Source organism: Notolepis coatsorum, assembly GCF_963971535.1.
Source record: "Notolepis coatsorum genome assembly, chromosome: 16".
Lineage (NCBI taxonomy): Eukaryota > Metazoa > Chordata > Actinopteri > Aulopiformes > Paralepididae > Notolepis > Notolepis coatsorum.
This window is the reverse complement of record NC_140180.1, coordinates 106,154,737-106,298,915: the sequence shown is the minus strand read 5'-3', so window position 1 is coordinate 106,298,915 and position 144,179 is coordinate 106,154,737. Positions and strand designations below refer to the sequence as shown.

The following is a 144,179-nucleotide window of genomic DNA, read 5'->3' as shown; positions in this document are numbered from 1 at the left end:
CAGAGGGTTAACCCTTTCACTACCACACTACAGAGGGTTAACCCTTCCACTACCACACTACAGAAGGTTAACCCTTTCACTGCCACACTACAGACGGTTAACCCTTTCACTACCACACAACAGAAGGTTAACCCTTTCACTACCACTACAGAAGGTTAACCATTTCACTAGCACATTACAGAAGGTTAACCTTTCACTAGCACATTACAGAAGGTTAACCATTTCACTACCACATTACAGAAGGTTAACCTTTCACTACCACATTACAGAAGGTTAACCTTTCACTACCACATTACAGAAGGTTAACCCTTTCACTACCACACTACAGAAGGTTAACCTTTCACTACCACACTACAGACGGTTATTGAAATGGGTAACACTTTGTCATGTGGCAGTGAAAGGGTTAACCTTCTGTGGTGTGGTAGTGAAAGGGTTAACCTTCTATAGTGTGGTAGCGAAAGGGTTAACCTTCTGTAGTGTGGTGGTGAAAGGGTTAACCGTATGTAGTGTGATAGTGAAAGGGTTAACTGTCTGTAGTGTCGTAGTGAAAGGGTTAACCTTCTGTAGTGTGGTAGTGCAAGGGTTAACCGTCTGTAGTGTGGTAGTGAAAGGGTTAACACTTTGTCGTGTGGCAGTGAAATGGTTAACCTTCTATAGTGTGGTAGTGAAAGGGTTAACACTTTGTCGCGTGGTAGTGCAAGGGTTAACCCTTCTGTAGTGTGGCAGTGAAAGGGTTAAAGCCCAACTTGCAGGTTAAACCCTACTGATCAATTATGGGTAGTTTACATCATTGGTATATAATTTCACTATTTATTTTTTTCCATTTGACGCCGGAAATGCCACTCAGAAAGGGTTAAAAAAAGTCCACGCACGAATAACATGCACGAGCAAATTAAAAAGCTTATCAGAGCTATCAGGACCATGACGTCACGTGGGGTATCTTTCCCCTACTTCTGATCCACTACAAGGAGTTTTGACGAGTGCAGAAAGCTATTTCCTTGATCCAAATGGACGCCTTACAAGACGCAAATGGGTTTAATCGTCGGAGACTTTGATGGACCAGCTACAACTGGTTGAAACAAGATAGTTATAATGTTTTTAATGTCGTAAAAAAAGAACTACATGGCCCACTAGGCAGCCTGTTGTTCAGTACAGCAGCGCTACTGGTCTGTGGGCTGTCGCCTGATCCCCGGGTCATAGTATCAAGCTGGCTATATGGCTCTGGCTAACGTTACCCCGCTAACGTTAGCATTATGTCTACTGTCGTGAACCATTTTAAATCGGGGCATGTAAAAGAGTTTTGGGAACGAGTAAAATGTGCAGGTCCTCTTCTCAGACCTGTGGGGCAAAGCACTGCACACGCATCATGCAAGCTACGTTAGCTACACGTCGCGGCATGTTGATACGATAGCCCCTTTAGCTGCACTCGGTGCATATGTACAACGACACAATGATCAAACACCTTATAACTACTGTAACTGAGGGGTTACAAAACCCTGACTGTATTAAAGATTGTGATAGATTAAACCACTACTACATATTATTATTACTTGCCAGACAGTACAGTTAAATATGGCAGACACTCAATAGACGGCACAGTGACAAAGAGATAACGTTTACAGTATTTTATTATCAATGTCAAATATACAACTGAGAATTATTTGGTCGCTCTTTTATGGCGAATGATATTAGAATGTCAGAGTATCAAAGTCAGTGGGAATGATTAATTCCTAGGCTAATAATACTAGACCGGAACGCTGCATGGCGTGAGATGGCGATATAGGGGCAAACGAGGGTATAGCTGGAGACTGGTGATTTCCCCCACGGAGTGGTAAGCTCCAGAGGATTGAAGAATAGGCGGATACTCCGGCTTGTCACTGAAGAAAGGGGGTCTCATACGGATCCGGTCCTTGTAATCCAAGTGCTCGATAGCAGGGTAATAGCTCTTAATCCAATGCCCGACGGCAGTGATGATAGCTAGCTAGCTTCGTCCTCGAAGCTAGCCCGATGCAGATCTTCAGGTGTAGTTAAATCCAAACGACAATGGTATTAACGATGCTCTTCTCCACGGTACTACGTTTGCACAATTCACTATAATCCACCAACAATGGTTCTACAATATCAAGGTCGTATCTAAGGAGCTACTAGTTATCCGTAACGATACACCGCGGTAGGTTCCACTGCTCACATGTCCAATAGTTCTGCTGCTAGGTTCACCTCGTGTTCTGATACTAATTAGGTTAAGTCCGCACACACTTGCTAAGGTTCACACTAGTTACTAGGTTCACGCTTCACTTCACGTTACTGTTGCACACCGAACTTCGAACGAACTGCTGCTGCACACTACATTAGGTCGAACACTTCACTCTGCTACTAGACGAACTGCTGCTGCTTGCGCCTTCCACAATATATACTTAGAGTGCTTTCTAGGGCGCAACCGAATCTCTTGTCCGGAATCAATGCGCTGGCCAAGGGCATGTCTCAACTTGTCCAGACTCGTCTTTGAACTTGTCTAGGGGGCGCGACTGTTGGCGCCGCCAGTGCCAAGGGCGTTGTCCAATGAGGAAAGCGAACAATGCTATGATTCAAACGGAGGCTTAAAGGTATATAGCTTATATATATAAATAATATACAAGTTATATAAAATAATAAACGTAGATTCTCAGTGTTAATCTGGCCCTTCACAACAGCCGCCTCCTAATTAGTCCGCACCTAATTAGTAAATAAATGGGCACAGATTAATATTAGTGTCCAGTCAACTTCTCCATACTTTGTTATGAGGAGTTGGAACAATCTACAAAGTCAGTGGGTCATGGTCGTCGTCAGGGGAGTCAGGGATCTCCGGCAGCTCTATCAACTTAGCTACAGGTCGGGTGTAAGTCCGCCCTTGGACGATGACTTCTGCCGCTCTGACCTTCCCATCGGAACCAGTAATCACTCTGCTCACACGGCCGACCGGCCACGTAGCTCGGGGTAGTGACTGGTCTATTATCATTACGACTGTATCCACTTTCAAGTTGTCCCTGTCTTTAACCCACTTCTGACGGGCTGGAAGGGATGGTAGGTAGCGTAGGAGGAAGCGGGTCCAAGATTGGTCGGCCAGTACTTGGCTGTGTCTCCACATCCCCCTTGCTTTCATCTCGTCCTGTCTGTACACCGTCTGAGCAAGGGCCGGGTCCGGCCGCCCCATCAAGAGGTAGTTTGGGGTGATGGGTTCGATGTCAGCTACGTCGCTTGGAGCGTAGCTGAGGGGCGTGGAGTTCAGAACTCCCTCTTCTTGAGCCCTCAGGTAGGCCACTATTCCGTACGCCACCTCTGAGGCGTCGCTGAAGACGTGCAGGTCTGTCTGACCCTTCTCCAGTCGCACGGTGGGGGGGGAGTGACTCCGCGGGATGGCCACCTCGCGGAGTGAGATAAGTTCACCCTCCCACTCTCTCCATGGGGTAGCTAGGTACTCGGGTATGGGGTCTTCCCAGCCCTGCTCCTTGGCCCACGGTTCTCTCACAGGCATCTTCGTCCGCTTCAAGAGTGGGGTTGCGTGTCTGAACACTCCGTCGACCTTGACTCTCGTAGTCTTCTGATCTAGTAGAGCGATGGCGTACTTGTCCTCTTTGGGCCGAACCATCTTGCGTTCGGTCCTGAATGGCATCGCGTCTAATGTCCATAGCCTCTCAACGGGCTGTAAGAGAGTGTGGTCTGTGTCGCTCACCTTGGTGTAAAGGCAGCGTGTGGTCGTTGGTTGGCTGGCAGGTCCGTAGAGGGGGCCCTGGAGCGTCCACCCCAGTCAGGTCTTAACCGCGGCTGGGCATCCTTTGGGTCCGATGTGGGCCGCCTTGATTGGGACAATGAGGTCCGCGTGGTCGGAGCCAATGAGTAGGGTCGGTGTAGCTCCGCTGATGAGCGGTATGGGCAGTAGGCGTAGGTGGTCGTACTTCTCCATCAGCTGTGGGATGGGGTAATCGTAGCTTGACAGACCTATGTCGTCGCTCATGAGCGCCTTGCTGATGCTGTACCGCTTCTCAGGGTGGTCGATCGCTGCTATGGTGAACGAGACGTTTTCACCTTTTATTGTCTTTAAGTCTCGACTAATGGTACGGAGGGTCATCGTCTCCTCTGGGCCCCGCAGGTCCAACTGGGTCGCGGCGGAGGCGAGGAGGAGTGTCTTCTCCGACCCGTCGTCGAGGACGGCGTAGGTGTCGAGTACCTTGTCTCCGTGGCTGAGGAGTACTCGTACTACCTTGATGAGCACTCTGGGGCTCCCACTATACGCGGGGTCGATGTGGAGCACTTCTGTTGGTGAGTTGCCTTGTAGAGCTAATCTTTGCTTGTGGACCTTGCGCAGTGATTCGCAGTAAGCGGCGTCATGCGTGTTAGCCTTAAGCCGCTGATCCATTTCGGCGGGGGTCAGTTTCTTGTGGTCGTCGCACTGTGACAGCCAGTGTCCGCCGTGGCAGTAAAAACATGTGATCTTCCATTCCTCTTTGGCGGGAGGGTTGTGACTCGTCTGTGGTGACACCGACTCGGCCTGGTACATCACTGTGATGGGCCTACTTTGGTCTCCTGGTGGGCGCTTGTTGGACTCGTGCAGTACTTCGAGGTGGGCGCCGTCACACTTGCCGCACCTTTTCTTGAGGCGGCACTCAGCTGCCATGTGGCCGCGCGCGCAGCGGAAGCAGCGGCGGTTATCTTTAAGCCACTGACTTATTTCGGCTGTAGTCAGTCCTTTGAAGGCGTCGCACTGTGACAGCCAGTGTTCACTGTCGCAGTATTGGCAGGCAGCCTTCCATTTCTCCTTGGCGTGGGGGTTGTGACTCGTCTGCCGTGACACCGCCTCGGCCTGGTGCATCACGGTTATGGGCCGGCTTTGGTCTTTAAACCTTCTCGGTCCCTCTTTAGTGTTAGAGCCGCCCCACGCGAAGATGTCGATCCGTAGACTGCTGACCTCTCTGGCTAGGAAGTCAGCAAGGTCTAGGAGTGATTGTTCTGGGCAGTTGGGGTCACGGTGATCTCTTTGCCGCCGAAAACGTTCTTGGGGGATGGGGGGAGCTTCTCTAATATCCGCTCCACGTTGGAGTTGGCGTACAACTCGTACATCCCCTTCTCCTTTTGTGACCCGAGCATCCCTACCAGGGATTGTACTTTAATGGATAGGTCATCCAGGGCTCGATTGTCTTTAGCTGGGGGGAGACGTTCAATCTCCTGTATCTCCTGAATGACATAGTCCCATGTACGTCCGTAACGCGCGTCGAGGGCCACCAGGGCATCAGAGTAGGGAGTCTGTGAGTTAGAGTATGCCAGCCCTATGTTGTGCGCTCTGGTTACTTTGAGGTGCTTGAGGAGGATGGCATATTTGTAGGACTCGTCCTGTACTCCGGACATAATGGTCTCTAAACACATGCGCAGTTCGGTATACTGCGCTCTGTCTTCACGCGTAAAGTCTGGGAATGTGGGTGTCCCAATGTAGGATGCCATGGATGGCTGTGACACTGATGCGCGTAGGGGGAGAGGCCTCCTTGGCGAGTCTCCCCGTACGTGGGGTCGTGGGTTCGTGCTGGGTGGGAACCAGAGGCCGGGCCCCCAGGTACTGCTCCTCGGTGCTGTCTGTTGCTCAAACTCACCCCTGGGACGGGTTGGGGGTTCGTAACGCAGCGTGTCGGGGCTGAGATCGGGGCTGCACTGTTCCTCCTGGTCTGAGATGGGTTCGTGCGTGTGGGCTTTATGTCCTCCCTCGTCCTCCGCTAGGCTTTGTAGTCGCTTGGTTAGTTTCTCGGCGACGTAAGCAGGTTCTTCCCGTTGGCTGGGTCCCGTGTAGATTGGTCGGGGAGGGGAAGGTGCCCTCGACCCTTGTCGTGATGATCTCCGGGAGCTCCGGGTGGAGGAGTGGGGAGTCACCCTCTGGAGCGCTTGCTCCATCATTTGCGCCTGCAGACGGTCTCGTTCCGCCTCGCGCTGGGCATTGGCTGCGTCGCGCTGTGCCTCGCGTTGCGCATTGGCGCGGTCTCGCTGGATGTTTTCTTCAGCCTGGAGGCGCCTCTCTTCCAGTCTAGAATGTTCACGCTCACTCTGTAGGCGGTTACGCTCACTCTCTTGTTGCGCTTGGAGACGTTCTCTTTCCAGTCTAGAATGTTCACGCTCACTCTGTTGTTGCGCCTGGAGGCGGTCACGCTCACCCTGGAGGCGGTCTCTTTCGGTTGAAGCTGTCAGCGTGGCGATCAGGACTTGCGCTAGCCTCTGGTCGGCCTCGCTTGGGGATGACGCTGATGATGGTGATCTGGAGTTGACAGGGCTTGGCGTTGACCTATTCTCTTTACGCGCTCCGAGGTCCATCTCGGGGGCGCTGTATTTTATCTTCTCCCGCGCTCCGAGGTCCATCTCGGAGGCGCGGTACTCTTTGCTCTGGTGCGCGCCGAGGTCCATCTCGGGGGCGCGTTCTTTATCCTCTGGCGCTCCGAGGTCCATCTCGGGGGCGCGTTCTCTATCTTCTGGCGCTCCGAGGTCCATCTCGGTGGCGCGTGGTCATTGGGCATAGTCAAGTCATGTCCCGCTTGTCCCCCCCCGTGAGCTAAGTCAGTTTCGCTTAAACCAGCTTGGGTCTCTACCAGTGGGGCCGACAGGTCGATAAGGTTGGGCATACTTAAGCTACTAATTTTATCCGTGCTTAACGTCTTTTTAGATAAGCTAGGAGGTAGATCTACAGCGTAGTCCTCCAAGTGTGGAGGGGGCTGACGCTGGCGCCTAGGGCGCTCTAGTTTGGGAGAGCCGTTTGGAGAGTGTCCGCCGCTGGCCATATTATTATTAATATGATTAGTATTACTGATACCATCCGGCTCGAAGGACCAATTGTAACTGAGGGGTTACAAAACCCTGACTGTATTAAAGATTGTGATAGATTAAACCACTACTACATATTATTATTACTTGCCAGACAGTACAGTTAAATATGGCAGACACTCAATAGACGGCACGTGACAAAGAGATAACGTTTACAGTATTTTATTATCAATGTCAAATATACAACTGAGAATTATATGGTCTTTTATGGCGAATGATATTAGAATGTCAGAGTATCAAAGTCAGTGGGAATGATTAATTCCTAGGCTAATAATACTAGACCGGAACGCTGCATGGCGTGAGATGGCGATATAGGGGCAAACGAGGGTATAGCTGGAGACTGGTGATTTCCCCCACGGAGTGGTAAGCTCCAGAGGATTGAAGAATAGGCGGATACTCCGGCTTGTCACTGAAGAAAGGGGGTCTCATACGGATCCGGTCCTTGTAATCCAAGTGCTCGATAGCAGGGTAATAGCTCTTAATCCAATGCCCGACGGCAGTGATGATAGCTAGCTAGCTTCGTCCTCGAAGCTAGCCCGATGCAGATCTTCAGGTGTAGTTAAATCCAAACGACAATGGTATTAACGATGCTCTTCTCCACGGTACTACGTTTGCACAATTCACTATAATCCACCAACAATGGTTCTACAATATCAAGGTTGTATCTAAGGAGCTACTAGTTATCCGTAACGATACACCGCGGTAGGTTCCACTGCTCACATGTCCAATAGTTCTGCTGCTAGGTTCACCTCGTGTTCTGATACTAATTACGTTAAGTCCACACACACTTGCTAAGGTTCACACTAGTTACTAGGTTCACGCTTCACTTCACGTTACTGTTGCACACCGAACTTCGAACGAACTGCTGCTGCACACTACATTAGGTCGAACACTTCACTCTGCTACTAGACGAACTGCTGCTGCTTGCGCCTTCCACAATATATACTTAGAGTGCTTTCTAGGGCGCAACCGACTCTCTTGTCCGGAATCAATGCGCTGGCCAAGGGCATGTTTCAACTTGTCCAGACTCGTCTTTGAACTTGTCTGGGGGGCGCGACTGTTGGCGCCGCCAGTGCCAAGGGCGTTGTCCAATGAGGAAAGCGAACAATGCTATGATTCAAACGGAGGCTTAAAGGTATATAGCTTATATATATAAATAATATACAAGTTATATAAAATAATAAACATAGATTCTCAGTGTTAATCTGGCCCTTCACAACAACTACTATTGTCGTGTCCATAAGTTCCCTGGCAGAATACTTGTGAGGACAAAGGTATACAAAGAGGAGAGAACCATTTTAATTCAGGCTTTGTTAGGAGTTTCAAGTTGTAATAATGTAAATCATTGTGTCATTGTACATATTGTGTATACAATGTTAGCTGCTAACGTTGTATACACAATATGTACAACGACACAATGATTTACATTATTACAAATATGGTAACGTGGTTGTGGCTGTTACAAATAGTGGTTAACTTTAGAGATGAATGGCTATGATCACGGAGCAATAGTGTTAGGTGAAACAGAGACTAGCTCCTCGGCTAGTAGTAGGCTCTCTGCTTCCTGCCACTACCTGCCTGTGACTCTCAGAGCCCCTCGCTGCCCTGCACCTGACATGACGTCAGCATTAAGATGCCACACGCACGCTATGAAACATGCAATTAAAATATGCATGTGTGTGGAGCTTGTGGTTTGGTCAACAAAATGTTTGATAAAAACGCTAAAACTAGGTCAATTTCGATAAATTTTTTTCCCCTCTTCATGAAAGTCAGCATTGGCCTAGTCACATTGTTTATTGAACAAAAATACAACCTGCAAGTTGGCCTTTAACCCTTCTGTAGTGTGGTAGTGAAAGGGTTATGGACCATTTGATACGATTCTGTCCCACGGAGCCCATCTGTGAAGATATTTATTTACATTTAGTGAAGTCAGCAAGAGGGGAATACAGGTTACATACGACTTCATCCAGAACTCCATAATAGAGGAGAGAGAGCGGAATAGTCATTTGTACACATTCTTTCACTGCAGTGAAGAAAATATTAGTCAAATTAAACTCTTCCCCATGTTTCTGGGGCCCCCCTGGACCCCTGTAAGGCCTGCTGAGGGCCCTGAACCCCACTCTGACCCCCTGTAAGGCTGAGGCCCTGAACCCCACTCTGACCCCTGTAAGGCTGAGGCCCTGAACCCCACTCTGACCCCCTGTAAGGCTGAGGGCCCTGAACCCCACTCTGACCCCCTGTAAGGCTGAGGCCCTGAACCCCACTCTGACCCCCTGTAAGGCTGAGGCCCCTGAACCCCACTCTGACCCCCTGTAAGGCTGAGGGCCCTGAACCCCACTCTGACCCCTGTAAGGCTGAGGCCCCTGAACCCCACTCTGACCCCCTGTAAGGCTGAGGGCCCTGAACCCCACTCTGACCCCTGTAAAGCTGAGGGCCCTGAACCCCACTCTGACCCCTGTAAGGCTGAGGCCCTGAACCCCACTCTGACCCCTGTAAGGCTGAGGCCCTGAACCCCACTCTGACCCCCTGTAAGGCTGAGGGCCCTGAACCCCACTCTGACCCCCTGTAAGGCTGAGGGCCCTGAACCCCACTCTGACCCCTGTAAGGCCTGCTGAGGCCCTGAACCCCACTCTGACCCCTGTAAGGCTGAGGCCCCTGAACCCCACTCTGACCCCCTGTAAGGCTGAGGGCCCTGAACCCCACTCTGACCCCTGTAAGGCTGAGGGCCCTGAACCCCACTCTGACCCCTGTAAGACTGAGGGCCCTGAACCCCACTCTGACCCCTGTAAGGCTGAGGCCCCTGAACCCCACTCTGACCCCCTGTAAGGCTGAGGGCCCTGAACCCCACTCTGACCCCTGTAAGGCTGAGGGCCCTGAACCCCACTCTGACCCCCTGTAAGGCTGAGGGCCCTGAACCCCACTCTGACCCCCTGTAAGACTGAGGGCCCTGAACCCCACTCTAACCCCCTGTAAGGCTGAGGCCCTGAACCCCACTCTGACCCCCTGTAAGGCTGAGGGCCCTGAACCCCACTCTGACCCCTGTAAGGCTGAGGCCCTGAACCCCACTCTGACCCCTGTAAGGCTGAGGCCCTGAACCCCACTCTGACCCCTGTAAGGCTGAGGCCCTGAACCCCACTCTGACCCCTGTAAGGCTGAGGCCCTGAACCCCACTCTGACCCCTGTAAGGCTGAGGGCCCTGAACCCCACTCTGACCCCTGTAAGGCTGAGGGCCCTGAACCCCACTCTGACCCCCTGTAAGGCTGAGGGCCCTGAACCCCACGCTGACCCCCTGTAAGGCTGAGGGCCCTGAACCCCACTCTGACCCCCTGTAAGGCTGAGGGCCCTGAACCCCACTCTGACCCCTGTAAGGCTGAGGGCCCTGAACCCCACTCTGACCCCCTGTAAGGCTGAGGGCCCTGAACCCCACTCTGACCCCTGTAAGGCTGAGGGCCCTGAACCCCACTCTGACCCCCTGTAAGGCTGAGGCCCTGAACCCCACTCTGACCCCCTGTAAGGCTGAGGCCCTGAACCCCACTCTGACCCCCTGTAAGGCTGAGGGCCCTGAACCCCACTCTGACCCCCTGTAAGGCTGAGGGCCCTGAACCCCACTCTGACCCCCTGTAAGGCTGAGGGCCCTGAACCCCACTCTGACCCCCTGTAAGGCTGAGGGCCCTGAACCCCACTCTGACCCCCTGTAAGGCTGAGGCCCCTGAACCCCACTCTGACCCCTGTAAGGCTGAGGCCCTGAACCCCACTCTGACCCCTGTAAGGCTGAGGGCCCTGAACCCCACGCTGACCCCCTGTAAGGCTGAGGGCCCTGAACCCCACTCTGACCCCCTGTAAGGCTGAGGCCCCTGAACCCCACTCTGACCCCTGTAAGGCTGAGGCCCCTGAACCCCACTCTGACCCCTGTAAGGCTGAGGGCCCTGAACCCCACTCTGACCCCCTGTAAGGCTGAGGGCCCTGAACCCCACTCTGACCCCCTGTAAGGCTGAGGGCCCTGAACCCCACTCTGACCCCTGTAAGGCTGAGGGCCCTGAACCCCACTCTGACCCCCTGTAAGGCTGAGGGCCCTGAACCCCACTCTGACCCCCTGTAAGGCTGAGGGCCCTGAACCCCACTCTGACCCCTGTAAGGCTGAGGGCCCTGAACCCCACTCTGACCCCTGTAAGGCTGAGGCCCTGAACCCCACTCTGACCCCTGTAAGGCTGAGGCCCTGAACCCCACTCTGACCCCCTGTAAGGCTGAGGGCCCTGAACCCCACTCTGACCCCTGTAAGGCTGAGGGCCCTGAACCCCACTCTGACCCCCTGTAAGGCTGAGGGCCCTGAACCCCACTCTGACCCCCTGTAAGGCTGAGGCCCTGAACCCCACTCTGACCCCTGTAAGGCTGAGGCCCCTGAACCCCACTCTGACCCCCTGTAAGGCTGAGGGCCCCTGAACCCCACTCTGACCCCCTGTAAGGCTGAGGCCCTGAACCCCACTCTGACCCCTGTAAGGCTGAGGGCCCTGAACCCCACTCTGACCCCCTGTAAGGCTGAGGGCCCCTGAACCCCACTCTGACCCCTGTAAGGCTGAGGGCCCTGAACCCCACTCTGACCCCCTGTAAGGCTGAGGGTCCTGAACCCCACTCTGACCCCCTGTAAGGCTGAGGGTCCTGAACCCCACTCTGACCCCCTGTAAGGCTGAGGCCCTGAACCCCACTCTGACCCCTGTAAGGCTGAGGCCCTGAACCCCACTCTGACCCCTGTAAGGCTGAGGGCCTGAACCCCACTCTGACCCCTGTAAGGCTGAGGCCCTGAACCCCAGGCTGAGAACCACTGGTGTAAATTAATTGAATACTTTATTGCCATAAAAAGACAAACAGCAGCAGAAACAGTTTTCTCCTCCTGTTTGGCCAAAGGTGCTTAACCCTTTCACTACCACACTACCAAAGGGTTAACCCTTTCACGGCGACAACACCGAAGGTTAACCCTTTCACTGCCACACAACAAAGGGTTAACCCTTTCACAACCACACTACAGAAGGTTAACCCTTTCACTACCACACTACAAACGGTTAACCCTTTCACTACCACACTACAGATGGTTAACTTCTGTAGTTCTGTAGTTAACCATCTGTAGTGTGGTAGTGAAAGGGTTGAATGAATGAATGAATGAATGAATAAATGAATGAATGAATGAACGAATGAATGAATGAATGAATGAATGAATGAATGAATGAATGAATGAATGAATGAATGAATGAATGAATGAATGAATGAATGAATGAAAACTTTATTTAACAGATTGCAGAATGGGTACAATACAGTACGGCTCAATACATACAATTGTTAAGGGGATGCAGACCTGAGAAAGACGTTTGTCTTGTTTCCATCAGGGTCCCCCATTTTCAATTCATATAGACATTTATGACATACACAACATACATGACATTTATGGCATAGGGACATATAGGTATTTACCTTCTGTAGTGTGGTGGGGAACTACCATAGAGACTGAAGGATCCTGAATGGGGAACTCACAACCACACTACATTTACATTTACATTTAGTCATTTAGCTGACGCTTTTATCCAAAGCGACTTACAAGTTCTGTACGACAAGTCATCAGGAAGGGCACAACTCTATCAGCTGAGTAACAATGTTCATCAAAGTGTTGAGTGCTACAGTGTAGGTTAGTATATTAGGACAAGTGCATGACAATAAGGTTAGTTAGGGTTAGACATTTATTATTATTATTTTTTTAAGATAATGGTTGAAGAAGTGTGTCTTTAGTCGACGGCGAAAGATTGGACGGGTTTCGGCTGTCCTAACTGGGGTGGGCAGTTCGTTCCACCATTGTGGGGCAAGGACTGAGAATAGGCGACTTCTCTTTGATGACCCTCCCGGAGCTCGGATAGGAGTAGGTCTGAGGTGGCCAGAAGATGCAGAGCGTAGGGGTCTTGAGGGTGTGTAGTTAGAGACCATTGACCGGAGGTAGGCGGGAGTGGTTCCCTTTGCTGCATGGTATGCCAGGTCGAGGGCCTTGAAGCGGATTCGTGCAGCAATGGGGAGCCAGTGCAGGTCCCTAAGAAGTGGGGTGACATGGGCCGACTTCGGTAGGTTTGAGATCAGGCGGGCAGCTGCGTTCTGGATGAGTTGAAGAGGCTTGGTGGCAGTGGCCGGGAGGCCAGCGAGCAGTGCGTTGCAGTAGTCGAGGCGGGAGATGACTGTTGATTGGATGAGGAGTTGGGTGGCTTCTTTTGTCAGGAAGGGGCGGATCCTTCTGACGTTGCTCAGGAGGAATATGCAGGTTCTGGTTGTCGCTGCGATGTGAGCAGAGCAGTTCAACTGGTCGTCGAGGACAACACCAAGGTTCTTGGCGGTCGGGGACACGGTCACAGCTGCATTCTCGACTGTGATGGAAAGGTCGGTCAAGGGAGAGGATTTGGCCGGCAATTGGAGCAATTCTGTTTTGCTTAGGTTCAGTTTGAGGTGGTTGGTCGTTATCCAGGCGGAGATGTCGGACAGACAGGCCGAGATCCGCTCAGAGACGTGGATATCTGAGGGAGGGAAGGAGAGGAAGAGTTGAGTATCATCGGCATAACAATGATACGAGAAGCCATGAGACGTGATAATGTTACCCAGTGATTTAGTGTAGAGGGAGCAGAGAAGGGGTCCTAGGACCGAGCCCTGGGGGACACCCGTCCGCAGGGGGCGGGTGGCCGACAGGGTTCCTCTCCATGACACTTGGTAGGAGCGGTCATTGAGGTATGATGTCAGCCATGTCAGCGCAGAGCCAGCCACTCCCATTCCTGTGACGGCCGCGAGGAGGATCTGATGGTTGACTGTGTCGAAGGCTGCAGCTAGATCTAGGAGAATCAGGACAGAGGAGAGGCCTTTCGCTTTTGCTAAGTGAAGTGCCTCTGTGACCACTATGAGGGCCGTTTCTGTGGAGTGGCCAGTCCGGAAGCCAGACTGATTAGGGTCTAGGAGGTCATTCTGTAAGAGATAAGCAGTAAGTTGGTTGGATACAGCACGTTCAAGTGTTTTACTACAGAAGGTTAACCCTTTCACTACCACACTACAAACGCTTAACCCTTTCACTACCACACTACAGATACAGTTAACCGTCTGTAGTGTGGTAGTCAAGTCAAGTCAAGTCAGTTTTATTTATATAGCACATTTACAAATGACTAACAGCCAAACCAAAGTGCTTCACAACATGGTAAAAAAAAACACATACAATGCAATAAAATACACTAGAATTACAAAAAAGGTAGAGTACAGTACATATAAGAAAGCAAGGGCAAAGTGTAAATAAAAGAGACAAGAAAATTAGATAAAAGTGCAGAGTGACAGCGGACATCATGTATAGATGCTAGGCTAACTCTGGTCAAAGGCCAGGGAGAAGAGGTGTGTTTTGAGCAAGGATTTAAAAACCTCTAGGCTCTGGGCAGATCTAATGTGGGGGGGGGGGGGCTGTTCCAGAGCCGAGGGGCAGCAGCAGCGAAGGCTCTGTCCCCCCTGGTTTTGAGCCTGGTCCTGGGCACCTCCAGCAGCAGCTGGTCAGCAGACCTTAGGGCTCTGGATGGGGTGTGGTGGTGCAGGAGCTCAACAAGGTACAGTGGAGCCAGCCCGTCAGTAAAAGTTTAAAGTCAATACGGAAACGGACGGGGAACCAGTGGAGAGAAGCCAGAACTAGTAAAAGGGTTAACCTTCTGTAGTGTGGTAGTGAACGGGTTAATGGGGAACTACCATAGAGACTGAAGGAGCCTGAGTGAGGAACTACCATAGAGACTGAAGGAGCCTGACTGAGGAACTACCATAGAGACTGAAGGAGGCTGACTGAAGAACTACCATAGAGACTGAAGGAGCCTGAGTGAGGAACTACCATAGAGACTGAAGGAGCCTGAATGAGGAACTACCATAGAGACTGAAGGAGCCTGAGTGAGGAACTATCATAGAGACTGAAGGAGCCTGAGTGAGGAACTACCATAGAGACTGAAGGAGCCTGACTGAGGAACTACCATAGAGACTGAAGGAGCCTGAGTGAGGAACTACCATAGAGACTGAAGGAGCCTGAATGAGGAACTACCATAGAGACTGAAGGAGCCTGAGTGAGGAACTACCATAGAGACTGAAGGAGCCTGAGTGAGGAACTACCATAGAGACTGAAGGAGCCTGAGTGAGGAACTACCATAGAGACTGAAGGAGCCTGAGTGAGGAACTACCATAGATACTGAAGGAGCCTGAATGAGGAACTACCATAGAGACTGAAGGCGCCTGAAGGAGGAACTACCATAGAGACTGAAGGAGCCTGAGTGAGGAACTACCATAGATACTGAAGGAGCCTGAAGGAGGAACTACCATAGAGACTGAAGGAGCCTGAGTGAGGAACTACCATAGATACTGAAGGAGCCTGAATGAGGAACTACCATAGAGACTGAAGGAGCCTGAAGGAGGAACTACCATAGAGACTGAATGAGCCTGAAGGAGGAACTACCATAGAGACTGAAGGAGCCTGAAGGAGGAACTACCATAGAGACTGAAGGAGCCTGAGTGAGGAACTACCATAGAGACTGAAGGAGCCTGAAGGAGGAACTACCATAGAGACTGAAGGAGCCTGAGTGAGGAACTACCATAGAGACTGAAGGAGCCTGAGTGAGGAACTACCATAGAGACTGAAGGAGCCTCAGTGAGGAACTACCATAGAGACTGAAGGAGCCTGAGTGAGGAACTACCATAGAGACTGAAGGAGCCTCAGTGAGGAACTACCATAGAGACTGAAGGAGCCTCAGTGAGGAACTACCATAGAGACTGAAGGAGCCTGAAGGAGGAACTACCATAGAGACTGAAGGAGCCTGAGTGAGGAACTACCATAGAGACTGAAGGAGCCTGAGTGAGGAACTACCATAGAGACTGAAGGAGCCTCAGTGAGGAACTACCATAGAGACTGAAGGAGCCTCAGTGAGGAACTACCATAGATACTGAAGGAGCCTGAAGGAGGAACTACCATAGAGACTGAAGGAGCCTGAGTGAGGAACTACCATAGAGACTGAAGGAGCCTCAGTGAGGAACTACCATAGAGACTGAAGGAGCCTCAGTGAGGAACTACCATAGAGACTGAAGGAGCCTGAAGGAGGAACTACCATAGAGACTGAAGGAGCCTCAGTGAGGAACTACCATAGAGACTGAAGGAGCCTGAAGGAGGAACTACCATAGAGACTGAAGGAGGTATACAGAGCAGTACTGACCTGAGGTTTATTTCGCAGGGTGCAGAGAAGATACTGGGTATGAATGAATCAGGAGAGCTTCAAGACCTTCTGACAAAAATCGAGGTACGTTGACTAATCTATAATTTCATCTATAATCTATAATTGATAACAAACGCCAAGGGATCATTTAGCTATACGAGTCATGTTGAGTTATCTGCTTGCTTTAAAACACGTTTATTTTATTTTGTTTAAGTTTGATTTTTAGATAGAAAATATGCTATTTTGAACTTCCTTAACCTACTATAAATCAGAATATAGATCTGTTTCACTCCAGTGTTTACCAACAACATAAAGAAATAATTATACAGCCACAAAAACAGTGAATACTGTTTAAAAATGTAAACGCATACAGTACCTGTTGTCTAGTGCTAGTGCTAGTATATGTCAGTCAACTAGAGAATGAAAACAATAATTTCCATTCATAAATCTTTGGTGGTGGGGCAACCCGTTTGGATCACAGACTGGGTCTTTAAAGCATGAATATGTTTAGTGTTGGATGTCTTGAATGATCTGCAATACTAATGTTATTCACGCTGGAATAATATAATTGGAAAATGACGAGTTATTCATCCTTTTTCTTTATCCAAACGGCGCAATAATAACAAAATGAAAACGTTCAGTCATTTTCATCATCAGCGATGCCTCAGTGAAGCGTGTGTTGAAAAGGTGCATCAATACATGACCATCAATAATGGAGGACCTGTTATTGATTCTGTTATTGATGGCAACACATGTGTTCAAACACACCAGCGCTGACTGATCACATCCCTCTGTGGGGCGAACGGAGGCGGTGTGAGCTGATCACATCCCTCTGACCTCTCGACCTCTCTGAGACACGGTCACGTAACTATGATACTGATGACCTGGCAATAATCTGGAGGTTACAAAACAAAAACAATAACAAAACAAACAAAAGAAAAAGCTTTAGAAAATCAGTGAGTCGTTGAAGTCATGCATCCCGACTCCTCTCTTGGCTATAAAAAAGCGCATGACCCCCAAAAAAGGTTGTAATAATAATAATAATAATAATAATAAACTTTATTTGTATTTTACATTTACATTTACATTTAGTCATTTAGCTGACGCTTTTATCCAAAGCGACTTACAAGTTCTGTACGACAAGCCATCAGGAAGGGCACAACTCTATCAGCTGAGTAACAATGTTCATCAAAGTGTTGAGTGCTACAGTGTAGGTTAGTTTATTAGGACAAGTGCATGACAGTATGGTTAGTTAGGGTTAGATTTTTTATTTTGTATAGCACTTTTCATAGAGAAATTGCAGTTCAAAGTGCTTCACAGCAGTAAAACATACAGGCATAAGCGAGCATAAAAAAGATAAAGAGGTAGTAAGGTAAATCACAGTTTTCCCTCTCTGTTCACGGTTTACGGTCATGCATGATGATTTAGCCTAGGGTTTGACTGGTGGCATGTGTTTAGTATGTATCCATGCATGCGTTCTAACGACACGCTTGTCTCCCCCTGGTGGGCCCAGAGGGTGCAGCACCCCCACACGTGCCAGACCTGTGGGGGCTTCGCCTTCATCCCGTGCCCCATGTGCCATGGCAGCAAGATGTCCGTGTTCCGGAACTGCTTCACGGACTCCTTCAAGGCCCTGAAGTGCACGTCGTGCAACGAGAACGGCCTGCAGCAATGTCTGACCTGCAGCCAATGAGGATGTCAAGTGCCTGACCCCTGACCCCGCCCCCTTTATGGACTGCAACAGAGTCAGTGAGATGTGACTCCGCGTGCACACACACACGCACACGCCAGGGCTTTTCTCCCATGGGCATTGTCAATAAAAAACAGCATTTGTAATAAAATCAATGAACAAGGTTTTTGTACGGGTACTATTTCTAAAGGTACACAGGGCCTCTGTAACGGGAGCCTGTGATTAGCATAAATCAGGCCACAGGCTGTCAGCGTCTCCAGTTAATCACGGTAGGAATGTGTCATCTAGCTCTGCTAGCAGGCCATTAAAATGCAGGACAAATCCTCATCTTAGATGAAGACGAGGCAGGAACGGTCCATGCAGAGACATTAAGTCTCTTTGTCTGTCCACTGAGAGGTGACTCTAAGATAAGATAAGATATTCCTTTATTGATCCCCTTGGGGAGATTCAGGCATCATAGCAGCGTGGGGGAGGGGGGAGGGGGGGTACAGGTAGTAGAAGACATGGTCCAGGTCACAGAATTATAGTACAGTGGGGAAGTACAAATAAGAAATTTAATAAAAAGGCAGTGTAAACAATATACAATATAATTAACTCTGGACACAAGGTGCGAGATGAGGGTATGTATGACCTCTCAGTTATATTTGCCCTACAATAAATATAGTTACAATATATAATCGAATCATCTAAATCTAATCTAATATATAATCTAAAAAAAACAAATGGTAAAATGCTAAATATATGCAATATATAATCTAATAATCCTATAGTCTAAATCTAATCTAATATAGAATCTAAAAATGCTAAAAGCTAAATATATGCTCTGATGAAGTACAGTATTCACATAAGGTGCGGTATGCATAAGGTAAGTATATTGTCCTTTTAGGTGCAGGGAGTCAGCTACTAGGTTCCTAGTAGTTCGATGTCTGGCAGCAGTCCCTGCCCACTGTTGTGGAGCCTGATGGCCGCTGGTATGAAGGACGGGGGGGGGGGGAAGAGTCTGTGACTGAACGTGCTTCTCATCTTGACTAGCTCCTCATAGAGGGGGTGGGAGGGATTCTCCAGGATGGCAGCCAGCTTCCTTCTCATCCCCCTCTCTGCCATCACCTCTAGTCTGACCAGCTCGACTCCCACCACGGAGCTAGCCTTCCTCACCAGCTTGTTCAGTTTGTTGGTGTCCCTCGAGTTGATGTAGCCCCCCCCAGCATGCCACAGCATAGAAGAGGACGCTGGCCACTACAGACTGGTAGAACGACTGCAGCAGTCTATTGCACACGTTGAAGCTGGACGAAGAAGCTACAGCTCGTTAATTAGCAGGAAGGACACTCCCTCATCAGCCAGGCTCTCATCATTAAATCAACAGAGAGGGAGAGTTGTGTCGTAATGCAACGTGAAACTATGCGTGCCGGTAATGTAGCCTCTGTCTGCGACACGCAGTACTACACTGTGGAGGCGGGGTGGCCTAGTTAGAACTAACTGGGAATTCAAAAGGTTCGATTCCCCCCGCGATTCCCTTAACCCTTTCACCACCAAAGGGTTAACCCTTTCATGGCGACAATACAGAAGGTTAACCCTTTCACTGCCACACTACAGACGGTTAACGGTAGTGAAAGGGTTAACTGTCTGTAGTGTGGTAGTGAAAGGGTTAACCTTCTGTAGTGTGGTAGTGAAAGGTTAACCTTCTGTAGTGTGGTAGTGAAAGGTTAACCTTCTGTAGTGTGGTAGTGAAAGGTTAACCTTCTGTACTGTGGTAGTGAAAGGTTAACCTTCTGTAGTGTGGTAGTGAAAGGGTTCTGTAGTGTGGTAGTGAAAGTGTTAACCTTCTGTAGTGTGGTAGTGAAAGGGTTAACCTTCTGTAGTGTGGTAGTGAAAGGTTAACCTTCTGTAGTGTGGTAGTGAAAGGTTAACCTTCTGTAGTGTGGTAGTGAAAGGGTTAACCTTCTGTAGTGTGGTAGTGAAAGTGTTAACCTTCTGTAGTGTGGTAGTGAAAGGGTTAACCTTCTGTAGTGTGGTAGTAAAAGGTTAACCTTCTGTAGTGTGGTAGTGAAAGGGTTAACCTTCTGTATTGTGGTAGTGGAAGGGTTAACCTTCTGTATTGTGGTAGTGAAAGGTTAACCTTCTGTACTGTGGTAGTGAAAGGTTAACCTTCTGTAGTGTGGTAGTGAAAGGGTTAACCTTCTGTAGTGTGGTAGTGAAAGGGTTAACTTTCTGTAGTGTGGTAGTGAAAGGTTAACCTTCTGTAGTGTGGTAGTGAAAGGGTTAACCTTCTGTAGTGTGGTAGTGAAAGGGTTAACCTTCTGTAGTGTGGTAGTGAAAGGTTAACCTTCTGTAGTGTGGTAGTGAAAGGGTTAACCTTCTGTAGTGTGGTAGTGAAAGGTTAACCTTCTGTAGTGTGGTAGTGAAAGGTTAACCTTCTGTAGTGTGGTAGTGAAAGGGTTAACCTTCTGTAGTGTGGTAGTGAAAGAGTTCACCTTCTGTAGTGTGGTAGTGAAAGAGTTCACCTTCTGTAGTGTGGTAGTGAAAGGTTAACCTTCTGTAGTGTGGTAGTGAAAGGTTAACCTTCTGTAGTGTGGTAGTGAAAGGTTAACCTGTAGTGTGGTAGTGAAAGGTTAACCGTCTGTAGTGTGGTAGTGAAAGGTTAACCTTCTGTAGTGTGGTAGTGAAAGGTTAACCTTCTGTAGTGTGGTAGTGAAAGGTTAACCTTCTGTAGTGTGGTAGTGAAAGGGTTAACCTTCTGTAGTGTGGTAGTGAAAGGTTAACCTTCTGTAGTGTGGTAGTGAAAGGTTAACCTTCTGTAGTGTGGTAGTGAAAGGTTAACCTTCTGTAGTGTGGTAGTGAAAGGTTAACCTTCTGTAGTGTGATAGTGAAAGGTTAACCTTCTGTAGTGTGGTAGTGAAAGGGTTAACCTTCTGTAGTGTGGTAGTGAAAGGGCTCAAATCCAAATAAATTTCAATGAAATAGTGAAGCTCACAAATAATATTATGGGACAGTGAGACAAACAGATACGTCTTAAAATAAAGCAATAAAGCATGAGCACAGAGTAAACCGTGGTGAGTTTAAAAGGAACACAGCGACATTAGGGGAAACGTCTTCCCAAAGGTTAGACAAGAAGATAGATACTAATCTCCTTTTAACACAAATGAATGAAAGTGGATACGGACCACTAGCCTAACTGTTGGGCCAAAAACACCTCTGCCAATGTTTTAAGGCAGGCTAGTGGTCCCTATCCACTTCCCTTCATTTGTGCTGCTAAGCTAGGCTAGTTTACAGCCGGATAGCTTTCTACTGAACACACAGAGAGGGAATTGGTATCCATCTTCTTGTCCGACTCTGGAGAAGACGGTAAGTGCCTTTCCCATAATGTTGGTGTGTTCCTTCAGTATAGTGCTGTTCTTTGAGAAAATGGACATACAGGACATCAAATGTTCTATACATTATACAGAGTGATTAATCCACTGCTGAGGGATCTACAGTGTATAGGTTTCCACTTAATAATTCAAACCAGAGAACTCATCTCTCACAGACTCGAATAAGAGGAATAGAGCCTATAGCCTGTATACTGTCTCCCTTTCTGTCGTATTTCAACTCATACTGTCTCCCTTTCATCTCATATACTGTCTACTTTCTGTTGTCTTTCATCTCATATACTGTCTCCCTTTCTGTTGTCTTTCATCTCATATACTGTCTCCCTTTCTGTTGTCTTTCATCTCATATACTGTCTCCCTTTGGGCAGCTAGGTGGCACAGTGGGCAAGGCACTCGCCACCAACGCAGGATATGCTGGGTTCGAGCCCAGCTCTCTGCGTTGCTACCAGCTTGGCTGGTTGTTCATACTAATACAATTGGCAGTATTAGGGGGTGGGAAGCTGGTGGGTGGGGATCGGACGTTGTGGACAGCGACTCCTACAGGTCGGTTGGTGCGCCTGCACAGTAGAATCAGGAAGCGACGGGGGCGGCGTGTCCCTCCCACGCAGACCCTCGCCGCTGAGAGATCGCGCTGTGCAGGTGAAAAGATGCGACGGATGTCTCCTCGTGTACCGGAGGGGACACGTGATACAAGGCTTCGTTCACATTGCAGCCGGCTTGTGGGAGGCATGGCCTAACAACGCTCGAGACAGGGGAGGGTAGAATTGGACGATACGAAATTGGGGAAGGGAGAAAAATAGAAAAAAGTAGATACAAAAATATATACTGTCTCCCTTTCTGTTGTCTTTCATCTCATATACTGTCTCCCTTTCTGTTCTTTCATCTCATATACTGTCTCCCTTTCTGTTGTTTTTCAACTCATAGTTACAACAATGCTTTTCACACTTTACCACACACACACACATTTGAATACTTTATTTGGTTCCACAAATTATATTACATAAACAGGGAATCAAATATATCGGGGCCAAGCAGCACTGAACACTTAAGGGTCCACATAGCACCTCCTTCTCCACGCGCCTAAGCTGCCAATAATAGCGGAGACAGAGCAATATTTGGTCATTTGTTTGGCTTTTCTTTTTGACATTGCAGCAATTCTCAGACCGGTCATGGTGCATTTGTGTACATGGCCAAGACTTCCGAATACAAGTACACTATACCTACACCTGTACCCAAGGTCGGCCATCACATTGAGCAGTGGTTGGTATTTTATATACTTGTCCCGGAAGGCCTGGTCCATGTACAGATCATAGGCACAGCCTACTTCTATGACCAGCACCTCCCTGTGGCTGGTGTCAACAAAAACATCCGGTGTATTTGGGATGTTAGCGAAGACCTCATTGGTAAAAACCAAACCATTGTACCGCATCAGACACAATGTCCACAATACGGTCAGGACGAGCTATGTACAGGTGTTTGTATGCATTACATCCATTTGTTATGTGTGCAATGGATTCTAGGTGTTGTTGTGAATCCTGATGGTTTAAACAGAATGGACTGTAGTGTGAATGTGAGGATACCAGGTGGACAGATTGTACTTAGTAGGTAATACCTGCAGTCTTGCTTCGATGGTACATTTCAAAACATCCTCACCAACAGCGGCGTTCTAAGACACTGAGTGTGAGACTGAGTGGTCAGCAAACTCCGAACAGGCTAGCTTTCCCTGTAATCTGAGTCCCCACCAGTGCTGCCTGATCTCAGACTGCTTCATGCTAAGCAGAACCTCCTTGCAGAGTCTCTGTGCTGTCCGACAGTCTCTTCCTGCGGTGTTGTGATGTTGGCCTTCACAACCACACAGGGGTCTGCGATAACACACACACACAGTTCAGAATGCCAGATTCCACTGGAATTCTCACTGTAGACCGACCCCAAGCCAGAGCCATTTATCAATATTAAACGCAGTGACACGTTATCAAAAATGGCTCGGACTGTTGCACACTATCTTTCCAATAGATGTCATTTCGTGGCGGCCGCCATCGCTGGATACACAAGGCAGGTGGTCTCTATGCCGTCATAGCCCTGTACAATGCTGCTTGAGCTGGATACACAAGGCTTGATTGATTGAAAATGTTATTAGCAGATTGCAGAATGGGTACAATACAGTACGGCTCAATGAACACAATTGTTAAGGGGATGTATCCAGACATTTATGATATACAAGATATACAAATATACAGTACTGTTTATTTACAGACAGTTTCTAAAAGAGAATATTAAACATTTGAGGGGGAGGAAACTGTACATTGGGGGGGGGGGGGGGGGGGGGGGGGTTGGGGTGGACATTTACCGGGGTCCGTTTCGAATTGCGGCCTCCCGTAGGTGCTTCTTTAGAGCGGTTTTGAAGGTGGGTAGGGATTCACATTATTTTACGGCTGTGGGCAAGACGTTCCACATTGATGTACACAAGGCAGGTGCCGGTGGTCTCTACGCCGTCATAGCCCTGTACAATGCTGCTTGAGCTGGATAGACAACAAGGCAGCACCGTAAAGAGGCTAAAGGCGCAGAGCAGAGCGACGCTTCACTGGCTCCTCGTCGCCGTCGTCGAGAGGAGACCTCCAGCCAGCGAACTCCCCCCCCGGCGTCGCTCCCTCTCTCCTGGTATGTTCTTGTAGCTTTCAGAGAAATTGCAACCTTACTGACTGTGAGGAGAGAGAAAAACAATAGGCTACGAGGTTAGGTTTGCTTGCATTATGGCTGTGCGGAAGGTCGTTCTAGTGTTGCGCAAATCCCATGGAATAAGGATTATTTTTTGTAACCAAGGAGTTCAAGTGATGGGGGGCTGCAGAATCATTTGAGGAACCGTGGTCTATTGCGCCCCCATCTGTGGGCTATTGGAACACAACAAATGGGGGAGGGGGGGGGGTCGAGATGGGATACACCGAAATAATAATCTTGAGGTGAAAAAATACAAGTAGATCATTGCCAATGGTGATGCAATTACAGTAGATTATGATTTTTAACCCAACGGTGTAGTAGATGTATGCAGAATAATGAAAAACGTCGCGTTTGGTCAGATGGTGACAGACAGGCGAGTCTTGACGCATGATTCTATAATAACCTTCATCAACAATCAGGGTTATTATGGCTGTTTTATGATCAAGCGCAAAATCGACCTGTTTAAACTGTGAGGAGAGGAAAGGACACGACAGACAGGGCGGGCAGCGGCTCGGGGGGGATGATGGGATGACGACTGACGAGAGACATCACATAGAGATGCGTGCTTAATTAACAGCCACAAAATGTCAAGACAACATTTAATGGTTAAAAACCTGAAAACGTAGGTGTGTCCCTTTTCTGCGTTCTCCCGGTGGGCACGGTGGATCATTATTCATGTCGATAAGAGGTCTATACAGCGAATAATATGCTCCAGCGCCGCGATGCCGTGCGTAGTGTTTTCAACGGTCGGTCAGTGTGCAGACTGGTTGGAGATGACGTCAGCGCTGCCCCCACGCCCCCGCCTCGTATGCGTGATTACCAAACCTAGCCGCATTTCTGGCAGACGCTCTCTGATTGGCCGACGCCAGCTTCTACACTGGTTAAGCTTAGGCACTCTTCGAAGTTGGTTACGGTTAGAGTTTATCTTAGAGCGTGACGGCAAGTTCTTTCGACGGTTAAGCTTAGGCACTATTTCGAAGTTGGTTAACACCAGTGGTGCAGTGGCAAATTGACAGTAGGTCAAACGCTCCACGCGCGTGCGCGCGCGCGCATGTGCACGCGCGTGCGCATGCACAGTTTTTTTTTGCACAGATTTTTTTTTATTATTTTTTTTGCCTTGAAATAGAGAAGCTGAAAAAGGTAGCAGCGTATGAAACTTTTGTATCACAAACAGTACTGTATTTGCAAATCTGGTATGTCATAAATGTATAGATGTAGCAGTACTGTCTATCTGTATGTCGTGTATGTCATATATGTTATGATGAATTGAAAATGGGGGACCCTGATGTAAACAAGACGAAAGTCTTTCTCTGGTCTGCATCCCCTTAACAATTGTATGTATTTAGCTGTACTGTACCCATTCTGCAATCTGTTAATAAAGTTTTCAATCAATCAATCAATCAATCAATCAATCAATCAATCAATCAATCCCGCAGTGCAATACTCCAATTCAGCCATTGGGTGGGACGGTCATGTGACCCAAATCAGCCAATGGAAGCGAGGGTCCTTAAAGTGTGGGTCCTTAAAGTGTTGCGGTCCTGAGAGTGTTGGTGCTCTCGTCCTGCAGCTGGATACTATTGCCGCACAGCGCGGAAGTCAGCGCCCGGCCCAGAGAGCGCCGCTGGCTCTGCAGCTCCATGCTTCTCCGGGAGTCCGGTTGGATAATGCCATGTAAAAAGTCGCATGCCTGACATATCGGCATGTAACTCGAGAACCGAGGCACGGATTTTGGCGATCCAGATGGCATTCGAACGGCAACGAATAGCGCTTTTGTTCTGAAGGATCAGATTAAACCGAATATATATATTTATTTATATATATATATTTAATTGTATTTGTATATCCCCTGATATCCCTTGTATATTCCTTGTACAATATGCATTGAATATCCCTTCTAGTCTACTGAACATCCCATAATAGTCTCCATTCTACCATTGGACGAGACCTTGGTGCCAGGTCGCCATACCCCTCAGACCAGGTTCAATCGTACCGCTCAACATGTATGGACAAGTCCTAGTTCCGCGTAGGAATATGTCTACCGCACCACTAATGGTACTATTTGTTCATAGTGCGTATATATACTGCGCTATTAAAGTAGAGCTTTCTTTTAGTCCAGTTCCTTACCCTCCAACAGAGTGACAGACGCAAAAGCCTCCCCGCGAACCACGTGTGGGCAGTAAGGCCAATTCGGCCCAGTATCGGCATTGAGACATCGTGTATATTAATATTTGAATAGTCATATTTGGCACTATATCGTCGAGTTGGACGTATTCTATTAAGCTAATAATAGTCTATTCATATGTAGTGCCTCGTGCGGTAAGAGTTCTATAGTAATCAGCACCCCCATCGTTTCGGGCATCAGCTGGACGCTTATCCAGGGTGGTTGACCCCACGTGAAGCTGCACCCGAGGAGCTCCAGGCCAAAGAGCGAGTGGACCTGTATATTGGATTATTCTACCGACGACGGCTAGCCTTCCCCGGCTTGGATTATGCTTTGAGTACTTTGATTATTCTATGGATAAAGGCCAACACTGCGGTGTGTTGGAAATACCCCCCCCGGAGAGGACGACAGGTGAGAAGACGCTCTACACGACGAGGTCGCCTCACGTCTCTCCATCGTGGACCGGAGGACGCCGGCCACAGAGAGTCCAACTGCTTTCATCTGTGGATCGAGGATCGCTGGGCACCGGGTCGCACGACTGTGGGCTCTCCCAGGATACCCTCGGCCAGACGGGATACAGCCAGACTCTACCCCCCCCCCTCCAGCTGTCCTACAAGCAGTCGGAACCTTCCCCTAGTGTATCCAGCTATATAATCATTCAAGTATCATTGCTATTGTTCCCTAAATATTCCAGGTTGTATATTTGCTTCCTGCGCAATCAGAGATTGGACATTCGATATTGATCTACCTACGAATACTCATTTGCCATAAAAGTGCATACTATTTCAAATCATAAATGTAATTAAGTGATCGTTGTACATACCTTTTGCTATGTATTATTATTAAACGCAGACTTTCGACTTGGTACATTTGTGTTGGATCCGTTTCATCAGGTGGGAGTGTTTATCATAATTATTTATACCTAGTACTGGGTGGCCAGAGTCTAAAGTACAAGAGGTAGTGGTAGTAAGTATCATATCTAACCATACAGTCAGGGAATTGTACCCCTCAGTTACAATTGGTCCTTCGAGCCGGAGGGTAATCAGTGTAATATTAATATAGTGTTATTAATATTAAAATGGCCTATGATGAACACTCCACGAAACGATCCTCCTAACCAACAACGCCCGCGGCGCAAACGACAGCTCCCTCAGTACCTAGAGGCTTACGCTGTCAGTCAACAACCTAGTCTTCTACCAACAGTAAACGCGGTAAAACTAGAAAGTAAAATTATGTCTAACCCTAACGACCAGGCTACCCCGACCATAGAGGCCCCTATGGGTTCTAACGTAACTGACCCAGCTCACGGTGGGGACCAGGGGGAACCAGACATGACTTTACACCCCGCCAATACCGAAGAAGTAGTCCCCGACGAGTCCCGGGAGGAAGACAACACTACCGAGAGAGAACTCGGCACGGAAGAAGATGAGGAGAGCACCGTGGAGATAGAGCTCCAAGACTCCGCACGGAGTACCCCAAGGGACGGCTCCCCTATACAACCGTCTTCTCCCAGCGAGGCAGAGAGGACACTACAGCAGGCATTCCTCGTCAGCCTGAAAGCCTCTACTGAACGCGATAGACTCCAGGGTGAACGCGATCGATTGCAGATACAGCAACGGAGCAAAGAAGAGCACATACGCCTGGAAATAAGACGCATTCAGATGGAAGAGAATATGGCAAGAGACCGGGCCGACGCCCAGCGCGCCGCCACCGGTGCCCAGAGAGAATCGGATCTCACCAAGCGCGAAGCCGAGCGCGACAGAGCACAAGCGCAACTAATAGAACAGCTGATCAGAAGGACAACACCCCCTCCCTCCACCAGAGGCTCCAGGAACTCGTCTAGACATCACTCCAGGGCGGCATCCCCTAGCCGAGTAAGCGACCCTGAACTACCCCCCGCAGACCCCCTTCCCCAACCGGTCCAAGCGAGACCCAGCCACCGGGAAGGAGCAGCATACACTGCGGAGAGGCTAAATCAGAGACTACAAGCCCTGGATGACCTAACGGAAGACGAAGAGGAAGAGGAGGAGAACCACGCCCGACGACAGCACAGTACTCTACCGGACCAGGAGGTCCAGTACAGCCCAGGCTATACCCCCGCGGAGCTGCGCTACAGACCCCCGACGCTATTCACGGGTGAGCACGACGCACGACCCGCACCGAGGAACAGCACCTGGACCAGCGGGCCATGGTACACAGCCGGTACCAGCCCACGCCAAGGAGCAGGAGGAGACTCGCCTAGGAGGCCTCTCCCCCAACGCTCGCCGATGTATCAACAATCCGCGTCATACATTGGCACACCTATGGTACCAGACTTCACCCAGGAGAACCGGGCCCAGTATACGGAGCTCCGCATGTGTCTGGAGACAATGTTGGTGGATGTCATTGATGAACGCCATAAATACGCGATACTACTAAAGCATTTAAAGGTACCCCGCGCGCACAACATAGCGCTCGCCTACGCCACTTCCACGACCCCATACACCGCAGCGCTAGTAGCGTTGGACCAGAGATATGGACGTATATGGGATTACGTGATCCAGGAGATCAGGCACATCGACCGCCTACCCCCAGCAACAGACAATCGAGCACTGGACGACCTGTCCATCAGAGTGCAGTCCCTGGTAGGGATGCTGGGAGCGCAGAGGGAAAAGGGTAGGCACGAACTATACGCCAACTCAAATGTAGAGAGGATCTTGGAGAAGCTACCGCCCGCCCGACAGGAGCGCTTTAGGCGGCAGAGAGACCACCGAGACCCTAATGGCCCCGAACCGAACCTCCTCGATCTAGCCGACTTCCTGGCGAGAGAAGTCAGCAGCTTACGGCTAGATACATTCGGACGGAGCACCCCTGGCTCCAGAGAAGGAACCAGGAGACTAAATGATGGAAGAAGATCGGTGACTGTCATGCACCAATCGGAGTCAGTGCCAAGCAGTAGGAGCCACAGTACCCCCTCAAGAAAGGAGAAGTGGAAGATAGTGTGCCCCTACTGTGAGAAAGAACACTGGCTGTCACAATGTGACTCATTCCCCAAGATGAATGCGGAGGAAGCGAGTCAATGGATAAAGTCCAACAGACGCTGTTTTCGCTGTGTGCGTTCACACATGGCAGCCGAATGCCGCTTAAAGAAAAAGTGCAGTCGGTGCGATGGAGCCCATCTGGACATACTCCACGACAGTAACAGACGGCGGCCTCCACCCGCACCATCAAGCAGCAAAGCAAGCGTCATGTACATCGACCCCGCCAGCAGCAGCGGAGCCAGAGTGCTCTTAAAGGTAGTCCGTGTGACATTGAGCTACCAGAATAAAGTCATGGACACTTACGCCGTCCTTGATGACGGGTCAGAGAAGACCCTTCTGCTCGCGTCCGCTGCGGCCCAGCTAGGGCTGCGGGGGAGCGAAAACCAAATGACAATTCGGACAATAAGAAGAGATTTGAAAACGATAAAGGGCGAGAATGTCTCATTCTCTATCGCAGCAAGCGGCCAGCCCGAGCGACGGTACAGGATTACAGACGCTTTCACCAGCCAAGAAATAGGACTGTCGCGGTACACATACCCCGTAGCCAAGCTGATGGAGAGATATGTACATCTACGCAAGCTACCGATCCCACTCATAGACGGTGCTACCCCGACACTGTTGATAGGCTCCGACCATGCAGACCTCATCGTCCCGATAGACCGGGTTCATACCGGACCCAGAGGCTGTCCTGCAGCAGTCGAGACCCGCCTAGGATGGACTCTCCAAGGCCCACTCGCCAAATCTCTCAACCGAACCACAGCCACTAGCTGTCTCCACTCCCGAGTCACAGAGGGAGACACCGCACTCCTGCAGCATGTAGAGAGGCTATGGACCTTAGAACAAATGCCCTTTAAGAACGAAAAGAAAGACATTCGCTCTAAAGACGACATCTACGCCATTAACCTCCTCGAGACGGGAACAAAGAGAGTCCCAGTCAGCGGCGTGTTGAGATACGCCACGCCACTCCTGCGGCGGGAAGGGATGCCTACCTTTCACGCAAAGAAAGACGCCACCGAGCGGTACCTACTAAACACAGAGCGGCGCTTAGCCAAGGACCCCGCCCAAGAAAGTGTATACCGCGCTGAGATTGAGAAGCTCATCACAGCGGGACACGTCACAAAGATTGACATTAAAGAGGCCGACCAGACGACTGAATCGTGGTACGTGCCCCACCACAAGGTTCATCACAACGGCAAAGACCGCATCGTGTTTAACTGCAGCTACCAGATCGGATCCCAAAATCTGAATAAAGAGCTATTGCCCGGTCCTACACTCGGCCCCTCCCTACTAGGCGTACTACTCCGCTTCCGCCAGGACAAGGTGGCTATCAGCGGGGATATGAATGAATGAATGAAAACTTTATTTAACAGATTGCAGAATGGGTACAATACAGTACGGCTCAATACATACAATTGTTAAGGGGATGCAGACCTGAGAAAGACGTTTGTCTTGTTTCCATCAGGGTCCCCCATTTTCAATTCATATAGACATATATGACATACATGACATACAGATAGTCAGTACTGCTACATCTATACATTTATGACATACCAGATTTGCAAATACAGTACTGTTTGTGATACAGAAGGAGTCAAGAAAAGGGAGTATATACATTTGACGTAGAAACTGTACATTGGAGGAGGTTGGGTGGGGGGGGTTGGGTACATTGGGATATTGACAACCATACTGGGTAATTTACATTGGAGGTGGTTGGGGGGGGGGGGGGGGGCGGGGGGCACACTGTATAAACAAGTAACACTGTACATTGAGGGGGGGGGGGGAGGAGACACTGTACAAACAAACACAATTGTACATTGAACTATTGACAAAACCATACTAGGTAAATGACTGTACATTGGAGGGGGTTGGGTTAGGATATTTACAGGGGCCAGTGTTGAATTGCAGTCTCCCGTAGGTGTCCCTTGAGAGAGGTTTTGAAAGTGGGTAGTGATCCACATTCCTTTACAGCTTTGGGTAGGGCGTTCCACATTGATGTGGCATAATTGTGAAACGTGTTTAGTCCCTTATTTGAGCCGAATCTGGGTTTAACATGATTTGTGGAGCTCCCTCTGGTGTTGTGATCGTGGTATTCACTGACCTTTGGGAAGTATTTTGACATGTACATGGGTACCTTGGTCGTGTAGTGTATCTTGTAGACCAGGCCCATTGCAAGTTGTTGTACTCTGTCGTCTACTCTAAGCCATCCTAGGTTGTCAAAGTGGGCAGGGGTGAGGTGGGTTCTAGGAGTAAGGTCAAGCAGTAGTCTGACCAGTTTGTTTTGAGATGTTTGTAATTTTGTTTTTAGCAAAGGGATGTTCCTGCAGGTGAGATTAGTAGAGGAGGACAAGCCCCTGTTGCGGTTCCTATGGAGAGAGAGGCCAGGAGATGAGCACCCAGCCATCTACCAATGGGAAGTCCTCCCTTTCGGAACTACATGCAGCCCATGCTGTGCTACATTTGCACTACAGAGACATGTCGCAGAGGACCCAGCAGCGGACGAAGAGGTCCGACACAGTGTGAAGAACAGCTTCTACGTAGATAACTGTCTACAAAGCGTTTCGACCCAGGAAGAAGCCGAGGCTCTCCTACTTAAACTCCGCGCCTCTCTGATCAAAGGCGGCTTTGATCTCAGGCAGTGGGCCAGCAGCGATCCGCACGTACTGCGCAGCCTCTCCTCCGAGGACAAGGCAGCGAGCAGCGAGACCTGGATGGCCACAATCCCAGGAGAAGCCCAAGAGATGACACTAGGACTAGTGTGGCGCTTCAAAACAGATTCGCTCCACTATAGACACAAACCCCTGACCACGGAGCAGGGAAGGTCGACGGCAATACCGACCACCAGACGGAGTGTGTACAGAACACTCGCCCGACAATATGACCCGTTAGGATGTATACTACCGTACACCACCAGGGCAAAGATGATTGTACGAGCATTGTGGGACAAGGACCAGGGCTGGGACGACCCCATTCCCGCACAACTTGCATCCACCTGGAGAGAGTGGGAGATGGAACTCCACTCACTCCCAGGCGTTAATATACGCCGAAGCTACTTCCCACCCACGGTGAGGCCAGAGACATGTAAAATGGATCTACACGTCTTCAGTGACGCCTCGGAGGTCGCCTACGGATCAGTAGCCTACTTGCGGGCCCAAGAAGAGGGGGGAGAGATCTACACAGCATTCATCCTCGCCCGCTCGAGAATAGCCCCACGCAAGCAACAGTCTACCCCACGTCTAGAGCTCTGCGCAGCCCTCGCAGGAGCGCATCTAGCCACGCTCATCCAACGTGAGCTCACCATTCCGGTGCATAGAACAATCCTGTGGTCAGATTCCACGACAGTACTCGCCTGGATCAAATCGGATTCATGCAAATACAAAGTCTTCGTGGGAGTCAGAGTCACTGAGATTCAAGAGTTAACCGGAGAGTTAACCGGAGAAGCAAACTGGCGCTATGTTGATACAAAACACAACCCAGCTGACGTCATCACCCGGGGAATGTCCCTAGATGACTTAACCCGTCATAACATCTACAGTGACGGACCAGCATTCCTCAAGCTCCCGGAAGGAGATTGGCCCACGCCCACCCCGAGGGAAGCAAGTGACGAGGAGGCTGAGAATAAGAAACCCATGTTCTGTGGATTGAGCACTGTTGTCTCCGCAGACCCCAACATAGACGATTGCATTACCATAGCGAGTGCGCAGCAACGGACATTCCTGCGGCACCACCCAGAGATTAAGTCCCCCGCTGATATGTCAGCAGCTGACTACGAGGAAGCAGAACTGCTTCTACTGCAACGAGCCCAGAGAGACTCGTTCCCCGATGAACTAGACTGTCTACAGGGAGGAAAGCCCGTCCCATCAGACAGCAGATTGATTCATCTGGCCCCCGAGAGTGACACACATACCCTCATCAGAGTGGGTGGTCGCCTGCGGAGAGCCCCCAATTTACCGGATGACATTAAGTACCCGATCGTATTGAACAGCCGACACAAGGTCACAGAGCTGATTATAAAGAAATACGACGAGGATGTACACGACGCAGGAGCAGAGAGAGTCTTCGCGGAAATCAGACGTCGTTACTGGATACTTCAAGGAAGAGAGGCGGTGCGACGCTTCCAGCGAACCTGTCTAGACTGCCGAAAGTGGCGCGCGCAGCCCAGCATACCACGGATGGCTGACCTACCTCCATGTCGCCTCCGACTCGGCGACAAGCCATTCCACTCAACAGGCATGGACTGTTTTGGCCCGCTGCACATAAAGAAAGGAAGAGGCACCGAGAAGCGGTGGGGTATTGTATTCAAATGCATGACCACCAGAGCGATACATATCGAGCTCCTTCCGACCATGAGCGCAGACTCATTCCTTATGGCCTTCCGAAGATTCACATCACGGAAAGGAAAACCGTCTACATTATTGTCCGATCACGGGACAAACTTCAAAGGCGGAGAAAGAGAGCTGAGGGAGAGCTTCCAAGCTATGGGCCCAGAACTTAAGACCCACCTCGCTCCAGCCCAGATTGACTTCCAATTCAACCCCCCAAACGCACCCCACTTCGGTGGAACTTGGGAACGAGAAGTACGTTCTATAAAGACAGCCCTGTACGCAGTACTTTGGGCCCAGACTGTGGCGGAAGAAGTCCTAATGACAGTCCTCACGGAGATTGAGGGAGTATTGAACTCAAAGCCCCTCGGTTACGTCTCCAGTGATGTAGCAGATGTCAACCCAGTCACCCCCAACACCCTCCTGATGGGGCGGCTAGATCCCGCGTTACCCCAGACAATGTACCGGCCTGAAGAAGCGAACGGCCGACGAATGTGGAGGTACAGCCAAGTATTAGCCGACAAGTTTTGGAGCAGTTTCCTACTGCACTACCTACCGTCTCTACAGACCCGCCAGAAGTGGGTAAAAGAGAGAGACAATTTGACGGAAGGAACAGTCGTCATGATTATTGACCAGTCACTACCCAGAGCTATGTGGCCGGCTGGCCGCGTAAGCAAAGTGATCACCGGTGCCGATGGCAAGGTCCGAGCAGCTGAAGTACTCGTCCAGGGGCGCATTTACACCCGTCCTGTGGCGAGGCTCATAGAACTGCCCCGACTCCCAGACACAATCGATGATGACCATGACCCTATGACTTTGTGAGTTGACTGACCCTTACAGCGAACCCTTGAGTGGTAGACCGTGCGGTTAATCTGTCTCTGCTTAACTAATTGGGTTGGGACCAATTAGGGGGCGGCTGTTCTGAAGGATCAGATTAAACCGAATATATATATTTATTTATATATATTTAATTGTATTTGTATATCCCCTGATATCCCTTGTATATTCCTTGTACAATATGCATTGAATATCCCTTCTAGTCTACTGAACATCCCATAATAGTCTCCATTCTACCATTGGACGAGACCTTGGTGCCAGGTCGCCATACCCCTCAGACCAGGTTCAATCGTACCGCTCAACATGTATGGACAAGTCCTAGTTCCGCGTAGGAATATGTCTACCGCACCACTAATGGTACTATTTGTTCATAGTGCGTATATATACTGCGCTATTAAAGTAGAGCTTTCTTTTAGTCCAGTTCCTTACCCTCCAACAGAGTGACAGACGCAAAAGCCTCCCCGCGAACCACGTGTGGGCAGTAAGGCCAATTCGGCCCAGTATCGGCATTGAGACATCGTGTATATTAATATTTGAATAGTCATATTTGGCACTATATCGTCGAGTTGGACGTATTCTATTAAGCTAATAATAGTCTATTCATATGTAGTGCCTCGTGCGGTAAGAGTTCTATAGTAATCAGCACCCCCATCGTTTCGGGCATCAGCTGGACGCTTATCCAGGGTGGTTGACCCCACGTGAAGCTGCACCCGAGGAGCTCCAGGCCAAAGAGCGAGTGGACCTGTATATTGGATTATTCTACCGACGACGGCTAGCCTTCCCCGGCTTGGATTATGCTTTGAGTACTTTGATTATTCTATGGATAAAGGCCAACACTGCGGTGTGTTGGAAATACCCCCCCCGGAGAGGACGACAGGTGAGAAGACGCTCTACACGACGAGGTCGCCTCACGTCTCTCCATCGTGGACCGGAGGACGCCGGCCACAGAGAGTCCAACTGCTTTCATCTGTGGATCGAGGATCGCTGGGCACCGGGTCGCACGACTGTGGGCTCTCCCAGGATACCCTCGGCCAGACGGGATACAGCCAGACTCTACCCCCCCCCCCTCCAGCTGTCCTACAAGCAGTCGGAACCTTCCCCTAGTGTATCCAGCTATATAATCATTCAAGTATCATTGCTATTGTTCCCTAAATATTCCAGGTTGTATATTTGCTTCCTGCGCAATCAGAGATTGGACATTCGATATTGATCTACCTACGAATACTCATTTGCCATAAAAGTGCATACTATTTCAAATCATAAATGTAATTAAGTGATCGTTGTACATACCTTTTGCTATGTATTATTATTAAACGCAGACTTTCGACTTGGTACATTTGTGTTGGATCCGTTTCATCAGGTGGGAGTGTTTATCATAATTATTTATACCTAGTACTGGGTGGCCAGAGTCTAAAGTACAAGAGGTAGTGGTAGTAAGTATCATATCTAACCATACAGTCAGGGAATTGTACCCCTCAGTTACAGCTTTATTCGGTCATTTATATGTTCGGCGAAAAATGCAGCCCCGAGCCTTCAGATGCTCGCAAAGGGCCGTGAAACTGAAACTGAAAAACAGTGAAACCCCGGACATTTCGATGAATTAATAAACCCCCCCCCGGACAGGGCGTGAAAAGAGGACATGTCTGGGCAAAAGAGGACGTTTGGTCAGCCTACTCTACCTGTGCTTTTGTTATGTAAAAACGGTGGCCGCGGGCCGAGCCGGTACTTAGTTACAACGAATGGGAACAGCGGATTTTTGTGTGCGTGACTGCGCGTACACGCGTGAACATATCCGTGCGCGATTGCGCGTACTTCAGCCTCAGTGACCGAGGTAAAACGCCGTTATACCGCGTTATACCAGCACTGCACCACTGGTTAACACATTCCCTGCCACGCACTTTCAGCATCTTATACCATTCTCTGCCAGTACTGTAAGTCTATGGAGATGTTCACCTTATTTGCAGGGCTATAACTTTTTTAATTGTATTGCTAAATTGACATTACTATGGCCCATTCAACATCGATTATCTATCGTGCAGGATGTAGGAACGTTTTACTTTTTCATTCACACATTCATACGAAAATACCGTCTAGAATATAAATATGTTTTTATCGTTTTCTGCAGTAATTCCTAGAACGTGAGATATAGGCATAAATGCATATAGATTATCAAATGCCGTTTGTTACCGATCCACGCTATATAAAAAATGTCAACTGTACATGGTCCTAAACGTTATGACGTATGAAGATTTGGTAATCACGCGCCTCGCATATCTGATTTCCCCTAACGGAGTTGCACTTCCGCGTTCGGTTTGCGCGATCTGATTGGCCACTGACGTTTTTTTCAGCGCCAATCGCGTTACTCCTAACAAACTGGTTAAGCTCTCTTTCGAAGTTGGTTAAGGTTAGGGTAACAGCCTGCTGGCGCGATTGTTAGGAGTAACGCGATTGCCGCTGAAAAAAACGTCAGTGGCCAATCAGATCGCGCAAACCGAACACGGAAGTGCAACTCCGTTAGGGAAAATAAACACGCACCCGGGACACCCCCCGGGACAACCCCCCCCCCCCTCGCCTTTTTTGCAATGCGACCTCAGTCTGAAGTCATGTCAGCATTAATGTGACTTTTACGTTACTCTAGAGATCGACATTCACACACGGCAACTCTGCCCTGACGGGAATCACTCTGTGGATACAGACATGAAGACAGCTGTGATGGAGGTGGTCAGTGGATACAGACATGAAGACAGCTGTTTATTGTTTAAAAGGATCCCCATTAGCTGTCACCTAAGTGGCGAGCTAGTCTTCCTGGGGTCCACATAGAAAGACAACATGTACCCAACCCCCCCCCCCCACGCAACCCCACCCAACCTCCTCCAATGTAGTTTTTACGTCAAATGTATATACTCCCTTTTCTTGACTCTTTTTGTATCACAAACAGTACTGTATTTGCAAATCTGGTATGTCATAAATGTATAGATGTAGCAGTACTGTATCTGTATGTCATGTACGTCATATATGTCCTGATGAATTGAAAAAGGGGGACCCTGATGTAAACAAGACGAAAGTCTTTCTCTGGTCTGCATCCCGTTAACAATTGTGTGTATTGAGCTGTACTTATTGTACCCATTCTGCAATGTGTTAATAAAGTTTTCAATCAATCAATCAAGTCAGTGGATACAGACATGAAGACAGCTGTGATGGAGGTGGTCAGTGGATACAGACATGAAGACAGCTGTGATGGAGGTGGTCAGTGGATACAGACATGAAGACAGCTGTGATGGAGGTGGTCAGCAGTGGCGAATCCTTATGGAAGCCAACGGAAGCTGTTGTGAAGGATCAGATTAAACCAAATATGTATATTTATTTATATATATATATTTAATTGTATTTGTATATCGTTTGATATCCCCTGTATATTCCTTGTACAATATGCATTGAATATCCCCGTTTCTACTAAACAGCCCATAATAGTTTCATTCTACCATTGGACGAGAACCTGGCGCCAGGTTGCCATACCCCTAGGTCCAAGTTCAATCGTGCCGCCTAACATGTCGAGGCAACCCCCGGTTCCGCGCAGTAATATGCCGGGCGAAATACGAATGGTACTATTTGTTCATAGCGCATATATATATGGCGCTCGTAAAGTAGAACTTTCTTTTAGTCCAGTTCTTTACCCTCCAACAGAGTGACAGACGCAAAAGCCTCCCCACGACGCACGTGCGGTGTAGTAAGGCCTACTTGGCCCAGAATAGGCATTGAGATATCGTGTAGATTAATAGTTGAATGGTCATAGTTTGGCACCATACCGTCGAGTTGGACGTATTCTATTAAGCTAATAATAGTCCATTTATGTATGGTGCATCGTTCGGTTCGAGTCCTACAGTTATCAGTACCCCCATCGTTCCTGACGTTATCTGGACGCTTATCCAGGCTGGTCAGACCCCTAGTGGTGATTGCATCCGAGGAGCTCCGGGTCAAGAGCGACTGGACCTGTATATTGGATTACTCTACCCCGACGACGGCGAGCCTTCCACGGCTCTTGGATTATGCTTTGTGTGCTTTGATTATTCCATGGATAAAGGCCAACACTGCCGAGTGTTGGAATTACCCCCCGGAGAGGACTCCAGGTGAGGCGGCGCTCTACACGTGAGGTCGCACCACGTCTCTCCGTTGTGGACCGGCAGATACCGTTCCACAGAGGGTCCAGCTGTATTCGTCTGCGGCCCGAGGTTCTGTGGGCACCGTGTCCAAGACTTTGGATTCTCCCAAGACACCGTCGGCCAGATGGGATACCGCCAGCGGCTTCTCTAACCCCCCCCCTCCTACTGTCTTACAACCAGCGGGACCCCCCCCCCCCCCTTAGTGTATCCAGCTATAATCATTTAAGTACCATCGCTATCGTTTCCTAAATATTCCAGGTTGTATACTTACTCCCTGCGCAACCAGAGATTGGACATTCAATGTTGATTTACCTACGAAGACTCAGTTGCCATAAAAGTGCATATTCAATATTTCAAATCATAAATGTAATTAAGTGAATGTTGTATACACCTTTTGCTGTATTAAATATTCGATTTGGTACATTTGTGTTGGTTCGTTTCATCAGGTGGGAAAGTGTTCATCATACTTATATCTTGTACTGGGTGGCCAGAAGTTAAAGTACATGAGGTAGTGGTATTAAATATCATATCTAACAATACAGTCAGGGAATTGTACCCCTCAGTTACAGAAGCCATGCCTCCCTATAAATTCATATCAAATATGAAATATGAAAAAAAAAAAATAATAATAATAGTTTACATTCTTTTTCATCTGTGCATCTGTGTTATATATATATATATATATTTTTTTTTAAATGTCTCCCTCTTCTCCTTCTCACTCCCTCTAACACACTGTCAGACTCACTGTGCTCACTGCAGCTAGTATAGGAGAGAGGCAGTGGGTAGGTCTCTTTCTCCAGGCTTCCAGCATTATAGAGTCCAAATCCGATCCTAGCCAATCAGATTCGAGCTGACTGCCACACTCTAAAAGTTTAAAACGGAGCTGGGAGGAAAACACTCAGCATATTTTCCCCCCTGGAGGCGGGGCACTCAGAAGTTCACGTTTCCACCTGACTACCTAACGTGACATCCCATTAGTAGTATAAAACTGTCTGGCGTCACTCAGGCGGCGGTTACACCTTTCGTATCATCTTCGTATTGTTTTCATATGCGTATCGCCGCGACGTCGTGCGCCTCGAGTCACACTTTCGTTTTTTTTTTCGTTTTTGTCACCCGAGCACACTGATGTAGTACACTGCCAAAGCAGTAGGTGGCAAACATGAAGGCAATTTCAACCAATCAGAACGAATGTGCCAATACACTTCCTGGAAGCTCCAGCAAAGAAAAGTGTCAATAAGGCAGGCGCCTATGCCGCGCCACCATCTTGCCTATTTACTCAATGCAGCAATTATTTTTCAGCAAAGCCTAATAAAAGTGCAATAAACAAAACGGATACATTCACTGTGTGTTCTGCCTGTCATTTGTTGATGAAACAAAACTAACATCAACACAAGTGACCACCAAGAGCGGATAGTTTAGTCTAAAAAACGATCGGTAGCATTGTTAGCTGCATGCTAACGTCAATGGAGTATGCCATTATAACAATATAGCATTGTGGCTAGAAGCTAACGTTAGCTCACGCTACTTAGCCAGCACCAAAACTGATGATATCGCGAGCTATCAGTAGTTAGATAACATTAGAGACAACGCTGTGTGTATTAAACAAAGGTGAATAGATGACTGGGCCATTTTGTTTAATGCTTGTTAAGTTGAAAGAGGAGCTCTGAGCTAACAGGGTCTGAATCCTGATAGCTCACGTTAGCCAGCTGCTCATGTAATCGGTAATGCTAGCAGAATGAATGGATGTAAACTTTATTTAACATATTGCATATGGGTACAATACAATACGGCTCAATACAAACAATTGTTAAGGGAATGCAGACTGTTGTAGCTTGGACTGGGGTCCTTATAACAATAACTTGACAACACATGGTAGCTGAAGCTATTTGGGACACGGAGCTACTGTATGTGCCAAACGCGTGTAGCTTTATGCCAAGCAAGCAGTGCAAAAATTTACCGTAGTGGCATGCAGTAATGCGCCTTTCATTTTCCGCCGCCCAGCGCCCAGGTCGCGCGGAAATAGGCTGTCTATTGCCATTCTCTTTGACAAACTCTAACCTTAACCAGCTCCTTAACAACGCCTAAACTTAACCGTTCTAACCTTAACCAACTCCGAAACAATGCCTAACCCTAACCTTAACCATAGAAATTATATTGCCATTCTCTTTGACAAACTCTAACCTTAACCAGCTCCTTAACAGCGCCTAAACTTAACCGTTCTAACCTTAACCAACTCCGAAACAATGCCTAACCTTAACCTTAACCTTAACCATGCCTAACCTTAACCGGCGAAAGAATACACGTTAAAAAAAAATCACGTTAAAAAATATTTTCGATGGGATTCGAACTCGCCAGCAAACAAGCCATAGGATCCACAGCCATGTGTCCTTGCCAATTGAGCTATTGCTAGATACTGAATAAGGGGCGGTGACTTATATATATTGAGCTCCGCTCGTGTCGGATCTCATGCGCATGCGCGGGCACCTCGCGCGAGCACGCCGGCGCACGCACGCACCTGAGCGAGCACGCCGCCGCCGGTGCACGCACGGTAGCATTTGTCTGAAAAGAAGGGCGCTTTACCGCACTAGCGTGCGGTGACGAATGCGGAAGCATTTTTGCACTGCTTGCTTGGCATTAACGTACAGGCGTCCCAAACACACACACTGTTGTCACCGGAAGGGCACGCAGATGGTATCTACTGCGCATGGGCGTTTTCGCAACAACGGCTAGCGTGCTGACTACACGCTGTTGTCGATTCGTTTTTTTTGCGTATCTCCAAACGCAAACACAATTTTGCGTTTCAGCCGTATCCACAAAAAAACGCCAAAAAACGCATTTCTGTGTAATAGGGACATCAAACGTCGTCAAAAACGTATAAAAAAACGCCAGGAATACACTAGTCTAACCATGGCCTCAGTCTAGTAGTCTACTACAAACATGTCTGAACATCATCCCCTCGCGGAATTGATTGAAAATGTTATTAACAGAGCGGGCACGTTCGAATCCTCTATTAGTGTATCTAACATTTAGCACTTTAATAGCAACTTATTTTCGCCGGCGGGACATTTACTGAGGACCAGCAGAGCACACCACTGTGGATATTATGATTTAACAAATCTATCTGGCAAGAGGAGGACCACATTATTGACCAGGTAAGCACTGAGCAGCCTGACTGACTAACTAACGTTATCAGGCAAGCTTGTATACCCTTTCATGACTGCAATGCAAGCCAGGGGCTGGAATACGCAGTCACTTATTCCTCCGTAGTAGCCAGGTTAATGTGCACCATCAAGCACTGCTTAAAAGCTAGCGGTGGGTCCAAAATATATCGGATATAAATGTCAAAGGTACCAGCGTTCCATTAGGGTTTCACACACAGATGCGGCGAGTTTGAAAGCCTTGCTAGTAACATTTAAATCATTTTAAATGGCTGCTTCCTTCGCATTTTAGAGAGCTCTGATGGCTGGGCGCGCCGCGCAACAGACACGTGAATGAATGAATGAATGAATGAAAACTTTATTTAACAGATTGCAGAATGGGTACAATACAGTACGGCTCAATACACACAATTGTTAAGGGGATGCAGACCAGAGAAATACGTTTGTCTTGTCACGTTTGTCTAATAGACAGTCATATTCTCTCCCAGCCATATGTATATTTCTCTCCCACCCACCCACCCCCTCCTAATGTACAGTCCCCTCCCCATCATATGTATATACTCTGTCAGGATCTATGGGTAACAGTACTGTATATTTGATGTCATGATGTCTTGTATGTCATAAATGTCACTATGAATTGAAAATGGGGGACCCTGATGTAAACAAGACAAACGTCTTTCTCTGGTCTGCATCCCCTTATACAATTGTGTGTATTGAGCCGTACTGTATTGTACCCATTCTGCAATCTGTTAAGAAAGTTTGACTGGCCGCCGAGCCATACTGTAGTGTACATGGTGACTGCTTGACTTAAAAAAAAAAAAAAAAAAAATTAATAAAAATATTTAATAATTTTTTTTTAATAATTTTTTTTGGCTTCCCCTGTTATTTTACCCACGCGACGCCACTGGTGGTCAGTGGATACAGACATGAAGACAGCTGTGATGGATGTGGTCAGTGGAGGCGTTTACCTCATAAGTATTGGGGTGATACTTCTGTACAAGCAAAGCCTGAGGAGATGTATCATAACCAGTCAGTTTGAAAGCATATTGAAAGAAGAAATGTCTTTTTCAACTCCTCCCCCCATTATGCACCACCTGATATAGATGTCCTGAGTTAGTGCAGCCCCTATAGGTGTCCTGAAGTAGTGCACCCCCTATAGGTGTCCTGAGTTAGTGCACCCTCTATAGGTGTCCTGAGGTAGTGCAGCCCCTGTACCACTCTCCGCAGAGCCTTGCACTCCTGCTTGGTGCCACTCTCATACCAGGTGATGGTGTCCCCCGTCAGGACGCTCTCGATGGTGTCCCCCGTTAGGACGCTCTCGGTAGTGCACCGACGTGGATATATATATTTTTTATATAATAATCTTTATTTTCTCTTGGCGAGAGTTGTTCATGTTCACTAATATGTGTGTTGGTCTGCCTGAGACCAGAGTAATAATTAAGCATTACATCACGCGCAGGAGTGGTTTGTGAACAATAAACCATGCCTAGGGGTGGTCGTTAGACCCCCCTAGGCATGGTTTATTGTTCACAAATCACGACTGCAAGTGGTGTAATGCTTTTATACAACTGCCACATTCATCCAACCTTATTGCTATACAATAAACACACATTAATCGAAGATTTATTGAAAAAACCATCCGCCAGAAAAAGTAGTTCCCACAACTACAAAAAAGGCAAGTTGCCTCCATGTGGAAGCAGCTTGAAGTGCATCCAACCAACTAACACATCCAACTGTGTATTATTGGAATGATTGAGAGAAGTTGCCTCCATGTGGAAGCAGCTTGAAGTGCATCCAACCAACTAACACATCCAACTGTGTGTTATTGGCAAACTAACACATCCAACTGCCTTTCAACTAAGGCATCCAACCAACTAACACATCCAACTGCCTTTCAACTAAGACATCGAACCAACTAACACATCCAACTGCCTTTCAACTAAGACATCCAACCAACTAACACATCCAACTTTCCTTTAGTTTTTAATTATGAAGTTAGTGGTTATTGGAATGATTGATTGATTGAAAATTGTATTACCAGATGCAGAATGGGTACAATACAGTACGGCTCAATACACACAATTGTTAAGGAGATGCAGACCTACTTTCTATAGAACTTCATTCTTAGATGCTTCTATTGAAAGTAGGTAAAAAAAAAAAAAAATGCAATTAACACTATGGTGTTTAGACGTCATTCCTAGCCATGCTCATTCTGCCGAAGATGCCGTAACTCGTCTTTGATATCAATATTTCAAAAATCTGTGATCGAAATCACAGGGCCCCTCCGGAGCCCTGAGATACACTGCAAAGCTCCACTGAACTCTCTAGCGGTTCAAGAGCGCCATCTGGTGGCCGATCGGCAGATCGCCAACAGGAAATGACTCGTCGAACCGGAAGTGCTCATCCATGTCGTCCGGGCACTCGCTATCGTTAGAGAGACTCCGTCTTGACACAGTGAACATCGATCGGTGCAAAAAACTCGAAAAAACAACATGATTTGGATGTATATACTATTATACAACCTGGAAATGGATCGGGCATTTCTCCATCCCATAATAGAAAAAATTCTGTTCCACGCTCATCTGCCAGCGGCGCGAGGAAGCCACGGTGAGTTGCAGCGTTATATTCTAACGTGTTCCATATAAACTGCTATGATGACCATATGACCCACACTGGATGAATCATCTAACGCTGCCCACAGAATTATAAACGCCCCCTCGCCCATCCGGTCAATATCAGATGATACGTAGTAACTTCTAGAACCACGTCCAGTTGAAATTTTTTATCTCGCGCCGATTGCTATCAAACTGTATTTCATCATCAATATAATGCATTTGGAGCTATAAATCAAGTTCTGGAGAAAGCTGCAGAAAACGATAAAAACATACTTATACTTTAGACCATATTTTAGTATGAATATGTGAATGAAAAAGTATATCGTTGCTACACCCTGAACAATACATATAGGACATTGAATGGGCCATAATAATGGCAATTTAGCAATAGAATTTAAAAAGTTATAGCCCTGCAAAGAAGGCGAACTTCTCCATAGACAAATAGAGCTGGCTAGGGATGGTAAATTATGAATTTGAACCATGGCGATCAAAGTGTTAATCAAAGACATTGTGTGTGTGTGTGTGTGTATGCGACCGAGTGAGTGTGTCTGGAAGCCAGACAATGTGAGAGATGAGCTCTGGCAAGGAAGAGGAAGGGGAAAAAAATTGCAAATTAATTAATCAATCAATTCACGCGATTTTTCTTTTGTTCTATAATGACTCATGACCCATCAATTACATCATCCAACATTGTTTAAAGGACAGACATTCGCCGTGACAGAATCGCTTCATATTTAGTCGTTATGACGCTATCAACATATCCATTTGTTAAAGATTATTGTCCGCCATCTTGTTTTCTCCCGGAGTGATCCGGCGGAGTGATATGTGATTCGGTTGTGGGCGGGTCCTGGGACCAGCAGCGTGGAATTGTGAAGAATAAATACGTGTAAAATGACTGTTTCAGCCAATCAGAATCGAGAAATTTGCATGCCGTTGTATAACATGCAAGAAATGGTGTCATTCTCATATAAGCCGTCGAGACATTAGGAGTCGTCGCTCAACAGCAATTACACACAAGATCAAAGAAACACAACACGACAAGACATTAAAGCAAAAAAAGATTTAATAAATTAATTGAAATTGATTTCCAAGTCCTTCAGCAATAGTTACAATCGTTTCTAACCAAAGGGAAATATTACACAATGAATAAACACCTTTTATAAAATATATATATTTTTATCCACCATCTCCCGCACAGCTGACGGCTCTTCTGCAGCAGAGCAGGCTGCTCCTCTTCGGGGCTCAGCTTCAGCAAGACGTGGCCCCTCGCTTCAGCCTCCCCGCCCCGCTGTGACTCGCTGTGGCCTCCCCGCCCCGCTGTGACTCGCTGTGGCCTCCCCGCCCCGCTGTCACTCGCTTCAGACACAGAATGAGGCAAAGCGCAGCCGCTGGATGAAATGCTGTAAATGCTGTAAACCCACCCGCATTGTCACTCGTGTCACTTATCAAAAGAGCGTCGTCCCCACGGACCACTGGAGGATGACCGCGCCGCTCTCAACACCGCCGCACCGCTCAGCGGGGAGGGGTTTCGTGCTCAAGTATATCAGGGCTCAGACCTTTTGTTGCTCCCTCACCAGAAAACATGACGATATTGTTTATTATTAATATTAACTCATTCAACGCCATAGCCATGCCCCTTCTCTGCTCTAGCGCCAGCTTTCCATTGCCTATTTTCACGATGCGTCACAATGTTTGCAGAGCTATATCTATATTCTATATTATAGCCATGGAGAAAATAGTCCGGCTCATTTGACAGACACTATTTGTAGTCCAATATGTAAAAAATAGTTAATTTCTTCATGTATACATTTGCGCGTTATCCCGTGGTGAATATTGTATAGTTTCCGAGTGACCCGAGTTTCCGAGCGACCAAACAACGAGTATACTCGTTATTGGCGGTTAACCGCTGGTGGTGTTAAGAAGTGTTTCAGATGACCCCCCCCCCCCCCCCCCCCCCCCCTTATAGCCCCAGAACATCCAGGCCGTGTTATTTAGAGTGAAGCACGTGACGAGCAGGTGTTCGGCGGCAGAGACACACTTCCTCTTCTGAGCGATCTGTCTTCTACTGACAAGCTGCTTATGTAGCAAATAATTATATATATATAATATATATTCAATATAAAAAAAAATGTGCTTATCCTCAACTTTGGAGATCGTCATGGTAACGCGTTCTGGGGTCAGCAGCAGAGAGAGTAGGGGGCGAGAGAGATGGGGGCAATAACTGCATTACCTAGCGATTTATTAATGTTTATATTTCAGCTGCTGTGGAAACTGATGAGATGCATTATGAATAAATAGTGTGTTGGTTTAATGTAAATTTATTATCTACATTTACAAAAACTAAAAACATCTCACGTGCTCCTCTGATAACTAGTGCTGTCAGGCGATTAAAAAAATCTATCTAATTAATTACAGGATTTGTAATTAATTAATCTAATTAATCGCATTTTAATCGCATAACCATTTTATGCCTGCTATTCTATAATCCTATTTCAAATTGCATGTGTCTGGATGGCAGAATTCAGTACTGTATCTACAAAACCTTCTGTTTAATCATCTTCCATCTATTAATTTGCTTAGATTTTTCAGGTCTGGTCAATTTGAGCATGGTGTTATTCACAGATAACATTTCTTTTATTGATATTCTCATTTGGTTCATTACAATTTACTCAAGCCTAGTAACAGACACAGTATTTCTGACACTGGGAATACATTCCCTGAGATCCATAGATGTCCCTAGAATCAGATACCAAGAACATGCAAATGGACCATATTAAAAAAAAGTCTGTAAATGTGTATTCTACGTTCTTATGGAATGAATGAGATAAAAAAAAGATATTATATAAAAAGATATATATATATATATTTTTTTGTAATAAATGTTGAGTTAATTTTCATAACGCGATAATTAGCTGTTTAATTAATTAATCTAATTAACGCAATAAACTGACAGCCCTACTGATAACGTCTTGGTCTTACAATACGACGCACTGCCCTTTGCATCATTTTAATATTCATGATCATCATGATTAACTCATTGACTGCCAAAAACGAGTAAATTCGTTTTATGTTTGTTTTATTATGATACTAGACACTCTCCCACACCTGTGTATGGATTTGGTAACACTGTGATAACGATCAAATCCCGATAGGTGGCAGTGTCGCCTACCTTCTGAGTACATCTGGGCCAGTTCCCTGTCCCCCACATGAACTCTGAACAGCAAACTGTTTGTCAGAGACTCTGTAATAGTGATCGTGTGCAGCGAACAATTGGAGATTATTATGAAGAGGAAAAACAAGGTGACGATCCATCCAGAAGGTGCCTTTTCACCAGACTACGTTGGGAGTCAGAATTTCTGGTAAATCATAAAAATACTAACGCCAAACCGGCCGATGTAACAAACCATCAAATACACTCACAGCACACATCCACACTCACTTTAAATAAACAACTCAATGTAGCACCCACTTTAGACACTTTAACACACGTTATATTTATTGGTAGAGATTTGCACTACAACTCATACCTCATTGCACCTTACCCTAAGTTGTACCTCATCCCATCTCTGCATTGTACTGTATTGTATTGTAACTCAGTTACTAATTTTTTCCCCCTACTCTGTGTTGTATATTGTATATATGTATATTGAACACTTTTGTTTACACTTGTTTACGTACTTTTGACTTTCTATTTTATACTTATGTATTTTTATTTTTATCTAGCACACTCTCAGGAGCAGAACAGAAAAAAGCATTTCATATAAAAGTATTCTGTATTTTTGTATGACAACTAATAAAGAAACTTGAACTTGAGGATGTAACGTTATCTGTTCACCGCGCCGCAGTAGTCGCATGAACACTCCAGAGCCAGAATATTTCACTGAAATGTTGAGCGATAACGACACAGACAGCGAGATTACAGAGTCAGACCCAGAGGAGCCGGAATGGATGCCAAGTCGAGAAGCAGGTAAGATTACCCAGGGTGGTTTTGTGAATAGAACAATCATATATATCAACATGCGGCATGAGCCCTTTGACCTGGAAATGTCTAAGTGTCGAGCAACAAGCACGAACTGCGCATGCTTCACAAAAGACATGATATCTCTCTTCCTAGAAGATTTGCAGGGATTTTTGGGAAATGGCTGGGATTGCGCAGGAACGGATGTATGTAGAAATAAACGGTTTGTTCCCTGTTGGGAGTATAATGCCTTTAAAATGAGCCATAGTATGTCTCCATAGCTATAATATAGAATATACGATGGGTCTACATCAAACATCGTTAAACCGGTCTGAAACGCTGGCGCAAGGGAGTAGAGATGGGAAAACAGCGTGGCAGTCAATGAGTTAAGTGCTACAGTACCAATCCGCTCACTCAACTCCAAATGGATCAAATGAAAAGACTTAGGGCGGGATCCACAAAGAATGGATTGCACAGTGCTAATTGCACCCTTACTTACAATTCAATGCGCAGTGATTGATTGATTGAAAATCTTATTAACAGATTGCAGAATGGGTACAATACAGTACGGCTCAATACACACAATTGTTAAGGGGATGCAGACCAGAGAAAGACTTTCGTCTTGTTTACATCAGGGTCCCCCATTTTCAATTCATAATGAATTGTAAGTAAGGGTGCAATTAGCACCATGCAATCCATTCTTTGTGGATCCCGCCTTTAGAACACCTACAGTATGAACGTCTTCATCTAAAAAAGCTTCCATAGATCGCATTCTATCGGCTGTAATTGTAACACTCCCTAATCTACAGAATTCTCTCATGTGATTTAGGAACTGGCATCTTCAGCTCTCGTCTTTATTTGTTTTATTTTTAAACATAATATAAAGCTGTTCTGGTACCTTCCTTCGAACGAAAAAAAATAAATACTGTCACTATGTTTCCAGCGTAAGTCCTGCCTGGACTAAGGGGACACTGAGACCTTCCCCGCCTGGACTAAGGGACACTGAGACCTTCCTGCCTGGACTAAGGGGACACTGAGACCTTCCTGTCTGGACTAAGGGGACACTGTGACCTTAAGGGGACACTGGGACCTTCCCCGCCTGGACTAAGGGGACACTGTGACCTTAAGGGGACACTGGGACCTTCCCCGCCTGGACTAAGGGGACACTGTGACCTTAAGGGGACACTGGGACCTTCCCCGCCTGGACTAAGGGGACACTGTGACCTTAAGGGGACACTGGGACCTTCCCCGCCTGGACTAAGGGGACACTGTGACCTTAAGGGGACACCGAGACCTTCCCCACCTGGTGTCCCTGCCTGGGCTTTCCGCTTCAAGCCGCTGATTCAAACAGGGCTGTGGGCGGTCCTTAAGACTGTCGTAACATGCCTATTCACACGCATTCCCATGGCGATGTGGCGTTGTGTGCAGCGACAACACGGGCCACGGTTGTCATTTGATGATGATCACGTGTTATTTGGTCACAATCACCTCTTGTTTGCGAGGATGATGTAATGGAATACTATGAATACTTACAGTGACGCGGGGACCTCCGATCGCTCTCTGACTGACGGGACCCTGAACGTAACACTGGCTGAGGGCCTAGATGAACGCAGCGCTGGCCCGGTGTGGTACTACTCTACGATAAGACGCCGTGTCTGGGCTGGATGGTATAGCGGGAAGGGGGATGGGGAGGCAATCTGCAGGGGTGCAGAGGTGGGATTTGGGGACCCCTCTCCTTCACCTCCCACCCCCAGCTCGGGTCCTTCCTCTAGCGGCGGTGGCGTGGGGGCGGGGGCGCTCCCTCGGCAGAGATCCGCGCGCGGCGTTAGAGAATCTCCAGGTCCACGTGGCGAACCTCCGGGTTCCGATGCTGCACGGGGACAAAGGAAGGAGAAGCAAAGGTTAGACTGTGAGCCAGGCGGTTAGAGAGACTGTCATTGTAATGAGAATGTCACAGGTTTGATTCCCCATTGACAGCCAATGTGTGGCCATTTCAAAGTATTTGAGCAAGGCACTACGTATATCTCTAAGAGGGATATCCACAGCACATCTAACTAGAGAGGAAGGAATCTCTGCCTGCGTGTCTTTCTGTCTGAGTCTGTCCTTCGCATATCTCCAGAACTCCATTTACAGTCGTAAACAAACAAGTTGTTTTAATGAGATACGCCATCTTCGTGAAAGAGACAAGTCCCTTGTTTGATTTGACCTATTAAATTCACTTCTTCAACCATGTGGGGGGGGGGGGGGGGGGGGGTGCAGACAGTGAGATGTGAAAGATTTTTTGGAGCCTTGAGACATGGATTGTGAAAAAGGGGGTATAACCACAATACTAGGAATATGTTACTCACATAGGTTCCATTTCACTACATAATGAATATGTTCCACATTTCTCTACATAATGAATATGTTCCACATTTCTCTACATAATGAATATGTTCCACATTTCTCTACATAATGAATATGTTCCACATTTCTCTACATAATGAATATGTTCCACATTTCTCTACATAATGAATATGTTCCACATTTCACTACATAATGAATATGTTCCACATTTCTCTACACAATGAATATGTTCCACATTTCTCTACATAATGAATATGTTCCACATTTCACTACATAATGAATATGTTCCACATTTCTCTACATAATGAATATGTTCCACATTTCACTACATAATGAATATGTTCCACATTTCTCTACATAATGAATATGTTCCACATTTCTCTACATAATGAATATGTTCCACATTTCTCTACATAATGAATATGTTCCACATTTCTCTACATAATGAACATGTTCCACATTTCTCTACATAATGAATATGTTCCACATTTCTCTACATAATGAACATGTTCCACATTTCTCTACATAATGAATATGTTCCACATTTCACCACATAATGAATATGTTCCACATTTCTCTACATAATGAACATGTTCCACATTTCTCTACATAATGAATATGTTCCACATTTCTCTACATAATGAATATGTTCCACATTTCTCTACATAATGAACATGTTCCACATTTCTCTACATAATGAATATGTTCCACATTTCTCTACATAATGAACATGTTCCACATTTCTCTACATAATGAATATGTTCCACATTTCTCTACATAATGAATATGTTCCACATTTCACTACATAATGAATATGTTCCACATTTCTCTACATAATGAATATGTTCCACATTTCACCACATAATGAATATGTTCCACATTTCACCACATAATGAATATGTTCCACATTTCACCACATAATGAACATGTTCCACATTTCACCACATAATGAATATGTTCCACATTTCACCACATAATGAATATGTTCCACATAATGAATATGTTCCACATTTCACCACATAATGAACATGTTCCACATTTCACCACATAATGAATATGTTCCACATTTCACCACATAATGAATATGTTCCACATAAAGAATATGTTCTACATAATGAATATGTTCTACATAATGAATATGTTCCACATTTCACCACATAATGAACATGTTCCACATTTCACCACATAATGAATATGTTCCACATTTCTCTACATAATGAATATGTTCCAGAAATGGATGGCTGGCGGCAGCCTGGAAGAGAGAGTGGGAGAGTGCTGGGCCAACCCGCATCCACCACTACATCTGGGATCCAGGAGATGGCGCCACAGGAGACGATCTTCCACGCCGGCAATGGATTCTGCTGAAGCGTTTAAGAACTGGGGTCGGTCGCTTTAAAGCTGCATTAAAGAAGTGGGGCCTGGCAGACAGCGCTGCATGCGAGTGTGGAGACCCTGAGCAGACTGTTGAGCATATCCTGCCCAACTGCCCCCTATACAGACCACCCTCTGCCCCCTATACAGACCACCCTCTGCCCCCTATACAGACCACCCTCTGCCCCCTATACAGACCACCCTCTGCCCCCTATACAGACCACCCTCTGCCCCCTATACAGACCACCCTCTGCCCCCTATACAGACCACCCTCTGCCTCCTATACAGACCACCCTCTGCCCCCTATACAGACCACCCTCTGCCCCCTATACAGACCACCCTCTGCCTCCTATACAGACCACCCACTGCCCCCTATACAGACCACCCTCTGCCCCCTATACAGACCACCCTCTGCCTCCTATACAGACCACCCTCTGCCTCCTATACAGACCACCCTCTGCCCCCTATACAGACCACCCTCTGCCCCCTATACAGACCACCCTCTGCCCCCTATACAGACCACCCTCGGAAGCCAGCCTCTGACGTGGAACCAGAGTTAAGGGCATGGCTACAAGATACAGAGTTACACGGAAGAAGAAAAAGCCGGTTCCGCGGTGTTCTATTGTCCATTTTGCATGTATAACCCGTTATTATCTCATTAATTAGAATGTTAGAATACATTTTAGAATGATTAAATCAGTGTGACCGTACTCCTGCAAAAGTATAGTATGGTTTATTTGTATTGGGAAAGATACAGACACATTAGCTGGTTGAACAACATCTATATGTGTGGTAATAATGCAGATATTGAGTGTATTTCTGTGAAAATGCGTGTGGCGCACGCCGCTTCCAGCCCACGAGTCGCGCGCGGCCGGTGGGCACAGCTACGTCCGTTAACATGGGAGCGAAAGTGAAGCGCTGGTCGCCCGCTGGTGTGTTTGCGCCGTGAGAAGCAGGGGGAGGAAGAGGAGGGTGAGAAGCAGGGGGAGGAAGAGGAGGATGAGGAGCAGGGGGAGGAAGAGGAGGATGAGGAGCAGCAGGGAGGAAGGAAGATGAGGAGCAGCAGGGAGGAGGAAGAGGTGAGCAGGGAGGAGGAAGAGGACGGTGAGGTGAGCAGGGAGGAAGAGGAGGATGAGGAGCAGGGAGGAGGAAGAGGACGATGAGGTGAGCACGGAGGAAGAGGAGGGTAAGAAACAGGGGGTGGAAGAGGAGGATGAGAAGCAGGGGGTGGAAGGAGTATGAGAAGCAGGGGGTGGAAGAGGAGGATGAGAAGCAGGGGGTGGAAGGAGGATGAGAAGCAGGGGGTGGAAGGAGGATGAGAAGCAGGGGGTGGAAGAGGAGGATGAGAAGCAGGGGGTGGAAGGAGGATGAGAAGCAGGGGGTGGAAGGAGGATGAAGCAGGGGGAGGAAGAGGAGGGTGAGAAGCAGGGGGAGGAAGATGAGGAGGAGGAAGAGGAGGAGCAGCAGGGAGGATGAGGTCACCTTGAGCTCCCTCTCCAGACGGTCCACCTCGGCTCCCAGCGTGTCGATGATGTTCTCTCCGTGTTTCAGCATGAAGCTCTCCAGCTGATCTGCTGTCTGGACCTGCTGGATCTCCTGGGGGGGGGGGGGGGGGGAGAGAGAGAGGGGGGAGAGGGGGAGAGACACACACACAGTTACTGAATGAGTGAGTTACTGAATGAGTGAGTTAACGGAACGTAGACCTCTAGCACATTTTCATAACAATAGCGAATCTAACCGTTTTCATTGAGGTTTCTTACAAATTAACGATGCTTTATGTTGTCCTTTATATGCCGATTATCATTAAAATCTTAAATTGTACCATATGTCCCCCTTTAGACAACATATGTAACGCTACCAGCGCACTTTTGTTAAGATAATTAGTTTACCATTCGCGGTCGCTATACAGAGGTCGCAGCAATAGTTTACCGCTGTTCAGATCACGGCGAAGAATAGATACATCCCAGTGACCTGTGCTAAGGATCTTGGGAAATGTATTCATGTAGTTTTCAACATTTTCACCTTTTAATTTTAAACCAATGCTGCCATCTACTGACAACAGAAAGTGTTGTCTATCGTCACTTCCGTATACACCGTTGCCCGAAACCCATTCTAGAGATTCCCACTTTTTACTGGGAATGGGGCGTGGCCGTATTTGGTCTCAGACAATAAGAGTGGCTGCGATTGGTCACTGTGACGTTAGTGAATGAGTGAGTTACTGTCTGAGTGAGTTACTGTCTGAGTGAGTTACTGAGTGAGTGAGTTACTGTCTGAGTGAGTTAGTGAATGAGTGAGTTACTGAATGAGTGAGTTACTAAGTGAGTGAGTTACTGAGTGAGTGAGTTACTGAATGAGTGAGTTACTGACTTCTCCGGTGTCCCCTCTAAAATAAAAGTTGCATTATTATTATTATCTTTGTAACTTACGTTGAGGATCTGGTCGATGTCCTGCTTCTCCAGGTAGGAGCGCGTCACCATCCGCCCGTCGAAGTCCACCTCCGCCTTGAAGCGCACTTTACTCAGCCCTATGTCAGTGGCCTTCACGTCGTGGATGGCCCTGGTGGACACAACAACACCACACCTCTTTACACTCGAGGCTAGACGGGTTGGATCGTACAGCTATAGTGAAATATCCACCACTACCCGAGCACTGATCAGACAGGCTTAGACCCATTACCGTGGGGTCATTAGACCGTAAATACGTGGATATGTAGGTTCATCTATTTTCTTTGATCAGAGTGATCTCGTTTGGTACTGGATTTGTAAAAGAAACACGGCAACATTATGGGAAATGCGCTTACCGTCTTCTCCAGTGTCAGACAAGAAGATAGATACCAATTTCCTCTCTGTGCGTGCAGTAGAAAGCTATCCAGCTGCAAGTAGAGCTGCCGCGGTATTGATGTTTTCCTTACCGCACGGATTTGCAAAATATTTCCTACCGCGCGGTTATTAGCGCACGCACAAAAAAAAAAAAAAAAAAAGTTTGAATGCATTTTTTTTTAGTAGTAGTCTACTTTTTATAGCATATAGCCTGCCTCTAGTCTAAATGTCGATCTTTAGAGGATGACTTTGCAGCATGAATATTGTTTGGGATTCGGCAAGCACGCATTAGTTATTGAAAGTGAAACACGGATTCGAAGTTTCCCTCTGGTCGTGCGCCGTTCACTCGGTGTCGCGGGCAGGGGTGGTTACCCCCCCGACCCTTTCTTATTATTATTACTATAAAGTTACTACTTTATAATAAAGGCATTCGTTTTGTGGCATTACCATTATATAGTTATACGTTCAATAACATCAGCGTATTTACCGGACCATCTCAGTTCCTTTCTTTGCTCAGAGCGTGCTGAGTTGTCCCATTCTGCGGTCTGTTAATAAAGTTTTCAATCAGACAAGTGTATAGAACGAAGGGCTTTTATTATAACATTCGTTGCAGACAGTAAAATCATTATGTCTCGTTTACTACTCCTGAGGAGCGATGGTAGTCCACTCCGGCGGGGAGCTAAAGCTAACGTTATTAGCCGTATTGTGATGAGCTCTGATCAATGGCTGACATTCAGGATGTAAAAAACTGCAGGACGCTCCCAACGTGTGACGCGTCTCTTCTGACCAATCAGTGGTCTGCAATGTTTCACGTGACTTTTCTGGTACCCAATAGGGTCGCTTGGAACCTCGATAGAGAAGTAGGGTATATCTGCAGAGCCGCAAGCCCAACGAGAGGAGGGTACTTCATTATTATTATTATAAAAAACAGCGGTGATGCGGTATTCAGCCTACTCTGCGGTGGCCGTGATGTAACAGCGATACCGCGGTAATGCGGTAATCGCGGCAGCTCTAGCTGCAAGCTAACCTAGTTTAGCACAAATTAACCCTTTATTCGCCAAGGACGAGTTTCCACGTCATTCTCCGCCATGCGTAATCTGCCAATGACGCCGTAAGGCGTCTTTGAGATCAATATTTCAAAAATCTGTGATGGCAATCATATTTTACCCACGGAGACTTGGGATCTCCTGTTGATCTCCTGTTGATCTCCTCTCAACTCTCCAACGGTTCAAGAGCGCCATCTGGTGGCCGATCGGTGGATCGCCCAAACAGGAAGTGACGCGCCGGAAGTGGTGCTCATCCATATTCGGTCCGGGCACTCGCTATCGTTAGTGGGACTCTAGCTCGACACACTGGACAGCGATCAGTTGCCAATAACTCGATAAACAACATGATTTGGACGTATATACTATTATACAACCTGGAAATGGATTGCATATATCAACATCCCATAATCGAGAACTTTCTGCGCCACGCTGACCACCCAACGGTCAGAGGAAGATGCGGTAAGTTTCAGCGTGTTTGATTATTATTAAACGTATAATCTGCTCTGATATATATATCGCCCATACTAAATAAATGATTTAACGTCGGCCACGGACTTATAAACCCCCCCCCCCCCAGCAGATGATGAGGCAGGACGTTTAGGACCTTGTACAATTGAAAGTTTTAATATGACGCCAATCGGTATCAAACTACATTTGATGATGTAATATATGTATTTATAGCTATAACTCGCGTTCTGCAGAATGCTGCAGAAAACGATAAAAACATATTTATACTTTAGACCGTATTTTAGTATGAATATGTGAATGAAAAAGTAGAACGTTGCTACATCCTAAACGATAGATACTTGACGTTGAATGGGCCATAGTAATGTAATTTTGGAATACAATTTAAAAAGTTATAGCCCTGCAAAGAAGGGGAACATCTCCATAGATTTATAGTGGTGGCAGAGAGGGGATTAAGATCAGAATAATCCCTGGCAGATAAAGGGTTAATGGGAACAGATATGGATCACTATTTTAGCTTAAAACTCAGGGAGAGGTGTTTTTGGCCAACAGATAGGCTAGCTGGTCTGTATCCACTTCCATTAATTTTGTTTTGAACAAATGTTTTTTATTTTCCCTTTTTTAACATAAAACTAGACACACAATACATTAACAGTAGAAATCCACAATAAATCACAAGACTATGGCCGACATAATAATAACAATAATGACTGTCCAGTACTTAAATCAAAATAAATGTAGATTAACACTTTGGTCGCCAGGCTTATATTCACAATAAACCATCCCACGCCAGCTCTATTTGTCTATGGAGAAGTTCCCCTTTTTTGCAGGGCTATAACTTTTTAAATTGTATTGCTAAATTGACATTACTATGGCCCATTCAACGTCAAGTATCTATTGTTCAGGGTGTAGCAACGTTATACTTTTTCATTCACATATTCATACTAAAATACGGTCTAAAGTTTTTATCGTTTTCGGCAGCTTTCTCCAGAACGTGATTTATAGCCCTAAATGCATTATATTGATGATCAAATACAGTTTGATAGCAATCTGCGAGAGATCAAAAATTTCAAATGGACGTGCTTCTAGAAGTTACTACTTATCATCTGATGTTGACCGGATGGGGGGGGGGGGGTCGTTTATAATTCCGTGGCCAACGTTAGATGATTCATCTAGTGTGGGTGATATGATCATTAGAGCAGTTTGTATCGAACACGTTAAAAAATAACGCTGAAACTTACCGTAGCTTCCTCGTAGCGTTGGGCGATGAGCGTGGAGCAGAAATATTCCTATTATGGGATGTAGAAATATGCGATCCATCTCCAGGTTGTATAATAGTATATACGTCCAAATCATGTTGTTTATCGAGTTATTGGTAACGGATTGCTATCCATTGTGTCTAGCTCGAGTCCTGGGACTATTAGCGAGTGATCGGACCGAATTGGAATGAGCACCAGCTTCCGTTTCCTGTTTGGGCGATCCGCCGATCGGCCACCAGATGGCGCTCTTGAACCGTTGGAGAGTTGAGAGGGGATCAACAGTAGATCTCAAGTCTCCGGGGGAGAAATATGATTGCGATCACAGATTTTTGAAATATTGATATCAAAGACGTGGTACGGCGTCTTTGGCAGAATGAGCATGGCGGGGAATGATGTGGTAAGGCGTTTTTGGCGACCATAGTGTTAAAATATATACACATAATAAATACAATACAATACAATACATATGCTCTTGCTTGCTTTTCCTCACTCTTTCCTTCTCCTTCCCTTCCCCCCCACCCCCCCCTCAGGACCCCCTCTTGGACTATCCATCCATTATTCCGTTTAACGCCAGGGATTACAAGTTCATTATGCTATCCTTTATCTTCTCCACCACATCTAACCAGATTGCTATGCTGGCTTCATTGACACCTAAAATTCTTGCGGTAGATATCTCTAGATAAATCACATCGAGATAGGTAAGAACCCATACCTTCCGGCACATTTTATCCGGTTGAATCCAGCGTGATGCTATCAGCTTTTTGGCAGCCGTGAGACCGGATAAAACTAGTCTCTTTACCTGTATAGAGGCTGCTAACTGAGAAACATCATTCAACAACAATACAGAAGGCAGTACAGGTATGGTCAGAAATACAAATTCTGATAATTGAGTGTTTACTTCTTCCCAGAATATCTTAACAGGAGGGCATTCCCAACACATATGCATAAATGTACCAATATCACCATTTAAACACAAGGAGCATCAAGGGTCTTGTTTAAGCCCCATTAGGTGCAAACGTCTAGGAGTTAAGTAAGTCCTATGAATAAAATTAAGATTAATCTGTTGATGATCCGGGTTGCGTGACGACAGCCAAACGTTTGCCCAGACTTCCACTTCCATTCATTAGTACTAAGGTAAGCTAGGCTAGCTTGCAGCCAAATGGCTTTCTACTGACCACACAGAGAGGAAATTAGCACGTTTCCTATAATGTTGGCGTGTTCCTTTAAAGTTAGAGCCATGGGGGGGGTGTGAGTTACTGGTATGTGACAGTGTGTGTGTGTGTGTGTGTGTGTGTGTGTGTCTCTGTGTGTGTGTGTGTCTTTCTCTGTGTGTGTCTTTGTGTGTGCGTGTGTGTGTGTGTGTGTGTGTGTACTGACCTGACAGCGGGGTCGTTCTCTAGGAACTCAGTGAGTTTCTGGACGTGCTCGGCCTGGATGGAGCGGCCAATCAGGGCCTCTGTGTTGGTGTAGATGAGGAAGGCCGACACCACACCCAGCAGAGTGCCCACCCCCAGAGAACCTATACTGTCATAGTAGGGGTTACCTGGGGGGGGGGGGGGGGAGACAGAGAGAGGGGGGGGGGGGAGCGAGAGAGAGGGGGGGGAGAGAGAGAGAGACAGACAGAGACAGAGAGAGAGAGAGTAGAAACAGTGGAAGTGGTGGATAAGTCGGTTGGTCTGACAACCAGGGTTAAAGATACAACAGGTAAAAGTACTACACTATGGTAGTAAGCCATACTGGCCAGTGTTATAACTAATGAGAGTAGGTATGGAATGTATACAGATATAGTATAGTAATGTAAATATAGCTATAGTAGTGTGTGTGTGTGTGTACCTGTGTGTGTTAATATTTTTTGTTGTCATTATGAAGTGATAGTGATTTGTGATTAATTATCAAAGAGGGGAGTTGTCGTGGAATATATTATCATGTCATTATAGACAGCTTGACTGGTTAATGTGTGTGTGTCTCTTTAAGAGACTCCAAGGTACCAACATCTCCCCAGCCATAGCAAGGTTGTTGTTGCTTCCCGTGACTGGGAACCATTTTTATTTACCTTCATCATCATATCTGATGTATGGTGTTACGTCTGACAACTGTGTATTTAATGTACTTCTGACCAGAGCTCTTAGTCACTTTATGGCCAGATGCTACTGTGTGAACATGTTGTCTCTGACTGTAAACTGAACTTTCATTTTGTGGCCACAGATGAAATAAACGTTCCTATTATTAATAATGATTCAGAATGATTTATAAACGGCTCATCGTTTTGAGATCAGCGTAATGTGTGTGTCTCTTTAACACTTTGAATGCCCATCACGAGATATCTCGGGTTATCAGCCCGCGGGTTGAATGCCCTCACGAGAATTCTCGTTTAATTTTTTTTATTAGCGATCCAAATTCATATTTCATCAACAGAGTCTACCGTTGGTAAACCTGCCCCGCCAGGCGCTCAGATGTGAAAAAAGCGCCCCCTATCGTCTCCCAGATGGTAATGCACCCTTTTGGATTGGACTCAATGAAAATGGATGAGGAAAAAAAACTCCGGAATCCACATGTTACTTCTCACACCGGAGCCGATCAGATTCATTCTGGACCCTCAGCACAGGGTGTAATATGTGTTTTACAGTATACGCGTTGGATCAATAAAAGGATAGATTTTTGGAATGGCGATCAGGAATTGGAATAATCCATTTGGATACCATCTGATCTCAGGTAAGGAATCTATTTTACCAGTCTTAGGATAATCAGACCCGTTTTCACGGAGATATAAGCTTTTCCCCTATAATGTGATATGGCTGTTTGACTGTAAGAGCGATCAGGAACTGAGAGAATCGATTTTCAGCGTGCGGCACCAGCGTGCATGCGTACACATATACTATCGATAATCTAGCGTTTATTTGAAAACGATTCATAAATAGGCCGAAAGATGACAACGTTCTAGAATATTACAGTACAGGGCGATTATCATGGAGTCTTTTTTTTCTTCGTGAAAACGAGGGCTTTTCAAAATGCTATCAAACGGAAATGAACCGATAAAAAAACAATCCGCTTCGACTGTTGACTGGAAATGAGTCATTGATAAGCGACGGGCAGATTAGACACATAGCCATAATTTAAAACATAGATTAGGCGATATTAATGCTAACATTGAAGTGGATGGTGGGCATTCAAGCACTAAATGTGCGCCCCCTGCTGGGCACTGAACGTGTTAAGAGACACACACGATAGCCAGCCAAAGCAATGTTGTTGTATTGTCTTTTCATCATCCTTGCAAGTGTGTATTAAACTATGTTCTGCTATATAGGCCATAAGTCACATAGTTTGTGGGAACTGCCGTTTCCTTGTAAGACAGCCATAACAGTCATTTTAACACTTTGATTGCCTAAGGCTAAATTCATGATATACCATAGGTTGCCAGCTCTATTTGTCTATGGAGAAGTTCCCCTTCTTTGCAGGGCTATAACTTTTTAAATTCTATTGCTAAATTGCCATTATTAGGGCCCATTCAATGTCCTATATGTATTGTTCAGGGTGTATGAACGTTAAACCTTTTCATTCACATATTCATACTAAAATATGATCTAAAGTATAAGTATGTTTTCATCTCTTTCTGCAGCTTTCTCCAGAACGTGATTTATAGCCCCAAATGCATTATATTGATGATCAAATACAGTTTGATAGCAATCGGCACGATATAAAAAAAATCCAACTGGACGGACTTCTGGAAGTTACTACACGTCATCTGATGTTGACCTGATGGGCGAGGGGGCGTTTATAATTCCGTGGGCAGCGTTATACCATTCATCTAATGTGGGTCAAATGTTCATCATAGCAGTTAGTGTCGAACACGGAAATATTACACGCTAAAACTCACCCCAGTCTCCGCGGGCCGTTGGGCGATCAGCGTGGGGTAGACCGTTTTCCATTATGGGATGTAAAAATATCCGTTCCATTTCCAGCTTGTATAATAGTATATACGTCCAAATCATGTTGTTTATCGAGTTATTGGCAACGGATCGCTATGTATTGTGACGAGCTAGAGTGCCGGAAACTATACCGAGTGCCCGGAAGTAATATGGGTGAACAGCACATCGTCCAAGTAACTTCCTGTTTGGCGATTGCGCCGATCGGCCACCAGATGGCGCTCTTGAACCGCTAGAGGGTTCAGTGGGGCTTTTTGGTGGGTCTCAGGCCAGCGGATGGGAAATATGAATCCGATCACAGATTTTTGAAATATTGATATCAAAGACGAGTTACGGCGTCTTCGGCAACTTGAGCATGGCGGGGAAGGACGCCTAAACTCGTCTTCTGGCAGTTAAAGTGTTAACCAACCCTCCTGGTGAGTGTGTGTGTGTGTGTACCTGTGAGTGAGGTGAGGCCCATGCAGCTAGCAGCCATGATGACTCCCAGGACGGCAGCAGCATCTTCCAGCAGCACCACGTTAGTGCTGGGGTCCCTGCTCTGCATCACTGAGCACCACATAGAGAAAGCAGCACCACGTTAGTGCTGGAGTCCCTGCTCTGCATCACTGGACACCATACAGTCTAAATCTAACTTGGATGATGCACGTTCCCCTGTATTGAACAGGCGGGTTTTGGTGAGCAACACACACCACATGTTAAATGAATCACCCTCCTCCCTGATTGGCTTACACCCAAAAGTAATTAACTTTTACACACTGGGCAGTAGATTAGGTAGGCAGTGTTCCTGGCTCGAAACAGAACAGCTGATTGATTAATAAAAAGATAAGTGATCGTTTTTTGTGTCCTTGGTGGTGTGACGTGACGATGTGTAATACTTCTGACTGGCCTTTGTTTTCCCAGCACCTAAACAACAGGCTACATTTACACCAGGACTGGGCAGAACCCACGTTCTATGACGAGGGATCTTTTAGGATTTCAAGCAAGATTTCTTATTCTACATCGCTGCGCACACACACAAAAACAACAATGTCTGTCAAACACTGAGATGGCAACAGGATTTTCCTGATCACTTTTGGGAGCGGACTCTGTACCTCTTAACTGGCACCGACCCGTAGGGATGGGTACCGAATTCGGTACTTTTGAGGTACCGAACCGAAACACGTCGGTACTACCGAGTATCGATTCAAGTGAGATTAAAAAAAAAAAAAAAAAAAAAAAAACTTTCTTTTAATTTTTATTTGATTTTTTTACCTTTTTTCTTTTCATGTCAACGTTCACACGCACAATATATGCTTACCTAGGATTTGACTTGATTCAACAACAAAGCAGTCGGAGCAATGGCAAGCCGAAAACTGTCGAAATTGTAGTTATTTGAAGTTTGGATTTTTTTTTTTTCGCGACTGAGGTAGGTTATTATTAATTATATTATTATTATTTAAATTAAATTTCTTGAGACTAAAGTACCGAAAAAAGGTACCGTTGGGTACCGGTATCGATTCACAGGTACCGGTACCGTATCGGTTCTAATGTGAACGGTACCCATCCCTACCGACCCGGCCCCGGGACCTCTTGAGGACGATTTGCCCACCGGCGCGACGCGCCACTTTGCCGACCTCTAGTGGCTCGGGTCTGCATTTTATATATATATAGAATTACATGCCGATATGCGAAGCGTCCGCCAAAGTACACAGCAGAGCTTTTTTGTATTACCACCCCCGACTCCCGGGGTTCTAGCTCAGTCAATCATTTGGCGATCTCGAAAATTATTGGACAGGATTGTAGCCAATGAGTGTGGATTTCCAATGATACCCTGTGGGTATCGAGCGAAAACAGGAAGAGAAAAAAACGCAGAATGAATTGAAGTCAATGAGAGCTTTTTTTTTCTCTCCACAGTTAACCAAAATCGCTCCTAATCACTTATTTCTGAACGGATATTTGGACATGTACTATACAAGACTTCAGGCTATGGACCCAGGGTGTTTTCAAGCTCATAAAATATTTTTTGGAAATACTATATTTGGATATTGCAACTACTACAAAAAAACGTGAGTAACAAGTTTTTCTACAACTCAAGTTCAGACCTATGTTACTCTATTTCATTAGCACTAAAAGTGATCTTTCTTTATTGTATCAGAAACGTCAGAATGTTATCTTTCAAAAGAGACCAGGCTTATGCATGTGCTATAAGTATAAAGTATAAAGATACACTTTCCACACTTTTCTGGGCGCCAGTTAAGAGGTTAATGGTACCGACCGAATTACATTGGTACTACCCAGGGGTGCAGTGGTCATGCCACGCGGTACCACGCCGTCCCAGCACTTTTCTGAGCAGAAGTACGCACACGGATGTGCATGCGCGTGCACACAAAAATTAATTCACAACTTTCACTCGACTCGTCGCGCCGTGCCAAGTACCGGTATTCACCCATCACCTATAGTCTTTCCATAACAATAGCATAGCAATAGCATAACAAATAATGAGAAGTGCAAAACCAAAATACAAGCCCTGTACCAATTGGTGGGGGGTTGCTTGAGCTGTGGAACCTGCCACTACAAATGGTCCCGACTGGAAGGATGAGACATTTCTTAAGTTGTGCTTCAGAAGGAAACTGTCCTTCTGTAAAAAGTTACATTGTTCATTTAGTTTGTATTTACTTTTCTAGTTTAAGTTAATTCAATTAAAGAAATTGTAACTACAATATTGTATCTACAATTACATTTAAAACATTGTTTGTTTTTCAACCATATCTGTTGACAATATAATTTCTTTATATATTGAAGGCTACATCCTGCTACCTTTTTCAGCTTCTCTATTTCAAGGCAATATTTACAAAAACTAAACTAAAACTAGTAATTTCCTATACAAACATGTTTCCTACTATTTATGCATAATAATCATCTGTTCTGTGCGCACGCGAGGGAACATGTATGTGCATACGCACGCACGCGCGGGAGTGCGTGTGACGTCATTTAAACAGAGTACAGGCACTTCTGAAATTACAACTGCACCCCTGGTACTACCGAGTACCGATTCACGCTAGATCAATCGGTACCAAATTGCGGTACCTTTACATGTTTAGTATAAGAGTGTAATATCACTAGACAAGAGGGAGCCTTTCCCACATATATCTTACTGTCCTGTCTCTAGGGTCTTTGGCTGGCGAGATAATGTTGACATTTAAACATTTAAAAACACAATACATGATCATGCAATTTATTTTGTAGTGTTGTACGTACCGTACTCATAGAAAGACACTTCATGCTTGGCGGCGCTCTTCTTGATCTCATTGATGGCCACTAGCAGCGTAGCTGAGAAAATACCACAATGAAAACCATGAAAGTCAAATGTACAGATGTCACTGTGTAGAACACAAGGGGTTAAATGTAGAGATGTCACTGAGATGTAGTGCAGATGTCACTGAGATGTAGTGTAGATGTCACTAAGATGTAGTGTAGATGTCACTGAGATGTAGTGCAGATGTCACTAAGATGTAGTGCAGATGTCACTGAGATGTAGTGCAGATGTCACTGAGATGTAGTGCAGATGTCACTGAGATGTAGTGCACAGGGTTGATGAGTTCACACTGTAACGTACCTCCTTCAGAGACCAGAGAGCCGGCCAGAATACAGTAGGCCTGTAGAGAGAAGCACACAACACGTCAATATGAACACCTCACTGGCACTACCAGGTCAACTACCAGGGCCCTGTTCCTCGTACCTGGCTAACTGAGTTAGCCGGATAATTTTCAGCATAGCTTGACTTAAGCCAGAACTTTCCGTTCCCCGATGTCGGATTGTCTAAATCACCATGGTAACAGATCAGAAAGTTTGAACCTGCTCCAGAGCAGGGTTTAGTTCAGTTAGCTGGATAAACCATGGCCACACCCTCGCAAAGAAATCCCAGCTCGCTTCCTGAAATAATTCTCACAGTCTAGATCCCATTTATACCATTCTGAATTATGTTTTTGTGCTTCGTTCTTCTAGAGGGGGCTTTTGAAATGTAAAATAATATACCTAAAATGCTGATAATAAATCATATTCAGCCTATAGATTTACTTTGTCCTAAATAATGCACATCATATTTATACGGATACGGCGCTCGGAGTCGCGATACACACTGCATGTGGTTATTTTAATAACGGCGCATTGCAAATGTGAATCCCGCAGGGATATTTTTAATGAATGAAACCTATCGGGCGTTTGGCTCCGATTCGTTTCATATTCTCTGCTGTGGATGTATTTGCTTAACGGAGCGCCCGGATTGTGTTTCATTCAAGCATAAATTGAAGTGTCTATGCATGGACTGTGGATTATGAATTACGAGGAATCTGAATCTGTGGATTGTTGAATTGTATCACTCACACGTTATTGTGATATTGTAACTGGGATTAAAAAGTCTGATGAGATGCGCTGTTTGACGGATTTGAGAAATTTAATGAGCCGTTGACATTAATGCATTTGAGAAAATGCATTTATCTGTTCAAGCACTGTTATCTGATGATGAACATGTGTCACTGGTATAAACCAAAGGTTAATCAATTCAATGCATGTATGGATGATGTCCGAAACAGATTAAAACCCGATTAAGCCTCCAAGCCTCTCTGACACGTTATTTCGGGCCGCGCCTTGAAACTTTGGGAACCATGTATTTATATATAAAGTACATGATACCTAAGCCGAGCGCATACAGTACAGATATCCTCATAAGTATCTATTAATTCGTATCAATTAGATACTCTTTGGGCTTGTTTGTATCTACTTATTCTGAAAGAGTTGAACTAATTATTTTCGCTAGCAATAGATCTCATTCGATTATTCATTTCTTTAAGCCTACTGCCAGCAGGCACATTTAAAGAAATATAATCTGATTGATTGGGGTAATGAGGGATTTAACATTAGCCTATAGATTATGCATTTAACTTGTCGGCGAGGCTATTGAGCCGTACTGTATTGTACCCATTCTGCAATCTGTTAATAAAATTTTAAATCAATCAATCAATGCCGTTAGAAAATCAGGATTTCTGCGATCGACACCTGCTGTCTTTTCAGGTGAGGCGGCCGCGCGCACTTATCCTGAGTATCAAGTCTGGTTCGAATGAACGAGACTGAATCAGCGTTCGAGGAACAGGGAAATCGCAGATTCAAACATTGGGTTAATTGAATCTGGATAACGGGACTTTTGATCGACTTAGTTGAACCAGGTACGGGGAATAGGGCCCAGGTCAACTACCAGGTCAACTACCAGGTCAACTACTAGGGTCAACTACCAGGTCAACTACTAGGGTCAACTACCAGGTCTATTACCAGGTCAACTACCAGGTCTACTACCAGGTCTACTACCAGGTCTACTACCAGGTGAACTACCTTGAACTTGAGACATGAACCATCTGTGACATTTGTCAGTGATAGTTATTAGTAGGGGTGGGAATCACCAGAGACCTCACGATACGATACTATCGCGATACTTGCGTCACGATACGATAGTATCGTGATACTAAATATATCGCGATACGCTGAGTATTGCGGGAAAATTATTATTATTATTTGTTTCTTTTTATCAAATTTGATTTATTACCTTTTTTCAACTGCAAAGTAAAACTTTGTCAACATGTTTTATCTAATAAAATAAAGTTCAGTCTGTTCATCTCACTTCAATCATTTTTATTGCAGAACATGGTATTTTCTCAAGCAGACAGATGTAAACACTGTAATCTGTGTTGCATGTACCTGACTAACTGAACTGTTTGTATTAGTCATATTCCAACTTAACTGAATGCACATGTGTGTGTGTGGACTACTGTACTATTACAGGTATTGAAATGAACAATGCAACTTCCTTATACAAAAAAAATAAAAAATAATAATGAATAATTAAATATCGATACTTGGCGTCCCTGTATCGATACAGTATCGCCACGCAAAGTATCGCGATACTACTACGTATCGATTTTCCCCCCACCCCTAGTTATTAGTGTGTCATTGGGACTCATGCATGAAGCGATATAATAACAGATTTTGTTCTTAACTAGCATTTCCTCTTACTTTGTTCTTACCTGGGATTCAGCAAAGTTTTCTTATTGTTGCTTTTTTCTCAGGCAAGAACAAATTATAAGAGTGGTCGAGAGCACTCTTACGGAAATAAGAAATTCTTACCCAGATGAGAAACATTTAAAAAAGCCTACCATTCATAATAATAATAATAATAATAATAATACATAAGATTTATATAGCGCTTTTCCTAATTCTCAAAGACACTTTACAAAACAAACAATATAATAGAAAACAGTTTTAGTAGATAAAATAAAAAAATATTTATAAAAAGGTGAGAGAGGAAGGAGTTCATGGGTTGAAAGCAAACCATTGGTCAATTGCCCCCAAATACAGTACCCCCAAATACGACTTTATAAACCCATGCAGAACTTTAATAATTATTATTAGGGATGCACCGAAATTTCAGCCAAGGAAAGTTTTCGGCCGAAAGAGTTTTTTCACCGAAAATATATCACAGAAACAGAAACCACCAGCTGTAACCTAACGCGTGTTGTTGTGATGATGTCATCAAAACGCGGATTCAGTCATTACATGCGCAAACATGAGCTCTTCAGTCCTGCGTTCTGCAGCCTGTGTGATAACTCCTCTTGGGACTCGGGAGGCGCGCTGTAAACTCTGCGCGCAACGAGTCCAATAAATGCGTCTTTAACATGCTTTATAGTTTATATCCTTATTTACTATGCCCGTTGCGGTTAATCACAGAGTGATCTAATATGCATATTATTCAGAGCGAGAGGGATTGTGTTTCTCACATTGACGCTGTCGCGCGTCTACTGTGCCAAAGTCAAGAGAGCGCATTCATCTGGTGACTAGAAAGGTGCGCTCAGTAGAGCACAGATCTCTCTCTCTCTCTCTCTCTCTCTGATTGATTGATTGAAAACTTTATTAACAGATTGCAGAATGGGTACAATACAGTACAGCTCAATACACACAATTGTTAAGGGAATGCAGACCAGAGAAAGACTTTCGTCTGGTTTACATCAGGGTCCCCCATTTTCAATTCATCAGGACATATATGACATACAGATAGACAGTACTGCTACATCTATACATTTATGACATACCAGATTTGCAAATACAGTACTGTTTGTGATACAAAAAGACCCATAATAGTGATTATTTAAGTTAAGTTTTGCCATAATCATATATTTTTCCATAATCAGGTAGCTGAACAACATTGGTAAAAAAAAATTCTATTCTATGAATCATTTTCGGCCTTTCGGCATTCGGTTTTCGGCCAACTGTTTCCTATTTTCGGTATCGGTTTCGGCCAAGAATTTCCCATTCGGTGCATCCCTAATTATTATTATAACTTATTGCGTGCGTTCTGCTTCTGAAATGGATTATATATTGCTGTTAGAACAGTTAGATGCTGGCTGCCCAGGCCGTACGCATATAACGCATATTTACAACCTCTCCTCTCCTCTCCTCTCTTCTCTATATAGATGAAGATGTAGCAGTACTGTCTATCTGTATGTCATGTATGTCATTATATGTTATGATGAATTGAAAATGGGGGACCCTGATGTAAACAAGAGAAAGTCTTTCTCTGGTCTGCATCCCCTTAACAATTGTGTGTGGGCTGACCTTCGAAGCTTTTTTTGGCAATCAAAGCTTCGGGGCCGAGCTTCGATTTTAATTCGAAGCTTCAAGAGAGAGAAAAAAAATCTTTTTCTTTTCTTTTTTATCTTATGTTGTGGGACTTGTACAGCACTTTGGTAAACTTTGTTGTTTTTAAATGTGCTCTATAAATGAAGTGGATTGGATTAATTAATTAAGTAGCCCCTTTCGTGACTGACGCAGCCAACAAGGTTTCACTCGGCTGCGCTGCCTGGGTGCAGTGGGGCTGCTCTCAGCCAACGACATGACATTACATAATTATGTTGCAACCTTCGTCTATCAAGCAAACAATTATATAAATATTTATATGTAGTTGATAGAGACAAAGGCAGAATTCGACTTAATTAAGCACGTTTTATTAAGACATATTTTTATATGGGTTGGGACACTTTAAAAAAGCAGCACAATGAACACAAATTTGTCCGACATACAAACGGCATTGCTTCGCTTCTTCGTCGACATGTCTGTTGCACATGTCCTTGTTGTTTTCAACACAGATAATCTCCACGTGCTTGTTGTAGAGAGGTGGAGTCGAGGCGCCGCTTACTTTCGTTTAATTGGAATGGAGGCGGGAAGGCGCCGCTTACTTTCGTTTCATTGGAATGGAGGCGCAAGATTTTGGAGGCAAAAAAATAATAATAATTCGATTATTTCTTTATGTTGGAAGCTTGTGCCATCGAACGAAGCTTCGAAGTATTTAAGACAGCCCTATATTGAGCTGTACTGTACCCATTCTGCAATCTGTTAATACAATTTTCAATCAATCAATCAAAGCTCTGCTCCACACCTAAAGTTCTGAGCGCACTCAGAGTTTTAGCCACGGACATTTTAGGCCCTGTTTAGACGGAAACGCTAGCAGGTGAATCCGCAAAAATATTTTTTCGGATGTGCCTTTTGTTTATACGGCAACAGCGTTTTTACGGGGAGAAACCGCAAAAAAGTGAGACCACCTTCCTGGGTGGAATTCCTAGAAACGATAAACCTTCGCGCTCTCATCTAAACTGTCAAACCGCATAAAACGATGACGAAAGGGTTGTCAAGGCTCTCGTCGCGCGTACTGCTTACATCACAGGCATGCGCCAGTAGCCTAGAAGCGTAAACAAAGCATGTCTGATTCTATCCATGGCGATCACCTGAAGGCTACATTGGCAGTACTTTTAAATACACAAGAATCTGTCCGCGGCTATCACAACTATTAGTGACTGGACCCACTGTCTGTGAGTGACTCTGCTTTGGTCCAATCACATTCCCCCACCCACAGTCTGCGAATCAGAGGCAGAGTAGGGCGGGTCTTCACAGCACGTCTGGTTGTCTCAACGACCTGAGGCGATCTGATTGGCCACTGACGTTTCTGGTCATGTGACATCTGCGCCAATCGTGTAACAGCGGGGCTCCGTCGTCTCGAGTCTTTCAGCCTCGTCTGCACGCAGAATTCCATCCCAAAACACTAGTCTAAACGCAAAATTAAAAGTGAGACCGCAAGACGACTTTTGCGGTTTCTGTTCAGACTCTCTCCGTCTAAACATGGCCTTAGAGAGAGATGACAGGTGACAGATCCAGTATTTCCGAACCTATAGCTTCGGAAATACCGGATCTGTCACCTGTCATCACTCTCTGAAAGGAGAGAGCATTATATATATCAGTATACTGCGCGCCGCGATTGGTTCTTGACAAGCGCGCAGCCAGTCGTTCAGTAACTATTGACAAAGCCTACTTTGCTGGAACGATTTATTTTGCACTATACAGTACGTATACGTACGGTATAAGTACAAGTATAAGTCTTTATTTGTTATCAGATTAACACACACACACACACATGCGATGAGCGACCCACAGGAACACACACACATGCACTGAGTCGCAAGTCGTGAGACGTGTGTGTGTCATTTTGAGATCGCAAAGCGCTTCCTGTTGATTATATCAGACAGGGATCAGATGGCGAAACTTGGCTGTTTTACACCCGCCTCATTCGCCTTATAAGGAGATGGTGGGCGTGTCTATATGCAAATGAATTTAGCGCGAACACGCTTTTGAGTTTAAGAATGAGTGGGATTCAGCATGCAAATCTCCTGGGTACGCACAGATTTCGACGTTAAGAGCGGCTTGATGAATGTGGCGGTGGCTTTTCTTATTGTTCTCTTAACAGACAGGTAAGCAAGAATATAAGAATAATAATAAGAGAGTATTGTTGAATGAGGCCCAATGTATCATAATAACGTATATCGCACCAATCAGCCAGATGGTGGCACTATATTAAAAAGGTCAACATGTCCAACTTTGACACAAGACTTTGGACACATAATAGTCTATAACTTTGCCAATGGTAGATGCTAGATCACTAGCGAGATCGATGCCATTCCCTGCCCGTTGAGCTACCCAGAGAATGGAACCCCCGACCCGGGTGGTGTTGGGAGTGTAGTGGTGACCACTGACCCAGAGCAAAGACTCCATCTGCTGGGGGTGCAGCAGGCCCATTATGCCGTGGTACCAGGAGAGGCCTGCTCCCATCATGAAGATGCCCACGCCGCTGATCAGCGAGGCGATGTAGCGCATGTTGGAGAAGCCGTACCTGCAAAGACCTGCATGTTATCTACCAATAGAGATGGCTTTAAGGTGAGACAGTACCCCTAGTACAGGGGTCGGCAACCTGTGGCTCCGGAGCCGCATGCGGCTCTTTAGCCAATCAGCTGCGGCTCCCTGACCAAAAAGAAAAGAAACAAATCTTTTTTTTATTAGTTTTTTTCAATTTTATTTCTTTTTTGTTCTCTTATTTTGGAGATCGATGTCATACTGTGACACTGAAATGAAAAAATATTTCATCAACTAAAATATACAGTACGTCACACCCCGCGCCTCTCCCTGCCGTCTGCAAGTGGCTAATCTTGAGTTTCCGACCCCCCAGTAAGCTAACCATGGATAAATCCAAAAAAAGGAAAGTCTGAGGAAAATAGAGGGTTTAATTCAGTATGGACAGATTAATTTGCTTTCACGACTAACAATGCAGGCTTACCTGTATGCCTGATATGTGGTGCGAAATTTGAGAACAACGAAAAATTAACTTTTTGTTTTATAGATTTTCCACAAATAAGGGAAAGGACTCAAATAGAGCTGCATAGTTCAGGGTTTTATTTCAAAGTAGGTCTACAGATGCCAGTGTTTTTTCTCCTCTTCTGTGTTTTATTTCAAAGTAGGTCTACACATGGTAGTCTTTTTTCAAAGTGGACTACTTTTTATTTGATAAATGTTCCACAAATAAGGGAAGGACTCAAATATACCTGAATAGTTCAGGGTTTTATTTCAAAGTCGGTCTACAGACACCAGTGTTTTTGTCTCCTCTTCTGTGTTTTATTTAAAAATAGGTCTACACAGCCAGTATTTTTTCTCCTCTTCATAAGAGTTTGAGGTTTTCCTTTGTTATAACAGGTAAAAACAGCAATAAAAAGTCAAAAATTTTCTTTGTTGCTTTATAATTCCATTAATGCAACAAACTGTGTGCTATAACTATAAAGTATAATAAATCGCAAATTACTTTGGGTATGCAATTGTCAGGCGTTTTATGCTAAATGTGGGGTATGCTTGGGGATATATAAAATGTTATACGCTGTTATCTTCATTTTAAGGGTAAATAGGTTGTGCGGCTCCCTGAGCATTTAATTTTGTGGGAGGGGGGAAAAGTGGCTCTTTTGATAGTAAAGGTTGCTGACCCCTGCTCTAGGCAAAAACTATTTATTTGAATAGATAGAGATCACTATGAAACTTTCCCAGTGTGTTATGTACATAAAAACTAAGGAAAAATGTATTGCAAGTTTTCTGCATTCTATGTTTATATATGCAAATGAGGCACTTCCTCATTAAATATGCGTACATTTGCATGTATCGCCAAGTCTCGCATCACCAACATGTATAATGCCAGATTCAAAAACTTCGTTTCATTTTGTTGATACATTCAAAACGAACTTTTCCCAGAAGGGATTGTATGTCCTCTTATCAGCCCATACATCAGGAAATACTGTCTACCGTCATAAAAACATTTCGCCTAGTTTTTTCGATATTCACCTAGTTTTGGTATAAAATGTACTATAAACCCGGCTATGAATGATATCAACAAACCCTTCTGGAATTAGAAGCAGGATATGGATAGGAAGAAAAGTGGAAAGTTTGGTGTGTGTAGGACTTTGTGTGTAGGTAAAATGCATAAAAACTTGTTTGAGAAAACTACCTCAAAGTTTTGTATTGTAATTGTGATAATGGACACAATCAGACAAAATGAAGTTAATTGTGTGTTTTCGATATTTTATTGCCACTAGTTTGAAATAAGACATGTTAAGGAAGCAAAATATTCTAAGTAGAAAAGGGGTAACCACTGCGCTCAGACAGGTGCGTAGTCCAACATTAATTAAGTTACAAAAAATAGAGTAGGGACCGCACTCGAGGAAAATCGGTTTTTATTTTTATGCACAAGTTGTATAACGCACAAAACGCTTTCAGCCAAATCCGGCCTTTATCAGTGTGAAGGAAGCAAAATATAACATCTCAATATCGTAGAAAAAAAGGAAAAAGGCGATTTCGGGTGTACTGTCTCGCCAAAAAACTATTTATTTTGCACATAATCTCAGAGGAAATTGGCTTCCATCTTGAGCAGACGGTAAGCGCATTTCGCATGATGTTGGCGCGTTCCTTTAATATGACTACATTGCATGCATGTAGTAATGACATGTAGAATGACATGTAGAAGGCGGGTGCAGGGACTCACGGGTGGACAGCGTCCGGGTTGCGGACAGACTGGCTGATGCCCAGCGCCAGCAGGGCCTGGTTGCAGGTGTCGGCCAGGGAGTGGATGGCCTCCGAGAACATGCTGGCTGATCCCGTGTAGACCCAGGCCAGCAGCTTGAAGACGAAGTTCAGCCCGTTGCTGAGGACACACACACGACTTCATCAAGCTTCATGACAAACACACAACGTCATCAAGCTTCATGACAAACACCGCAACTTCATCAAGCTTCATGACAAACACCACGACTTCATCAAGCTTCATGACAAACACCGCAACTTCATCAAGCTTCATGACAAACACCATGACTTCATCAAGCTTCATGACAAACACCACGACTTCATCAAGCTTCATGACAAACACACAACGTCATCAAGCTTCACAAACACACGACTTCATCAAGCTTCACAAACACCACGACTTCATCAAGCTTCATGACAAACACCACGACTTCATCAAGCTTCATGACAAACACCACGACTTCATCAAGCTTCACAAACACCACGACTTCATCAAGCTTCATGACAAACACCACGACTTCATCAAGCTTCATGACAAACACCACGACTTCATCAAGCTTCATGACAAACACCACGACTTCATCAAGCTTCACAAACACCACGACTTCATCAAGCTTCATGACAAACACCACGACATCATCAAGCTTCATGACAAACACCACGACTTCATCAAGCTTCATGACAAACACCACGACTTCATCAAGCTTCATGACAAACACCACGACTTCATCAAGCTTCATGACAAACACCACGACTTCATCAAGCTTCATGACAAACACCACAACTTCATCAAGCTTCACAAACACCACGACTTCATCAAGCTTCACAAACACCACGACTTCATCAAGCTTCATGACAAACACCACGACTTCATCAAGCTTCATGACAAACACCACGACTTCATCAAGCTTCACAAACACCACGACTTCATCAAGCTTCACAAACACCACGACTTCATCAAGCTTCATGACAAACACCACAACTTCATCAAGCTTCACAAACACCACGACTTCATCAAGCTTCACAAACACCACGACTTCATCAAGCTTCACAAACACCACGACTTCATCAAGCTTCACAAACACCACGACTTCATCAAGCTTCACAAACACCACGACTTCATCAAGCTTCACAAACACCACGACTTCATCAAGCTTCACAAACACCACGACTTCATCAAGCTTCACAAACACCACGACTTCATCAAGCTTCACAAACACCACGACTTCATCAAGCTTCACAAACACCACGACTTCATCAAGCTTCACAAACACCACGACTTCATCAAGCTTCACAAACACCACGACTTCATCAAGCTTCACAAACACACAACTTCATCAAGCTTCATGACAAACACACGACTTCATCAAGCTTCATGACAAACACCACGACTTCATCAAGCTTCACAAACACCACGACTTCATCAAGCTTCATGACGAAGATGAAGGGTGCGACTTAAAGGGGCACTTCACTAAAAACCAATGGCGATTTATTTTGCACATAATCTCAGTTTTGACACATTCATTTAGTTTGACAGTTATTGAGAATAAAGGGGTTTGAATATGGCCACCAGTGATGTCATCGGGGACATTGAATCATTGTGTTGTGTTAATTACAGCTCGATGAAATGATAAGGTAGTAGATACGGTCGTTTCAATGTCTTTGATGACACTGCTGGTGGCCAGATTCAAACCCCTTTACTCTCAATAACTGTCGAACTAAATTAACGTGTGTAAAAGGGTTTAGAGTTTTTCGATGTGTGTGCGAAATTATGTGCAAAAATAAATCTGCATGGAGTTTTGGTAAAGACGTAAAATTACCTTGTCGGCTTTGTTATTACACAACCGTAAACTTTGCAGATGGCGCAAAGTTGCGATATTCAGTTGATCGTTTATAAAGCGCAATGTTAATAATCCCAGCACTGTTTGCATTTGGCTTTTCGGAGCAATGCAATCTAAGTGACCTGGACAAAGACTAAGTGACCTGGACGTGGCAGGTAACTTCAATTAGGGAAACCCATTGGAACCCTCATTTTGTCCTGGCGGGTCACCTGAAAACGCAACTCGCGTGTCAAGATGACGTATCTCAGTTTGAGAAAAAGATTATAATCATTGCACTTTCATAACGATCGACAGAATATCGCAACTTCACGCTGTCGGCATGACCAAGGTAGTGTCACAACAAAGCCAATAAAGTAATTTCACATCTTTACATTACGACGCACACAATTGGCAAGCATTTGTTTTGTGGCCTATAGACCTGTTCGCTGTATACAGACATACTGTGTTCGAGCCAATCAGCAAAACCAACTGAGTCACGTGACTATGTTGCCCCCTACCTGCGCGAGCTGCTGCGCTAAAAAAGTATGACAGGGCTCTACGGAGAAACCATGACACTCCCCTGAATAAAAGTTGTTTCAAACGAAAATGGCTGGATGTCATTTTGCCAAATCAACATGGCTGTGAGTGTGAGTCTTTCACCTTTTACATATCTAGCTTTGGCATGGATTGATTGTTTAGATTGCTAGCATGGCTAACAAATGTAAATATATTGTAGTCTGCCCCGTTGTTCTGACCAGGATTCTGATGTTCCTTTAGCCCCCTTGATGCACGCGCACAGTGTGACGTGGACGGCCAACAGGTCTACGGTGGTGTTAGGATTCAGACACGTCTGTGCCTTAGACTTCCTCTAGTATCCAGCAGCTGTCCTCTGCCTCGCCTGGTGTGAACCTGCAGAGTCCCGTGAGTGTGGAGGGACGGGGGAGGTCCACGCTGCCCTGCATGTGACTGTGAGTGTGGAGGGACAGGGGGAGGTCCACGCTGCCCTGCATGTGACTGTGAGTGTGGAGGGACGGGGAGGTCCACGCTGCCCTGCATGTGACTGTGAGTGTGGAGGGACAGGGGGAGGTCCACGCTGCCCTGCATGTGACTGTGAGTGTGGAGGGACAGGGGGAGGTCCACGCTGCCATGCATGTGACTGTGAGTGTGGAGGGACAGGGGGAGGTCCACGCTGCCCTGCATGTGACTGTGAGTGTGGAGGGACGGGGGAGGTCCACGCTGCCCTGCATGTGACTGTGAGTGTGGAGGGACAGGGGAGGTCCACGCTGCCCTGCATGTGACTGTGAGTGTGGAGGGACAGGGGGAAGGTCCACGCTGCCCTGCATGTGACTGCACATGTCTGCTAACTCAATCATCCAAACGCAATAGACACGTTGTTTCACGTGGAAGCAGGTTCCCTGCCACTTTGGGAAAGCACTACCCAGAGAACTAGAACAGTACCACCAGGCTGGGGGCAGAGTGCTACCCAGAGAACTAGAACAGTACCACCAGGCGCTCACCAGGCTGGGGGCAGAGTACTACCCAGAGAACTAGAACAGTACCACCAGGCGCTCACCAGGCTGGGGGCAGAGTGCTACCCAGAGAACTAGAACAGTACCACCAGGCGCCCACCAGGCTGGGGGCAGAGTGCAGAGTGTAAGATCGCAATGTCCAGACTGCACACTCCAGGACAGAGCCCTCGGGGACTTGGTATTTCAGTGTTCTGGAGTTTGGGAGTCTAAGGAGGGTGCCAGGGAGAGGAGGGTGCCAGGGAGAGGAGGGTGCTAGGGAGAGGAGGGTGCTAGGGAGAGGAGGGTGCCAGGGAGAGGAGGGTGCCAGGGAGAGGAGGGTGCCAGGGAGAGGAGGGTGCCAGGGAGAGGAGGGTGCCAGGGAGAGGAGGGTGAAGAGGGTGTTAGGGAGAAGAGGGTGCCAGGGAGAGGAGGGTGCCAGGGAGAGGAGGGTGCCAGGGAGAGGAGGGTGCCAGGGAGAGGAGGGTGCCAGGGAGAGGAGGGTGCCAGGGAGAGGAGGGTGCCAGGGAGAGGAGGGTGGTAGGGAGAGGAGGGTGGTAGGGAGAAGAGGGTGCCAGGGAGAGGAGGGTGCCAGGAAGTGGAGGGTGCGAGGGAGAGGAGGGTGCCAGGGAGAAGAGGGTGCCAGGGAGAAGAGGGTGCCAGGGAGAGGAGGGTGCCAGGGAGAGGAGGGTGCCAGGGAGAGGAGGGTGCCAGGGAGAGGAGGGTGCCAGGGAGAGGAGGGTGAAGAGGGTGTTAGGGAGAGGAGGGTGCCAGGGAGAGGAGGGTGCCAGGGAGAGGAGGGTGCCAGGGAGAGGAGGGTGCCAGGGAGAGGAGGGTGCCAGGGAGAGGAGGGTGCCAGGGAGAGGAGGGTGCCAGGGAGAGGAGGGTGCCAGGGAGAGGAGGGTGCTAGGGAGAGGAGGGTGATAGGGAGAGGAGGGTGCCAGGGAGAGGAGGGTGGTAGGGAGAGGAGGGTGCCAGGGAGAGGAGGGTGGTAGGGAGAGGAGGGTGCCAGGGAGAGGAGGGTGCCAGGGAGAGGAGGGTGCCAGGGAGAGGAGGGTGGTAGGGAGAGGAGGGTGCCAGGGAGAGGAGGGTGCCAGGGAGAGGAGGGTGCTAGGGAGAGGAGGGTGATAGGGAGAGGAGGGTGCCAGGGAGAGGAGGGTGGTAGGGAGAGGAGGGTGATAGGGAGAGGAGGGTGCCAGGGAGAAGAGGGTGGTAGGTCCTTCCTCTCAATCAACACAACATCAGCAGCGAAGCACAGTGTCAGCATCCTGACCTCGGATGTAGTTATAAATTGAACTGAATGAGCCGAAAACAGAAAATCATGGATGTGGGTTTATAATAAATCCACATGTTTTGCGTGAACATATGTCTAAATAAAATAGCAGCTACAGGTGGATAAAATGGAAGGAATATCATATTATTTCATATGGGTTCACCCTCCTTTTTTTTGGAGAATTTGACCTTTATGGGTAATGATTATAAAGTTAAGTAAAGCAATGTGTTGGGTCAAGTAGTTTATCCACTTCATGGATAAGAAAAAAGACTTACATGCAGATAGCTACCATCACCACCTTCCCTGGGCCTTGCGTGAAGACTGCTGCCCTCTTGCCTGATCGAGGCTGGACATGAAAGAGAAGGAATAAAAACAAACACATTTTAATATTAAATGTTTTAAGTAGCATAATGCATAACATGAAACTATAATCAAAATATGCAACCCTTTAGTATTATAGTCCCTTAAGTACTGGGTAATTACCAGATAAATATCAGGTAAGAACAGTAAATTACAGTTGTAATAACAGGATAATTTCTGGTCTTACCTTATATTTACCTGGTAATTACCCAGGATTTAGGAGACTGTAAAAAGGAAGAGTTATTGGCGCCCAAGTGGCGAACCATGTAACGCGCTGCGTCGCGAAGCGGCCGACCCGGGTTCGATTCCCGGACCCGGCGTCCTTTGCCGAATGTCTCCCCCCCGCTCTGTCTCCTGTTCTTCCTCTCTCTCTCTCTCTCTACCGGACTGCCCGGTAGTAAAAACAATTAAAAGAAAATCTACAAAAACATAATAAAAAAAAAGGAAGAGTTATCATAATATAAGACGGTTAAAGTTTAATTATTTAATTGTTTCCTATTGGTAACGTAATAAACAGATAAAACACAAAAGCAACATGTTAATTCTAAGTGCTGCTTTATTGTGGTAATGGTAATAATATGTAAATGTCATCTTTAACATTAGAATTTGCCACATTTCATTCAATTCCTAGTTTAATGTGATTCTTGAGGACAACATCATCATATACCTTAGTGTTTCATACATATCGTCATATCATATACCTTAGTGTTTCCCCAGAAGTCTTTGTATTCCTTCAATAACTGCTGGTTTCGGAAAATATCTGGAGGAAAACATGGAAAAAAGAAACCGTTCGTCTGACTCAGTGGATTAAAGCTTACAGAGCAAAACCACTTTCATCTCATATACGTTCACAGAGAAACAAAAGAAGATGCAACTTTAATGTCTGTTGTCCTGGTTGCCACAGTTACAGCGGAGCAGATTAACAGTTAATGCAGCCCTGCCCTGGGCTTATTATTGTTTCTGTTTCGGTCATCCAAAATCCCTGCTAATGTTTGAAACATGTCAAATGTCCACTTGCGTTGAATGCAACTACTTTATCTTGTGCCAACTTGAACACAGTCGCTTCATTGCCTCGTGTTGCCATGTCAACACGCGAGAGTCACCTGTTGCGATAAACCCGTATTTTAAGTATGACTCCTGTTTATTAAAAGAAGCTTTATGTGTCTTGGAGGTCGTAGGCTCCTCTTCTGGCTCCTCAGTTGGTATTTCTCCGTTGCAAAGAAGCTATCCAAAGACGTTCGTTTTGTTTTTGCTAACGTTAGTCTCTCGCATGATCACATCCCAAACGCGGAAGTGAAAGTGCGTTAGGGAAAATATACACGCGGCCCGGTGGGACTATTACATTGGTTCTCCCAGTCCATGTGACCATTTCTAGCATTTCAATTGGCTATAGTGACAGACATAGATATGATGAATAGATAGATACAGCTTCACAAAGACACTCTGGCGTCACGAGTGAATATTTCCTGCGCGTAAAATAAATATCATATTCTCAAAATAAACTGACGGGCCAGAAATTATTGCTGGCGGGCCCATTTCGGCCCGCAGGCCGCCTATTCCCGACCCCTGCATTAGATGATGTTAGTGTGGGAAACACCTACTTTCCTGGTACTCTCTCTCAGATAAACCATTAGATGATGTTCGTGTGGGAAACACCTACTTTCCTGGTACTCTCTCTCAGATAGACCATTAGATGATGTTCGTGTGGGAAACACCTACTTTCCTGGTACTCTCTCTCAGATAGACCATTAGATGATGTTCGTGTGGGAAACACCTACTTTCCTGGTACTCTCTCTCAGATAAACCATTAGATGATGTTAGTGTGGGAAACACCTACTTTCCTGGTACTCTCTCTCAGATAAACCATTAGATGATGTTCGTGTGGGAAACACCTACTTTCCTGGTACTCTCTCTCTCAGATAAACCATTAGATGATGTTAGTGTGGGAAACACCTACTTTCCTGGTACTCTCTCTCAGATAAACAATTAGATAATGTTCGTGTGGGAAACACCTACTTTTCTGGTACTCTCTCTCACATAGACCATTAGATGATGTTCGTGTGGGAAACACCTACTTTCCTGGTACTCTCTCTCAGATAAACCATTAGATGATGTTAGTGTGGGAAACACCTACTTTCCTGGTACTCTCTCTCAGATAAACAATTAGATAATGTTCGTGTGGGAAACACCTACTTTTCTGGTACTCTCTCTCACATAGACCATTAGATGATGTTCGTGTGGGAAACACCTACTTTCCTGGTACTCTCTCTCTCAGATAAACCATTAGATGATGTTCGTGTGGGAAACACCTACTTTCCTGGTACTCTCTCTCAGATAAACCATTAGATGATGTTAGTGTGGGAAACACCTACTTTCCTGGTACTCTCTCTCAGATAAACCATTAGATGATGTTAGTGTGGGAAACACCTACTTTCCTGGTACGCTCTCTCAGATAAACCATTAGATGATGTTCGTGTGGGAAACACCTACTTTCCTGGTACTCTCTCTCAGATAAACCATTAGATGATGTTAGTGTGGGAAACACCTACTTTCCTGGTACTCTCTCTCAGATAAACCATTAGATGATGTTAGTGTGGGAAACACCTACTTTCCTGGTACTCTCTCTCAGATAAACCATTAGATGATGTTCGTGTGGGAAACACCTACTTTCCTGGTACTCTCTCTCAGATAAACCATTAGATGATGTTCGTGTGGGAAACACCTACTTTCCTGGTACTCCCGCTCCACCTCCTTCCTGGTGTTCCTCTCCCGGGCCAGGGCTTCAAGGCTCCCCCACACGTCCAGCGCTCTGCAGAGAAACCCAAGTCAGCTGCTGAGAATAAACTCCCTTTGAAATGGTGACCCGGCTTGCCCGTGGGCGGAACGCACAAAGTCACGGCACTTCGCCAGCGTCTAGCGGCTGCACTTTTCGCCAAACATATAAAATGACAGAATTAAAGTTCTCGAGTTACATGACGAAAGTGATGGATCGGTACTCCATATGGCCATACACTTCTATCTGTGTTGGCAGTGAAAGTGTTAATGGTGCAGCCATCATTCACAGGAGGAGAGTACCGGTGCATCCTTCACATCTCCACCGTCTCCATGCTGCCAGAGGGGCAGACGGGCTGCTATGCTACTCACTTGGCCACCACGTCCGAGCGCAGGAACACGGTGAAGGCCTCGGTGTCGTCGTGGGGACTCCGCCTGCGGATCTTCCTCAGCTGCTCCAGGTCGCTGGGGGGGGGGGGGGGGTAGTAATGTCAATATAGCAATACAGTTAAAAAAGGTATAGCCCTGCAAAGAAGGTAAACAATAAACATCTCCATAGGCTTTCAACGGTGGCAGACATATTGCACTGGTATTGTTCATCTGTCTATTAGTTGAGCCAAGCATGTCCACCTACAGCCTATAATGTGTATTAAAAGATGTAAAGAGAACAGGCTGGTCTGACATGTGGAATTTCTTTACCTCCGTCTCCCGACCCTCGAGTCACTCTCACATCTTGTCCAAAACTCCGTGACTAACTCCGACTCTTGCCTCGATCCCGGTTCAAATTAATAAAATGACTCCTTTCCCATCATCCATATGTCAAAATGCAACAAACGCAAACCATGGCCCAGAACCGCGGGACTCCCACTCAAATGTGATCCTAGAGAGAGCGGCTATATACTGTCGATAGTTACAGTCCATCGAGGCTATTCTAACCCAAGACTTTAAGCAGCACAACGGATGCTTGACCCAGAACACAGAGCCTCTACAGACTGCTTCTCAGCACTTAGGAGAATGAAACGGTCACCCAGTTCAACATGGAAAGAGGAACTCCCCCTGTATTATTTATGTATCAGAAGAAGCTATATTTATTTTCCTAAATGAGTTCACTTGTAATGTCGGCTGCTGCTCATTGCAGAAAAGAAAGAACAGAAAAGAAATAGCATGTAATTAAGCTCCTGAATCGACTACTGTGCACTGCAGCAGAAATGACTAAAAGTGTGACCAAATCTTGTACGGGTGCCACTAGGGCTGCACGATTTTGGGAAATAATCTAATTGCGATTTTTCTGACAGATATTGCGATTGCGATTAAATTTGGGATTATACTTTTTTTTTTAACAGCCCCACAGAGGTTTATTGTAAAATGCGGCTTGCATCTGGCCTACGTGGTGGGTCTTTTCAGGACGCCTGAAAATGTTTCTTTTTACCTGGGAATCGATACCGGTACCCAACAGTACCTTTTTTCTGTACTTTACTCTCCCTCTCTGAAGTCTAAACTTCACAACACACAATCTAAAACCCCTTAAAATATATTGCGTTTTTTAAATATTTTTTTTAGATTTGATAATTGCATCATTCCAAATCGCGATTTTGATTTAAAATCGATTAATCGTGCAGCCCTAGGTGCCACCTACCGAGAAAGCTGGTCGTACCAGTGCCACTGGTGGAAACGTTAGTCTAGAGCAGGTGTCCTCAAACTTTTTTATACCACAACCCCATTTTATTTAGGATTTCTTTTGGGGACCCCACACTATCACGTAATTTCAACGTGGAATTAAGGAATATCAAAATATAATATATATATATATATATATATTACGGCTGCACGATTTTGGGAAATAATCTAATTGCGATTTTTCTGACAGATATTGCGATTGCGATTAAATTTGCGATTATATATTTTTTTTTAAATAAGCAGCCCCACAGAGGTTTATTGTAAAATGCGGCTTGCATCTAGCCTACGCGGTGGGTCTTTTCGGGACACCGAGCCTGAAAATGTTTCTTTTTACCTGGGAATGGATACCGGTACCCAACGGTACCTTTTTTTCTGTACTTTACTCTCCCTCTCTGAAGTCTAAACTTCACAACACACAATCTAAACCCCCTTACCTCCCTCTCCCAAACCGATCTTGTATCTCAATGGGACTTCCTGGTTAAACAAATTTTAAAAAAGTGTTTAAAAAATTTGATAATTGCATCATTCCAAATCGCGATTTCGATTTAAAATCGATTAATCGTGCAGCCCTAATATATATATATATATATAATATAAAAGTAAAAGGCCCAATGAGAGAATATACAAGAGTGCCTATTCTGGTTCATAGGTCATCAACTCAACTACAGTATGCACAGTTATGGAATTGTGTACTTGATCAGAAATCAAACCCCTGTGGCCTAATGTTCATCAATGTTGGGTCCTTGACCAGCAGAGGCTGACCACCACTACAGCTCTACAACACTCACAACTCATTTCATGCTACTTGGAAAAGAACAAACATCTCACTTCATAATTTTATACCCCGTTACTTTATAATCAGATCTGCCTTGAACACATGAGGCGGGGCGTCAGCATCAGTGGCCCCAAGTCTCCCAGTAATCACAACAGCCGGTCTTAATCTCCGCATTGCCTTTACTCATTAACTCCGTAACTCTGACATTCCTGCAGAGGTTGCCGCGTGCCGGCGTCTCTCCAGCAGCACTAAATGGGTTAAGCATACGGACAAGAATGCGTCTGCAATGCCGTAGCTCCGGCTGAAGATCTAGACACAGGGTGCTTTGACCCTTTGGCCCAAAGAAAGTAGAATCTGCAATGTTGTCAAACAGAAAACTCGAAAGGCAAAAGAGTCACGCTTGGTAGTGCAATTTGTTTACATTTTTTGTTTTGGTCTGATACGCGGGTTGGAGTTTAGTAACTTATTATTATACTGTGAATCTCTCCAGACCTCTCTTGACAGAGCCGGGGGTGTGATCAGCAAGAGCAAGCCCTCCCCAACTCCAACACACACACGTCAGACCAAAACTAAAGATTTAAACAAAGTGCAATACCAAGCGGGGCTCTTTTCCCCAAGAGGATGCCGTTTTTACGCCATTATTGTTGTGGTTTTCACAACGTTGTAAATGGCCATTTTCTGCCCAGTTGCCTAGCAACGTGTCCTCACAAGATGAGACTCATGAGGCACCATGTCTGTCTCACACTGAGGCACCATGTCTGTCTCTCACTGAGGCACCATGTCTGTCTCACACTGAGGCACCATGTCTGTCTCACACTGAGGCACCATGTCTGTCTCTCACTGAGGCACCATGTCTGTCTCTCACTGAGGCACCATGTCTGTCTCACACTGAGGCACCATGTCTGTCTCACTGAGGCACCATGTCTGTCTCACACTGAGGCACCATGTCTGTCTCACACTGAGGCACCATGTCTGTCTCACTGAGGCACCATGTCTGTCTCACTGAGGCACCATGTCTGTCTCTCACTGAGGCACCATGTCTGTCTCACTGAGGCACCATGTCTGTCTCACTGAGGCACCATGTCTGTCTCACTGAGGCACCATGTCTGTCTCACTGAGGCACCATGTCTGTCTCACTGAGGCACCATGTCTGTCTCACTGAGGCACCATGTCTGTCTCACACTGAGGCACCATGTCTGTCTCACACTGAGGCACCATGTCTGTCTCACACTGAGGCACCATGTCTGTCTCACTGAGGCACCATGTCTGTCTCTCACTGAGGCACCATGTCTGTCTCACTGAGGCACCATGTCTGTCTCACACTGAGGCACCATGTCTGTCTCACTGAGGCACCATGTCTGTCTCTCACTGAGGCACCATGTCTGTCTCACACTGAGGCACCATGTCTGTCTCACTGAGGCACCATGTCTGTCTCACTGAGGCACCATGTCTGTCTCACTGAGGCACCATGTCTGTCTCTCACTGAGGCACCATGTCTGTCTCACTGAGGCACCATGTCTGTCTCACTGAGGCACCATGTCTGTCTCACACTGAGGCACCATGTCTGTCTCACTGAGGCACCATGTCTGTCTCACTGAGGCACCATGTCTGTCTCTCACTGAGGCACCATGTCTGTCTCACTGAGGCACCATGTCTGTCTCACTGAGGCACCATGTCTGTCTCACTGAGGCACCATGTCTGTCTCACACTGAGGCACCATGTCTGTCTCACTGAGGCACCATGTCTGTCTCACTGAGGCACCATGTCTGTCTCTCACTGAGGCACCATGTCTGTCTCACTGAGGCACCATGTCTGTCTCACTGAGGCACCATGTCTGTCTCACACTGAGGCACCATGTCTGTCTCACTGAGGCACCATGTCTGTCTCACTGAGGCACCATGTCTGTCTCACTGATGCACCATGTCTGTCTCACTGAGGCACCATGTCTGTCTCACACTGAGGCACCATGTCTGTCTCTCACTGAGGCACCATGTCTGTCTCTCACTGAGGCACCATGTCTGTCTCACTGAGGCACCATGTCTGTCTCACTGAGGCACCATGTCTGTCTCTCACTGAGGCACCATGTCTGTCTGACACTGAGGCACCATGTCTGTCTCTCACTGAGGCACCATGTCTGTCTCACACTGAGGCACCATGTCTGTCTCACTGAGGCACCATGTCTGTCTCACTGAGGCACCATGTCTGTCTCACTGAGGCACCATGTCTGTCTCACTGAGGCACCATGTCTGTCTCACTGAGGCACCATGTCTGTCTCACTGAGGCACCATGTCTGTCTCACTGAGGCACCATGTCTGTCTCACTGAGGCACCATGTCTGTCTCACTGAGGCACCATGTCTGTCTCACTGAGGCACCATGTCTGTCTCACTGAGGCACCATGTCTGTCTCTCACTGAGGCACCATGTCTGTCTCTCACTGAGGCACCATGTCTGTCTCACTGAGGCACCATGTCTGTCTCACTGAGGCACCATGTCTGTCTCACACTGAGGCACCGTGTCTGTCTCACTGAGGCACCATGTCTGTCTCACTGAGGCACCGTGTCTGTCTCTCACTGAGGCACCATGTCTGTCTCACTGAGGCACCATGTCTGTCTCACACTGAGGCACCATGTCTGTCTCACTGAGGCACCATGTCTGTCTCACTGAGGCACCATGTCTGTCTCTCACTGAGGCACCATGTCTGTCTCACTGAGGCACCATGTCTGTCTCACTGAGGCACCATGTCTGTCTCACTGAGGCACCATGTCTGTCTCACACTGAGGCACCATGTCTGTCTCACTGAGGCACCATGTCTGTCTCACACTGAGGCACCATGTCTGTCTCACTGAGGCACCATGTCTGTCTCTCACTGAGGCTCCATGTCTGTCTCACTGAGGCACCATGTCTGTCTCTCACTGAGGCACCATGTCTGTCTCACTGAGGCACCATGTCTGTCTCACTGAGGCACCATGTCTGTCTCACTGAGGCTCCATGTCTGTCTCACTGAGGCACCATGTCTGTCTCTCACTGAGGCACCATGTCTGTCTCACTGAGGCTCCATGTCTGTCTCACTGAGGCACCATGTCTGTCTCTCACTGAGGCACCATGTCTGTCTGTCTCACTGAGGCACCATGTCTGTCTGTCTCACTGAGGCTCCATGTCTGTCTCACTGAGGCACCATGTCTGTCTCACTGAGGCACCATGTCTGTCTCACTGAGGCACCATGTCTGTCTCACTGAGGCACCATGTCTGTCTCACTGAGGCACCATGTCTGTCTCACACTGAGGCACCATGTCTGTCTCACTGAGGCTCCATGTCTGTCTCACTGAGGCACCATGTCTGTCTCTCACTGAGGCACCATGTCTGTCTCACACTGAGGCACCATGTCTGTCTCACTGAGGCTCCATGTCTGTCTCACACTGAGGCACCATGTCTGTCTCACACTGAGGCACCATGTCTGTCTCACACTGAGGCACCATGTCTGTCTCACTGAGGCACCATGTCTGTCTCACACTGAGGCACCATGTCTGTCTCACTGAGGCACCATGTCTGTCTCACTGAGGCACCATGTCTGTCTCACTGAGGCACCATGTCTGTCTCACTGAGGCACCATGTCTGTCTCACTCTGAGGCACCATGTCTGTCTCACACTGAGGCACCATGTCTGTCTCACTGAGGCACCATGTCTGTCTCTCACTGAGGCACCATGTCTGTCTCACTGAGGCACCATGTCTGTCTCACACTGAGGCACCATGTCTGTCTCACTGAGGCACCATGTCTGTCTCTCACTGAGGCACCATGTCTGTCTCTCACTGAGGCACCATGTCTGTCTCTCTGAGGCACCATGTCTGTCTCTCACTGAGGCACCATGTCTGTCTCACTGAGGCACCATGTCTGTCTCACTGAGGCACCATGTCTGTCTCACACTGAGGCATCATGTCTGTCTCACTGAGGCACCATGTCTGTCTCTCACTGAGGCACCGTGTCTGTCTCACTGAGGCACCATGTCTGTCTCACACTGAGGCACCATGTCTGTCTCACTGAGGCACCATGTCTGTCTCACTGAGGCACCATGTCTGTCTCTCACTGAGGCACCATGTCTGTCTGTCTCACACTGAGGCACCATGTTGTCTGTCTCACACTGATGCACCATGTCTGTCTCACTGAGGCACCATGTCTGTCTCACTGAGGCACCATGTCTGTCTCACTGAGGCACCATGTCTGTCTCACTGAGGCACCATGTCTGTCTCACACTGAGGCACCATGGGTCTGTCTCATACTGTGAACATTCTATGTTTCACCATCGTCACAAGACAAATTGCAGTACATTCATTGTATTCGGCGAACCAAGTGTTTCTGTTTGTGACTGGGCTGAAGGGGGCTTACCTGGGCTTGAGACAGAACCAAGTGTTTCTGTTTGTGACTGGGCTGAAGGGGGCTTACCTGGGCTTGAGACAGAACCAAGTGTTTCTGTTTGTGACTGGGCTGAAGGGGGCTTACCTGGGCTTGAGACAGAACCAAGTGTTTCTGTTTGTGACTGGGCTGAAGGAGGCTTACCTGGGCTTGAGACAGAACCAAGTGTTTCTGTTTGTGACTGGGCTGAAGGAGGCTTACCTGGGCTTGAGACAGAACTCGTTCATGGCTCTGACTGCAGTGATGAAGTTGTTCATCACTCCATACTCTCTCTTTTTAAGGACGGCCCGCACTGTCAACACAGAGAACAGTAATGAGATCACCCCTCTTCTCCAAGAGGTAATAGTGTGATTGTTTTTATTATATTTTTTATCACAATGCACGTAAAACATTTAATAAAACTATTACAAAAAACCCATGTCATACTGTATATATTTACTTGCATTCTGATGTATATATTTACTTATACATTTACTTACTATATATAAACTTTGTTTGCTATTCAAAGTTGTTGTGTACAGATTATTAAAAAAAATCCCATTCCGCCATGAATCTCAACCACTAGAAAGGTCGATACGAAAGTCTCACTAAAAGCAGGGAAGAACCTTTCATTCTGTTTAATTACTCCATAATTAGACAAAGATTGTCAAAAGGTTACAGCCTATACAAGCTTTACCATGTGTTGTCAAGTGAGATTACATGCATTAGATTAGATTCAAATCACACAGCACAAGTACAGTACAATGAAAATAAATTAGCATCTAACCAGAGTGTAAATGCAACAGTAAAGTGCAACACAATATACAAGTCATTAAATGAGATATTATATATTGTTGTAACAAGCCACTGAGTAATATATGCTAAACTGATGTATGTACAGTATTATTATGTACAGTGACACAGGTATAAATATACTATGGTGGTAAGTCATACGGGCCAGTGGTATAACTAGTAAAGAGTAGGTATGGGATATCCTACTCTTTTGTACATAGGCTGTGCATGTGTTTATTTGTTTATGTGTATGATTCTTGACTGTTTTATTTTATTATTAATATATATATATATATATATTTTTTTTTTGTATTCCTGTTGGGGCCTCTTGGAACAAATCGACATTGTAAATAAGAAACCTGTTCTTAATGTTTTATCTGGTTAAATACAAGGTAAATATACAAATATAATATATACAGGTATGTGAACAGGTGAGTGAACAGGGATATATGCAGATATATCCAACAGGTGTTAACATGCGTTGTCAAGTGAGTGAATGTGGTTCAGTGTTACCTTTCACTTGAATGGTCTCCGTTTTGGTCAGCCCCTGTAGTATCGACCCTGAGAGAACAATGAGAGGGACTGTTACTGTGACTGTAGTACAAATACAATAAACACCAACTTAAAATGGCATAATGCACTGAGAGAGCAATGAGAGGGACTGTTACTGTACAAATACAATAGGGAGGTGTAGTGGTTACGTCATCTTCGTTTTTTCCTGTTCCACCCTCTGTTCCACTCCATGTATTTCCCCATTGACCATTTCTAAATCGACTCGTTTTAGAGAAATAAAGCATTAACGTTGGCATGGTGTACCTTTCTGTGCGTATTCATCCACAATCTATAGCTCAACATGAAAATATTTGCAATTAATCGTAAAGGTAGCAAAATAACAAAGTTTATGTTTTCGTTCGCTGGGAAACTACACTACCATTTGGCGCTGCTGATGCCTGGCTTTAGTCACAGACCTAGGATCAGATTCCCCTTACATTCCATAAGCTTAACAATTCGTACAATGGGAAAATAACTGACCCTGAATCTGTGGCTAGTATCTCTCTGGTGGTCATAACCATTAATCTCTAAAGCCAACCACCATTTTTAAAAGCAACAATCACGTTACCATATTTGTATTTATATTTTAAATCGTATAACGTTATTTCGCTGCATATTAAATCACTGTAAATACTAATGTAAATCATTGTTTCGTTGTACATATTGTGTATAGTTTATAACGTTAGTTTTTTACATGACGTTAGTAGCTAGCTAGCCGGCATGCCAGAAACTCTGAATGAAAACTTTATTTAACAGATTGCAGAATGGGTACAATACAGTACGGCTCAATACACACAATTGTTAAGGGGATGCAGACCAGAGAAAGACGTTTGTCTTGTTTACATCAGGGTCGTTAACGTTAGTTAGCTATCATGGTAGCCCCTTTCGTGACTGTGATGCACCGAGTGCTATCGTGGTATCAACGGGCCGTGTAGCTAGCTAGCATGATGCGTGCAGTGCTTTGCCCAACAGGTCTGAGAAGAGGACCTGCACATTTTACTCGTTCCCGAAACTCCTCTACATGCCCCGATTTAAAATGGTTCAAGACAGTAGACATAATGCTACGTAATAGCATTTAGCGGGGTAACGTTAACGTTAGCTAGCTAGCTTGGTACTATGACTCGTGACAGGGATAAGGCGACAGCCTAACAGACCAATAGCGCTGTGTACTGAACAACAGGCTGCGTAGTGGTAAGTGTAGTTCTTTTTTTACGACAAATAAAAAACCTTATAACTACCTTTGTTTCAACCAAAAATGCTTAAACAACCATGTTAGTGGTAGAAGGGAACTCATTTTGTGCAAAAATGGAAAGCTTGCCAATGTTCATGCAGCAGAATTGTTACAATAGTCGACAATCCATTTTCCCAATGATAAATCCATATACGGGTGGAACAACCAGTGACGTCAGACTCCTCCTCCCTATAGACAATACCAACCAGGGTTCCCACAGACATTGCTGAATGAAATTCAAGGACTTTTCAATTTCTTTATAGAAAATAAATCTGATCCAATATTTATGGCTTAACTCATTCAGAGCCACGCCCCCATATGACCAAATTAGGGCTTCTATGCCAGCACTTTACTCAATGGGAGGACGGGGATATTTGCGAACGCTTAAACTATATCTTAAATTATGGCTATGGGTCTAATACACCCGTCGCTTATCAATGACTTGCTTGCAGTCAACATGTACGAAACGGATTGTTTTTTCATCTGTACATTTCCGTTTTATAGCGTTTTGAATATGAGTATAGTTTGAGATTTCTAGTAATTCCAGAGAAATATGCGATAATCGCCCTTTAGTGGAATACACAAAACACGTAATTCTTCGGCTGATTTATGAATCGTTTTCAAATAAACGCTAGATTATCGAGAGTATATGTGTCCTTATGCACGATACAAAAGCGGGCTGAAAAATCGCTTATTCGTGACTTGCTCAGCGCTAACGTCACACACACACACGCTCCGATGGCGGTGATAGGAACATCTGATTAACCCAAGATTCGTAACATAAATTCATCAGATGTTCTGCAAAAAGATTAATCCAATTCCTGATCGCCATTCCAAATATCGATCGCGTTTATTGATCCAACGTTATAGTCCAAAACACATAATCAACAGTGCTCCGAGTGTCCTCAGTCATGTTGTAACACGATACTGCTTGCCCGAGAAGGGAAACCCGGACCGGAGTTATTTTTTCGATGCACATTCCTAGCCAATCCAATCCAATGATGTGCAATACCATCCGGGAGACGATAGGCGGCGGTATTTGCCCTTTTGCGAGCTCAGACCCATTCCCAATGATAACATCAGGTTGGATGGATAAAAATGAATGGATATCGCTAATAAAAGAAATAACGATTAAAACCCGACTATACTCGTGATTGGCACGGAACGGTTGGCTAGTTAACCCAACTATTCTCGTGGTTGGCACGGAATGGGTTAACACTTTGAGTGCCAACGACGAGAATTCTCGTTATTTCATGCCAACCGAAATAACTTTATTGGTGTAAAGTTATGGAATTCTCTCCATAGCGAGCTTAAGGGATGTAACAGTGTTTATCAATTCAAAAAAAATGTATAAAAAAAAAATATTTAGTCAGTATGAAAATCAAAATGTGATCTGAATGGTGAGATCTTTTTTTTTCTCTTCTCTTTCTTTTCTTTTTTATTCTTTATCATTATTATAATTATTTAAAATTTTCTTGTTTAACTGTGGATTGTGTTTCTTTTATAATGGTATAAATGATTATTTGTGTAAATAAGGTTATACGCCGACCATTAAGAAAATACATGTTAGTTTAGGAATAAGGGGCAGGTAATTATAAGATTTATTCTTCTTCCTACTCCTTTTGTCCATGGAATGGCTATTTATGATTTTTTAATGAAGAAACTATGATTGTATTATTCCATGTGGCAAATAAAAACTCTGAACTGAACTGAACTGAACCGTTCAGTGCCAACGACGAGAAATCTCGCTATTAAATCGTTATTTTTTTTATTAGCGATTTCCATTCATTTTTCATCAATCTAGCCTCACGTTACCACTGGGACTCTCTCTGAGCTCAAACAGGGAAAATACCGCCCCCTATCGTCTCCCGGATGATAATGCACCCATTGGATTGGACTGAATGAAAACGCATGGGGAAAAGAAAATCCGGAATCCACATTTTACTTGTCAGGCATGTAATCCGAGCCGATTGCAGTCTTTGTGGTCCCTCAGAACAGCGTGGAATATGTGTTTCGAGCACCCAGCGTTGGATCAATAAACGCGATCGATATTTGGAATGGCAATCAGGAATTGGAATAATCTTTTTGGAGAACATCTGATCTGAGGTAAGGAATCTATTTTACCAGTCTTGGGGTAATCAGAGCTTTTTTCACAGATATATCAACGTGGGCCCTATATGTGTGTGTGTGTGTGTGTGTGTGTGCTGATCAGGAAATAAGATAATCGATTTTTCAGCCTGCTTCTCTAGCGTGCATAAGTACACATATACTATCGATAATCTAGCGTTAATTTGAAAACGATTCATAAATAGGCAGAAAAATGACAACGTTTTTTGTGTATTACAGTAAAGGGCGATTTCTGCAGAACCATTTTTTTCTGGAAATGTCCAAAAACAAGCGTTTAAAAACAATCCGTTTCGACAATGTTGACTGCAAGCAAGTCATTGATAAGCGGCGGGCGTATTAGACACATAGCCATAATTTAAGATATAGTTTATGCGTTCGCAAATGTGCTCGCCCTCTCATTGAATAGAGCGCTGGCACTCAAGCGCTAAATCGTGCGCCCCCTGCTGGCACTCAAAGTGTTAATACCAATTTCCGACAATTTAATTAAATTAAAAAAATTTATTGATTGAGAGCATCTCACACATGTCCAAAAACTCTAAAACAGTTTTGCACACGTTCATTTAGTTTGTTATTGCGAGTAAATTAGTTTGAATAAGGCCACCAGTGATGTCATCTGGGTAATTGAATCCTTGCGTTAATTAGAGCTCAATTAAATTATAAGGTAGCAGTCACTATAAGACATGGTATTACTATTTTTTCCATCTACATCATTTCGTGGAGCTGATAAACACAAGGATTCAATGTCCCTGATGACATCACTGGTGGCCATATTCAAAGTAAAGCCACAACGGCTGCTGGGTGTTAAGTGGCAAAATGGCTGAGTTTAACAGTATTAGCTGAAGTCTTTCAACAAAAATGTTTAAACTCAAAGAAAGCTGGGATTCCGAAGCGAGATTCAACCAACAGGTGTATGGTTTTATAACATCTTGCCAAAAGGACTACAGTTGCGAATTAGCCAGCTGGCAAAAACTGGCACATTTACAGAAATGTTGATTAATGTGTACGGTCCTTTTTAAATAAACTGAAACTGAAACTGAATTTACCCACAATAACTGTCAAACTAAATGAATGTGTGCAAACCCGTTTAGAGCTTTTGGATGTACGGGAGATTATGTGTCAAATTAAATCAGCATTGTTTTTTGGTGAAGTGGCCCTTTATGAAATAAAACCATCCAGGTATGATATGAGGACAACTTACCAGGACTAGCTCCAGCTGCTCCCAGGAAGGTGGGCATGTTTAGGAGATAGAACACATAAAAAGCCTAACATTAGCTCAGTGAGATTAACTAGAAACACACAAAACTACAACCTCAATGACATAATGACGATTATGAGAAGTCATGGGGCAGCCGGTGGGGTGGGGGGCACATTATAATGGGATACATAAAAACTTTAATTAATTCATATTAAAATAAATAGTTTTACTTTGGATTCGTTAGAACTTGATATGTGAAAAAGTGACAACCCTAATACGGTGTATAATATATAATAGACGCTGTGTGCCCACTAAATAACCTCACAGGGACCAATTAACCTCTGAAGCCAGACGGGCCCGGTACCGGCCTAGATTTATTTCACGTCATGTTGCGTTTCTTTTTCTAATGTAGCCAAGAGTAAAGACCCTAACTCCATCAAAACAGCAGCCAAGGTGTATATTTTCAGCACTACGTTTGTTTACCAATGATTTTAAGTGTTATTAGCTAAATATGAGCTTGTAAAAATCTCTGCGCATTGCATTGGAAACCAGATGAATTAGACATGAGGACAGGGAGCACTGCAGTCATGAAATCGTTGTAGTCCTAAGAAAGAGGAGACCCAGGGCTTTCAATGGACGTCTAAATTTCATAAAACTCCACTACCCAGCTCACACCAGCCGCAGGCATAGGAAGCCTAACCTTTTACAAATATTGATGTTAATGTCGTGATTATATCTCACGGGTCGAAAAATTATTCAGTACTGCATCTACAAAAACCCCTGTAAATCAACTACCCTTTGTTCATTTGCTTAGATTTTTAGTACACTTGATCTCAACAAGGTGCTGAATGAGCTACATGTTTCACTTTAGGTCAATGTTAGCATGGTTAGGTGTTATTCACCGTCAAATATGGAAAAAATAAACGAATAATAATAATTTATATTCTCCTTTGGTTCATTGCAATTTACTCAAGCATAGTAACAGACACAATATGTCTGACACTGGGATTACATTTCCTGAGGTCCATAGTAGGGATGCACCGAAAATTCGGCCACCGAAAAGTATCGGCCGGAAATGGGTAAAAAGCTCTTTCGGAGGGCGGCTACGTGGCGTAGTGGGCAAGGCGCTCGCCACGAAATGCTGGAGACGCTGGGCTCGTCAGTTCGAGCCCAGCGCTCCACATTTGCTTTCAGTTTAGCTGGTCGTCCGTACTAATACACATTGGCCGTATTAGGGGGTGGGAAACTGATGGGTGGGGATCGGGCGTTGTGGACAGCGACTCCTACAGGTCGGTTGGTGCGCCTGCGCAGTAGAATCAGGAAGTGTCGGGGGCAGCGTGAGCCTCCCATGTGTTACTCCTCGCCACTGAGAGATCGAGCTGCGCAGGTGAAAAGATGCGACTGCTGTTACCTCAAGTACCAGAGGGGACTTGTGCTATGTATGACTTAGTCCACATTGCAGCCGGCTTGTGGGAGGCAAGAAACAGCGTCCGTGACAGGGGAGGGTTGAATTGGATGATACGAAATTGGGATGGGAGAAAATATAGAAAATGGGAGAAAAGGTGGATAAAAAAAAAGGCTCTTTCGGCCGAAAGGGTTTTAGCACCGGAAATATATCACTGAATGTCAAAGAAAAGGGTTACGTAACGTTCGTAACCTAAAGTGTTGTTGTGATGACGTAATCAAAACGTGCAACGTGTAACGTGAGCAGCTTGGCAGCTCTTCCTGCGTTCTGCAGCCTGTGATAACTAACTCCTCTTGGGAGTCGCGCTGTTTCTATGTAAACTCTGCGAGCAACGCATCCAATAAATGCGTCTTTAACATGCTTTATATCCTCGCCATTACTATATGCCCGTCGCGGTTAAAACCTTTTGAACTAACGTTAGCATTAAGCTAGCTAACGCTTCCATTCCTCTTTGACCCGTCTCTCGTAAGCTACGTCATCCCCCGCTAAGAGTCATGGGAGATGTAGTAAATACAACAGTCCTGTGTGTGTGTCTTTATGCAGATCGTTATGCAGTTTTAAAGCACCGTGGCTTTGTTCTGAATGCACTTTGTTGTAGTTATCCTACAGAGAAAAGAAAATGCACTTGACTTTAATGCACATTTTGTTGTATGCAAAGAGAAAATGTTTAAATTGTACAATCGTTCAGCAGTCAGTCTGGAATTAATGTATGCATTCAAAAGTGCTGAATAAATGTTTTATGGGCCCATAAGTGATTATTAATATTATTTAAGTTAAGTTTTGCCATAATCATGTATTTTGCCATAATCAGGTAGCTGAAAAAAAAAGAGAAATACATTATATATATATTTATATTAATCATTTTCGGCCTTTCGGCATTCGGTTTTTGGCCAACTGTTTCCTATTTTCGGAATCGGTTTCAGCCAAGAATTTACCATTCGGTGCATCCCTAGTCCATAGATGTCCCTAGATACCAAGAACATGCAAATGCACCTTGTAGAAGTGGAGCAATCTTCCATTTACTTAGGTATGTACTTTTAGGCGTATTTTCTGAAAATATGGCCTTAAGAGGTTAAGTATCCATCTACCCATCTATTAACCGCCTGTTGTCCTGCATGTAACACTATACAGACTTCCAACCATTAAGGCTAGACGTCCTGCTTTAATTAAATCACAGAGAACAATATCGACCGTGTTGCCCACCACCCCCTCCAAGCTCTGGAGTCATTAGTGGTGGGGGGAAATATCGATACAGTATAGTATCGCGATACTTTGCGTGGCGATACTGTATCGATAGCATGCCAAGTATCGATATTTTATTATTTAACAAAAAAAAATCTTTTTTACATTTTTATTTTGTATAAGGAAGTTGCATTGTTCATTTCAATAGTAATAGTACAGTAGTCCACACACACACATGCATTCAGTTAAGTTGGAATATGACTGTAATACAAACAGTTCAGTTTGTCAGGTACATGCAACACAGATTACAGTGTTTACATCTGTCTGCTTGAGAAAATCCCATTTGCTGCAATACAAATTATTGAAGTGAGATGAACAGACTGAAAACTGTATTTTATTAGATAAAACATATTGACAAAGTTTTACTCTGCAGTTGAAAAAAGGTAATATATCGCAATATTAATATCGCAATACTCAGCATATTGCAATATATTTTTCATCGCAATACTATCGTATGGTGACTTAAAGGTCAACCTCCACGTTGTATTTTTGTTCAATAAACAATGTGGACTAGGCCAACAGTGGCTTTCATGAAGAAGGGAAAAAATAAGTATTGAAATTGACCCAGTTTTAGCGTTTTTATCAAAACATTTTGTCTGCCCAACACAATCAACATGCACATGCATATTTTAATCAATGGTTTATAACGTGCACGTGTAATGTCGTCACAACAGGTATTGGTCACCAGGGGGCTCACCAGGGGGCGCTGAGAGTCACACAGCTAGTGGCAGGCAGAGAGCCTTGCTACCATAGATATATGCTTGCTACTACTAGCCGAATGGAAATGTATCTGTTTCACCTCACTATTGCTCCGTGATTATAGCCATCCATCCATCTCTAAAGCTAACCACTATTTGTAAAAGCCACAACCACGTTACCATATTTGTAATAATGTAAATCATTGTGTCGTTGTACACATAGTGTTTATAACGTTAGTAGATAACATAGCTTAGCTTGGTAGCTATTGTGCTAACAACATATCCCGACATCCGGCTTGCTGGCCGGCATGAACGGCCGACCCAAAATGGTTCTCTCCTCTCTGTACACCCCGACCCGTCCCCACGGGTGCCCTGCCGGGGGGCCCATGGACGCGACGGCGGCGGCAGCCGCAGGGCGCCCGAGCCCGCAAAGGCTAGTGTTACACGATAGCTATGAGCTAACTAGCGCTGCGGGCTCCGGCGCCGCTGTTGTCGAGTCCACAAGCTTCACTCGGTGCATCAGTCACGAAAGGGGCTATGATGAGCTTGGCAAGCCAGAGTAAAACACAGTTTTCATTCAATCAATCACAACATTAACCAGACTCTCGTTGTGTCTATTATGCTAACGCTAACGTTACCTCATTGTGTCTATTCTACACAGATAGCCTCTCGTGTCTATCTGCTAACGTTAGCATTAGGCTAACTAACGTTACGTCCCTAACCGCCAACAACAAGCGTAACTAATCAGCGATCTTTTTGTCAGACTAAACTCTCCGCTCGGTGGCAAATTGTGTTGATGTCTGTTTTGTTTCATCAATAAATGAGGCAGAATACACAGTGACTGTATCCTTTTTTATTGCACTTGTTTCTTGCTGCAAACATACAAAAGACATCCTACGCGAGACATCAAAGATGGCGGCGTTCTGTTTTCGTTCAGACTCCCCAAACAGTGACGTCACCGTGTCTCTCTTCTGACCAATCAGTGGTCTGCAGTTTTTCACGTGTCATTTCTGGAGCTCTCATGCTGATCATCAGCAGCCCTGCCTCCCCACACGGAGACAAACTGAGTACTTTATTTTAGTGGAAAAGCAACATTAGATTCGGCTCATTAATATGCAAGCCACACCTGTTGTGACGTCGGCGTTTGATAAGCTTTTTTGATTCGCGCGTGCATGTTATTCGTGCGTGGACCTTTTTAACTCTTTCAGAGTGGCATTTCCGGTGTCAAATGGAAAAAAATAAATAATGAAATTATATACCAATGATGTAAACTACCCATAATTGATCAGTAGGGTTTAACCTAGAGGTTGGGCTTTAAGTATCGTGATACTATCGTATCGTGAGGCCTCTGGTGATTCCCACCCCTAGGAGTCATCAATCGGTCGTAACAACAACGCCACCACTAGCACAGCCGGCTGATGCGTTACCTGAGCCCGGGGAGGGTGGTGTGGCCCCTGCCAGCACCTTCTCTGCTGTGGGCGGTCCGTCAGGCGCTTGCGTCGTCGTCGGAGGAGGTGGTGGTGGAGGTGGAGGGCCGTCCTTACCGCTGCCAGAGGTGGAGTAGTACTGCAGCTGGCCAAGCGCCAGAGCGGCTGCACGGCAGTCTGGCAGACTGAACCACAGACTGTGTACCGAGGCTCCGCCGTGCCACCCTGCTGTGGAGGAGGAGGAGGGGGAGTCTGGTTAGCTTCTTATTCTGACAACTCCTTTCCATTGTTCCATGTTTGACCGTTGTATCGTTTTATTAATTATAATTTTTTTAATGTTCTTATGTACCTTAGTTGCTAATGCATGTACATATACAGTACGTGTTTTATTACATGTACCGGTATATGTACATACATACCAACTATTCGCCTGTTTTATTCTCCACCCATCCATAGCAACACTATATTATCACCGACACCCAAGTTGGGGGATCCCCTTTGAACAGCCCATCTGAGGTTTCTCTCCTCCATGCCGACTGTGGTGCTTTTTCCCTATTGCTAGGTTTTTAGTGAGTTGTTCCTCATCTTCATTGGGGAAAGTCTGAGAGTGTTGCATATGTGGATTTTATGGTGTTTTTTTGTTCTTGATGTATTGTGATCTTCTTGACTTGTTCAAGAAGACTTGTACAGCCCATGGGGGCATTACCTTGTGATTTCGGGCTTTACAAATACATTTGATTTGATTTATTATTAAAGGGGACATATTATGTAAAATTGGTTTTGCCTGGATTTGGTCTGGAATGTTATTTAGGCGCAGGGTATATACAATTCCATAGATACTCCTTGCCATTTGACCAGGGTTTGAAGTCTTCAGATTAACAAGCTGTGCAGAATCATTGCCCTTTGTGATGCGACACCAGGGACACAAGCCTTTGATTAAACAATTAGCTGTGCATTAAGTGTTTTACTCTGGGGCGTGGGGCATCCAGGCAGGGAAGGTGTGCGCTACAGCCATGTGTGCTGCATGCCGTATATTCAAATCAAGGGAAAAAGTTCTGGGAAATAAATAAATAACTACCGGTAAATACATTTATTTGAACCATCTTTTCAGTTTGGAGTGGGGGGGGGGGCAAACAAACAACATAAACATGAAGTGTTTATACAGGTAGTGTGGCTAGTCGATGTAACAGCCATTAACTGATGTCTCGCGTAGCCGTACCTCTCTAACCTACGTTAGCACTGTGCAGCACTGAGAGGTCTGGATGAACCTCACCTACGTTAGCACTGTGCCAGCACTGAGAGGGTCTTGATGAACCTAACCTATGTTAGCACTGTGCAGCACTGAGAGGGTCTGGATGAACCTAACCTATGTTAGCACTGTGCAGCACTGAGAGGGTCTGGATGAACCTAACCTACGTTAGCACTGTGCCCGCACTGAGGGGGTCTGGATGAACCTCACCTATGTTAGCACTGTGCAGCACTGAGAGGGTCTGGATGAACCTCACCTACGTTAGCACTGTGCAGCACTGAGAGGGTCTGGATGAACCTCACCTACGTTAGCACTGTGCAGCACTGAGAGGGTCTGGATGAACCTAACCTACGTTAGCACTGTGCCAGCACTGAGAGGGTCTGGATGAACCTAACCTACGTTAGCACTGTGCCAGCACTGAGAGGGTCTGGATGAACCTAACCTACGTTAGCACTGTGCCAGGCAGCACTGAGAGGGTCTGGATGAACCTAACCTACGTTAGCACTGTGCCAGGCAGCACTGAGAGGGTCTGGATGAACCTAACCTACGTTAGCACTGTGCCAGCACTGAGAGGGTCTGGATGAACCTAACCTACGTTAGCACTGTGCAGCACTGAGAGGGTCTGGATGAACCTCACCTACGTTAGCACTGTGCAGCACTGAGAGGGTCTGGATGAACCTCACCTACGTTAGCGCTGTGCCAGCACTGAGAGGGTCTGGATGAACCTAACCTACGTTAGCACTGTGCCAGCACTGAGAGGGTCTGGATGAACCTCACCTACGTTAGCACTGTGCAGCACTGAGAGGTCTGGATGAACCTAACCTACGTCAGCACTGTGCCAGCACTGAGAGGTCTGGATGAACCTCACCTACGTTAGCACTGTGCCAGCCAGCACTGAGAGGTGTGGATGAACCTCACCTACGTTAGCACTGTGCAGCACAGAGGTCTGGATGAACCTAACCTACGTTAGCACTGTGCCAGCACTGAGAGGGTCTGGATGAACCTAACCTACGTTAGCACTGTGCAGCACTGAGAGGGTCTGGATGAACCTCACCTACGTTAGCACTGTGCAGCACTGAGAGGGTCTGGATGAACCTAACCTACGTTAGCACTGTGCCAGCACTGAGAGGTCTGGATGAACCTCACCTACGTTAGCACTGTGCAGCACTGAGAGGGTCTGGATGAACCTAACCTACGTTAGCACTGTGCCAGCACTGAGAGGTCTGGATGAACCTCACCTACGTTAGCACTGTGCCAGCACTGAGAGGTCTGGATGAACCTCACCTACGTTAGCACTGTGCAGCACTGAGAGGTCTGGATGAACCTAACCTACGTTAGCACTGTGCCAGCACTGAGAGGGTCTGGATGAACCAAGGGGAAAAACACTGGCTTGTTTGCATCAATCCTTCTTGGGCGGCACTAAAGCCTAGGATGCAGTGACGCCGCGCTTTAGGGCTGCTTGATGATGACAAAAATGATAATCACGATTATTAAACACGATTACTCATTGATTTGAGAACATCCGAGCTTGACGCTTACTTTTTTCAGTAGGGTTGGGTAACCTTTGGATTTTTTTTTGTATCCACTTTTTCTCCCATTTTCTTTTTTTTTTTTCCACTTTTTCTCCCATTTTCTATATTTTCTCCCATCCCAATTTCGTATCATCCAATTCAACCCTCCCCTGTCACGAACGCTGTTTCTTGCCTCCCACAAGCCGGCTGCAATGTGGACTAAGTCATACATAGCACAAGTCCCCTCCGGTACTTGAGGTAACAGCAGTCGCATCTTTTCACCTGCGCAGCTCGATCTCTCAGTGGCGAGGAGTAACGCGTGGGAGGCTCACGCTGCCCCCGACACTTCCTGATTCTACTGCGCAGGCGCACCAACCGACCTGTAGGAGTCGCTGTCCACAACGCCCGATCCCCACCCATCAGTTTCCCACCCCCTAATACGGCCAATGTGTATTAGTATGAACGACCAGCTAAACTGAAAGCAATGTGGAGCGCTGGGCTCGAACAGGCGAGCCCAGCGTCTCCGTCATTCGTGGCGAGCGCCTTGCCCACTACGCCACGTAGCCGCCCTTTTTCTCCCATTTTCTATATTTTCTCCCATCCCAATTTCGTATCATCCAATTCAACCCTCCTCTGTCACGGACGCTGTTTCTTGCCTCCCACAAGCCGGCTGCAATGTGGACTAAGTCATACATAGCACAAGTCCCCTCCGGTACTTGAGGTAACAGCAGTCGCATCTTTTCACCTGCACAGCTCGATCTCTCATTGGCGAGGAGTAACGCGTGGGAGGCTCACGCTGCCCCCGACACTTCCTGATTCTACTGCGCAGGCGCACCAACCGACCTGTAGGAGTCGCTGTCCACAACGCCCGATCCCCACCCATCAGTTTCCCACCCCCTAATACGGCCAATGTGTATTAGTACGGACGACCAGCTAAACTGAAAGCAAATGTGGAGCGCTGGGCTCGAACTGACGAGCCCAGCGTCTCCAGCATTTCGTGGCGAGCGCCTTGCCCACTACGGCACGTAGCCACCGGTAACCTTTGGATTTTATCGATTTCGGTTTTTGTTCTGCTTATTGAATCCGGTTCTTATCAAATCCCTGTTCCAATTCTAATATTTGTTGTGAGCAGTGATGGGAATAACGGCGCTATAAGTAACGGCGTTAGTTTTTTCAGTAACGAGTAATCTAACGACTCTTCCAATCTTAATAACGCTGTTACCGTTACTGCAAAAAAATGCGGCGTGTTACTATGAATGAACCTGTTTCTTTCATCAGACAGATATCTGCGCTGAGAGGCAATATGTTCTTCCTTGTTTAGTGGGCAGTGCGCGAGCCAAGCACAAACATGCTGACGATTGGCTGAGGTTGAGTAAAATGTCATGGTAAGCCAATAAGAGGTAGAGGTGGGCGGGTGTCTAAAGCATCCAGAGTCTGACACACAGCGCGACAACACAAGCGATTCAGTCAGCGTGAGACCGCGGGTCCGTGTAGTGTATGTCCGTGTAGTGTATGTTTTGAGCCCAAATAATCCAAAACGAATCCAGCGGAACAACACGAGCGACTCATTCCGCGTGAGACCGCGGGTCCATGAGCGTTTTTTGTTCTGCAGCGCAGGGCAGTAGTGGCTCTACTGCTGACAGGCTCAACATAGTGCTGCACTTCCTGGTTTAATAGCACAGTCTGGTGCGCAGATATATATCTGTATGTCATGCATGTCTTAAATGTCATGATTAGATTAGTTTAGATTATTCTATTAGATTCTTATATCTGTATGTTGTGTATGTCATAAATGTCATGAATTGAAAATGGGGGACCCTGATGTAAACAAGACGAAAGTCTTTCTCTGGTCTGCATTCCCTTAACAATTGTGTGTATTGAGCCGTACTGTATTGTACCCATTCTGCAATCTGTTAATTAAAATGTTCAATCAATCAGTATATATTTGTTATTTATTTTTGGTATAGTGCTTAACAAGCATAATTTAATGTTGCCCAGTTGTGGCCTGTTGAGGGGCAATAGTTCCAAAACATCTATTGTATTTGTATGATCCACTATATAAACATAGTAATTATAATATCTACATACATGGCATTTGATTGGAGGCTAGTCTCACTTTGTCCCACAGCAACATTAAAATAGTTTAGATTTGTGTATGTTGTTTATGTAAAAAAATATATATATATTGAAAGTAACGCAATAGTTACTTTCTGAAGTAACTAGTTACTTTTATAATTTGTAACTGAGTAAGTAATTTAGTTACTTTTTGGAAGAAGTAACTAGTAACTGTAACTAGTTACTTTTTAAAAGTAACTTGCCCAACATTGGTTGTGAGGGAGAAAATCACTTTACAACTTTTCTTTAGTAAATTGTGAACCATGATATCTTTTCCTCTTAACCCGCTGTAACTTACTTACTTACTATCCGTTTCTGATGCATTATCCGTTTCTGAATTCATTAATATTGCTGAGGATGATAATGTTAGGCATCCTCTGATACCTAAGGAAGGAGACTCAGACAACTGTTGCCAAGGAATGTTCACCTTAAAACTGCTCAGTAACATTCATCCTTTCTTCCCTTCATAGCTAAAGTAAAAGTTCTCTTTAATAGGTGTTTGTCTGGGGATAAACTGTGGCAGGGTGCTTTGTGAACTTACATCGTTCTTTTGGGTCACTCTAATAGAAAAGACGAATGACAGCTGTCAGTACATTGTTACACTCGAGTGTCTCACATAGCCAGACCTCTCTCCACGTCCACGCTAGTTAGTGCAGCACAGGAGATGTTATAACCTGAGTAGCGTTAATGTTGTTGTAACGTTAGCGCTAGTTAGTGCAGCACAGGAGATGTTATAACCTCAGGGCTCTACAGTGCGACCATTTTACTCACATTTGCCCCTAATAATATGTGTGTGCGAACCGGAAAAATCAATTACTCGCACAGTGTGCGAGTGAAGATTACAACCTCAGTCGTGCTTTTTTCTCTCCGCTGCTAATCGTTCAAAAACTACAAGTCCCACATTGCACTCAAGCCAACGGTCCAATCACAGTAGAGTGACGTGACTGGTTTCAAAGGAAAGAAGGGAAATGACCAATCGGAAGCTCTCGTTTGCTTTTTTACTTCCGGAAATTCCGCCATTGCGCTAAGCAAGACTTTTCCGAGACAGTAACATTAAGTTAATGTAACTTATTCTAGTCTTACCAATAGCAATAGATTTTAGAACACCTAGATTTATCGATAGCAATAGTAATATAACGTTAATGCAACAAAACGAATGCCTTGCTTTGTTAATCATAACGTTGATGCAGTAGCGTATGTCGTTGTGTTGGCTGTAACGGACATGAGAATAACAACACTGTGTACACATTAAAATTGCGATTATAATCGATTCTAACATTTTCAAATCGATGCAGTTAAATTTTCCCCTTAGGATCGATGCATTGCGATGCATTGTTACACCCCTACACCAAAGTCACTGGCCCACTGTGCGTGTGTGTATGTGTGTGTGCTAACTTGGCTAGCGTTATCAACAGCAGAGGTGGGTGCAAGCGGTGTGACGTAATTGGCAGAATCGTCAATCAATGGTCTACCTCACACGCAAACTCATAAACAATGTTTCTGTACTGGAGGTGTACAGTATTTCAATAGGCAACCCTGAAAGGATTATTTTTCTAGAAGAGCAACACTAGCCAAAACATAGGCATTGTATGCATAAAAGGGGCTAAAGCTAAAATTAAGTGACTTACTTTTGTAGCAGTAGTTCAATGTCACTGCCTTTTTTATTAGGCCTAGTTGTTGGCTACAACTTTGCCACAGTAGGCATTAATCACTTAATAGTTCAAATGTCTGTGTCCCATTCCCGTTTGCACACACAGATACACACACACGCACACAGTGGGCCAGTGACTTTGGTGGTATGTGCTATTGCACAGTGTGTCCCGTTTGCACACGCACACAGTACAAATATACATTTAAAAAGAATAAACTCTGTTACTTGAAATATTTTCACTGTGCTCCTAGAACCCACCTCACCCCTGCCCACTTTGACAACCTAGGATGGCTTAGAGTAGACGACGGAGTACAACAACTTGCAATGGGCCTGGTCTACAAGATACACTACACGACCAAGGTACCCATGTACATGTCAAAATACTTCCCAAAGGTCAGTGAATACCACGATCACAACACCAGAGGGAGCTCCACAAATCATGTTAAACCCAGATTCGGCTCAAATAAGGGACTAAACACGTTTCGCAATTATGCCACATCAATGTGGAACGCCCTACCCAAAGCTGTAAAGGAATGTGGATCACTACCCACTTTCAAAACCTCTCTCAAGGGACACCTACGGGAGACTGCAATTCAACACTGGCCCCTGTAAATATCCTAACCCAACCCCCTCCAATGTACAGTCATTTACCTAGTATGGTTTTGTCAATAGTTCAATGTACAATTGTGTTTGTTTGTACAGTGTCTCCTCCCCCCCCCCCCTCAATGTACAGTGTTACTTGTTTATACAGTGTGCCCCCCGCCCCCCCCCCCCCAACCACCTCCAATGTAAATTACCCAGTATGGTTGTCAATATCCCAATGTACCCAACCCCCCCCACCCAACCTCCTCCAATGTACAGTTTCTACGTCAAATGTATATACTCCCTTTTCTTGACTCCTTCTGTATCACAAACAGTACTGTATTTGCAAATCTGGTATGTCATAAATGTATAGATGTAGCAGTACTGACTATCTGTATGTCATGTATGTCATATATGTCTATATGAATTGAAAATGGGGGACCCTGATGGAAACAAGACAAACGTCTTTCTCAGGTCTGCATCCCCTTAACAATTGTATGTATTGAGCCGTACTGTATTGTACCCATTCTGCAATCTGTTAAATAAAGTTTTCATTCATTCATTCATTCATTCATTCATTCATTCATGCTCCTAAATATTTTTGTGTGCTCCTAAATTTCTTTGTGTGCTCCTAAATGTTTTCATTTAGGAGCCCATGTGCTCCTTGGGAAAAAGGTTAGCGTAGAGCCCTGAACCTGAGTGTAACGTTAATGTTGTTGTAACATTAGTGCTAGTTAGTGCTTCTTTAGCACAGGAGATATTATAACCCGAGTGTAACGTTAATGTTGTTGTAACATTAGCGCTAGTTAGTTCTTCTTTAGCACAGGTGTTATAACCTGAGTGTAACGTTAATGTTGTTGTAACGTTAGCGCTAGTTAGTTCTTCTTTAGCACAGGTGTTATAACCTGAGTGTAACGGTAATGTTGTTGTAACGTTAGCGCTAGTTAGTGCTTCTTTAGCACAGGTGTTATAACCTGAGTGTAACGGTAATGTTGTTGTAACGTTAGCGGTTAGTGCTTCTTTAGCACAGGAGGTGTTATAACCTGAGTGTAACGGTAATGTTGTTGTAACATTAGCGCTAGTTAGTGCTTCTTTAGCACAGGAGGTGTTATAACCTGAGTGTAACGGTAATGTTGTTGTAACATTAGCGCTAGTTAGTTCTTCTTTAGCACAGGAGGTGTTATAACCCGAGTGTAACGGTAATGTTGTTGTAACGTTAGCGCTAGTTAGTTCTTCTTTAGCACAGGCGGTGTTATAACCTGAGTGTAACGTTAATGTTGTTGTAACGTTAGCGCTAGTTAGTGCAGCATAGGAGATATTATAACCTGAGTGTAACGTTGATGTTGTTGTAACGTTAGCGCTAGTTAGTGCAGCACAGGAGATATTATAACCTGAGTGTAACGTTGTTGTAACGTTAGCGCTAGTTAGTGCAGCAGAGGAGATATTATAACCTGAGTGTAACGTTGTTGTAACGTTAGCGCTAGTTAGTGCACTCTGCATCATATGACTACAACCAAATTCGTTTAACCCTTCTTCTCTACCTAAGGCTGCCTTTCTGTCATGTTCTAGAAGTTACCTAAGACGTTTAAAAATAACTGGAGAAAACCTCCTCCTCCCTCGCAACATGAGCTGAAACTACTGTTTGGGTTTTAGAGGAGGGGCAGAGTGCTACATTTACAACACAAGACTAAATGAGAGCAACTAAATGAGAGCAACTAAATGAGAGCAAAAACATGTGGCACAATGTTTTTCTGTTGATTATCTTGTTTTCATGATCGTGGGAATCCAAAATCATCATTTAAATTTGATTAATCTAAATTTGATAAATCAAGCAGCCCTATTGCCCTTGCAAAATAGTGCCGCAGATCGACAGAACAACAACTTTCCATACTTATCCAGGGTTTTGTCCCAATGGTTTCAAGACAAATTCCAAATTCACATTGTAGATTTGTGCAGAAACCTTGCTTTCGACACATATCATTCTTACATTCTACCATGGTATTATTTAAAAAGAACACTGCAACATGAATGAATGAAAACTTTATTTAACAGATTGCAGAATGGGTACAATACAGTACGGCTCAATACACACAATTGTTAAGGGGATGCAGACCAGAGAAAGACTTTCGTCTTGTTTACATCAGGGTCCCCCCTTTTCAATTCATAGTGACATTTATGACATACACAACATACATGACATTATTATGGCATAGGGACATACATGACATACACGTATTTAGACATACATGTATTTAGATCTTACCATAGTAGGACTGTGGCTGCTGTGGGGCCCTCGGGGGTCGCTGTGACAGGGGGGCCCTGTGCTGCAGCAGGTACCCCCGGCAGAAGACCTGATGCCACGGTCTGAGGGCCAGGCTGGGGAACATCCTCGCTGTGACCACCGGGCTCTGGAGGGCAATGCTGCTGGAACCTGCTGTACGAGTCAAACACACAGAGACAGAAACAACACCGTGTCATTGATTATTTAATAGTAACGTTAGGTTGCTAATTATAGCTGACGTCAGAGAGGGGAGGAGAGGTATGCAGAGCCTCCACGGTGTGTCATTGATGCTAAACTCTTAGCCAGCGAGCTAACGCTAATGCTGTCACCGGGTTAACGTTCTGGTCCATAGCAGCTAAACCCCGGCCATTTAGTACCACAGTAAGCTAGGCAACTACTGTAGTCCTGAAACTAGAACCATGTCTAATGGTTGACAAGCAAACAATGTCGTCTGGGCTATTTTTTGTACAGTCATACACTCAAATCCATACCTCACTAGCGGCGTGATGTTTACTCGGCATAATCTGAGTCCATTTTGAGAAACTGTGGTGGGCCGAATCAAAACATACAAGTACCTAGTGACGCGGCCATCGCGAGAGCGCGATTCTTCTTCGGAGTGTGAGGTTGCCTGTTATCGCGAGAGGCAACAGCCAGAGACCATTCAGAAAGGGGACCACCGGACTCTGAGTCGTTTCCTGTAATGTATCACGTGAGCTATAGGAGGCGCGGCATTTGCTGTTTGTTTGCCCCCCCCCAGGTCCCGCCTATTTAGGATTAGGAACTGTTAAATTGTCACCTCTTCACCACACAGCGCTGCTTTGAATGCTTTATCTTTTCTTATCTACTGTCTTTACTCAAACCAAGGTCATATGACAGTGCGGGGCGAGTTTTGTTTTTTTAATTGCCTCTAACCGTGTGAATACTCTGGCACTGTTGATATTTCCTACATGATCTGATTGCCTGACTTTGGCACTCCCAATGTGGCCAAAGAATGGGGGGACGCGCGCACGCGCACACACACACACGCACACACACACACACACACACACTAGAACATCGAACATTCTGGAACATTTGTGGTGATGTCATCAGGGGCGTAGCTGGGGGGGGGGGGGGGTAGCTTAGGATGATTCCAAGGGCCCAGCACTGGGGGGGGGCCCAAAAAAATGTTTTTTTTTTTTTTTTTTTTTTTTTTTTACTAGGCATCACTCAGGTGTATTATTGATGCTCTCATTTGATACTATGTTTCTTTCTGAAGTGTGCGTGTGTGTGTGTGTGAGATATATAGAGAGAGAGGGGGGGCTTTGGTAGACTATTGCATTGGTCCATTCATTGAAGATGAACGCAATGCGACATCCTTTACTAGGCTCACCCACCAACAGTGCAGGTGCTGAACTGCTGATCCGAATGTATAGGTGAAAACCATATTATGCGTTTTCATCAATAAAAAAATGGCCAAAAAAATTCCCGCTCGCACGCTCGCATTCGCACTGGGGGCCTACAAATACATTCTTTCATGGGGCCCAGAATCTGGAGCTACACCCCTGGATGTCATAGCCGACCGTTCTAGAACATTGGTGATGTCTCAGTATGATGTCATGTCATGACCAAAGTTCTAGAACATTTGTGTACGTATATAATATATATTCTACTATGTTATTTGATACTATCTTGTCTAGCACAGTCTCTGGAGCGTAACAGTAAGAAGCATTTTGTATGAAAGTATTCTGTACAGGGGAGCTCCCGTAGCTCACCGCATATCTCTGCGCCATTTCTGCATCGGGGAAAACCGTGCTCGTCACGGATCTGGGGGACACGAGTTCGATTCCCGGACCCGCCGTCATTTCTCAGAATGTCTTCCCCTGTTCTACATCCCATTTCAACCTGTTTCTGTCGGTCATGCTTGACCAAAAAAAAAAAAAAAAGCGATAAACGCTAAAAAATAAAGTAAAAAACAAAAAAAAAAAATATTCTGTACTTCTGTATGACAACTGTTAAAGAAACTATTCTGCAATTATCTTATAGGAGTCAGTTGACTGCAAGCAAATGTAGCAGTAGCATGTTGTATTTCTGTGCTTAATAAATGCTATTCGCTCTGCCTTGAGCCTCCGACTCTCATCTCTCGGCACTACAATATATAATTATTTAGTTAAATATATATTTTTTTTTTTTTTAATATTTTTTTTATTATTGCAAAACAAAAATTATTAAAAGTCAGTACTCAACGCACAATGCATAATGAAACTTTCAGTAAAGGTGGTTAAAATATATGCAAGTACAGAAACAAGATAAAACAAAAATAGTCTATAATAACATTTTAACCGTATACAGTGTATATCCAGCGAAATTACAATTATATAAATGTTAGTATATAATATACCCCTAATACCTATTTTCTAAAACCCTACACACATATGCTCCAGCTCGAACCCCCCCCTCCCGGACCCCCTCTTGGATAGTACCTCCATTATCCCTCACTCCTAACCAGACACTACCATTATAAGCTAGCTTTTATTCTCTCCACCACTTCTAACCACATTGACATTTTGGATTCATTGAGACCCAGAATTCTTGCTGTAGATATTTCTTGATATATCACATCGAGATATGTAAGAAACCACACTTTTCGGCAAATTTTTTCCGGTTGAAACCAACGTGATGCGATCAGTTTTTTTAGCTACTGTGATACCCGATAAAACCAATCTCTTTAGTTGTGGATTCACTGCAAACTCAAAAACATCATTCAATAGTAATACCGAGGGGTGTACAGGTATATTCCAAGATACGAGTATTGATAATTGTTGGGACACATCTTTCCAGAATGCCTTAACTGGTGGGCAGTCCCAATACATGTGCATAAATGTTCCTTCGTCCCCATTTGTACATTGGGAGCATTTGGAGTCTTGTTTAAGTCCCATTTTGCACAGCCTTATAGGAGTCAAGTATGTTAATATATAAATATTAATATATATTTTTTATATATTTAGCTGTATAGTCTCAGTCCATCTCAGTCTCAGCAGGCCTTCCGTACCAAGTCGAGTCTCAATACGTGCATCAACAGGCTGCCCGAGTCCTTGGTGGAAGGACGACCCCTGACCCCTGGGGCCCTCAATGAAGATAAGGAAGAAACTCCCACAAAAACCTAATGGGAAAAAAATAGGAAGAAACTTCACAAAGACAACTCAATGAGAGATCCCAAAACAAGCACAACTCAATGAGAGATCCCACAACAAGCACAACTCAATGAGAGATCCCACAACAAGCACAACTCAATGAGAGATCCCACAACAAGCACAACTCAATGAGAGATCCCACAACAAGCACAACTCAATGAGAGATCCCAAAACATGCACAACTCAATGAGAGATCCCACAACAAGGTCAACTTAGTGAGAGATCCCACAACAAGGTCAACTTAGTGAGATATCCCAAAACAAGCACAACTCAACGAGAGAATCCACAACAAGGTCAACTTAGTGAGAGATCCCACAACAAGGTCAACTTAGTGAGAGATCCCACAACAAGGTCAACTTAGTGAGAGATCCCAAAACAAGCACAACTCAATGAGAGATCCCACAACAAGGTCAACTTAGTGAGAGATCCCACAACAAGGTCAACTTAGTGAGAGATCCCACAACAAGGTCAACTTAGTGAGAGATCCCAAAACAAGCACAACTCAATGAGAGATCCCACAGCAAGGACAACTGAATGAATGAATGAATGAAAACTTTATTTAACAGATTGCAGAATGGGTACAATACAGTACGGCTCAATACATACAATTGTTAAGGGGATGCAGACCTGAGAAAGACGTTTGTCTTGTTTCCATCAGGGTCCCTCATTTTCAATTCATATAGACATTTATGACATACACAACATACATGACATTTATGGCATAGGGACATATAGGTATTTAGTACTGATACATTTGTGACATAGGCTCAATGAGAGATCCCACAACAAGCACAACTCAATGAGAGATCCCACAACAAGGTCAACCCAATGAGAGATCCCACAGCAAGGACAATTCAATGAGAGATCCCACAACAAGGTCAACTTAGTGAGAGATCCCACAACAAGGACAACTCAATGAGAGATCCCACAACAAGGACAACTCAATGAGAGATCCCACAACAAGCACAACTCAATGAGAGATCCCACAACAAGCACAACTCAATGAGAGATCCCACAACAAGGACAACTCAATGAGAGATCCCACAACAAGGACAACTCAATGAGAGATCCCACAACAAGCACAACTCAATGAGAGATCCCACAACAAGGACAACTCAATGAGAGATCCCACAACAAGGACAACTCAATGAGAGATCCCACAACAAGGACAACTCAATGAGAGATCCCACAGCAAGGAGGGTCAGGCGTGCATTATTAGGTGTCGAGGTAAAATAGTACATTAGTAAATAATAGTAAAAAAAATAATAATACAATGAGAAAAAATATATAATACAGGGAGGATTACAGACAAGTATAATCAGTAAGCAGAGGAAATTGGGGTAATTCATAGTTTTAGTCATATTTATGTACACACAAATACATGATGTACACACAAATACACATGATGTACACACAGATACACTAGCAGGCACTTTGTGCTCAGCACCTAGTCCTCCGGCAGCCTATGTGACCACGTATGTTAAATACCGGTGGTTATCATTCATAACCCTAGTTTGATTTGATTTGAAAGCTTTATTTCGAACATGTAAATACAAACAAACAAAATAAATAAAAAAACAAATCATTAATCTCTAGCAATGAAATGGAAAAAAAAAGATAACATAATTCAATTTACATGTTCGAAAAGGAGTTGTTATGGGAACAAAGGAACGGGACCCGAATAAGAGAGTGAAACAGTTCAACAGGTTAAACGCTAGACAAGCGTGTATTTATTATTCACAACAGGATAAGTGAAATAGACAAACAATGATTTTGTCGTGTGAGCAGGGCGGGAGGCCTGAGTTAATGAAATGTGTAGTTACTCCCAAAATGTGTTGTGTAGCAAAATGACTATGTGTGTGTATTTAATATGTAATGGGGTCTTACTGTGTTGTTATATGTAGTGTAACAAAGTTGCCTCAGCAACGCCAGGAAAATAATATCGGGAGTACCCCAGAGGAAATAACACGCAAGGGACTTGGCAAGGTAGGGGAAGAAAAAAAACACGGGAGAGGAACGAGTGAACTTGAACGCGACGTGCGCGCTGCAGCTACGCAGAACTAGGCACAAGGCCTGCGCACACCAGCAACTAGGACAGAGAGACTTCGGCTCAGCTTCTTCCCCCAGGCCACCAGAGTCTTGAACACTGAACTCTCCACACACAAGCACACATACTGTATACGCTCACACACTTAACAGTCACTTTAGCACGAACACACACACACACACACACACACACATGCTGCACACGCTCACACCAAAGTGGTCACTTTACAAAATGAAAAGGTCACTTTACTTTATAAAAAATTTAAAAGAAATAAAAATAAAAGATCTATAGATCCGTCTGAGTAGATGCTGTCACACACCAATACATTATATACACATTGAAAAACATAGATTCCTTGACTATGTTCCAACAGAACGAACTCGCGCCATCCTCAAGGCTGGATCACAAACTTATAGTCTCAGGGGAAGTGACAGCTGACGCTGATTGAAGAGTAGGATCAGCTGTGAGGCGCGAGCGTCTAGGACGGCCAACAGGCTGTGGTACCTGCTCAGGTGCAGGTCGGGGCTGAGTCCTCAGGGGGGAGCCAATGGGCTGCGGTACCTGCTCAGGTGTAGTCCTCACAACAGTACCCCCCCCTCTCACGGGAGACACCGGGCGACCTCCCCACGGCCTCACGGTTCTGCCGATAGAACTCCTCCAGGAGAGCTGGATCAGCCAAGTACGAGGAGGGGACCCAACTGCGATCCTCCGGGCTGTACCCCTCCCAGTCCACCAGGTACTGGAAGCCCCGACCCCGACGGCGGATGCCCAACAGCTTCCTCACCGTCCAGACCGGGTCACCATCCTGCAGGACCCGCGGAGGCGGGGGTGCAGCAACAGGGGCAGACAGGCCGCTCTCCGACACAGGCTTGATCAGGGAGACATGGAACACAGGATGGACCTTGAGGGAGGGGGGTAACATCAGATGTACCGCGGAGGGGTTGATGATCTGATCCACTTCAAACGGTCCCACATAACGAGGCGCCAGCTTCCGGCACGGGACTTGAAGCGGCAAGTCCTTCGCCAACAGCCAGACACGCTGGCCTGGGTGGTAGACGGGAGCTGGGATTCGTCTGCGGTTAGCGCTCCGCTGGGCCTGCTCCGTAGCCTTGACCAGAGCACTGCGGGCAGTCTCCCACACACGGAGACAACGCTGGAGATGGGCGTGAGGTGACGGCACGGCAATCTCCAACTCCTGAGAGAAAAACATAGGGGGCTGGTAGCCCAACGAGCACTCAAAAGGGGACATACCCGTAGCCGCGCTGGTCATGGAGTAGGTATTTGCTCCAGGGCGCTGGATTGTTCGTGGTGACGCAGCGGAGAGCAGTCTCCAGACTCTGGTTGGCTCGCACGGCTTGTCCATTCGTCTGAGGGTGGTAACCGGAGGACAAACTGACGGTGGCCCCCATCCCTCGACAGATGTCCTGGGGAATACCGTGTAGGCGTACCACATGGTCCACAAGGAGCTCCGCGGTCTCAGCGGAGGATGGTAACTTCTCCAACGCGACGAAGTGGACTGCCTTGGAAAAACTGTCCACAATAGTTAGGATAACAGTCTTACCCAGGGAGTCCGGAAGCCCAGTAACAAAATCCAGTCCAATGTGGGACCATGGACGGGTGGCCACAGGTAACGGATGTAGGAGGCCAGCGGGGGGCCGATGAACGGTTGGCCACCAGAAACTCCGCCGCAGGAAGGATAGAGTTCTCCCGACGCCGGGGTGGCAGGAGAACTGACTGGTGTGACCCCATTCAATTACCTCCGACCACAGCAGGTCGGGGACAAACAGTCGGTTAGGGGGTCCGTTACCAGGGTCTGGGTGAGCGTGTTGGGCGGTTCGGACCCTGTTCTCCAGCGCCCACGTTACCACACCTATCACCTGGGAGGGAGGAAGGATAGTGTCGGAACCCTCATCAGCGGGGTTCTCCGGAAATAACCTGGAGAGTGCGTCGGCCTTAGCGTTCCGCGACCCCGGGCGATAGGTGAGGGTGAAATTTAAACAGCTGAAAAACAGAGCCCTGTCGAGAGTTCACTCTCTGGGTGGACTTAACATAAGTGAGGTTCTTGTGGTCTGACCAAACCAGAAATGGATCTCTGGCCCCCTCGAGCCAGTGTCTCCACTCCTCTAAAGCGGCATGAACCGCCAGCAGCTCTCGGTTACCGATATCGTAGTTTCGCTCTGCCGGGGTGAACCTACGAGATAGGTAAGCGCAGGGGTGGAGAGGATTGTTGGGAGAGGACGGCTCCGACCCCGGTATCCAACGCGTCTACCTCCACAATGAAAGGACGGGTCGGATCCTCAGCATCCGGCTTCAACATGGACGGTCGCATTTTACGTAGCTCCCGTAACCAACGCAACAGAGCAACAACAACAAAGTACTTTGCGCATTTTCTACTTTCCCTCCTGTGGATTATGGATTTGTACCTGAATTCACAACTCAAGCAGCAACTCCAGACAGAAGTGGAGGATAGCGAAAACGTAAAACAGCAGTCCCATTGCGACTTCTATTTGTTAACGGGCTCGGAGAGGAAACATCCAGCCTTCGGAGCCACGACCATCCACACAGTACTTACTGCAAATCCGGAACGAAAGAAATTACCCCCGGCAGGCAAGTGTAATAAGAGATCAATGTTTTTATTATACCTGCTCATGTCGGGTGACATTCATCAGAACCCTGGTCCCGTAATGACACGGAACCAGAGACTACAGTCAAATCTGCTGATCCAAGAAGCAGCAGCCAGCACAACAGATCAACGGCTACCCACACATACTGCGGCTAACGACATGATCAACGGCAACATTCCTCCTCTGCCACCCCTGCAAAAGAACCCACGAGAGGCCACAGCGAGAGGGAAGGAACCGGGGTTCACAACCGAGGCGCCCAGCACGTCGCGGGGACAAAACAGCGAGGCATCGCTCCTCACACCGGCGCCGGAGATCAACAGCATCCACGCAATTGACGCTTCAGCCAGCAGTTGCACCAGCCGACCAGCAAGCGGCGACATACCCTCACAGAAGCCCCAGCGGACTAGGCGAGTGGCTAAAGGGAGAGCGGCGCGGGACATCGAGACCACCAAGGACCCGACGGTTAGCTTGGCTGGCCCCGCCAAGGCCGCCATGCCAGCAAGTCTACCCGGGCCGAGGCCAGGACAAAAGGCACCCCCCCTCCCCCACAATGGAGTACAATCAGACATATCTGTAATCAACCAGCCCCCCCCCCCACATCGCGGGCTTTCACACAAAGGAATACAGACACCAGCAAAGGACAAAGCATCACCCCTCCCCCCCCTCCCCCCCCTCCCCACCCACGGCACAAACAGCAACAACGCCCCCCCTCCCCCCACCACAGGACAGGACACAATTGAACAAAGTTACCTCAACTGTGACGACGTCAATCTTATTACAAGCAAAAATGGACTTCACATATTTCATCTGAATACAAATAGCCTGAGACCGAAACTGGCTGAAATCAAACAGTTGTTTTTAAACGGTAAGGCTAACATATTGTGTTTCACAGAAACAAAATTAGACTCATCTGTACAGGATCCAGAGATTGAAATTGAAAACTACTCAATAGTCAGGAGGGATAGGAACCAGTATGGAGGTGGCGTCTGTGTGTATATACACAAGGATACCAAATACATCAACCGTACTGACCTTAACCATGATGAAATTGAAACTGTTTGGATTGAAATCTTATTAGACAGGGCGAAACCGGTACTAGTAGGCACAATCTATAGACCACCAGAACAGAGTGGGTTTTATGACACACTTGATGGGTGTTTAGCTGGGGTGGAGGGGGTAGAAAAAATTCTTATTGGGGACTGGAACACGGATATGCTGCGTAAATCAGCACCCGTCTTCAAGGCCTTCAGTAGATTTTCTGACCTGCACGGTTTCAGCCAGCTAATCACACAACCCACAAGGGTATGCGATTCGACACAAACCACCATTGACCTCATTTTGACCTCTGACAAGTCCATGATCTCCAGTAAAGGGGTGATAGCATGCGGGTTAAGTGATCATTATATGATTTTCTGTACCCGCAAAAAGCTAAAACAGAAGGCCGGCTGTCACAAAACAGTCACATCTAGAGACCTCAAAACTTACTCTAGAGAGGCCTTTAACCTAGAACTGGGGAGCTTGGACTGGTCAGATGAGCTCAGTGGTACACAGGTTGAAGAAACATGGCTTGGATTCAAAACCAAATTCACAGCAATACTCAACAACATGGCACCGATAAGAACCACCAGGGTTAAAAATCACGCTGAGGCATGGATGCACACTGAAATACTGGCCGCTATGAAAACCAGAGACAAAAAATGCTCTGAACTTCATAAAAGTCAGACAAAGCTTTCCAAAAGCTCAAACAGTGAACTCCAAGCCCACGTGGTTGAACTAAAAATCCAAAGAAACAGACTAAGAAATGACGTAAACACCATGATCAGAACCGCAAAAAGAAATTTCATCAACGACAAAACTGAGGAAAACAAAAACAAACCCCGCGAACTTTGGAAATTACTCAATAATCAACTAGGCTGCAGTAAAAAACTTAAAACCAGATTCTCAAACATAAACATAAAGACGGACAACACGCTCATCACAGACAAGCTGGATGTAGCCAATTACTTAAACATCTTCTTCACAAACATAGCCACAACACTGGTAAACAAACTACCCTCCCACTCAGGGCATTATGGGGTAGAACACATAGTAGCATACTACAAAAACCTAGGGGTCCACAAAGACGACTTCAAACTTGAAATGGTAACAACCGATGAGGTACTCAAAAAATTGAGCGCCCTCCAACCTAACAAGGCCACTGGCCATGACAACATCCCCTCCAAATTCCTCAGAGACGCAGCAGCCGCCATCACCCCAGTCATCACACACATAATAAACCTCTCTATAAAACAGGGGCACGTCCCCAAGGACTTCAAAATTGCGAGAGTGACCCCTCTACACAAAAAGGGCAGCAAATTAGACCCAGGCAACTACCGCCCTGTTTCTATTCTTACCTCCATCTCGAAAGTCATGGAGAAAATAGTCTACGAACAGGTCGAAAAGTACCTGGCGGAAAAAAACCTAATCTACGAATTCCAATCTGGCTTCAGAACGTCCCACTCCACTGACACATGCCTCCTCTATTTGAACGACCACATCAAACAAGAGGTGGACGCTGGCAAATACTGCGGCATGGTCATGCTGGACCTACAAAAGGCCTTCGACACTGTCAATCACTCCATTCTAATGGACAAGCTAAAAGCAATTGGTTTTGATAGCCTATCAGTGAGCTGGATGCAATCCTACCTGGAGGGGAGAGAACAGATGGTAGAGGTAAACGGTACTCTACCCCCCCCCCTCACAGTGAGCTGTGGTGTTCCACAAGGAAGCATACTAGGACCGCTACTCTTCCTAATTTATGCAAATGACATGTCGTCAGCCTGTGACTGCAACTTGTTCCTGTTTGCGGACGACTCAGCCCTGCTGGTCTCTGACAAGAACAAATTGCAGGTTGAAAAAACCCTCAGCACGGAACTAGGCAAAATCTGCATATGGCTCGCTGATAACAAACTATCATTACACATGGGCAAAACAGAGTCCATTCTCTTCGGTTCAAATAACAAACTCAGCAAGACCGACGGCTTCTCAGTTACAGTGGGTGACAATATTGTCACAAGGAAAGACGAAATTACCTACCTGGGTTCCATCCTAGAGGCAAATCTTTCCTGTGACAAAATGGCATCCAATGTAATAAAAAAAGTCAACCAACGAACTAGATTCTTGTACCGGATCTCCTCTCTGGTAAACAAGAATACCCTGAGGACTCTGGCAGGAGCACTCATTCAAGGGTACTATGACTATGCGTGCACCTCATGGTACCAAAGCACCTCAAAGGCGCTTAAAACAAAATTACAAACATCACAAAACAAACTGGTCAGACTACTACTTGACCTGAACCCCAGAACCCACCTCACCCCTGCCCACTTTGCCAACCTAGGATGGCTTAGAGTAGACGACAGAGTACAGCAACTTGCAATGGGCCTGGTCTACAAGATACACTATACGACCGGGGTGCCCATGTACATGTCAAAATACTTCCCAAAGGTCAGTGAATACCACAACCACTACACCAGAGGAAGCTCAACAAATCATGTTAAACCCAGATTCGGCTCAAACAAGGGACTAAACACGTTTCGCAATTATGCCACAACAATGTGGAACGCCCTACCCAAAGCTGTAAAGGAATGTGAATCCCTGCCCACATTCAAAACCGCCCTTAAAGAGCACCTACGGGAGGCTGCAATTCGAAACTGGCCACCGTAAATGCCCAAAACCCCCACCACCTCCTAATAGACAGTCTCCTCCCCACCGCATGTATATATTCCCTCCCCGCCGTATGTATATTCCCCTCCCACCCACCCACCCCCTCCAAATGTACAGTCCCCTCCCCATCATATGTATATACTCTGTCAGGATCTAGGGGTAACAGTACTGTATATTTGAATACCGCCTATGTCACAAATGTATCAGTACTAAATACCTATATGTCCCTATGCCATAAATGTCATGTATGTTATGTATGTCATAAATGTCTATATGAATTGAAAATGGGGGACCCTGATGGAAACAAGACAAACGTCTTTCTCTGGTCTGCATCCCCTTAACAATTGTATGTATTGAGCCGTACTGTATTGTACCCATTCTGCAATCTGTTAAATAAAGTTTTCATTCATTCATTCAATCAGGATGAGCTAGCACGGGTGCCGTGACGAACAACCTCTTAAGGGCAGTAAAAGCGGCTTGCGCCTCCTGAGTCCAAACAAAAGGTCGGAGCGTAGAGGTGAGCGCGGTCAGGGGCGCTGGAGAACAGGCCTAACATGTTGGGGGTGCTCGGCCGCGGTACGGGAGAACACGAGTATATCGTTGAGGTACACGACGACGAAAACGTTGATCATATCGCGTAAGACATCGTTAACCAATGCCTGGAACACTGCGGGGGCATTAGTGAGTCCAAAAGGCATTACCAAATACTCAAAATGCCCCAGGTCGGTACAAAACGCAGTCTTCCACTCGTCGCCCTCCCGAACGCGGACGAGGTGATAAGCATTATGGAGGTCAAGTTTGGTGAAAACGGTGCCATGGGTAAGCGGCTCAAAAGTAGAGCTCATTAGGGGTAACGGATAACTATTCCTCACCGTGATAGCGTTCAACGGTCGGAAATCTATGCAAGGGAGAAGAAAAAACCTGCTGCCACAGGGGAGGAAGAGGGACGGATAAGCCCCGACGCCACAAACTCACGAATATACTCCCTCATTGACTCCTTCTCAGGAATAGACAGGTTATACAAGCGATGAGAAGGAAGGGGGGCTCCGGGGAGGAGCTCAATGTGTTATGGCAGCGGTGACGGAGCCCAATAGCATAACACAGGGAGAGAGCGAATGGAGCGTTTTATGTCGGTTTTAATTCCTTTGGGTTCCGAGCAGACAATGCAATAGAGAATATACAAGAATGTGCAACATTAGACGAGTAGTGACTCTTGCTTGAGTTTCTCAGGAATGTCCAGGCAGGTAGTACGTCAGGAGACAGCGTCGGCCGGGAGTGGTGGTCCTGGGCACAGGGAGAACAGAGGTTAGGACATGGCAGGCAGTACAGACAGAGCAGGCAAGGCTAAAGTACGTCCTCGTACCTAGGGTAGATAGGATAACACTGAGACGATCAGGAACAGGATCCGCAGGGTTGATATCCAGACCTCCTGACGGCTCTCAGCTGGGCTGATGGGCTGATGACTCTCAGCTGGGCTGATAGATGGCGTTGGAAGCTGCCCATATAAGGGCGTGGAAGTAGGGCGTGGCCAAGAGAAACACTGTCTTGAAAGCCAGCTGACTCAGGGGTGCGTATTGGAGAGGTTCAAAAGGAGCTGCCAACAGTCTGATCCCATTTTAGGGATAACACACGCTTAACTTGTTTCAAACGTGTTGCGCCCAGCAGGAAGCATTTCACCATGGGATGGCTGAAAAGAGGCATATACCTTCATAGTCGAAGCTGTGAAGTTTAATCAGTATAGACCAGAACCAAATCCAGGGGACAGGATATCAGATCTAGGGCCCTCGCCTGACACCATGCCTGTGCCGCTTCCCTGTGTGAACGACAAGCACGATGGTTTCAGTCACTGAGGAATTAACGCCTATTTTCTCTAGGTTTAGCCTCTCAGCAGCCAAGCCACCAATCACTGAGTCTGAGGACAGGAGGATGGAACACACTGCTCCTGGGCCAGGGACTGGGCCAGGGCCACTAGGAGCTGCGTCATGACGGGGAACCAGCGAGCTGACCCCAGATCTGGTGCTATCAGGATGATAGTCCTGGGCCCTCATTCATCAACGTGACTTACGCACAGATATGTGCTTAACCTGTGCGTACGACCATTTCTAAGCAAAGTGTGGGATTCATCAATTTCAACTTGAACTTGACTTCGTGCTTATATTTACGCACAGCTCGGAGAATGCGTAGCTGACGCCCAGTGGTAGAATATGGGGACTGCACTGCAGACGGACGGCATAGATCAGTTGCATGCATTAGTTTCAACGCGGAAATAATCTTGACTGACGTGTTCTGTATGACCCCCGTAATTCATTATAGTTCATTGTGAAATAGCGATATTAGTGTAATTATTGTCAAACCCTAAATAGCATGTGGATAGCATCTTTCTCTCCGAATGAATGCAGGTTTATATATATAGCGTTATCGGGTGCACTGACTGCGCTCGCAGGAACTGTTTTCAGAGATAGCATCAGATAGGGATGAATGAATGAATGAGGGGCAGTCTAATTGCAGAGAGAACATAATATTAACTAGAGTCCACTACCCGAGACACCTCCTTCATTTGTACCGCAATTTGGGACCCAAATTGGAGCTATGAGCTTAAAAGCTTTTCCGTGCTTATTTGAGAAGGTCCAGCTGCAGAGCCGGAGAGACAGACAGCAGAGAGACAGACAGACAGACAGATAGACACTGTGTGTGTGTGACCACTAGTCTCCTAGTAGAGACCCCCCCCCCCTCTGGACCACCTCCCAGTAGAGACCCCCCCCCCCCCCTCTGGACCACCTCCTAGTAGAGACAAGTTTTCTGAAATTTATGTTTATATATGCAAATGAGGCACTTCCCCATTAAATATGTGGACATTTATGGATGCAATAAGGCAAAATGAAGTAAAATGAACAACTAAATGTGTGTTATTGACGTTTTATTGTCACTAGTTTCAAGACATGTTTAGGAAGCAAAATATAACAAAATCTCAAAATCAACAAAAAAAGTATATTTGCCTATTCACCTGCAGTGTCTCGCCTTAATCCTCATCTTCGTCTTCTTCCTAGAGAAGTCTCTACTAGGAGGTGGTCCAGAGGGGGGGGGGGGGGGGCTGAGTCTCTACTATTAGACTAGTAGTCACACACACGCACGCACACACACACACACACACACACACACACACACACACACACACACACACACACACACACACACACACACACACACACACACACACACACTGTGGAACAGTGTCTGTCTGTCTCTCTGCTCAGTCTGCTGTCTGTCTCTCTGCTGTCTCTCTCAAAATAGTATAAGTGCTATCTTGGCCCTGAGAGTTGCTCTCCGGCTCTGCAGCTGGACCCTTCTCAAATCAGCACGAAAAAAGCTATAAGCTTATAAAACGATTTAATATGCTAAACTTCGTTTTAAATTCCTTAATTCACTTTTGTTTATTTCATAAAGATTTTCCCGACATAATGCTACCTGCCCCGACCAGATCCGTGACTCTGTTGGATACAGATGAATTATCTACTCAGAAAGCTTATAAAACGATTTAATATGCTAAACTTTGTTTTTAAATTCTTTAATTCACTTTTGTTTATTTCATAAGGATTTTCCCGACATAATGCTACCTGCCCCGACCAGATCCGTGACTCTGTTGCGATACAGATGAATTATCTACTCAGAATAGTATTACAAAGTGGCTATCTTTTATGCTGTAGATCACTGCTGGTATGTGCGTGCAGAACCTTTATTTCAGCGGGGACTGTAGTATTTATTTGACGTTACTGTACAATATATGTGTATTAAAAGACAGAGCTGTCTTTTATTGTATTATAATAATTATTAATATTAAAAATAAATTAAGAAAGGCATTCTTATTCCAGCATGCATTAATGACACTAACGGGCAACGGCAAAACAGTGGTTAATGGTCTTTATTAGTGTTTGCGGTGTCCAGGCAGCAATGGTCTTTTAGGAAGTTAATAGATATAATATCCGACAGTGTACAACACCCTCGGTTTAGTCCATTCTTCCACATTTCATGGGGGTGTCCATTACCGTATATGGTTAATCGGGCGGTTTTGGTATGCAAATACATGAAAGTGTGCACGAGCCTCGGCGCAGGGCCAAGGTGATATTTATCATGACAGGTGTGCGTAGAACCTGCGTACGCACATGTGGTAAATCCCGTTTCTTTTGTGCGTGCAGCATTCTAAATTCTGTGCTTACGTGTGGAAATAGAACATTTTCTACGTCACGTTGATGAATGAGGGCCCTGCACTCTAGACACACCCTCTCCAACAACTGACCCCAGATCTGGTGCTATCAGGAGGATAGTCCTGCACTCTAGACACACCCTCTCCAACACTATGACACGAAGTAGCCACTCCACTATGAATGAATAAATTATTTTATTTATGCTTTTTTTTTTTTTTTTTTACAAAGCATAGTAGTAGAACTTCCAAAAAAACGAAAGAAATAAAATGACCGAAAAGGTGTAGGCTGAAGCCGAGGTTTATAATTGCCTACCCTTTTTACATTACACTATTTACACAAGAAAAAAAAAAAAAAAACATAATTCAGTATATCATTTAGCAAAGGTTACAAACGTTTTGTGGTGACCTATATTAACACATTGAGTGCCAGCAGGGGGCGCCAGATTTAGCGCTTGAATGCCAGCCTTTTTAGACAGATTTTTCGATATTTCATGATTTTCGCGGAGCTATTTCTATATTCTATATTATGGCTATGTGTCTAATACGCCCATTGCTTATCAATGACTTGCTTGCAGTCAACATGTATGAAACTGGGGGGCAGGTGGCGCACGGAGACTACGTTCGTCACCAACACCGGGAGACACTGGATTCGCCTGTTCGAATCCAGCTCCCGGCGTTGCTATCAGCTTGGCTGGCCTCTCACACTGATACAATTGGCTGTATCAGGGGGTGGGAAAAGCTGAAGGGTGGGTCCTGGGCGTTGTGGACAGCGACCCCTACAGTTTGGTCGGGGCGCCTGCTCAGCAAGGGTTGGAACTAAGGAGAGATAGTGTGGCCTCCCACACGCTACACTCTCCCCGGTGAGAACCTGCGCGGCCAGGTTGGCCTGCCCCAGGCTGCACATGCGTCGGAGGAAAGCATGTGACAGTCTCCGGTCTCCCGGACCAACAGTAGGGGAAAGTACGCAACAACCAGGAAGGGTGGGATGGGAGAAAAATCGGGAAAAAAGGAGGGGAAGAAAGATAATAAAAAAAAATAAAAGAAAAAAACATGTATGAAACGGATTGTTTTTTCATCTGTACATTTCCGTTTTATACCGTGCTAGTTTTTGAAAATTTCCAGAAAAAAATAAAGATTCTGTGATAATAGCTCTTTAGTGGAATACACAAAACACGTTGTCATTTTTCGGCCTATTTATGAATAGTTTTCAAATAAATGCTAGATTATCGATAGTATATGTGTACTTGTGCACGCTAGAGAAGCGGGCTGAAAAATCGATGATCTATTTCCTGGTCAGCGCTAACGTCATACACGCACACACACACACACACAGACACGTTGAGATATATGTGAAAAATACATCTGATTACCCCAAGACTGGTAACATAGATTCCTTACCTCACATCAGATGTTCTGCAAAAAGATTATTCCAATTCCTGATCGCCATTCCAAATATCGATCGCATTTATTGATCCAACATTAGGTACTCGAAACACATATTCCACGCTGTTCTGAGAGTCCACAATGAATCCGATCGGCTCGGATTACATGCCTGAGAAGTAAAATGTGGAATCCGGATTTTTTTCTTCTCATACATTTTCATTGAGTCCAATCCAATGGGTGCATTACCATCCGGGAGATGATAGGGGGCGGTATTTTCCCTGTTCGAGCTCATAGACAGTCCCAATGGTAACGTGAGGCTAGATTGATGAAAAATGAATGGATATCGCTAATAAAAGCAATAACGATTAAATAACGAGACTTCTCGTCATTGGCACTCAACGCATGGCATGAAATAATGAGATTTCTCGTGGCTGGCACTCAAAGTGTTAAGAGACATTTACTAAGGTGGGCTTGTGCCTTTAAGAGCGGGGGTTTACTGTTTAGGGGAAAGGGTAAATACCACTTCCGGTTCCGGGTTAAGTTTGTTGTTATTGTAAATGCTATGTGTGAAGTGATAAGTAAAATACCTCGACTCTAAACAGCTCTCTGCCTGTTGAACACACTTGCCACCGGGGACCCGTATCAACGCCTGCTTGCCGGGTTCCCTGACCTCACCACACCCACATTCTCATCTTCAGTGGCCAAACACGGTGTGGAACACTATTACCACGAGGGCCCCCCAGTCTATGCCCGGGCCCGGCGCCTCGACTCAGCCAAGCTGGCAATCGCCAGGGGGGAGTTTTCCACCATGGAGCGACTTGGCATTGTGCGCCGCTCGAACAGCCCGTGGGTTTCTCCATTACACATGGTTACAAAAGCTGGCGGGGGTTGGCGCCCCTGCGGCGATTTCCGTCGCCTTAATAACGCCACAACCCCCGACAGATACCCTGTCCCGCACATACAGGACTTTTCTACCCACCTGGCGGGGGCCATCATCTTCTCCAAGGTGGACCTGGTGCGCGGGTACCACCAGGTGCCAGTCCATCCACGGGATGTGCCAAAAACAACTGTCATTACACCCTTTGGACTTTTTGAATTCCTAAGAATGCCTTTCGGGCTCATGGGGGCTCATGGGGGACGTTTCAGCACCTGATGGACTCTGTGCTCCAGGACATGCCGTTTTTGTTTGTGTACTTGGATGACATTCTTGTAGCCAGTACGTCCATAGAGGAGCACATGACACACCTCCAGCAGCTGTTTGAGCGGCTCAGTAAACACGGCCTCATCGTCAACCCGACTAAGTGCCAGTTCGGGCAGTTCTCCATCACCTTCCCTCACGACAGACGCCTCTGACTATGCAGTGGGGGCGTGTGCGAGCAGTGGGTGGGCGGTGCCTGGCAGCCACTGGCCTTTTTTAGCAAACAGCTCCGCGACAACGAGCGTAAGTACAGTACCTTCAACAGGGAACTGCTGGGTCTGTTCCTCGCCACTAGGCACCTTAGATTCCTGTTGGAAGGCCGCCAGTTCACTGCCTTTGTGGACCACAAGCCGCTAACGTTCTCCATGGCCAAGACCTCTGAGCTGTGGTCGGGACGTCAGCAGCGGCAGCTCTCTGCGATCTCCGAGTTCACCACAGACATTCAGCACGTGGCGGGCAAGGACAACTTTGTCGCCGACTGCCTCTCTTGGGCGGTCGTCGGGTTCGTCCACTTGTGACTCGATTATGCCGCCATGGCGGCGGACCAAGCCACAGACTCAGACATTCAGGCCTACCGGACGGGCCCTACTGCACTGCAGCTGGAGGATGTGGTGTTCGACACGGCTAACGCCACTCTCCTCTGCGACATCTCCACTGCCCAACCGCGCCCTATGGTGCCTACGGCCTGGCGGCGTCGGGTTTTTAACATGATCCACGGCCTTTCCCACCCAGGTGTGAAGCCCTCGACTAAGCTGGTGGGGGTCAAGTTTGTGTGGCCTGGCCTCCGGAAGGATGTTAGGACCTGGGCTGGCTCATGTGTGGCGTGCCAGCGTGCCAAGGTGCACCGCCATACCAAAGCCCCTTTGGCTGATTGATTGGTTGATTGAAAACTTTATTAACAGATAGCAGAATGGGTACAGTACAGTACAGCTCGATACATACAATTGTTAAGGGGATGCAGACCAGAGAAAGACTTTCGTCTTGTTTACATCAGGGTCCCCCATTTTCAATTCATCATAACATATATGACATATATGACATACAGATAGACAGTACTGCTACATCTATACATTCATGACATACCAGATTTGCAAATACAGTACTGTTTGTGATACAAAAAGAGTCTAGAAAAGAGAGTATATACATTTGATGTAGAAACTACATTGGAGGAGGTTGGGTAGGTGGGGTGGGGGGGGGGGTTGGGTGGGTGGGTGGGGGGACTGTACATTGGAGGTGGTTGGGGGGGTGGGGGGGTTGGGTAGGTTGGGTAGGAGGGGTGGGTGGGGGACACTGTACAACTGTACAAGCAAAACTGTACATTGGAATATTGACAAAGCCATACTTGGTAATTTACTGTACATTGGAGGGGGTTGAGTTAGGACATTTGCAGGGGCCAGTTTCGAATTGCAGTCTCCCGTAGGTGTTCTTTGAGAGTGTTTTTGAAAGTGGTTAATGATTCACATTCCTTTACAGCTTTGGGTAGGGCGTTCCACATTGATGTGGCATAATTGTGAAACGTGTTTAGTCCCTTGTTTGAGCCGAATCTGGGTTTAACACGATTTGTGGAGCTCCCTCTGGTGTTGTGATCGTGGTATTCACTGACCTTTGGGAAGTATTTTGACATGTACATGGGGTACCTTGGTCGTGTAGTGTATCTTGTATACCAGGCCCATTGCAAGTTGCTGTACTCTGTCGTCTACTCTAAGCCATCCTAGGTTGTCAAAGTGGGCAGGGGTGAGGTGGGTTCTAGGAGTCAGGTCAAGCAGTAGTCTGACCAGTTTGTTTTGAGATGTTTGTCATTTTGTTTTTAGTGCCTTTGAGGTGCTTTGGTACCATGAGGTGCAAGCATAGTCGTAGTACCCTTGAATGAGTGCTCCTGCCAGAGTCTTCAGGGTATTCTTGTTTACCAGAGAGGAGATCCGGTACAAGAATCGAGTTTGTTGCAATGATAGTTGGGATGATAGTTTGTTATCAGCGAGCCAGGTGCAGATTCTGCCGAGTTCTGAGCTGAGGGTTTTTTCAACCTGTAACTTGTTCTTGTCAGAGACCAGCAGGGCTGAGTCGTCTGCGAACAAGAACAAGTTGCAGTCACAAGCTGACGACATGTCATTTGCATAAATTAGGAACAGTAGCGGTCCTAGTATGCTTCCTTGTGGAACACCACAGCTCACTGAGGGGGGGGGGGATAGGGTACCGTTTACCTCCACCATCTGTTCCCTCCCCTCAAGGTAGGATTGCATCCAGCTCACTGATAGACTATCAAAACCAATTGCTTTTAGCTTTATAGTGCCAGAGAGGCGGTTCGGCCACGTAAATGTGGACCTGGTGGGCCCCCTGCCCCCCTCCCACGGATATACTCACCTCCTCACCATGGTGGACAGGACCACCAGGTGGCCGGAGGCAGTTCCACTGTCCTCCACTACAGCAACGGAGGTGGCCCGGGCGTTCATCGGCTGCTGGGTGGCCCGTTTTGGCACACCAGGGGACATCACAAGCGACAGGGGCCCCCAGTTCACTTCGGAGCTCTGGACTGCGGTTGCAGAGCACCTGGGGTTGAAGATACACCGCACTATGGCGTACAACCCGCAGGGCAACAGACTTTGCGAGCGGTTCCATAGGGACATGAAGGCCGCTCTTCGGGCTGCCCTTACGGATGGTGACTGGGTTGACCGCCTCCCGTGGGTCTTGCTTTGTCTTCGTTCTGCCCCCAAAGAGGACCTCCAGGCCTCGTACGCCGAGTTGGTGTACGGCTAGCCGCTGCGGGTCCCTGGGGAGTTTCTTCCGGAGGCCACAGCGTCCTGGTCCGTCGCCTCCCATCGAATAGTGTCCCGGGGTGTTGCCGATGCCCTTATTTCTATTCCAACATCCCGCCACTGCCTTCCCCAGTCCTACGTCCCCAGGGACCTGCCATTGGCCAAATATGTTTTCATCCGGCACGACAGCCATCGGACCCCGCTGCAGCCCCCTTATGATGGGCCTTTCCGTGTCCTGGAGGCAGGCGCTAAAAACGTTGTTGTGGACATGGGGGACAGGCCGGAGCGGGTCACTATAGACCGTCTTAAGCCTGCCCACTTGGACAAGGACGAACCAGTTCAGTTGGCGCCCCCCGGTTTCGGCCCAGACCCCTGCCCCGTCCTCTGTTCCGGCCTTGGCCCCTTCCGTGGCCCGGCCGCCGATCCCACTTCTCTCCCTTAATCCCCCTCTTGTTAAACGCAGTCGGTTCGGCCGCTTGATCCATCCCCCTCCACGTTGACTATTTCATGCTGTGGTCTGTTCACTGGCTATTAATTAGTTGCAGTTTTTGTTTTGGTGAATTCTGGGGGGGCCTGTGTGGTGACCTATATTAACACTTTGAGTGCCAGCCACGAGAAATCTTGTTAGTTCATGCCATGCGTTGAGTGCCAACCGACGAGAAATCTCGTTTTTAATCGTTATTTTTTTTATTATCGATTTTTCATCTCGATAATACATTTTTCATTTTTCATTTTTCATCAATCTAGCCTCACGTTACCACTGGGACTCTGTCTGAGTTTGAACAACATGGGGAAAAGAAAGTCCGGAATTCATATTTTCCTTGTCCGGCATGTAATCCGAGCCGATTGCAGTCTTCGCAGACCCTCAGAACAGCGTGGAATCAGTATTTCCAGTACCCAGCGTTGGATCAATAAACGCGATCGATATTTGGAATGGCGATCAGGAATTGGAATAATCTTTTTGGAGAAGATCTGATCTGAGGTAAGGAATCTATTTGACTAGTCTTGGGATAATCAGAGCTCTTTTCACCTATAGCTCAGCGTGTCCCATATGTGTGTGTGTGGCTGTGAGTGTGTGTGTGCTGATCAGGAAATAAGATAATCGATTTTTCAGCCCGCTTCTCTAGCGTGCATAAGTACACATATACTATTGATAATCGAGCGTTTATTTGAAACAAAGCAGCGACATCGATCACACGAAGCAGCCACGCCACTATGACACGAAGCAGCGACATCAATCACACGAATCAGTCACTCCACTATGACACGAAGCAGCCACACCACTATCACACGAAGCAGTCACTCCACTATGACACGCAGCAGTCACCCCACTATCACACGAAGCAGCCACACCACTATCACACGAAGCAGTCACTCCACTATGACACGAAGCAGCCACCCCACTATGACACGAAGCAGCCACACCACTATGACACGAAGCAGCCACGCCACTATGACACGAAGCAGCCACACCACTATCACACGAAGCAGCCACTCCACTATGACACGAAGCAGTCACTCCACTATGACACGAAGCAGTCACACCACTATGACACGAAGCAGTCACTCCACTATCACACGAAGCAGTCACGCCACTATGACACGAAGCAGTCACTCCACTATCACACGAAGCAGCCACCCCACTATGACACGAAGCAGCCACCCCACTATGACACGAAGCAGTCACTCCACTATCACACGAAGCAGTCACCCCACTATGACACGAAGCAGTCACTCCACTATGACACGAAGCAGCCACCCCACTATCACACGAAGCAGTCACCCCACTATGACATGAAGCAGCCACTCCACTATGACACGAAGCAGCCACTCCACTATGACACGAAGCAGCCACACCACTATCACACGAAGCAGTCACTCCACTATCACATGAAGCAGCCACCCCACTATGACACGAAGCAGCCACTCCACTATCACATGAAGCAGCCACCCCACTATCACACGAAGCAGCCACTCCACTATGACACGAAGCAGCCACTCCACTATCACACGAAGCAGTCACTCCACTATGACATGAAGCAGCCACACCACTATCACACGAAGCAGTCACTCCACTATGACACGAAGCAGCCACCCCACTATGACACGAAGCAGCCACTCCACTATGACACGAAGCAGCCACTCCACTATGACACGCAGCAGGCACTCCACTATGACATGAAGCAGACACCCCACTATCACACGAAGCAGCCACCCCACTATGACACGAAGCAGTCACTCCACTATGACACGAAGCAGTCACACCACTATGACACGAAGCAGCCACCCCACTATGACACGAAGCAGTCACTCCACTATGACACGAAGCAGTCACTCCACTATGACATGAAGCAGACACCCCACTATCACACGAAGCAGTCACCCCACTATGACACGAAGCAGTCACACCACTATCACACGAAGCAGCCACTCCACTATGACACGAAGCAGTCACTCCACTATGACACGAAGCAGTCACACCACTATGACACGAAACAGTCACTCCACTATCACACGAAGCAGTCACGCCACTATGACACGAAGCAGTCACTCCACTATGACACGAAGCAGCCACACCACTATCACACGAAGCAGCCACTCCACTATGACACGAAGCAGTCACTCCACTATGACACGAAGCAGTCACTCCACTATGACACGAAGCAGCCACACCACTATCACACGAAGCAGTCACTCCACTATGACACGAAGCAGCCACTCCACTATGACACGAAGCAGCCACTCCACTATGACACGAAGCAGTCACCCCACTATGACATGAAGCAGCCACTCCACTATGACACGAAGCAGTCACTCCACTATCACACGAAGCAGCCACCCCACTATCACACGAAGCAGCCACCCCACTATAACACGAAGCAGTCACTCCACTATGACACGAAGCAGTCACACCACTATGACACGAAGCAGCCACCCCACTATGACACGAAGCAGTCACTCCACTATGACACGAAGCAGTCACTCCACTATGACATGAAGCAGACACCCCACTATCACACGAAGCAGTCACCCCACTATGACACGAAGCAGTCACACCACTATCACACGAAGCAGCCACTCCACTATGACACGAAGCAGTCACTCCACTATGACACGAAGCAGTCACACCACTATGACACGAAACAGTCACTCCACTATCACACGAAGCAGTCACGCCACTATGACACGAAGCAGTCACTCCACTATGACACGAAGCAGCCACACCACTATCACACGAAGCAGCCACTCCACTATGACACGAAGCAGTCACTCCACTATGACACGAAGCAGTCACTCCACTATGACACGAAGCAGCCACACCACTATCACACGAAGCAGTCACTCCACTATGACACGAAGCAGCCACTCCACTATGACACGAAGCAGCCACTCCACTATGACACGAAGCAGTCACCCCACTATGACATGAAGCAGCCACTCCACTATGACACGAAGCAGTCACTCCACTATCACACGAAGCAGCCACCCCACTATCACACGAAGCAGCCACCCCACTATCACACGAAGCAGTCACCCCACTATGACATGAAGCAGCCACTCCACTATGACACGAAGCAGCCACTCCACTATGACACGAAGCAGCCACCCCACTATCACACGAAGCAGTCACTCCACTATCACATGAAGCAGCCACACCACTATGACACGAAGCAGCCACTCCACTATCACATGAAGCAGCCACCCCACTATGACACGAAGCAGCCACTCCACTATCACACGAAGCAGTCACTCCACTATGACATGAAGCAGCCACCCCACTATGACACGAAGCAGTCACTCCACTATGACATGAAGCAGCCACACCACTATCACACGAAGCAGTCACTCCACTATGACACGAAGCAGCCACCCCACTATGACACGAAGCAGCCACTCCACTATGACACGCAGCAGCCACTCCACTATGACACGAAGCAGCCACTCCACTATGACACGAAGCAGTCACTCCACTATCACATGAAGCAGTCACCCCACTATGACACGAAGCAGTCACCCCACTATCACACGAAGCAGTCACTCCACTATGACACGAAGCAGTCACCCCACTATGACACGAAGCAGTCACCCCACTATGACACGAAGCAGCCACACCACTATGACACGAAGCAGTCACTCCACTATGACACGAAGCAGTCACTCCACTATGACACGAAGCAGCCACTCCACTATGACACGAAGCAGTCACTCCACTATCACACGAAGCAGCCACCCCACTATGACATGAAGCAGCCACTCCACTATGACACGAAGCAGCCACTCCACTATTACACGAAGCAGCCACTCCACTATCACACGAAGCAGTCACTCCACTATGACATGAAGCAGACACCCCACTATCACACGAAGCAGTCACTCCACTATGACACGAAGCAGTCACCCCACTATGACACGAAGCAGCCACCCCACTATGACACGAAGCAGCCACACCACTATCACACGAAGCAGCCACACCACTATCACACGAAGCAGCCACTCCACTATGACACGAAGCAGCCACCCCACTATCACACGAAGCAGTCACTCCACTATGACACGAAGCAGTCACCCCACTATGACACGAAGCAGCCACACCACTATGACACAAAGCAGCCACACCACTATCACACGAAGCAGCCACTCCACTATCACATGAAGCAGTCACTCCACTATGACACGAAGCAGCCACTCCACTATGACACGAAGCAGCCACACCACTATCACACGAAGCAGCCACACCACTATGACACGAAGCAGCCACTCCACTATCACACGAAGCAGCCACACCACTATCACACGAAGCAGCCACATCTATCACACACTCTGTTTTTGTATAAAACTGTGTAATAATAACAAAAGGTTATTTCATAACCTAGTTATATGAATACTGGCTGAGCGTCTCGCTCTGTCATATTGAGATAACCTTTTATCTCCACGCACCTAGCGTGCACGCGAAACAAACAAATGCACCCACTTGCACGTGACCAAGCCACTCCCATGCGTCTCCCTATATGACGCCGGAAATGGTCACGCTCACCCTTCCCAGTTCGAATTCCATAAGCGGAAAAACATCCAAGGGACCTCAGGGCGCTAAGAGCGAGACGCTCAGCCAGTATTCATATAACTAGGTTATGAAATAACCTTTCGTTATATCTCATTACTGGCTATCGCGTCTCGCTCTGCCATATTGAGATAAGGGGCAGAGCGGACGCGTGGCCCGACAAGTGCACCGTAAGCCCCAGCCAGGGAGGAGGGGAGTCCCGTCCACCCGCCCGTCCTAATGAAGGGGGGGAGGCAGTCAACTCCACCAAAGTGCGAAAAAAGGGGGAACCAGGCACCCCTGAACGCACAGCACAGGCGGGACTAGGTGTGACACAGCACCCCGCGGTCCACACCCACACACCCCTGCTAGCCCACCTGATGGTGGGATGCAGGAGAGGTCCCAGACCTCAGAACCGCCTGGGAGACAGAACCCCCAGTCATGTCCATGAGGTAAAACCTAACGAAAGGATCCGGGGAGGACCAGGAGGCCGCAGCACAGATGTCCTCCACCGAGGCCCCCCCTAACAGGGCAGCAGAGGCCGCCACACCAGGAATGGAGTGCGCCCTGACGCCCCCGGGGGGAACCTGTCCAGCCAACGTGTAGCAAAGGGCAATGCCCTCGCACAACCAATGTGACAGGCGCTGCTTGGACATCGCCTCACCCGCCTTAGGGCCACAGTAACAAACAACAGTTGATCGGAAGCCCTGAGACCCTGCGTGCGACTAAGGTAACCCCCAGTGTACGGACAGGACACGACAGGTGAAGGCTCGACTCCAATCCACTAACGTGAGGAGGAGGATGAAACGCCTGAATCACAATATCCCTGGAGCGAAAAGAGCTCCGGATATTCTTTGGCACGAAGACCGGATTAGGCCTCAGAGTCGCCCCATTATCGGCCCGAACAGACAGGCACTCAGGCCGCACGAGAGAGCACATGGCTCACCCACGCATTTAACTGAGGTGCTGACCCAAAAAGGAACGCGGTCGTAAGACAGACGATCCAATGGCGCCTATTCAAGAGGCCAAACGGGGCCCCCAACAGCCTTTCCAGAACAGTTGGAGGTCCCGACTCGGAGACAGAGATCGTTCCACAGGCTTAAGACGCCGTGCGCCAAGCAAGAACGTCCCACGAGAGGGTGGCTGAACAATGTTCTGCCCCCCACTTTCGACCATACGCCACTTCCCAGTGTAAGCCACGGTAGTGGACGGAGCGCGCGCGTTCCGGATGGCGTTAACCACAGAAGAGTCAAGACGCATCCCCACCAGATTCATCCTTTCAGCAGCCAAGCCTAGAGGCTGCCCCAGAACAGGAGGCAGAACAGAGTTCCGCGTGCCTGAGAGAGGGCCCGCGGTGACCACGGAACAGGCCACGGCGGGGCCACCAAGAGCTGAATCAGGGCCGGGAACCACACAGTTGAGCCCCGGCCCGGCGCGACCAGGATCAAAGTCCTGCGCTCCTGACGTACCCACCCCAACAGCTGAGCTATCAGGTGTATGGGAGGGAATGCGTACAGAATCCCAGGCGGCCACGGATACATCGAGAAGAATACATCCGACTGACCGAGAACCACAAGGGGCACTGGTGGGACTGTCTGCTCGCAAACAGGTCCACCGTGGCCTCCCCGAATCGGTCCCAGACCTGTCTGACTATGTCTGAACGTAGTCCCCACTCGTCAGGGTGAGGACCGCCCTGCGACATCACATCTGCACCCACATTCTCCCTGCCCGGGATGTGGAGAGCCCTCAGGCTGCGCAGATTGAGAAACGCCCATAGCCAGAGCTCGACCGCCGCCCGGTGCAGACGGGGGGAGCGTACTCCTCCCTGTCTGTCGATATACGACGCTGACGTCGTGTTGTCCGTCCTGATCAAAAACATGCTTGCCCACCACAAGGTGGCCGAGCCATTTGAGGACCAGAAGGACTGCCTTCAATTCCAACACATTGAAATGTAGTGCAGACCGGGAAGCATGGTCCTGCCAGCTGCCCCCTACTGCGTTGGCCCGACACGTCCCCCCCATCCCGTGAGGGAGGCGTCGGTGAAGAGCGTGACGTGTGACAGCCTGCTGCCCATGGGGACCCCGCTGGTGAGGGCCCCAGGCCCTCCCCAGAGGGCGAGGTCCCCCAGTACTGACATGGGAACCTTCAGCCGCTCCCACTTGTCTCTCACCGGGTCTATTTCCATACTGGAAAACCACCTCTGTATCCTCCTCATGAAGAGGAGGCCAAGAGGGACCACAGAGTGAGCAGATGCCATCATACCGAGCAGGCGCATCACGGACAGCGCCGTAACCGTCCTAGGACGGAACCTCCCGAGCGCGCCGAGAACATCCACTCGCCACCACTCTGAGAGGGATGCCCATATAGACCTCAAGCTTAGAAATAAGCCCAAGTACTCCACCCGTTGACTGGGAAGAGGAGTACTCTACTTCCAGTCTACAGCAAAACCCAGGCTGGTGAGGAATTCCACCACCTGCCTGGTATGAGACCTGGTGATCTTCTCTGACCGGCTGAGGACCAGAACGTACACCTTAGCGTACGCTAAGCCCTGAAAAGGAAGCGTAGGTATGTCCTAGGAGGGAAGATCGGGATGCGAATACGCATCCTACAGGTCTATGGAGGTGAACCAGTCCCCCACCTTACAGCGCTTAACAGGTGGGTGACGGTCAACATTCTGAACCTTCCATGGGACAGGTCCAGTATGGGTCTGACACCCCCCCTCCCCGATTTCTCAGGCACCAGAGAATATCGGGAGGAAACACCACTCATCGCGTCCTCCCATGGGACCACGACGACGGCCTGCTCCGCCGCCAGAGAACGAATCTCCTCAACCAGGGCTGTCACTGCCGCGGACTCTGATAATAGAGTCTGTACCAAACCCAAAAACCGAGGGCGGGGTGTGTAAACTGTAACACAAGCGCCACCCTCAGCGTTCTCTCCATCCACACCGACATATGGCTACCACTGCAGCCATACGTGGTAAAATTCCAAAGCGCCCCCGCCGCCAACTGCCGCTGGTCCGCTAGGAATCGTAGATAGGTGGCCCGGTCCCTCCCGCTGTGCGTTGTCAACCCTGGTCTCGCCAACCGCACGAGCAGGGTGTCTCGTGGAGCCGGGATATCGCACCCTGACTCTACCAACGAGGCAATCGCACCCAAGGGGGGGGACCCCGACAGAAGGGGCGGTCTGATACGGGGGAAGCGGCTATCACCCCTGGTGACATAGGCTCCCCCGCTGAGCATCTTCCCGGCTTAGCTTGCTGAGGACAGCCTGCTCTGCAGCTGGACATGCATGGTGTGTGGTCCTCACACTGCCCGATAGGGTGGGTCTCTACACACCGTAGCCCTGTAGTGATATTACTACCACCCAAATTACGCATTCCTGCCGACCACCGTGGGATCGGAAGTCCAGACGGGGGAGGCACTAATGTAATACCCGGCCTGGCGAGGGCAGGGCTGGGGGAACCCACGCTGCGACCTCCTGGGCCTAGAGTTCCCCCTCTGACACATTTTTTTAGATACAGGGAACCCTGCTCCGTCGACAGATACAACACTAGGCTCACCAAACACAGACGCAGGACGTGTGGTGTGAGAGCCGCTTGACAGCACAGCATTCTCATAGACAGACCCAGGCCTAGCTAGCAACTGGGTGTCAGCCCCTGTCTCCATGAGAAGCGAAATGTGGGGCCGCTTGCTCTTCACTGGAAGAACGCGGCCCGCAGCCAAAGGGAACAAATCAGAGCCCTGTGTCCCGTAGTGTAGCGGGGGGGGGAGTAACCGGAGAACGTGCTAGACACAGCTAGATGGCAACGTTTTTTTAGGGCGTGCCCATCTAATATAGCTGATCCCTCAGGCCGCCGAGGCTGTTGGCCTTGTGATCACCTGTTTTCTTTGTGTCCAGGGTATCTCAGGTGGGGGAAACATGGCCGCTGGCCGGGGGCCTCGCCGCAGCCGCTGGCGAGGCCGTGCTCTCACCTCTGGCTGCGCGGTGTGGGGCAGCATGGGGCCCAGGTCAAATACCGCCCGCGCCTCCGTGGACAGACCAAGGTCCACCCGTGGAGAGGGGAGCCCTGAGGAGGAGACCCCTCCCCTCCTCAAGGGGAGATTGCTCCAACCAAAGATGCCTGTGAACAACCGTTGACAGCATCCTAGCCCTCCCTGCGGTTATAGCTTGCGGCTAGGTCAAAAGCTGAATAACCTCAAAACCTTGCACGATAGTTTTGACGTCGGCTGGCCCTAAGGCCTCACCACCGACACCATTTTTGACAGAAAAACAGCCAATTGAGCAATGTTGCCAGTCGCTGCTAAATTCTGTACCGCGGCGGTATAGGCTTCATCAGCCCACCAGCCACCTGCCGGGCCGACTCGCCTCATGGCATCGGCCGGGCGGGACACCGTTCCACCATGTCAGGGCAAAGGACTGATACCATCTGCTTCACTAAGCACGGAACACCAGTGGTGGCTGCTGACCAAAGTCTACTACTAGTGAAGCACTGCTCCACTAGTAGTCATGTAACAACCTCCACTGCGGTGTGCACCCATGAAGGGATAAATGAAAGAATGAACGAAAACTCTATTAACATATTGCAGAATGGGCTAGCCCAATACACACAATTGTTAAGGGGATGCAGACCAGAGAAAACGCTAGTCCTGTCTACATCAGGGACCCCCATTTTCAATTCATAGATTCACAAAAAGCACACCTGCCCTGAGCCCTGTAAGGATAAGTAAGCCTCTGCTAACCCCCAACATTAGACACCGATTGACCGTCAGCATGAATGGTTAAGAGGAGGGAAGACAGTAAAGACAGCCCTCGGCGGGGTACATGGGGAACGGCGCCCCAACATTGTAGCATTAGCATTAGCTGCGCGCTAGGATACTTGGAAAAACATCAAACAGTGTGTCATGAAGACCACGTTCATCCAAATATCCCGCCCCCGGCGTCAATACATCACTCGGTCGTCTCACGAGACAACAAGCAGTATTACCCATGCTAGTATCAATGCCTGATAGCGCAGGCCCTACCTGTGCACGACTTAGCTCGACTGCTAACCGTCGTGCAACGTCCCTCCGTCCACTGTCACGAGACGAGGAAAACCCAGGACAGGACCGCTGCGCTGTTAGGATGTGCCGAGAAGGTTCCGGGGGCTGGTGAACTTCTGGCGAATACCCAACATTGTGTAATTTCTCCCTATGTTTCATAACAACCAGTTCACGAAGTGCACTGCTACTTCCGCGTTTTGGAAACGAAATGAGGAAGGGTGAGCGTGACCATTTCCGGCGTCATATAGGGAGATGCATGGGAGTGGCTTGGTCACGTGCAAGTGGGTGCATTTGTTTGTTTCGCGTGCACGCTAGGCGCGTGGAGATAAGAGGTTATCTCAATATGGCAGAGCGAGACGCGATAGCCAGTAATAAGATATAACCTTTTTTCTGAACCTTGTAGATTACTATGTGCATTTACCCCTTTTCTCTGCTATGGTCCTGCTAATCAGGACTAGAGACGACTGACTATTTAAGGGTGGTTATGAACAGCTGTGAGTGATTAATTACGGGGAGACCTGAGATGCCTGCCTTCCTCTGTGGATTGGTTGAGCAGGTGTCCAGCCTGCCCTACTAGCGGCTGGAACCAGCCTTTTGGTGGAAGTTATGTAACCAACGCTACAGTTGCTCTTCACTCTGATATAACTGTTAGGACTGAACGTCTGGGCTGGGAGAGCACTACTGACGTTCCCCAACTGTACAAGGAAAGGGTGGGGATTCCATTGCAATGCTATGTTGAAGAGCATGGTCAAATCCCTGTGTGGGGTGGGCACAGAAGAGGATATTATAGAGCATTATTATCATACGTGGCCCCTCCACCCTGGCATGAAGCATTGACTGTTGGGCGACGCTGGTGGGATTATCATCGGGACCCCGCATTCCACTAGCTGATAACTAAGGCCGAGACCACTTATCGATGTATCGATAATTATTGATAACTGCGTGAAATCGATAAGTGACGTATATTTTTTAAAATATTTTATAGTATACTATACTAAAATACTAGGTCTTGTGGCATGTTTTAGTTAAAACATCCCCATTTCATGTAAATTCAGTTGAATTGCAACTCCGCACTGTGCATTCAATATGCAGTGCACTCCTCCATCACATCCAGAGACCACCGACTATAACATGAGAAGGATCACTGTGGTAGTTTTGAATGGGGAAATCTGTAACACTAAAGATGGCGGCAACAACAATGAATTACTGCAAAATAAACATAAATGTGTTGTTTAAATAACAATAAAAAAATATATATATATATAAAAAAAATAATAATAAATAGAAAAACCGATATTTATCGATAATTCTTTTCCGATTTATCTATTCTTCCAAATGGCATATCGTCAGCCTTACTAACGACGTGCATTCATCTAACCTTGTTTTCAGTTTTATCTCCGTGAGATAAAGCCTGGTAAAGAACTACTGCCGAAAATGTGTCTATGGGGTCGAATTTCAGGTGTATGTACTTCCCCTGGAAGCTGCCTCCGAACGGACCAAACTTTTCCCGAATCCTGTTGGCAAACAAGCTAGAACGTCCCGGTCATGTAGTAAATTCTTCAGGCAAAGCCGTTGCAGTGGCTTAAACGAGGAAATATTGTGCACTTCACACGTTTCTATAATTGTTTTGTCGAAAACCGGAAAGCCTGTAGCCGGTACTTCCTGTACTTCCGTTTAGACATTTTAGGAGGCATATCTTTACCAGCCTAGCATTCGTCTTACCATGGGCAGCATCCTCATTGGTTGAGGGAAAGAACATGATTGGTTGAGAACCGCTGTGACTCAAGGTGAGGAGGGCAGGGTGACCGACATGTCTTCCTCTACCTGTTTGATGCTGTTTGAGGTCCTGTTTGATGCCAGCTAACGTCAGGCTGAGAGGGCATTCTGATTGGCCTGGTCTGCATGTGGAGAGTAGTGCTAGACAGCCTCAGAGGCGAATAAGAGTGACCACAGCTGAGACCTGGTAGATGGTCAAGGTGGTGTGATCTTCCCCGCGCATTCCTTGATTTGGCTAAACTGGATTTGAGCACCACAGGCGCGATGGATCTGCTCCAAGTCCCCATCAGTTGACCGGCGTCTAACCATGCCCGCTCCACTTTCAGGCCTTGACTTTTAGCCTTTATCTTATTTTCACACCAGCGCTCGTATCCCTATGCTTTTTATTTACATTTTTTAATGTTCTTATGCACTTTAGATACTTTTGCTACCATGCATGTATGTATATGTGCTTCATTACATGTATTAAATACGATACATACCAATTATTCGCCTGTTCTATTCTCCATCCATCTATCATCCATAGCAACACTATATTATTATTATCACCGACATCCTGTTGGGGGGGGGATCCAATTTTCACGCTGTGGTTAGGCGGAATGACCCATCACCAAGGATTCCAAGGGGCAGTCCTCGTTAGAATACTGGAGGTTGTATTCAATGTCCACTGACTCATCGGCACTCTCCTGTCAGGAGGAATAGAAGGGGCTCTAGAGTGGACTGGAGGCCATCACTCTGAAGGCTGCTACTCCTGGAACAGCTGGAGACTGCTGTGCTGACAACCTGGGACACTGTCTCTGAAGTCAGTGCAGAGAGACCAAACAAGGTCTCTGGGAGGCCCTGGAAGCCGGGTGGAGACCCACGGAACAGCATTTATCGGCAGGACGGTGGTCATGTATGTCCCTATGTCATAAATGTCATGATGTCATGCATGTTGTGTATGTCATATATGTTATGATGAATTGAAAATGGGGGACCCTGATGTAAACAAGACGAAAGTCTTCTCTGGTCTGCATCCCCTTAACAATTGTATGTATTGAGCTGTACTGTACTGTACCCATTCTGCAATCTGTTAATAAACTTTTCAATCAATCAATCAATCAATCAATCAATCAATCAATCAATCAATCAATCAATCAATCTCCTCCAAACCTCTCCCACGGTCCTTTTGGTCGGCGGATTCTTCTCATCCATCTACTCTCTGTGATCGAAGTCGTTCTTCTTTGCCTTCAGGTGCCTGTGAGCTTTCCTTTCAGCGTGAAAGATACACACAATTGTTAAGGGGATGCAGACCAGAGAAAGACGTTTGTCTTGTTTACATCAGGGTCCCCCATTTTCAATTCATAGTGACATTTATGACATACACAACATGCATGACATCATGCCATTTATGACATAGGGACATACGTGACATACAGGTATATAGTACTGTTACATCTGTGACATATACGATATGCAAATATACAGTACTGTTACCCAGAGATCCTAACAGAAAATATATACATATGATGGGGAGGAGACTGTACCTTATATAGTGTTGTACTGTACCTTATATTTAACTTGTTAACTTTAACTGCCTTTATTTTTATCTTTTCCTGGAGATAAAGTTAGCTTTCTTAAAAAGCTATGAAAATTGCATTATTGAAGTTTTTTTTAAATTTTTTATAGTGACACATAGACAAACATAAAGACTTTTATTTTGAAGAACTTCTCTCCGTTTAGACCGGAAGTGCCCTATGTTATTTTTGCTAGCTTAGCCTAACCAGTCCGCGAAAGCATCTCTGCTGAGCAAGAACTGCATCTTTCACATTGATCTGTTTAGCGGCCAAGTGATCCTAAAAAGAGGCAAGCAAGTCACAACATCTTTGTACAATTATCAATGTTTTGTTTTCTGGACTGTGTTGTTGTGGTGGTGGGGAGATAGCGTCAGCCATCGGTGTGTGTGGACTTATTGCTATGCTAACTTAGCTAACGTTAGCTAGCTTAGCTCTGGGTCGCTTTTTAGGAAGAGACGAGAGAACTTCCTGAATAAGCTCACCGTGACATGATTATTTGGACATTCGATTTCATTATCCTTGTACCTCTTTGCCGTGTTAGGTTTTTAAACCTGGTAACGTTTGCCTGACAGTTAACGTTAACTAACCGCCACCGCTGGGTTGTTTGTTTGTGTTTCTCACCAACATGATGAACCTGATTGACTCTGTAGTTGACGCTGTGTGGACACTAGCTGTGTTCGTTAAGGGGTTATCTCTCACGTTTGTCTTCTTAAATACGGTCATGTTAGTATTCCACGCTTGCTAGCAGTATTATATTTGTGTTTCAGGAAAGACATTCTCGACAAGTTGCAAGCTAAGCAGCTAGATTATCCATTAGTACCTTAACTTGCTAACATTAGCGACAAGATGGGAGTGTGTTGGCACCACATGGTCACCTGTCATCATTACTACACACTCAGTGCATCAGACCTCATGTTGGCAGCACACATGGGCACCTGTCATCATTACTACACACTCAGTGCACACATGGGCACCTGTCATCATTACTACACACTCAGTGCATCAGACCTCATGTTGGCAGCACACATGGGCACCTGTCATCATTACTACACACTCAGTGCATCAGATCTCATGTTGGCAGCACACATGGGCACCTGTCATCATTACTACACACTCAGTGCATCAGATCTCATGTTGGCAGCACACATGGGCACCTGTCATCATTACTACACACTCAGTGCATCAGATCTCAGGTTGGCAGCACACATGGGCACCTGTCATCATTACTACACACTCAGTGCA

At 46.4% G+C, this 144,179-nt stretch overlaps 2 protein-coding genes across 5 annotated transcripts in view; one reads left to right on the top strand and one right to left on the bottom strand.

Annotated features, from left to right (window-relative positions):
* The window catches only part of grxcr1a (glutaredoxin and cysteine rich domain containing 1 a), a gene marked incomplete at both ends in the record, with an annotated part of 25,872 nt that extends 8,112 nt beyond the window's left edge, over positions 1 to 17,760 (top strand). The window contains 2 exons of the mRNA XM_084332146.1: positions 16,086 to 16,151; positions 17,581 to 17,760. Coding sequence (XP_084188272.1) covers positions 16,086 to 16,151; positions 17,581 to 17,760 — 246 coding nt within the window. The remainder of the gene's footprint in view (positions 1 to 16,085; positions 16,152 to 17,580) is intronic.
* Positions 17,761 to 46,080: 28,320 nt separating this feature from the next.
* Positions 46,081 to 109,003, bottom strand: slc30a9 (solute carrier family 30 member 9). Of its 4 annotated transcripts, XR_014620644.1 has the most exons (20): positions 108,936 to 109,003; positions 108,427 to 108,597; positions 99,056 to 99,283; positions 94,227 to 94,241; positions 89,632 to 89,679; positions 88,549 to 88,639; positions 81,859 to 81,951; positions 81,441 to 81,523; positions 79,416 to 79,474; positions 78,630 to 78,700; positions 73,719 to 73,877; positions 71,399 to 71,534; positions 64,890 to 64,929; positions 64,532 to 64,603; positions 61,733 to 61,840; positions 58,749 to 58,914; positions 54,209 to 54,338; positions 53,265 to 53,378; positions 49,156 to 49,935; positions 46,081 to 49,043 (listed from the first exon to the last, which is right to left on the bottom strand). XR_014620644.1 is itself a non-coding variant. In XM_084332160.1 (19 exons), the coding sequence occupies exons 2-19, from the start codon at positions 108,548 to 108,550 to the stop codon at positions 49,891 to 49,893; spliced, it is 1,782 nt and encodes a 593-aa protein (XP_084188286.1). In that variant the 5' UTR covers positions 108,551 to 108,597; positions 108,936 to 109,003; the 3' UTR covers positions 46,081 to 49,890. The 4 variants fall into 4 exon arrangements, 3 of the variants coding, with proteins under 3 accessions (XP_084188286.1, XP_084188287.1, XP_084188288.1); XM_084332160.1 differs by having other exon boundaries at positions 46,081 to 49,935; XM_084332161.1 differs by having other exon boundaries at positions 46,081 to 49,935; positions 99,056 to 99,280.
* Positions 109,004 to 144,179: the final 35,176 nt, after the last annotated feature.

What these genes read in the sequence shown, in the direction of transcription:
- slc30a9 (XM_084332160.1), bottom strand. Translation starts at nt 108,550, where the DNA reads ATGTTCCCCAGCCTGGCCCTCAGACCGTGGCATCAGGTCTTCTGCCGG. An exon ending in AACCCGGACGCTGTCCACCC is followed by an intron (nt 71,535 to 73,718) that starts GTGAGTCCCTGC and finishes AGGTCTTTGCAG; the next exon opens with GTACGGCTTCTCCAACATGC. An exon ending in GAGAACGACCCCGCTGTCAG is followed by an intron (nt 54,339 to 58,748) that starts GTCAGTACACAC and finishes TGTGTCCACCAG; the next exon opens with GGCCATCCACGACGTGAAGG.